Below are 144,179 nucleotides of genomic sequence, written 5' to 3' on the forward strand. Positions count from 1 at the left end.
GTTGATGTATTCTACAGACAACGGTATACCGGTTGACGTGTTCTACAGGCGAGAGAAAACATTTTGAGGGGTTTTAAAGGCGGCAGGAGACCTGTTGCGCTCTTCTAAAGATGACAAAAGACCTCTTGTAGTCTTCTGTAAGCCACATAATTCTTCTCGAGGTTTTCTATAGGCTTCAGAATAACTTTTAATACCTTCTATAGGCGACAAAAGATATCTTAATGTCCACTATAGGTGACAGAAGACCTCTTGAAGTCTTCTCAGGGCGACAGAAGATCTCTTGAAGTCTTCTCAAGGGGTTTTCTGTAGACGCAGAATAAATCTGGAGATCTTCTGAAGTCTTCTCAGGGCGACAGAAGATCTCTTGAAGTCTTCTCAAGGGGTTTTCTGTAGACGCAGAATAAATCTGGAGATCTTCTGAAGCGACAAAAAGCATCTTGCTGTCTTCTGTATACCACAGAAGAAATCTTGAGGTGGTCTAAAGGCAACAGAAGACCACTCGAGGTCTTCTATAGTTGGGAATGGCTTCTTGAGATCTTCTGAAGACGATATAAGACCTCTTTGAAGTAGTTGTATGAGGTTGCCAAGGAAAAACTTCTCATTGAACTTTTTTCTTTGCTTACCTTTATACTTCGAGCTGACGATTGATGTTTGGGTATAAAAAGTTTCTTGTTGAAGAAGTTATTGAAAAATAACTTCGGTGGAGAATATCCACAAACAAGAAACAAGGGAACTGATGAGATCCAGTGGCGTGGATCGAAACTATAGTATTCCCTGCCTTACCCCTTGGCGAACAATGCCAAATCTTTTCCACTAATAAAATAGTTGTTTTAAAATATTAAAACAACAACAATGGATTAAGCCAGACTATTTTGAAAAAACAAAATTGCAAACGCTATCCCAATTAAAAAAACGCCACAATGCTTCAAATTGAAGACACTGGCACGACGTGTGTTGTTTTTGCTGTAAAGCAGACCAACCAAATTTTTGTGTGTGCATTCGTCAAAATTCGACGACACATACAAGTGGAAGAGGTTTGAATTGTTTTCGCAGACACTTCGTCGGAGTTGTATGAGGTTGCCAAGGAAAAACTTCTCATTGAACTTTTTTCTTTTGCTTACCTTTATACTTCGAGCTGACGATTGATGTTTGGGAATAAAAAGTTTCTTGTTGAAGAAGTTATTGAAAAATAACTTCGGTGGAGAATATCCACAAACAAGAAACAAGGGAACTGATGAGATCCAGTGGCGTGGATCGAAACTATAGTATTCCCTGCCTTACCCCTTGGCGAACAATGCCAAATCTTTTCCACTAATAAAATAGTTGTTTTAAAATATTAAAACAACAACAATGGGATTAAGCCAGACTATTTTGAAAAAACAAAATTGCAAACGCTATCCCAATTAAAAAACGCCACAATGCTTCAAATTGAAGTATTATCTATAAAGAAGAAGACCTCTTGAGGTATTCTAAAGGCGACAGAAGACCTCTTGAGCTCTTCTAAAAGGGCAGAAAGCCTGTTAAAGTCTTCTAAAGCATACAGAAGATCAACTGAAGTCTGTATAGGCGACAGTAGACCTTTCGAGGAGTTTTAAAGGCGACGTCTTTTTATAGACCAATTTAGAAATCGTGAAGTTTTCTAAAACAACAGAAGACCTGTTTAAGATCTTTTGGAGACCACATATGTCCGCAAGAGGTCTTCTAAAAACTGAAGACCTGTTGCGGGAGTCTATATAGGTCTTCTATAAGCGATCTTCTTCTATAGGCAACAGAAGACCTATTGTGGTCGTCTATAAGCAATTAAAGACCTTTTGATATATACTATAGACAAAACAATACCTTCTGAGGCCTCCTATAGGCTTTAGAAGATCTTGTAAAGTCTTCTATAGGTGACCGAAGATCACTTGATGCCTTCTATAGACGGCAGCAGACCCCTCGAAGTCATCTCAAGGCGACAGAAGATATGTAATGGTTTTCTTTAGACCGCAGAAGAAATCTTAGGGTCTTCTTTATACCACAGTAACAATCTTGAGGTGTTCTAAAAGCAACAGAAGACCTCTCATGGTCTTTTCCATGTAAAATAAATCTTATTGTGGTCTTCTAAAAGCGAAAGAAGAAGAAGATTCTTGAAGTATTCTGTATATGGCAAAAGACCTCTTGAGGTATTCTAAAACGACAGGGTACCTCTTCAGGTCTTTAGAAGGTGATAGAAATTCTCTTGAAGTCTTCTGTAGACCGCAGAAGAAATTTTGAGGTAGTCTGAAGGCGATAGAAGACTTCTTGGAGCCTTCTTAATCGTGCAGAAGGCTACTTGAAGTCTTCTATAGGCGTCAGGCAACTTTCCGAGTTGTTTTAAAGGCGACAAAAAGTCTTCTGTACACCACAGACCATAGAAGAGGTCTTCGCAAGAGGTCTTCTTCTAATCTATATATGACAGAAGACCTCGTTAGGTCTTTTAAAGGCGACAGAAGAACTCTTGAAGTCTTCTGTAGACTGCAAAAAAAAAATCTTGAGTCTTCTGAAGGCGACAGAAGACCTCTCGAAGTATTTTAAAGTATACAGAAGTCCACTTGAAGTCTTCTATAGGTTAGAGAAGACCTTTCGAGGTCTTATGATAGCGACAGTGAGTGTTCTGAAAACCATAGAAGATCTCTTGAGGTCTTCTATACACCATAGAGTAAAGCTTGAGGTTTTCTAAAAGCAATTCATGACATTATGAGGTCTTCTGAACGCGACAGAAGATCTTCCGAGGTCTGTTAAAGGCCACAGAAGACCTGTTAAGATCTGTTAAAGGCCAGATAAGTCCGCAAGAGATCTTCTATAAACTTTTATATATGACAGAAGACCTTATTAGGCCTTCTATAGGCGACATAAGACCACTAGAGGGCTTCCTAAAGCGATAGAAGTCCTCTTGGTGCCTTCGTAAGGCGACAGAAGACCAGAAGACCGATTGAGGTCTTAACTTCCATAGACCCTCAAAGTCGTCTCAAGGCGACAGAAGATATGTAGGGGTTTTCTGTAGACCGCAGAAAAAATCTTAGGGTCTTCTTTATACCACAGAAACAATCATGAGGTGTTCTAAAGCAACAGAAGACCTCTCAAGTTTTTCTCTAGGTAAAGGAAATCTTTTTGTGGTCTTCTAAAAGCGAAAGAAAAAGACCTCTTAAAGTATTCTATATATGGCAGAAGACCTCATGAGGTATTCTAAAAGGGTACAGGGTCTTTTTTTGTCTTAAAAAGTCTTAGTTCCCAATCGCCGAGTTTTAGGAGGAATCCACCACCAGACCGTTTTACAACATTTAGTAAGGGTCCAGGACAATGGTCTTGGAATGAACCCGAGAATACAAGTCATATACTGGTTGTAAATAATTGTGATTCTGCCCATCTTAAGGCTTTTGGGGACTTGGCTGGTGGCAGACTCTTGGAAATAAAGCACTAATGTCTAAACTTAGAACTGTACAAGGGCTGAGTTAGTTCTGATGACCGGAGCAAAAACCACGCTTGGATATCCTGGTCCAGTTTCAAACTCCTTCTTCTTCATCATCAATTCAATAAGCAATAACCATAAAAACTTTCTTCTCATCATAATTTTCAAACCTACCATGACGAACGCAATGAACCAAAGGTCCCCGAGTGAATCAGTCATCCTTATCGCATCATTAAACTTAAAACCCACAATCAAATCGATAGCCAAATATTTAAGGAATAATTTTCAAGGTACGTCAGAGCTACCATACTGAATGTTCTCGGTTTTTCAGGGGTCCTCGTAGGTAGAATCCTTGATTTTTAGGGAATGTTTAAAGGATACCCCAGTCACCTTTGGGCTTTCTTATTTATACATATATATTTTTGTTAAAGGAACGTCGGGCATCTAGGAATTTTTAACTTCTTATATAAAACATACTCTGTGAGTACCTCTAAATTGAGGTTGATAATAACTTCCATATCTATTTTGCACATTATCCAATTAATTTTTCTGGCGTTCCTTCTCATTGCCAGCGACAATATGTCTCTTCATTTTCACATTTTATATTTCCACTTATCAATTTTCTTTCTTTACCAAAAACTCACCATCAGGTTTCAAACCAAATTGAAATAGATTACCCACAAATGGATAGGGTGTGGGACCGGGTATCATTTCCATAATGCCCGCAACATGATCGAGGTAATTAAATATCCGAATACCCTTAAAGAATAATACTGTGAATATCACAATGGCCAAAGCCAAGAGAAACATTTCCATTTTTATCCGAACAAAGTAACACTTTCCGGTTTCCTTAAATAACGATTTTTTCTGAAACGAACCGATCACGTAGCGTTTAAAAAATATACTGACCAACAGAATACTTGTCACCGGCCTATTGTTATGTATTAATTTGAACACCAGATATTTTCCCCTTACCTGCTTGCGACGTGGCCCAAAAACCCAAAACGAAAACTGTCTGATAATAACCTCTAATAAAGCTTATCTCGGGTCCCCCTTTCTTTTCTTCATCAGAATTTTTTTTGTTTGTTGTTCGATAATATCACCCAATTATTTGATTATGCTGAGTGGTCATAATTGACTCATTTACGGTTGCCTATTTTACCTCTGAAGTTGTGTTTATTTTGATAACCACCCGTCAGCCATCCAGCAAAATTCAATCAATAATTAACAACAATGTCGAAGTGTTTGGCTGGCTGGCCGGGCTAATCATCATCAACAGTTCAAAGTCTTTGTGAAAAATTTCACACATAGTTATCGATTGGATGTTTCAGTTGATGGGTCTATAATAATAATTATTAAGGGGTTTATTGATTACGTGCCGTAACTGAAAGGTAGCAGTTGTTCTAGCATATGTGGGAACAATTCGTCGTTCCCACTTGATGGTCAAATGTAATCTGAAGCTATTAATAGCAATACTTTAAAGAGGTTGTTGACAAAAGTCACCTATTAAGTATTAGTCATAAATTAAAAAAAGGTAAAGAAATTGAAGTCGCTGGAAATCTATTGAAAAATATAGGTGACAAACCTGACCTATGTCAATGTGTAGCAGACATCGTATTGTTTTCCTTGTGGTGGCTTTGCGAGTTGATAAAAACCATTGGGTTTCTTCGTCGCAAACTAAAGGGCCCATTTGGACAGATGCTTCCTCATTTTGTCCTAGGTGTCGACTTTACCTACATACAGCGTCTCATATCTCCGTATATTCAACTCTCGTGTAATCCTTTCCAGTAGAATTATAAAGAACTTGCACTTGAATAATGAATAGGTTGTAAAGGTTTATATTCTGTTTGATGTGGCGATCTGTCATTTGTTAAGGTCACTTTTGGTAGGAGTATCACAATGATACCCTACCCTACTCACTCACAATTCACGTACTTTGTATGAACTTCAAATAATTAGGCATGCGATATTTTACCCAACTTGTATTATTGAGCTGACTATTGCCCTTACATGCCCCTCGCCAGCACTTTTAATAGGTTCGGCTATTAGTCCACATGCTGTATATTCTTTAGCCGTATATTTCCTCCCCTGAATCGACTTTATCTTTATCGCAAGTTCGACTTATGTACACTCAGACCCTCGTGACGGAATAAATTCGTCATTTCCTTTTTTATAAAAAAATCCACATATCGAGATTAAATTTTTTGGATTTGTTGACCTGGGCATGTCCCGAATAACGAACGAATATTTAGTTCAACTCCATCTAGTTGTAAGTTTCCCTAAAGCGGCCTCTGTATAATAATCTATATATCTTCTATATATAAAAGCAAATGATGTTAGTTACTACGCTTATAACTCAAGAACCGCTTGAAATGGTCTCATGGCAGAAAAGGATAAAACCTAAAAAAATATATATTCTGAATCAATATGGAGTAATTAGTTTTCTTTCCGTTACGAAAGTACCATTGTCCACAATTTTAGGTGAATTTTCTTGACCACTGCGTAAACCAATTACCTATCCCTAACCTTATCTGGTCAGCTAAAATTTTGTACAATCCTTGAAATTGGGCGGTATCGTTGTTTAGGGGCTATACCAAAAAGTGGTAGTTTGTCCACAAATATTGGCGGAGAAGTCTTTTGATCACTACGAACCCTTAATGCTAAAATGCACCCAATTTGGAAAAAAAATTTAAATAAAAATTTGGAATAGGAGGTACCCGAAGGACGGGATTGATATGGAGTTTATCCGACTTGATACATGACTGGATGAAATAATACGATGTGCAAATTTTGGACCAAATCGATTGCTCCCTCCGAGAGTTATCGTTCACACCATTTTACAGAATATATTCCGAAACAAGCGAAATATACACCTAATGACATTGGACGCACATTCTCTTGTGGTTCGAGTATAGTAATTTCTTACCAGATACATATATCATACCTAGATAATGTTTATATATGTATGTCTCTGTTTACCTGTTTAACCCATTTCGTAGTTGGTGTTCGATTTTTGAACAGTAAACAAATTTTAAACACGTTTTAGTATGTATTCATCTTTCAGCAACTAAAAAAATCTTCCCCTGAAAACTCCCCCTCCTACTAGATTGTAGGTGTAAATTTTTGAAACCTATATTTTTGGATACTTTTTAAATTAGTTTAAAAAAATAAAAAAAATTAATTTAAAATGTAATCGTGGTAAATTATTGCCAATATATGGAACCGTTTCACAAAATATAAAGAAGATGATTTATATGCCCAAGCACGACTTTACATATGTGCAAAGTTGACTGATCGAAATTTCGAACACTGTTACTTTTCATAAATATCAGTGGCTATATAACAACGTGTAAAAGTACTGACAAATTAGGGGGAAAAGTTATTATAGCCCCATTGAAGACTAAATACTAAATTTCAGCCATTTCTGTAGGAGGGTACGGCTAAACTCCTGAAAACTCCTAAAATCGCTATAGGCTATATAAAACATGGACCAGTGCTGACAAATTTCTGAAGGGAAGTTTAGTAACCCCAAAGAAGACTAAATATGTATTAAATTACAACCATGTCTATAGGATAATGCAGCTAATTTCCTGAAAACCCCCGAAAATCGGGCGGTACCGTTCTATGGTGGGCAATAAAAAACGTGGACCATTGCTGACACATTTCGGGGAAAAGTTTTGTAGGCCCAAAGAAGACTTAATACCACTCTTTAATAATTTTTTCGTTCAAAATGATATGATGATATCTTTGTAGTTTTTATCGTTATTAAGATTTAGAAGTTCAAATTAGGACAAGGGATTGACTGTATCGCCTCCTTATAACACAATGTTATTCACAGTACACCTTAAGTAACTTTAAATTGCGGATTTTGAAACAGCTATGTTTATAGATGAGAAAAATTCAAAAACAAGAAAAACTAGATGTATGGATTTTTTAATAAATCGCGATCAAAGTTCACATTAAAGGTTTTCACGATTTTGCTTGGAAACCGCAATTCCTATCGAAATGGGACTAAAGAAAGTGTTGTATCAGTGAAAATTCTGTACGAGATTGTCTGATTGATATTTTCCTAGGTTTTACCATTTTGAGGTATAAATGTTCAGAACAAACGTTCAAATTTTTTTCGTAAGTCTTAAGGATTTAGCTTGAAACTGTAAATCCTTTCGAAATGTAAAAAAATCCCTACAAAATTGGCTTTCGTAATTTTTTCCTAGGTTGTACCGTTTTTGAGATATATAAGTTTAACTTGGGAAATTGCAGTTGTGAGATTGTTTTGTAAGGAGGCGATACAGTCAATCCATTGTATTAATTTGAACTTCTATATCTCAATAACGGTAAAAACTACGAAGATATCATCATCAATCTTGTAGAGAATATTCAAAGCTACAACATTTTCTTTAGTCCCATTTCAATAGGACTTGCGGTTTCCACACGCAAAAAAAAACGGCCTCTCTAACATATGTCCTAAACATATTTTGCAGCAAACATATATATGTTTGCAACAGTCCCAAACATAATATATGTTTGGGTCTGTAAACAAATATATGTTTTGGTGGAAACAAATATATGTTTGGGTGCAAACATATATATGTTTGGGTGGAAACATATATATGTTTGGGTGCAAAGATATTTATGTTTGGGTGCAAAGATATACAGTATCGGCCAAAACTAAAGCACCCCCTCAGTAAATTTTTTTGAAATGATAATTTTTTTATGAAAGCTAAATTATAAATTTATTTTTTATTTTTCTTTTTATTTATTTATATCTTTATAATTGAAAAATACAAAAATAAGGAGATCAGAATTTAATAAACAAAAGATAAAATTAAAAAAAACATTTTAGGTCGCAAATGTAAGCGGACAAAACTAAAGCAACCCCCCCCCCCCCCCCCCCCCCCCATTTGAGGTACAGCAAAAACTATTGAAATCAATATTTCGTTGCTTATCCTCTATTCTGGATGACACAATCACATCTTTTAGGCATAAAGGATACTAAATTATTAATTATTGCAGGCGAAATAATCGGTTTTTGGAAAATTTAGCTTAAATCCTCAAAATACTGAAAATCGGAAGTTACCGTTATATGGGGGCTATACCCAAACGTGGACCCAGGTCCACGATTTTTGGTGGATATGTTTTGTGACCACTAAGAACCCTAAGTACCAAATTACAGCTAATTTAGTAGGAAAATATGGCTTAAATATCCGAAATACCGAAGATCGGAAGGTACCGCTATAAGGGGCTACACCAAAACATTAGCCGATATTGTTCATATTCGTCCAAAAATGATGCTACAGCATCCACTAGTCAAATACAATACGCTAACGTTTAAAAATTAGCAAAAGAACGAATTGCAGAAGAACGATAGACGCCGGCTTATTCAGTCGACGACCAGAAAAAAAAACCTTTCATATCGACTAAAAATGAAGGAGCCAGACTGGCATTCGCCAATACCCATTTGAACTGTTTTCCGATGAATCTATGTTTAATTTAAAGTATTCAGATGGTAAAAGGCTTGGACCAAATGGGCAACCGTTAAATCCTAAATATTGCAAAGACGCTGTAAAACATGGAGGCGGAAGCTTTTTGCTGGTCGTCGACTGAATAAGCCGGCGTCTACCGTTCTTTTGCAATTCGTTATTTTGCTAATTTTTAAACCTAAGGGATTTAGTATTTGACCAGAGAATGCTGTAGCGACATTTGGATGAATATGAACAATATCGGCTAATGTTTTGGTATAGCCCCCTTATAGCGATACTTTCCGATCTTCGGTATTTCGGATATTTAAGCCACATTTTCCTACTAAATTAGCTGTTATTTGGTACTTAGGGTTCTTAGTGGTCACAAAACATATCCACCAAAAATCGTGGACCTGGGTCCACGTTTGGGTATAGCCTCCATATAACGGTACCTTCCGATTTTGAGGATTTAAGCTAAATTTTCCGAAAATCAATTATTTCGCCTGCAGTAATTAATAATTTATAATCTTCTTTACCTCCTTAGTTGTGAAATAAAACAAATTGTCCTCATAGTTGAAATCATCCTCATTATGTAATGTAATAAATAAATATGGATATGCCATATTTCAAATATACATAAGTATGTATGAAATTACCAATATTAAATGCGATTTCTTCCTTGTCCAATAAAATAATTCCATTCAACTTTCCGATTCAATTATAAAATGTATTGGGCATTTAATTTACTAAAAAGCGCAATTTCTTTAAGAAAACACAAAACACTGTATTATTCACTCACTTTACCGTCTTGACTCTACAAAGGCAACTAAAACACTGAAGAAAGAAAAAATATAATTCATATAATTTCTTTTTTTCTTCTTCGCCTTGGTTAACAACAACAAAACAAGAAAAACACGAGTTTGACGCATACATACCACCAAAGCCCCTTCTTCGCTTCTACGTCTTCTATTATACAACACACACAACTCTTTATTATAACACAGCATTCCACAGCCGCGAGAGCACTGTTATTACTCTCGTTGACAAACATCCTCTCTCCACCCATGAAAAAAATGTTCTAACATAAAAAATATGTTTTACCCAAACATATCAAATTGGGATATTTTACAAAATGTTGCAAACATATATTTGTTTGGACCCAAACATATATTTGTTTGCAACCGGTCCCAAACATATATTTGTTTGGATCCAAACATATTTCTAACATAAATTTTTCTGCGTGCAAGCAAAATCGTGAAAACCTAAAAAAACCCTTAAAAATGTCAACTTGAATCGCGATTTATTTAAAAAGCGCTCTATTTAAATTTGATTCAAGAGCACCGTGAAATGATAAAATAAATCATTAAAACAGCATATAAGTCAATTTTTTACTTCTACACATATAGCATGCCCAAAAAAATCAAAGAGACTGTAAAGTTTAACTGAAACCTTTTGAAACAAATTTTAAAAAATGTCATATTGTATTATTTTAGAAGGTAGTATTACCTAGTGTTAATCAATACAATATGGAATTGTTTTAATAGTTGTTTCAAAAGGTTCTGGTTAGATCTTTATAGTCTGTTTGATTTTTGTGGGCATGTGGGTTAGGCCGTTTTGGCGCTGAGCGCCTCAATTATGTTTGGAGGAAATCTGTTTTAGACAATTTGAAGTCGTTTTAGCTATCTGCTTCCGTCTGGCTCTCTGGACGCACAATAACTCTTGAACGGATCAACCGTTTCGGTCCAAAATTTGGCTTTCGTAATATTTAATCCAAACTTAGTTTAAGTTTGAAGATGAGCCATATGGGTCCACTTCTTCGGGTACCTCCCCCCATAAACATTCGAAACTTTTCGCTAAAATGGCACGCACGGCAACTCTGGTCCATACTTCGCACATCATAATATTTCTACGAGACATTGATCGTCCAAACATACTTTAAAGAATTTCTTCTATGCTTTCTTAAATAAAACCGTTTTCAATAATTAAACAAAGATATCTATTTAACACATTTTGACATCACAAATAATTAAAAGGTGGACCGATATGGACCTCTTCGAAGTTAAACTAAATTTGGACCGATATAATACAAACTTCTATACCAAATTCGATAGACTGACTGACATGACTATATCGACTCAGAATTTTATCCTGATCAAAAATATGTATACTTTATATGGTTGCAAATAAGTATTTTAATGCGTTACAAACGGAAAAACTATGTTGGAGGGTATAAAAATTGCTTATCTCATCTATTTTTCAAACGAATTAATTGGTTTTTCCAATTTTCGAAAACTTACTTACAAATAATAAATTAAATATTATAAAATAAGAAATAAATTATACTGCTCTTCTAAGCAGCATAGAGCAAGAGGAAAAGCATTTTCCCGTTTTAATGCGTTTTTATACCCTCAGTATTTATGCTAACGAGGGTATATACACTTTCATACGGGCAAAATGTGCCTCATCGAAATATTGGTTTTAGACCCCAAGTATGTTTGGACGAAATGTGTTTCAGACAATTTGGAGTCGATTTAGCAATGTCCGTCCGTCTGTCTGGCTGGCTGGTGCGCACGATAACTCTCGAACGGATGAACCGATTCGATCCAAAATTTGGCTTTCGTAATATTTTGTCCAAACATAGTTTAAGTTCGAAGATGGGTTATATCGGTCCACTCCTTCCGGTACCTCCCCCACAAAAGTTCGGAAACGTTCGGAAAATTTGTGCGCACTATAAGGCTTGAAGGGAGTAACCGATTAGGTCCATACTTTGCACATCGTGAAATTTCTAAAAGACTTAGATAAGGTTCCAATATGGACCAAATCGGTCCACTCCTTCGGGTACCTTTCACACAAATTTCGCAAAAGTTCAGTTCATGCTCTCGAATCGATTTGATTTTTATTGTAACAACTTGTATTCGCTTTCCCCCATACGACGGTACAAGTTTCATGAGGGGCAAATCCATACTTCCTGAGAAGATAGCCTGAAAGTTACAAAAAAAACCCTATGACAACGTGTGTAGTGGTTGGAGCGCAAGATAACTCTCGAACGGATCTGTCGATTCGGTCCAACATTTGGCTTTCGTAATATTTTGTGCAAACTTAGTTTAAGTTCGAAGATAAGCCATATTGGTCCACTCCTTCAGGTACCTCCCCCACAAAAGTTCAAAAATGTTCGGAAAAATTGTGCGCACGATAACTCTTGATGAGAGTGACCGATGTGGTCCATACTTTACACATCCTAATATATCTAGCAGATATAGATCAGGTTAGAATATGGACTATATTTGTCCACTACTTCGGGTACCTCCCACACAAAATTTCGGATAAGTTCACTTTAAGACCTGGGGCTGGATTCTTGTTCTATGAAAATTTGAAATGAAAAATATTTTCTTTATAATTTTTTTCATTTGACAGTTTTTTCCTTTATAAAAGTTTTCATTTCACATTTTCATAGAACAAGAATTGAGCCCCTGTTCTCAAATCAGTTTGATTTCTGTTGTAGCAACTTGCATTCGCTGCCGCAATCACGACGGTAAAAGCTTATTCAGGTGCAAGTCCATACTTCTTGAGAAAACGGCCCGAAAGGTGTAAAAACCCCTATGACACTATATGTAGTCGCTGGAGAGCACTATAACTCTCGAGCTGATCAACTGATTTGGTCCAAAATTTGGCCTTCGTCATATTTTTTTTCCAAAATTAGTTTCAGTTCGAAGAAGGGCAGCACCGGTCCACAACTTCCACTACTTCTCCTAATATTTAAAAAATGTCGCTAAAATGGTATGCACGATCTCTTGAAAGGATCAACCAATTTGGTTCAATCTTTGGGTCTGTATACCTTTGGAAATGTATACCGCTGATGTTCGTTGTGGTCCTGCATACAGCCATATTATGTTTTCCGTGAATAAGTCCATGCTTCCTAGAATACTGGTCCAAAAGTTATACGATGACCCACTGAAATGACTAGTAGGCGCGATATCTATCAAAAAGATATGACTCCCAAAATAAGATCCACTTTCATTCCTTCAAGCACCTTCCCCCCAACACTTTTGAACTTTAACCATAATCCACATTTTTGTTGGCAAGTCCAAATGTCAAAGGGCCACCAAATTCCCTAAATATATTCGATCTGTCCGAAGATGAAAGTTTCAATTCACATAGGCTGAGGGTATATCTCTGTCGGCAAAGCCGACTGATACTTCTTTACTTGTTGATGGTATCAAAGTGTATATTAGAGTTGCGTCGTTCATGAACGAACCGGCTCAAAGGAACGATTCCGTGAAAAGAACGAACGGATCCGTATCCAGCTCATTCTTTTATATCGTTCATTTAGATCCCCATTGGACGAGTCATTGCTGCTTACAAAATTAGCAGCATTGGTTTTGCAGTCAACACAAAACAAACAATGATTCAGATAGCTACTCTCGCTCAGTAACTCACCTCATTCATTAGCACATCTCGGTCATATCTTTCTTTTGCATCATTCGTTCATGTGGTTCTTTCATATCAAAACCACCAACACTACGTTCAGAAACAAAACCACCCCCATTAGCACACAATGTGTCATTCGTGAACGAACATTTTCAAAAGAACGATTCGGTGAAAAGAACGACGTAGTCATATGCAGCAGAGAACGAACGACTTCAAAAGAAAATAATGCAGCCAAATGTATTGTTGAACGAAAAAGAGCCAACGAACGATCTAAACGACCCGGATCTTTTTGGTGAACGGAATGAAAAAGATCGATCCGCTCAATGAACGAGATTGCCCAACACTAGTGTATATACCCGCTTTAGGATAAAGGCAGAGGGTATAAAGGCGTCAAGAGGTCTTCGCTTTCCTACAAAAAACTTCAAGAGGTCATCTTCTTTCTAAGTAAAACCTCCAGAGATCTTCTCCATATAGAAGACTTTAAGAGGTCTTGTGTCTATAGAAAACTTTAAGAGGTCTTCTGTTTTCTAAAGAAGACTTCAAGAGGTATTCTTTCTATAAAATATCCCAAGCGGCCTTATTTGTCTATGGAAGACCTTCAGATGTCATCTGCTCTCTATAGAAGACCTCGAAAGGTTTTCCGCCTAAAGAAGAAGAAGACTTAAGAGGTATTGTGTCTATAGAAGACTCAATAGGATGCCTGTTTCCCAAAAAACAAAAAAAAAAAAAATACCTCAAGAGGTATTCATCTTTCAATGAAAGACCTTAAAAGGTCTTCTTTTCTCTATGGAAAATCTCAAAAAGATTTCAGAGATCTTCTGTTGCCTATAAAAGTCCTCAAGTACACTTCTGTTGCCCATAGACGACCTCCTTAAGTCTTCTGTGGTCTTTTAAATACCTTAAGTGATATTATGTTGTCTACATAAGTGCTCAGGAGATCTTCTGTTGTCTGTTGAAGATTTCAGGAGGCCTTCCACTGCCTACAGAAGACCGCCTTAAATATTCTGTGACCTTTTAAATGCCTTAAGTAATCCGATGTTGTCTACAGAAAGGTTCAAGAGGTCTGCTGATGTCAATGAAAGTCCTCAAGTAGTCTTCTATTGGCCACTAAAGATCTCAATTATTCTTCTCTTGCCTATATAAGGCTTTAATAGGCGTTCTGTTTCTGTTACAAAAAAAAAAAAGACCTCAACAGGTCTCTTGTTCTCTATGGAAAACCTCAAAAGGTCATCTGTTGTCTATAGAAGTCAGCAAGAAGACTTCCGTCGCTTATTGAAAGGTTTTGAGGTGCGGCAATTTAGCTATGACACTTTGGATGTTTGTGCGGGAATCGTGTAATGTCATAGAAATTTTTGCGATATTTCACAATGCATAGAGATCGTAATGTTTGCGGATGATTGTACGATCTTGGCGTCAGATACCTTCCCTGATGTCATTTGTGAGAGGGTAAACTCTTAAGAAACATAGACCAGTCTGCTTCGCGAATATAAGTGCAAACCTGTCAGAATGTCGCCCTGAACACTGTAACAGGATGCCTTCATGTCAGTGGACGGACCATCTACATGAGGAGACAAAGATTGTTCCAGAACAACAACACAGTGGCATAATTTCGTTGCAGTACTTACTCGGGTGTTCCCGTGAGAGCCATCCTAATCACCATATGGCGGATAGGACCCGCCATCCAGGCATGTCAGGAGGAATCTTCATGATCTAGAGGTCCAACGTTACAAGAGAGAACCCCTAGATCAACAAGCCTATCATACTGGTTTGAATAGCATTCACGTCAGCTGCCACGACAAACTGGAGTAATTTTGACTCAATTTCGCTCGACATGGTGCAGCCGTCTAAATTCATATTGGGCTAGGATCGATGACACCGTGCTAAACTTCTGTCCAGCATGCAGCAATGGCTCGCACGATACACTGCACCTTTTCAACTGCACTGCCAAACTTAATCAACTAATTCCAGTAGCTATATGTCTACAATCTATCGAGGCAGCCACATTACCTGGAGATAGATCCACAGTCAGATTAAGTAGAGAAACAAACTTAGAAACATATCATACACTGTTACAACAACCACAAAAACAACTGATGGGCACGATAAAGTACAACTTTACACATTAGGTCTGTTCGATAACCTAACAAGTAAGAACGACGTTAAGTTCGGCCGGGCCGTACTTGTTATACCCTCCACCACAAGTTGTATTGAAGTAAAATGGAATAATTAGTTTCCTTTCGTGTATGAAGAAGACTTAATACTAAATTTCAGCAATTTCGGTAAAACAATGTGAGGCACCGTTCTATGGGGGCTATCTCAAAACGTCGATCTATACAGACAAATTACTGACGGAATGTTTTCAGACTCAAAGAAGACGAAATACCAAATTTCCTATATTTCGGTAAGAGAATGTGGCTAAAACTTAAAAAATACCGTAAATCAAGAAGTACGCTTCTATGGGGATATAGGAAGACGTGGACCTATACTGATAATACTCTTCAGTAGTTCGATTCTCTAACTCATTTTTTGAGTTACCGACAAAAATCGGTAACATTAAAACGCAAAATTATGAGTGAAATGTTCAATTAAAAGTTGACAACACTGTTGCTATCGGTAGAACTTTGCGACTACTTTCTATTGGTCGCTAACTTACCGAATAAAATCGTTAGTTACCGAAATTATAAGCATTTTAATTTTACCGATTTTTGTCGGTAACTACAAAAATGTGTTAGAGAATCGCACTACTGGAATATTTTATAACTCTTGGAAGACTAAATAACAAATTTCAGCCATTTCGGTGGGATATTGACATCACAATATTTAGTATTACGAAAGTCGGGAGGTACCGTTCTGAGGGGGCTATATCGAAATGTGGACCTAAACCGACGAATTTTAATAGGACATGGGGCAATATTAAAGCGTGGACCTGTACAGACAAATTTCTGGCGAACAGTTTTATATCACATTGAAGACTAAATACCAAATTTCAGTCATTTTGGTGGAATATTGAAGCCACAACTTTCAAAATACGAAAAATCGGGAGGTACCTTTCCATGGGGGCTATATGAAGGCGTGGACCTATACCGACAAATTTAAAGGGGAAGTTTGACTACCACCAACGAAGTCCAAATACCAAATTTCAGCCATTTCGGTGGAATATAGAGGCCACAACGTTCAAAATACCGAAAATCGGAAGGTACCGTTCTATGGGGGCTATATGAAGGCATGGACCGATACCGACAAAGTTCTGGGGAAAAGTTTTATAACACCAACGTAGACTAAGTACCAAATTTCAGCCATTTTGGTGTGATAATGAAGCTAAAACCTTCAAAATACCGAAAATCGGGAGGTACCGTTCTATGGGGGCTATATTAAGGCGTGGACCGATACCGACAAAATTCTGAGGAAAAGTTTTATACCCCTAAAGAAGACTACGTACCAAATTTCAGCCATTTTGGTAGGATAATGAAGCTAAAACCTTAAAAATACCGAAAATCGGGAGGTACCGTTCTATGGGGGCTATATCAAAACGTGGACCGATATATCTCATTTTCAATACCAATCATCCTGCAAGTGATAAAAACTTCACTACCAAATATTGACTCTCTATCTTTAAAATTGCGAGCTGTATCTTGATTTCAACAGACAGACGGACGGACGGACAGACGGACATGGTTAAATCGACATAGAATATATATACTTTATAGGGTCTCCGACGAATATTTCGATGCGTTACAAGCGGAATGACAAATTTAATTATACCATCCATATGGTGGAGGGTGTAAACATTTGTACAAACTTTTACAAAATTCTGTTCGATAACTAACTTGTTCAGTAAAAGACATGGCACAATAATACAGGTACAACGGCAAAAACAGCTGATTATCACACTAGTGTGAATAAATTTACATACAAAAGGTAAACAAGCAATTCACAGTAATGCGTTATTGTGAACAAATTTTGACATTTGGTGTGGTAAATGGCCCGATTATTGTTATCGATGTAACACCTTCTTATTCCGCCTTGGTAAAAGAGAAGTGAGAAGTACTTGCAAATAGTTGCAAGAACTTGCAAATACTTTTTACTTGCGAAGTTATCGAACAGGCCTTTTATAAATTTTTTTCCAAACGTACATCAAGTTCCAAGAACGTCTAAATCTGACAACTTCTTTGGGTAGCTCGCTCACAAAAGTATAAATGTGTCGCTTAAGTGCAGTTTAGTTCGAAGATAGTTTTGAAATTTTTACCGAAACTACTCTATAAATAGGTCTGTCTGGTTACCATAAAACTTGTAACAATTTGTACCAATTGTTGCTGGAAGTCTGTTAACACAAAAAGTCAGCAAAAGAGAGCGAATCGAGAGAGACATTTTGACAGTTCTTTTAGTCCCGGTCCACACTATAGGGATTTCATTGAAAAAATTGCATGAAATTATGCGTCTCTAGATCGACTTCCATAGTAGAGTAAAATCATAAAATTGCTGTAGTGGGGAATTCGATTTAAGAACGCATAATTTCATGAAATTTTTTAATGAAATTCACGCTAGTGTGGACCAGGACTTACTGAGAGTTTGCAAATTCTTGCTGGACAAATTTCTTCTAGCAAGCACTTGCAACTCACAGCTGCTTTTAATTATTTTAATTATTATGTTGGTGAAAATTAAGAACAGTTTTATTATGGAAATAGTAAGCCTAAAAATTAACCAACCAACCAACACTTTACAATTTTTTTGCAAAAGAGAATAAAAACTCCTTAGTCTCTAAGAAAGTTCTTGCTGGACAATTCTTGCTGGGAAAGTAACCAGACAGACCTAATCTTTTTAGTAGCCTCTCTACATTCAATAGTTCTGATGAGTGGCCTAATCAACGATGCAAATATAAGAATTGTCAGGTTACTTTTGTTTTTTCAAAATAGTCTGGCTTAATCCCATTGTTGTTGTTTTAATATTTTAAAACAACTATTTTATTAGTCCCGGTCCACACTACCGTGAATTTCATTAAAAAATTTCATGAAATTAGGTGTTCTTAAATCGAATTCCCCACTAGATCAATTTTATGATTTTACTTTACTATGGAGGTCGATCTAGAGACACATAATTTCATGCAATTTTTTCAATGAAATCACTGTAGTGTGGACCGGGACTTAGTGGAAAAGATTTGGCATTGTTCGCCAAGGGGTAAGGCAGGGAATACTATAGTTTCGATCCACGCTTACCTTTATACTTCGAGCTGACGATTGATGTTTGGGTATAAGAAGTTTCTTGTTGAAGAAGTTATTGAAAAATAACTTCGGTGGAGAATATCCACAAACAAGAAACAAGGGAACTGATGAGATCCAGTGGCGTGGATCGAAACTATAGTATTCCCTGCCTTACCCCTTGGCGAACAATGCCGAATCTTTTCCACTAATAAAATAGTTGTTTTAAAATATTAAAACAACAACAATGGGATTAAGCCAGACTATTTTGAAAAAACAAAATTGCAAACGCTATCCCAATAAAAAAACGCCGCAATGTTTCTAATTGTCAGGTTACCCTAAAACTTGTAACAATTTGTACCAATTGTTGCTGGAAGTCTGTTAACACAAAAAGTCAGCAAAAGAGAGCGAATCGAGAGAGACAATTTGACAGTTCTTTTACTGAGAGTTTGCAAATTCTTGCTGGACAAATTTCTTCTAGCAAGCACTTGCAACTCTTCTTCTTTCTGCAAACAATATAAATCAGCTGTTTTTAATTATTCGGTAATTTAAGTTTGTGCAAATTGGAAACAATTTTATTGTATTTAATACAATACAACATTTTTCTTGCTTTGGTTCCTTAAATGGCGGACAAATTGTTCTGTTTTGGGAAATCAGCTGATTGCTTGCTGGTTACTGCTGGCAAGGTGTCTGTTTACTTTTTAAAATTTTCTTGCAAAAGAAAATAAAAACTCCTTACTCTCTGAGAAAGCTCTTGCTGGACTATTCTTGCTGGGAAAGTAACCAGACAGACTTAATATACACATCTATAAGGGTTTTTCGTACATCACTCATGTTTACGAGATTCATTTTTGTGTCGGTAACACTGTTCTAAATATTGGCGTTTGAAAACTGATCGTATTTTTCTCAACAGGTTTAGACAATTGATATGATTATCAGCAAAGACACACACCTCTGTGAATGTATTTCATTGGTACTGTCATTCACAGTAATCACCTATCCACAAAATACGATATTATAAATTCCACTGATTGAAATAATGCAACAACATCGGTCAGCGATAAAAATATACGAGCAAATATAAAATGTCCACTGAACGTGTTAATTTTACGTTAAACCGATAATGCATTATTTTAGAAAAATACCGAAAAATGGTGCATACTTTGTGGGATATGTTACGCAAAATGTTATTATTTTGTAAGAAATAACTAATCACATTTAATACAAGATTCCTCTTTTATTTTATTGAAGATCCCAACGGTGATCTATATTAAAAAAAAAAAGATACCTTCGGAGCATTGTTGGAAGAATATATTCACCAATTGGATGCCTTTAAAATCCATAAATATGGATAAAATCGATCCACAATTATTTTTACATGCGATCTTTTTCAGATTATTTTCACAAGACCTTAAATTAACAAAGTTAGATTTCGTCCTCGTTTTGAGGATATTATCAGAATACCTCACCATAATTATTTACCTACAAATCTTTAAACAGAGCCTGAATTGTACTTTTACTACTTTCAATGGTATCCTTATTATGTACAGATTCTTTGGAATTTCATTTAAGGTATTTATACCATAATTATACATATTCTGAGCTTCTTCTCCAGAATGTATTAATATTGATTGGCCTTTTGTATTATTCGACTCCCTATACAATTTCCAATAAATTATTTCGATTTATTTAAAGCCTTATGGTGTTATCGGAATCGCAATTCTCAACCCAGTATATTATTATGCACATGAACAAATATTGTTGTTGAGATTTAACTTGAGATAATTATTATAATTTTTTATATAAATTGTTGTAAAATATAATTGCAGTAGTCAATCTGTTAATAGACTTGTTACAACTTGAATCGCATATTTTTCTTGTTTCGCGTAAAGTGACATATTAAATAAATAAATAAAAAAAAAAAAAAAATAAATAAATATGTTTGTGTTGTTGTCAGTGCTTGTCTTAATATTATTTGTAAGTTATAAAGAATTACAACGTTGGATAATATGGAGAAAATTATCACACACACCAGGACCCAAGATATTGCCGATCTTAGGAAATGGTCATCAAATGGGGAAAACGCCAACATGTAAATGGAAAACACACACACAGTGTAACACATTTGTCATGTCGGAGACATACTCATTCTAGTCTCTTATCGATAACTGACCTAATATAATAAATAAAGATCAAATGCAAATTCAAACATGTTAATGACTTAAAAGATCAGATATATTTTGCACTTACATATGTACATACATTACATTTACATGTTTTAATACATTTTTTAATCCGCTATTGTTCATTATATCAAGTGACAGTTTAAATATACTATCTGACGAAATTTAAATTTACGATTCCGGCAAAAGGTCAAAATACTTTTCTACAACAAATTCATTTAATCAATGTAAAAAGTGAAAAAGAAATTGTTCTTATCGCAGTCAATTATTTTGGCTCTTTAGTTATTTTTATTATTATTTCCTCAGTATTTTTTTGAAGATTGTGGAAGAATAGAATAGAAGACCACCGTAAAGGTCTTCTATAGAATAGAAGACGACCGTAGGGGTCTTCTATAGAACATACGACCACAGTAGGGGTCTTCTATAGAACAGAAGACCACAGTAGGGGTCTTCCATGGAACAGAAGACCACAGTAGGGGTGTTCTATAACACAAGACCACCGTAGAGGTCTTCTATAGAACAGAAGACCACCGTAGGGGTCTTCTATAGAACAGAAGACCACTGTACGGGTTTTCTATAGAACAGAAGACCATCGTAGGAGTCTTCTATAGAATAGAAGACCACCGTAGGGGTCTTCTACAGAATGGAAGGCCACCTTAGGGGTCTTCTACAGAATAGAAGACCACCGTAGGGGTCTTCTATAGAACAGAAAACCAGAGTAGGTGTCTTCTTTAGAACAGAAGACCACCGTAGGGGTCTTCTATAGAATAGAAGACCACCGTAGCGGTTTTCTATAGAACAGAAGACCACCGTAGAGGCCTTTTATAGAACAGAAGACAACCGTAGGGGTCTTCTATAGAACAAAAGACCACCGTAGGGGTCTTCTATAGAACAGAAGACGACAGTGGGGGTCTTCTATAGAACAGAAGAAAATCGTAGGGGTCTTCTATAGAACAGAAGACAACCGTAGGAGTATTCTATAGAACAGAAAACAACCGTAGGGGTCTTCTATAAAACGGAAGACCACCGTAGGGTCTTCTATAGAACAAAAGACAACGGTAGAGGCCTTCTATAGAACAGGAGACCACCGTAGGGGTCTTCTATAGAACAGAAGACAACCGTAGGGGTATTCTATAGAACAGAAAACAACCGTAAGGGTCTTCTATAGAACAGAAGACAACCGTAGGGGTATTCTATAGACCAGAAGACCACCGTAGGTGTGTTCTATAGAATAGAAAACCACCGTAGGGGTCTTCTATAGAACATAAGACAACTGTAGGGGTCTTCTATAGAACAGAAGACCACCGTAGGGGTCTTCTATAGAACAGAAGACAACGGTAGGGGTCTTCTATAGAACAGAAGACAACCGTAGGGGTCTTCTATAGAACAGAAGACAACCGTAGGGGTCTTCTATAGAACAGAAGACAACCATAGGGGTCTTCTATAGTACAGAAGACAACGGTAGGGGTCTTCTATAGAACAGAAAACCACCGTAGGGGTCTTCTATAGAACAGAAAACCACCGTAGGGGTCTTCTATAGAACAGAAGACCCCCGTTGGGGGCTTCTATAGAACAGAAGACAACGGTATGGGTCTTCTATAGAACAGAAGGCAATCGTAGGGGTCTTCTATAGAACAGAAGACAACCGTATGGGTCTTCTATAGAACAGAAGACAACCGTATGGGTCTTCTATAGAACAGAAGACAACCGTATGGGTCTTCTATAGAACAGAAGACAACCGTAGGGATCTTCTATAGAACAGAAGACAACCGTAGGGTCCTTCTATAGAACAGAAAACCACCGTTGGGGTCTTCTATAGACCAAAAGACCACCGTCAGACAGACTATAGACCAGAAGACCACCGTAGGGGTCTTCAATAGAACAGAAGACCACAACAGGCATCTTCTAGAGAACAGAAGACAACCGTAAGGGTCTTCTATAGAACAGAAGACAACCGTAAGGGTTTTCTATAGAACAGAAGACCACCGTAGGGGTCTTCTATAGAACAGAAGACCACAACAGGGATCTTCTAGAGAACAGAAGACAACCGTAAGGGTCTTCTATAGAATAGAAGACCACCCTATGAATATTCTATAGAAAAGAAGACCAACCTAGGGGTCTTCTATAGAAAAGACGACCACCGTAGGGGTCTTCTGTAGAATAAAGACAACCGTAGGGGTCTTCTATAGAACAGAAGACAACCGTAGGGGCCTTCTATAGAACAGTAGACCACCGTAGGGGTCTTCTATAGAACAGGAGACCACCGTAGGGGTCTTCTATAGACCAAAAGACCACCGTCAGACAGACTATAGACCAGAAGACCACCGTAGGGGTTTTCTATAGAACAGAAGACAACCGTAGCGGTCTTCTATACGACAGAAAACCACCGTAGGGGTCTTCTATATGACAGAAGACCACCGTAGGGGTCTTCTATAGAACAGAAGACAACCGTAGGGGTCTTCTGTAGATTAGAAGACCACCCTAGGGGTCTACTATAGAATAGAAGACCACCGTAGGGGTTTTCTGTAGAATAAAAGACAACTGTATTGTTCTTCTACAGAATAGAAGACCACCCTAGGGGCCTTCTATAGAATAGAAGAACACCGTAGGGGTCTTCTATAGAATACAAGACCACTGTGGATATCTTCTATAGAATAGTAGACCGCCGTAGGGGTCGTCTATAGAATAGTAGGTCACCGTAGAGTCTTCTATAGAATAGAAAACCACCGTAGGGGTCTTCTATAGTACAGAAGACCATCGTAGGGGTCTTCTATAGAACAGAAGATCACCGCAGGGGTCTTCTATAGAATAGAAGACCACCGCAGGGGTCTTCTGTAGAATAAAAGACAACCGTAGGGGTCTTCTACAGAATAGAAGACCACCCTAGGGGCCTTCTTTAGAATAGAAGAACACCGTAGGGGTCTTCTATAGAATAGTAGATCTTCTATAGAATAGAAGAACACCGTAGGGGTCTTCTATAGAATAGTAGATCTTCTATAGAATAGAAAACCACCGAAGGGGTCTTCTATAGAACAGAAGACCACCGAAGGGGTCTTCTATAGAACAGAAGACCACCGAAGGGGTCTTCTATAGAACAGAAGACCACCGTAAGGGTCTTCTATAGAACAGAAGACCACCGTAAGGGTATTCTATAGAAGAGAAGACCACCGTAGGGGTCTTCTAGAGAATGGAAGACCACCTGAGGGGTCTTCTAGAAAATAGAAGACCACCATAGGGGTCTTCTATAGAACAGAAGACCACCCCTTCGGTGGTCTTCTATAGAACAGAAGACCACCGAAGGGGTCTTCTATAGAACAGAAAACCACCGTAGGGGTCTTCTATACGACAGAAGACCACCGTATGGGGTCTTCTATAGAACAGGAGACCACCGAAGGGGTCTTCTATAGAACAGAAGACCACCGAAGGGGTCTTCTATAGAACAGAAAACCACCTTAGGGGTCTTCTAGAGAATGGAAGACCACCGTAGGGGTCTTCTAGAAAATAGAAGACCACCATAGGGGTCTTCTATAGAACAGAAGACCACCATAGGGGTCTTCTATAGAATAGAAGACCATGATAGGAGTCATATATAGAATAGAAAACCTTGGTAGGGGTCATCTATAGAATAGAGGACCACCTTAGGTGTCTTCTATAGAATAGACCACCACCGTAAGGGTCTTTTATAGAACAGAAGACCACCAAAGGACTCCAGAAAGTGTTCAACTTGGGGACAAGGATGTGATGATTGTTGCCGATACAACTAGCGTGAATACCAGCTAAATGACTGTCGTTTTATTTCGACTGTGGCAAATGTTCGAAGAGAATGGAAGATGAGCTTAATGGATCAACTCAGACCCCAAATATCGAGTACTTCTTTGTGCAGGATTTGATGAGCAATTATGCTCAATTGAAAGCAGTCTTCACCAAATAAAAAACTAAGGAAACAGGCGGCTGCAAAGACGACAAGGAAGTATCTCTTCCGTCACATCAGTGAGAGAGATCTCACCCTTTTGTAAAGTTTAAGCATATCCCAAACATCTGCTCTACTTGTGTTTATTCCTTTGCCTGAAATCCGGAATAAGGATATAAGGTTGTAAAAAGTCTTCATTGCATTCTTTGGTTCCTACTAGGCCTAATAAGATTGATATTAACAGATAATTAATAGTTACTTTCTCTCTCTCCCTCTCCTCCTCTTTAGATTTACTCAACTTTATGTTTGAATCATTTTATAAATATGGAAATTTTCTACTGTGGATTGGATACTATCCAAATGTGGTGATTACTCAGAACAAGGATATCGAGGTAAGTAAAAGCGATTGCGATGCGCGGTCTAAAAAAAACCTTAAACTCAATTTTACACTATTAATGCATTTCGAAAATATTTTAAAACTAAAAATGTCCTCATTCCGTTTAGTATATTCTTTGCAGCAACAGCCTAATTGATAAATCCGATATGTATGACATGCTACAGGTGTGGCTTGGAGAAGGTCTTGTCAATAGTAATGGTTCCAAATGGCATAAACGTCGCAAGATGATAACACCATCATTTCATTTTAAAATTTTACAAGATTTTCACATTACCATGAATTCGAGTGCTGGGAAATTTGTTGAAAAGTTACGCACAGCTTCGGACGGAGGACAAATATTTGATTTTCAAAAACTGGTACACAATCTAACGCTGGACGTTATGTGTGGTAAGTACGGATAGAAATCTAAATGTTCAGATATAATACAGAGTCTTCGTATCCTGATTTCCTTTAGAAACTGCTATGGGTGTACCAATAAATGCAATGGATGAACCGAATTCGGAATTCGTTAAGGCAGTGGATCTGTAAGTACTAAAATATGTTTAAAATAATATTCTAACGAAATTGGAGGTGACTGTGTTAAACCGAGATCTTTCATTAAAGACGCCGCAACGAATGCTTAATTTGCACTCATTTCTTTAATCAGAAGATATTATTATTATAATTTGACTTAACCTAACTTAGATTAGTGTGTAAAAGAGAGAGAGAGGGAGAGAGTACACCAATGTGTATGATTATATCTGCCATACCATTTTATGGAGAGGTCATAAACACACTTATCTATCTCACAGGTGACAAGCAAACATGCTACACATTCTTATCAGTCTGCCTAATCTAACTCAAACATCCCCATGTAGCAGTCGAAAAATCATATTTCATTTTATTCTAACTACCTCCTCCTGCTTGTCACATTCTAATTTTTCAAGTGGGATCAAATAGATCCCTCTTTAACAAAAATATCTCTTCTCTACACATGCAACCATCATCAATATATTCACTATCTTTATTATAAATATATAGATATTCAAAAATATCTCGACCATATTTTTTTGCACTATAGTGTTCTTCGCAATCCATACAAACCTATATAAATGTCGTTACCACCTACTTGGAGCCTTATATACATATGTAATTTCAGACCATATCTATAGAGTCCCATGATCAATGCTATGCACACTCGTCTTGCACGCTGAATATCCGCCGTGGAACAATTATTGCTATCTATAGAGTTCTAACCATCTATTCAGCCATCTGTGAAGCTCCACCATGACATTCTTCCTTAAGTCATATCTAGTAAAATAATAAAAAACTGCGAACAAAATTCGAACTATGTTTCCCTTTGTCTTTTAGCCTTTTAACCAAACAGGTGAAACGTTAAGTCCAGCTGATTTCACACAATCTGTAAAATTCATTGTTGTTATGAATTAATAGTATGAAAACGTAAACAAAAACAAGTAAAAAAGTATCAGTCGGCTTTGCCGACAGAGATATACCCTCAGCCTGTGCAAATTGAAACACTTTTTTCACAAAAAACTTATGTATTAAGGCGGTTTCAAAATTTTCGTCGTCAAACATTTTGCGGAAAAGGTACTTAAAGGAATGGACCGTCATAGACCATGGGGGTGCCATAGGGGGTTTTTACACCCTTCGGGCTGTTTTCTCAAGAAGTATGGACTTGTCCCTGAAACAACTTTTAACATCGTAATCGAGGCAGCGAATGTAAGTTGCTTCAACAAAAATCAAAGTGATTCAATAGCAGGTCTAAAAGTGAAATTATCCAAAATTTTGTGTCGGAGATACGGGATGGAGTGGACAAATATAGTTCATATTCGAACCTGATCTATATCTGGTAGATATTATGAGAATGTGTAAAGTATGGACCAAATCGGTCACTCCCATCAAGAGTTATCGTGCGCACAATTTGTCCGAATATTTTTGAACTTAGGTACCTGAAGGAGTGGACCGATATGGCTTATCTACGAACTTAAACTAAGTTTGGAAACAATATTACGAAGGCTAAATTTTGGCCGGAATCAGCATTTCCGTTCGAGAATTATCTTGCGCTTCCACCCATAAACATGGTGCCATAGGGTTTGTTTTCCAACTTTCAGGCTATTTTTTCAGGAAGTATGGACTTGCCCCTGAAGAAACTTGTACCTTCGTATAGGGGACAGTGAATACAAGAGGTTACAACAAAAACCGAGGCGATTCGAGAGCAGGTCCTAAACTGAACTTTTCCGAAATTTTGTGTGGGAGGTACTCAAAGGAGTTTACCGAATGAGTCTATATTAGAACCTCATCTAAGTCTGGTAGAAATTTCATAATGTGCAAAGTATGGACCTAATCGGTTACTTCCTTCAAGAGTTATCGTTTGCACAAATTTTCCGAACATTTTCGAAATTTTGTGGGGAGGTACCGGAAGGAGTGGACCGATATAATCCATCTTTGAACTTGAACTAAGTTTGGACAAAATATTACGAAAGCCAAATTTTGGACCGAATCGCCAGATCCGTTCGAGAGTTATCTTGCGCTCCAACCACTACACACGGTGTCATAGAGTTTTTTGTAACTTTCAGGCTATTTTCTCAGGAAGTATGGACTTGCCCCTAATGAAACTTACAGCGTCGTATAGAGGACAGCGAATACAACTTGCGTAAACAAAAATCAAAGCGATTCTAGACCAGGTCCTAAACCGAACTTTTCCGAAATTTTGTGTGGGAGGTACCCGAAGGAGTGGACCGATTGAGTCCATATTGGAACCTCATCTAAGTTTGGTAGAAATTACACGATGTGCAAAGTATGGACCAAATCGGTTATTCCCTATAGAGTTATCGTGCGCACAAGTTTTGCGACAAATTTTGAACATTTGTGGGGGAGGTACCTGAAGGAGTGGACCTATATGGCCCATCTTTGAACTTAAATCGAATCTAGACAAAATATTTCGATACCCAAAATTTGAACCGAATCGATTGATCCGTTCGAGAGTTATCGTGCGCACCAGCCAGCCAGACAGACGGACAGACAGACAGACGGACGGACATTGCTAGATCTACTCAAAATTGTCTGAAACGGATATCGTACAAACATACTTGGGGTCTAAAACCATTATTTCGATGAGGCACATTTTTGGTCGTATCAAAGTGTAAATACCCTCTTTAGCCTAAAGGCTGAGGGTATAATTATGACAGATTGAAGTATTTTCAATCAAAAAGGGCTTGTTGTTGTAGTTTCTGTTTCACCTTATTATGAACCATGATGCAATGGTTGATACTTTGTACCTACCTACCTAATCAGACCATCTAAAGATTCACACCATATATTCCCGTTTATTCAGGGCTCCTAAAATCTTGTTCTCACTTGTGTAATGATTCTTATCATTTATTCAGTTATTTGGATTTAGACCCCTAAAAATTTCTAGTAGTATAGTCATGGTAGAACAATAAAAGGTAACAGCAATACACAGCTAACTGAACTGGGTTGTAACGTTAGTGTCAAATTCCATACGACATTTTATATATTTATTTCTTTTTCGATGTACATTAGGGATATATATTTTTTGAGGAAAAAATATATCATTCCGAAAAAAAAAAACTATTTCCCAGAAAGACTTCTTCATATCAGTGACATGTAACCTCCTCCAAGTTCGAACGACGAGCCGCACAATAAAACACCGCTTATAGAGGCGGTACAACGTTTGTTAATATGTGAGATATTTTGTTAAATTTTAACAAATAAAGCCCTAATAAGCATGTGCTTCTTTGATTACAAAAACAAAAGATTGAACCAGCTTCTCCCTTTTCAATGAATTTCCAGCGATCCCAAACATTTTTGCAAGAATTCTACTTTCTGCGAGAAATTATGCATTTATTGGAATGATGTGGGAACATTCAAATTTAAAATGTAACGAATTTTCATTTATGTTTTCCAAAATATTCAATCAAATGTGGAAAATATTAGTTTTATAAATTCCAATAATTTATAGACATTTCCTTGTTTTGTTTACATGTACCGGTGACAGTAACGTCACAAACAATAACAAATTCCTTTGTGGTTGTTGTTGCGTTGTAGTTGTTGTATTTACTTTATTGTATTTACTTTATCTTATATTTGTTCTACCATGGGTAAATGGGGATTCGATGGTAGTTCTGGTCACAGCGAATATAAGCAAGCATTTCAGGATACTAGTGTTGAAGATAGTAATTTGTTTGTCACTTCATATGTTCCACTGCAACTAATTGTAAACTCAGAAGGAACAAATAATAATAAAATCATTTGGAAAAATCCTCGACCATCTTCAACTCGCTACTGCCGTCCTATAAGGTTTCAATATAAAAAGGAGTCCACTCAATTGTCAATAGATGAGCAGAAGTACTTTATGGAAAAAATAAACAAGTTAAGTCCAACAAAAATTATAATATCACAGAAAACGATTGATGTTGATCACAGTTTACAACTTACAATTGTGGATGGCATGGTTTGTAATGCACTAACTCAAACGTCTTCAGCAAAATGTTACATATGCAAAGCAAAACCCACAGAAATTAATAATATTGAAGAATATATGCAAAAAGAAGTTCAAACAAATAATTATGAATTTGGATAATCTCCCCTCCATGCATATATTAGATTTTTCGAATATTTTCTACCAGGGTTTAAAAGCCAGCATCTAAAAACATTAGACATTACACTTCAACTGCTACACAATATTCACACACACGGCTAAATAAGCAACCGAACGCATATTTATTTTTGTACATTTTTGCTTATTTCGTTTTTTACGCCTAATATTTTTTTCGTTAGTCATAATTGACAACCACGCTACATATTTAGCAGTCGGCTGACCATTCGTCGCAGCGAATTAGCAACCGAGGGTGTTTTTAGTGATTAGGGTTGCCAACGCAGTAATAAAAAAGGTGTCATTTAATATCAAAATGCCCCCCATCATATGGTAGAACCTAAAGAATACTAATTATTATTGTTTAAAAATAAAAAAATTTATTTTGAACGGCTTCACCAAAAATTCACATGTACTTTGAACGAAAAACTGGAATTAATTATATCGTTATTTTTAATGCATTACACTGGTAACCCTAATCTCGAAACCAATTGTTTGCTGAAAACATGGCTAACAGGCCATTTAGATATGACATCATTAGCCGGATTTAGCACATTATCAGGTTTTATTTGCTAAATCCGGCCAAAATCTACCAGATTTCCCATACAATAATAAATCCTCGTATTGAGTGGATTTGTTTTAAATCAGGCATAAATCCTCATATTCAACTCTGTTTTTTGCAACATGTTGCTAGAAAATACAAAAAGTTGCAAGCTGGAACAAGAAACAAGGTAGATGCATTGGGAAATTGCTACAACAAAAAAAAAAAAAAATAGGTATAATAAGCTCAACTCGAAAGAGAATTAAGTAAATATCACTATAAATAACCTTCGCCATAATAAGGAAAAAATAAAAAATAATTACAGCATGAGCCAGGCTGGGATTCGAACCTGGGTCTCCGACAACTGAGTGTCAAGGTTGCCGGTGTCTTAGCGTTCTGAGCCACCATCAACTTGTCAAAACTTTAGTAGACAATAATTGATGATCAAAAATCTTCTGATATAGAAGAGCAATTACTAATGATGTAGGAATAAAACTTACCGTAGTATTTGTGAACATTGAAAAATGGGATTACCAAGCAGGACTATAGGAAAAGTTTGGAGTTTCAATTAACTGACATAATTTCGCATATGCATTTATCTAATGAAGTGCGATATATATACTAGTTCGCAAGCTTTGCCTTCGTCTGCCACAAAAACAACATTCAATACGCCTGAAGATCGGCTTAACCACCCGTGAAACGTAGCGTAATGGTTGAATGCATGGGATTTCGGTAGACTCCTAATTTTTCAATGTATATAATAGGTCTAATAAGCTCAACTCGAAAGAGAATTAATTAAAAATAATTTTTAATGTCAAAATTGTAAACAAGACGAAAAAATTAAATTTGCTTTGATATACAAAGTTTATTTTAGTAAACTATTATTATAAGCCTTCTTTTGCTATAGTTTGGATTTTCCGAACAGATTTACAGCGTCGCGGTTAACTAAAAGTTAAAAGTGATTATTAAATTTCAAGGAGGACATTTGTGGCATTAACTTTTAATGTGAAAATTATATTTTCAATGTCTCCTTTTCAAATCTATTATTAATATTTACGATGTCTAAACGATAAAATAATTATTTATTTGCTCATTAGTTAGCATTAGTAGCATAATGTGCTAACGTTTTCAATATTAAACAATAAGTTTGTAATTCGTCCTATGTTTTTTTGAGACGAATTCAATTTACAACAATTTCTTTTGGCATTTCTAATTCGATCAGATGAGCTGATGCATCTACCTTGGTAATTGTGCTAAGAACAAAAATCAGCTGACTGCCATTTAAATCCTGCAAAGGTATATCTAAATGCAATGAGATTTGTACTGGATTTATTAAATCCAGTTGAGGATTTACGGCTAGTCTAAATGAGCTATAAGCCGTTGAAACTTTGTTGTTTATTCTATTTTCTGATATGTGTTAATCATGTGTACTGCAAAGTATGAGTATGCGTGTTCGATGCTTTTTTATTATAGCAACAATATCAAATAGCATCAGCATCGATAGCAATATTTTTGTGAAATTTGTTGCTACATGTTGCCGTTGTTCATTGTTGCTAAACATATTTCGAAGAAATTTTAGCAGGCAAAGCTGCAAATATTCGTCCTTTTGCTAATATGGCGTTAGCATTTAAACCTGTTTTCTACACTTGTCTTATAAACTTGAAGTAAAGAAATGGCAAATAAGATCAAACACGGAAGAACGAAATCAAGTCCGAAAAAGGAAAGAGAAAATCCAGTCAGAGTTTCGGAAGAAAATGGGTTTAAATGTAGATGAACTGAAGATTGGAGGAAGCGGTTCTTCCAATGATGGAAATACGGCACGGCAATTCTTCAAAAATGCGAGGATATCTGCTGAAATTACCGGCCTCGACAAATATTTAATTGAAAGATGTTGTTTTCTAGATATAATATAAATGTGGAAAAATTTAGGAACTATGATTTGGAAACTGCTAAAGAGTTGACACATAAATATCCATGGTACTATCTTCCGCCCACAGTTCATAAAATCTTAACCCATGCTCCGGAGATTATAAAACATGCACTGGTATCGATTGGCGAGCTATCGGAAGAAGCAGCAGAGTCTAGAAACAAAGACCTGAAAAAGTTTCGACTGTGTCATACCCGCAAAAATAGTCTTATCTCAACAAACACTGATCTAATTAACCGACTGCTTCTAAGTTCGGATCCCTTTATAACCGGGCAGCGAAAATTACCAAACAAACACAAATCAATATTACTAAAATCTGTTTTTGATTTACTTGAATAATATGACATTTTATAAGTACGATTTAATTTCAATTCCTAAAATGTTGCTGAACAAACTCCTAAAAATAAATGTAAGCTTTATCTAAAGATGGAATTGTAATGAAACCCAGCAAAAATACTTATTACTAAATCCTTTACTAACCAAAACTCCTAACTACGTATGTAATTTTTGTGGAAAAAACACTTATTTCGCACGATATGTCCTTGCTAAAATATCGGGTCAGTAAGACGTTTTGTAATGAGTATTTTTGTTCGGTAATTTATTAATTCTTATGTTTACACGAACATAAATTAAAATAACGTAATCACACTTTGGAAAATACCATGCAAATGCATTAAAAATGAAGAAAAATGCATTATATCAGTAAAATCAGTCGATACCGCTATATGGGGGCTATGCCTAAAACGGTACCTATATCGATTTTTTTGGTTCTTACATCGTTTTGTTGCTACACAAACGTATATTGAACATTTCACGTTGATATTTAAACTGGAAATAATTTTGGCCGCTCTTTCCATACAAGCCCGACCACAGTGCAGTGCCTTATCTGGGTTAATAGCGATTTTATTCATTTTTAAGAGGATTACGAATATGAACTTTGCACACTGTATATTAACCAAGTGAACTAAAAGAAAACCCTAACCCAGCAGTTCCACTAACGTACTAATTTAATACATTTTCTGCGAATTCTTTACGGCTCCTCTCTCTCAGTTGTTCTCAAAAGATCTCCTAAAATCAGTTAGACCCACAAAAAAGCCTATATTGGTGGATAGTTCATGTAACAACAAGTTTAATTGCATTATTTACTGAAATGAATCAACGAGCCACAATCGACATCAGAATTCCGTCAGTAAAAAGTAAAAATACTGATGGTTTAGCGGCTAATCTTTGTTTGAACCCCGAACGATTGAAGTAAAGGAGCCTAAAAGAGTCGAGAAGAGTATTTCTGAACTAAATTCTTTTAAAAGACCTAAACTAACCTATAAAATGACTTTCCCTTTTCTGCAGAATTACCGAAGTTTGTTTGATGCGCATGTTCAACCCAATCAAGCGTAATACGGCCTTCTATCAGTTCTTTCCACAATGCAGGAAATTTTACAAGGCTTTGGGGGTCTTCAAAGATTTCACTTATAATGTGAGTATATCTCAATCCCACTTAGTATAGATTGGACTAAAAAATAGTTTGTACATCTCCAGAAAATGTCAACTCCCTTACTTAGTCAATTCTTAGCTACAGTTCCCCTTACTTACCTATTTTTTTATAGATAATTGAAAAGCGAATGCAAATGCGCATAGACCAAAAATCACAGATTGGCATGAATACAACTCAGGATGAATTTACAAAACATCGCCATGCATTTTTGGATACTTTGCTCTCGGCAAACATTGATGGACGACCTTTAACGTCTGAGGAGATTTATGAAGAAGTGTCAACTTTTATGTTTGCGGTAACAAGGCTTTTATATTAAATGAATAAATAAATAAATAATAATAGAGAAAATTGCTTATAGGGTCAAGATACCACAAGTTCAGCCTTGAGCTTTGCGGTATTTTTACTATCACGACATGCAGAGGTACAAAGAAAGGTCTTTGAGGAGCAAAAAAGCATTCTTATTGATGATCTAAAACGTGATGCCACCTTTCACGAGATAAGCGAAATGAAATATTTGGATATGGTGCTGAAAGAAACATTGCGTATATATCCCAGTGTACCGCTTGTGGCCAGAGCGGTAAAAGAAGATATTAATATGAGTAAGTTTTAATGTGATATTTTTAAATTCTCCAAAAGAGGACGTTCTCTATGGAGAGAGACATTAACACAAACCGAAAACCTAGAAATTTCATTGGCAGCATGGCACAATTTTCCAGGTAGTGGCATCGTAAAATGTTGAATATATTATGTCAAAATTTTCTTTATGTTGTTGGGGAAATTACAACAAAATTAATTTTTTATAAAGGGATTTGACATTCCATATTCGAACAGCTGGTGTGATACCACTACCTTGGCAATTGTGCCATGATTGGCACTTAAAATTATTTCCTTAAAGTTAACTCTCTCACATTTCCTTTTCATGATTTCATTGAAATTTGCACATATTTCCATAAAATAATCTCTTTTTCTCTCATTTCCCTTTCAGATGGCAAATTTATACCCAAGGATACCACCTTAATGTTATTCTTAATGTCTTTGGGTTATAATGAACAAAACTATCCAGATCCCTATCATTTTAATCCCGAAAGATTTTCCAGCTCAAATGAACGTGGTGACAACTACAATCCCTTTGAGAGTGTGCCATTTAGTGCTGGGCCGCGTAACTGTGTTGGACAAAAATATGCAATATTGGAATTTAAGACGGTCCTATCGAAAATTATACGAAATTTTGAAATTCTTCCTGCCTTAGATGAATTGGCATCCGAAGATGGTTATGTGCCAACATATTTTGGTCCATATCGGAAAAATCAACCTCAGCCCCATAAATATGATCCAGTTTTGTCTACAGTTTTAACACTGAAATCAGCAAATGGCATTTTTATTCGATTGAAGGAGAGAAAATGAAATAAAATTTAGATAAAATGTTGGTAATTTGTTTTATATATGTATATGTATAGCATGACGTTGAAAATCGGGGTTATATTTGGGCACAGTTCGACAAAATGAAGCTTATATTGAAATCTAAACATCCTCATAATTTATATAGATTTCCTTGTTCAGATATCTGTTGATCGAGATATAATATCTTCCAACATCTTTAGGACCATTAAGACCTATTTGGACCTATTTGTCCGACTTCGGATATCAACTCTAACAAAATTTTAAACCATTATGTAACAGCCCTCCTACTATTTTTTAGACTTCTATAGAGAAGTGAGAAGAGTTGACTCACTTCGTTTAAATTTTAGGCATCTAAGCAACCGTTTATAGAACTCATATTAATCAGCCTTCTAAGGGCTCTTTACTTTGTAATTAGACCTCTTTTGGTCAATACCATGTATTAATTTTAAATCCTTCATCCTTACTTACTTAGCTGGCCCATTACAGAACATTTGTTCCATAGACCGAACTAAGAAAAGATCTCCAATTCTCTATGTTTAGTGCTTCGCTTTCTGGAATACCGCGCCTTGTCATCTCTTCATCCACTTGTTTGCGCCATCTATTCTTTGGCCTGCCAATTCTGCGTGCACCGCCACGTGGCTCGAATTTATACGCCTTTTTAGCGAGGATGAAGCTCATTCTTATTATATGGCCTAGCCAACGCAATCGCTGCATCTCGATACGTTTAACTATATTGATGTCGTTATATAGCAGATACAGCTCGTGGTTCATACGACGTCGATATTCACCGTCAACGCAGATTGGTCCGTAGATCTTTCGAAGAATGTATTCACAAACACGCCAAGCACTGCCTTATCTGCTTGCGCAATTACCCAGGCTTCGGAACCATATATCAGCACAGGTAGTATCAGTGTTTTGTAGAGTTTTTAAAGAGTTGTGGCTTTGTTTTTGAAGTGCTTACTTAAGCTAAAGTAGCATCTGTTGGCCAATACAATTCTTCTTTTTATTTCACAACTGATATCGTTTGTTGTGTTTACGGCGGTGCCGGGGTATACGAAGTCTTTTACTACCCAAGATGTCTATATCATCAGCATAAACAAGTAACATGTGGCTATTGGTGTATATTGTGTCACTTCTTTTGACGTTTGCCTCTCGTATAACCTTTTCTAGCAGGATGTTGAAAAGATCTCCTTACCTTAAACCTCCTTTGGTACAAAACTCTTCGGAGAGGCTCTTTCCTATTTTAACTGAAGATCTTGTGTCAGTTAGAGTCATTTTACAAAGACGAATGAGCTTTGCGGGGATACCAAATTCAGACATAGGTGTCGATCTGCATCTCTTGGGTCTTCTCCAGGATTTGTCGCAGGGTAAATATCTGGTCTATGGTGGACTTGGCAGGTCTAAAGCCGCATTGGTATGATCCAATTATTTCGTTGACCATGGGCTTATTTGTTCGCACAATATCCCTGATACTATCTTGTAGGCGATAGGGAGAAGACTTATGCCCCTATAGTTGGAGCATAAAGTCTTATCTCCTTTCTTATGAACGGGACACAGGATGCTCAGGTTCCAATCGTCGGGTACTCGTTCTTCCTGCCAGATGGTGCTAACTAGCTGATGAATACACCTTATCAGCGTGTCGCCTCCGGTTTTGAACAGCTCGGCTGGTAAGCCATCGGCTCCTGTTGCATTATTATTCTTCAACCGGGTTATTGCTGTTTTTACCTCATCTTGGCTGGGCGGTATACATTCAATACCATCTTCTGGGATTGGGTATGTGGTATCTTCGTCGTCTTCGCTGCTATTGGATACCAACAGTTTTGAAAAATGTTCTTTCCATATCCTGAGCACACTATCTGTATCAGTTACCAAATTACCTTGCTGGTCTCTACAGGAGGATGTGCCTGTACTAAAGCCATTTGTTTGATGCTTGACTCTTTGGTAGAATATTCGGACTTCATTCTGGTTCCTGTACATCTTGATTTTTTCACACTCCCGCTTTTTGCTGCGGAAAAGACGTTTTTCCTCTATCCTTTTCTCCCAATATCTCTCTCGTGCCCTATATGCCACATTAAGTATGGATTTTGCGGCTGATTGCATGGAGTGGGCAATACTTTGCCATTGCGCTGATATGTTATCGGGATGAGGAGTGCTTTGATGAAGCAGTTGGGCCAGTTGAGTGGAATATGCTGTGGCTGTCTGATGTGATTGCAGCTTATCGATGTCTAACTTTCGTGTTGTGTCTGTTCGTACTTTGTTTTCTACGTTTAACTGGGTGCGTACCTTTGCTGCAACACGGTAGTGGTCCGAGTCTATGTTTGCTCCTCGGAACGATCGCACATCCATCTATCATGAATGCCTTCCATCTATCACAACGTGATCAATTTGATTTCTTGTTTTCTGATCTGGGGACAGCCAGGTGCCCTTATGGATGTCGAGATGTTGAAATCTGGTGCTGCTAACCACCATTACTGTATGGCAGTAATGTCGGCCTTGTACTTTTCAAGTACATCTGCCAATGCGTAAACTGCACCTTCTCTATAAAGAGTGCGAACATTCCAGGTGCAGATTCGCAGATCATGGTCCTTAAAACGTTTGCGGGGTTCGTCAACTTTAGAGGGGTTTGTTTTTCATTCGTTTTTTCATAGTAGGCTGTTTTTCCTAGGGGAGTATAGTTTACAACTTCATTTTTCAATTGAACTATTCACTGAAAAGCGCCAGCGTAGTAGATCTGTAGTGGGAATCTCTAACGCATTTTTTTTTGGTTATCGACAAACATCGTTCATTTCGGTAATTAACTAGAGATGTGCCGTTCGTGAACGAACCGGCTCCAAGGAACGATTCCGTGAAAAGAACGAAAGGATCCGTATCCAGCACATTCGTTTATGTCGTTCATTTAGATCAAGCATGGCCACATTTGGCACGGCGGTGCCGATGATTTTCGGCAATTTACACGCACACGACCCGAATGCACAGAAAGAGCGTACAAAATAGAACAAATGTTTTGATTTGTTATTGTTTTATAGCTTGCGTGAATACAAACTTACTAACACACTGTTATAAGTTGCCATGAATACATTCACATTTTCTCTGTTCTCTTTTTGTTCATGCCTGATTTAGATCCCTGCTGGCCAAGACATTGCTGCTTACAAAATTAGCAGCAGAATCATTTTAGTTTTACACACAAAATCTACTTACACTTGCTGCGTTAGCGCAAGCATCACAAATTTGCACACACAAAACAATCAATGATTCACTTAGCTAATATCGTTCAATAAGCCACCATATCGTTCAGTAGATCATATCGTTTATCTCGTTATTTTAGCTTCTCTGGTTCTTTTTGCTTCTTTCGTTCATATTCAAAATCACCACCACCACCACGTTCAGAAAACCACCACAATTTTTTGCACACAAACAAAACAATCAATGTAGAGAAGAGGAACCATGAACGATATTCAAAAGTAAATGATGTTTTATTAAATGAAAAAGAGCCAACGAACGAAGTGAAAGACCCGGATCTTTTTGGTGAACGGAATGAAAAAGATCGATCCGCTCAATGAACGAGATTGCCCAACACTATAATTAACGAAATTATTCGGTAAGTTAGCGACCAATAAAAAGTAGTCTTCCGATACCAACAGTGGCGCCAACTTCTATATGAATTTTTCATTCATAACTTTGCGTTTTAATTTGAACGAATAAAACCTGATAATGCGCTAAATCCGGCCAATGATGTCATATCTAAATGGCCTATAAAGGTAGAAACAGAATCAATCGTTGCTTGCTTCCCAAATGTCAAATTATAAAGGAATACCGGCGTTCCCCCATATAATTTGACATTTGAAAGCAAGCAACGAGCTGATTCTGTCATGGCAAACAATTTATTTGGAGAAAAATTCAACGTTTTATTCAAAAGCGAATATCTCAGCTTCTATAAGGGGTATACCAAAAGCAGAAAACAATGACAATGAAATCAGAAAATATAACCTTTCTAACGATGTAAAGTAGGTTGTCGTAGGTGGTCAAGCAACGAATATATCGCAAGGGTCGCTAATGAAACCGAACTTTTCATTTTTGCGATTTTAGTTAAAATGACGAATATCACAGATGTGGCCGAATACCTTCCAAAAGCAAAAAGCCTGACTATGAAAGTAGAGAATCCCATCTTTACAATGATGCAAAATAGGTTGGCGCAGGTGGTCAAATAACGGAGATATCGCAATAGTCGGAAATACATGCCATTTTCCAGTTTTTGTAATCACGCTACAGGTCGCAGTTTTGATCGGATCGTCACAAAATTTGGTGGGTTAATGGAGGTCCCACATAGAAACAAACCTATTAATTTTGGTAATGGTCAGATAATATTCAGGGGTAGAAATGGGAAAAATTATTTCAAAACGAATATATCACAAGAAAAATCTGGCAAGGCAAGTAGAAAATATTACCTTTACAACGATGTAAAGAAGGTTGTCGTAAATGAACAATGAAGCAAAGTAGGTTGGCGTAGTTGATCAAACAACGGAGATATCGCAAAAGTCGGTAATGCATCCCATTTTTCCATTTTTTGTCCCAACTTTAAGGATGACCTTCATTTCAGCCGTCTAGGTGCACTATATTTAGCGGCAAATATTTTCATATTCCTCAGATTACATTAAAATACGTATTCATAACAAATCAATATGAATTAAGAATACGGAAGACTGCATACCTACATGCAATTAATTTGATACTCGCTCAATTATGCAAAATCATTCTACAATAAAAAAAAACTTAAGGGAGAAATACAGTGACCCCGATTCTGCAGCCGCCTTTTCATTCCATTAAATTAAAAAAAATGTGCGCTGTCTCCTACATTCTCATGTGATTTCACTTTTTTTTCTTAGGGAAGTCGCCCAGACACACTGCTTTATTGTGCTTCGGTAAATAGAGTAGTGATTCTGTAATGTTTGTTCTGCCCCCCAATAGAGGTTATATTGATAAGAAGAGTCAATTGTTTGAATTGGAAATCAAAACATTTTAGTATAGTTTGTTTAGTTTTAGTTTATCTTTTGACAGAGACATTACGGTTCTTCTTTCAGTGAATCTCACAACTAAAAATTAGTGAAGTGAATAAAAATGTTTTTATTATTAATCATTGTATTGCTGTTGATTTTATTTGTAATTTTGAAAGAAATACAACGTTTTAAAACACGTCAAAAAATGTCACACACTCCAGGATCCACAACGTTGCCGTTGATTGGAAATGCCCATCAAATGGGTAAAACACCTACAGGTATGCAAGAAAATCGGGCGACTTTTTCAAAGGCTGTGAAAAAAGAAAATTCAATAAAAAATTTGCGATGGAAAAATTGGCTATTGACGAAATTTAATTAGTCCAGAACTTGTTTTAAGTTGTGCTAGTTCAAAATTAACCCCCAGTTAAACGAAGGGAACCAATTGACACATTTTTATTTACAAGTAAGCGAGAAGAAGTTCCCTCTAGCAAGATGAACTAGTTCGGTATCGTAAACTTATCGATTCTAGGGTTACAGTAACTAGTTCACCTTGAGACCCCTTACCGTGCAATTACCTTTAAACTTTTACATTGGGATGTCCTAGGAAGTAACCAATTGACTCTCCATGCATTACCCGTAGATGATACTAGTTCCAAGTTTACAATCATATAGCAGTGGTGGTTTTTATTTGAGATTTAATATTTTCCACTGACTCCTCTACGTTTTCTTGGGGATATAAAGGTGTCAGTTGGTTCCCTTCGAAATACATAGGAGTCAATTTTGTACTAGTACAGCTTAGAACAAGTTCTGGACTAATTAAATTGTGACAATTGGAATTTTCATTGCTAGCGAGTCACTTGCGACTATTTGGTCTCAAATTAAACACCACCACTTTTTACTTTCTGTCTCTCTTCCTAGATATTCTCAACTTTATGTTCGACTCATTTTACAAATATGGAAATTTCTTAGTGTGGATTGGTTATGCACCAAGTATTTTGGTTACTGATATCAAGGATATTGAGGTAAGTACTCGTTTCTATTCAATAGAGCTGTGTAGTTCCGGAACAAACTAGTACCAAGGAACTATTCCAAACAAAAAACTATTGGAACTAAGTCCATATTTGCATTAGGCAATTTTGCACAATTGCCCACTGGGGGCCTATTCTGTAACTATTTAACAACTTTACTCATTGTTAATTTTACAACAATTTCATTTGTTTGTCTTGTAATTGTTACAAAAACAAAAGAAATTTTAACAACTTTTGAATCGATAAAAGTTACCGAATTCCTTTAAGTACAGTACATATTGTCAGTTTTGAATGACGATGTTTTGCAATTATCGATAACAGTCCAACCGTCCAGCAACCACAAAATATTTTGTGGTTGCATGATGAATGACAAAAATGAACGACCATATTAGCAAGCAACAACAAAGCTGTCATTCAAAACTGACAATGTGTACCCAGCTTTAGAAAAAAGTGACTCCGACCTGCGGTATCCGAACTTTTTTCTATAGAAAAAAGTAACTCCGATTTTATTCTAAAGAAAAAAGTGACTCCGACCTGTGCTCTCCGAATACGTTTCTCTCCCACAAACTGAGACTTGCCGCAAATAAACTTACCTAATGTAGTCTTTATCAGCCATATTTGACGGGAAATTTCATAAATTAATTATTAAAACTTCCTTCTCTTCTCAGTACATCCTTTCCAGCAACACCCTGACAGAAAAATCAAATATGTATGATATATTCAAAGTCTGGTTTGCCGAAGGTCTGGTCAACATTAACGGTTCGAAATGGCATAAACATCGCAAAATCATAACACCTTCGTTTCATTTTAAAATTTTACAAGATTTTCACATTACCATGAATGCCAATGCAGGGAAATTTGTCAAGAAACTGAGAGAAGTTTCTCAGGGAGAACGTATATTTGATTTTCAAAAAATGGTACACAATTTGACATTGGATATTATTTGTGGTGAGATAAATGAAATGTTATATGCATGCGAAAACTAAAATTGATTTTATTACAGAAACTGCTATGGGTGTCCAGATAAATGCCATGGATAATCCGCATTCGGAATTTGTGAAAGCCGTGGATTTGTAAGTATTGCAGTTGTAAATGAGTCCACGTAGTTACGCGATGATTTACTGACAGGTTTTTTCCTCAGGGAAGAAGTGAGAAGCATAGGTTTATAGGCGATGTCGCATTTCGGGATACTATAGAAGGGTATGAAAATTTCCAAAAATGTGTTTGATATAATAACAGCGACAAAAGTTGTCAAAGAGTGTAATTGTAAATAAAATGGAAGGGTATGATATGATATGTAGATGACCAAAATCTCATTTCATTCACCCAAGTGGTCATCCATAGAAACCCAGAAGGTCTTCTAATAGAAGGACCAGAATTCTCACAGAAGACCACATGACATTCTCATAAAAGGACCGGCATTTTCATAGAACACCAAACGCACTTCTCATAGAAAACCACAATACCTTCTCAAAGAAGACCACAAGTTCTCCACATAGAAGACCATAAAGCCTTCTCACAGAATACCACATTGTCTTCTCATAGAAGACGACACAGAAACAAGGTCTTCCCATAGAATACCACAAGGTTTTCTCATAGAAGACCATAAGGTCTTCTTAGTGAAAACCACATGGTGTTCTAAGTTCAAGGTATTCTAAGAGAAGGCCACAAGGTCTCCTTATAGGAGACCAAAAGATCATCTCATAGAAAACCACGAGATCTTATCTTAGAAGACCACACGGTCATATCATTGAAGATCATAAGATCTTCTCAAAGAAGACCACAAAGTCTTCTCATAAAAGGACTAGAATTTTTATAGAACATGACAAGGTCTTTCCACAGTAGACAACAAGTTCTTCTCATAGAAGAACACAAATCCTTCCACAGTAGACAACAAGTTCTTCTCATAGAAGAACACAAATCCTTCTCATAGAAGATCACAATATCTTCTCAAAAAAGACCACAAGGTCTTCTCATGGAAGACCAGATGGCTTTATCTTAGAAGACCACAAGGTTTTCTCATAGAAGACCACATTTTCTTCTCATAGAAGACAACACGGTCTTCTCGTAGAAGACTACAAAGTCTTCTCATAGAAGACCACAAGGTGTTCTCATAGAAGACCACAAAGACTTCTCATGGAAGACCAGAAGGTATTTTTATAAAAGACCACAAAATTTTCGCAAAAAATCCCGCAAGGTCTTCTAATGGAAGACCAGAAATTCTTCCCATAGAAGACCCCAAAGTTTTCTCATAGAAGACTACAAGTTCTTCTCATGGAAGACCAGATGGTCTTCTCATAAAATACCTCAAGGTCTTCTCACAGAAGACCACAAGGTCTTCTCATGGAAAACCAAAAGTTCTTCTCATGGAAGACCAGAAGGTTCTCTCATGGAAGACAAGAAGGTCTTCTCATGGAAGATCAGAAGGTATTCTCATAGAAGACTACAAAGTCTTCTCATAGAAGACAATAAGGTCTTCTCATAGAAGTCCCCAAAGTTTTCTCATAGAAGACCACAAGGTCTTCTTGTAGAAAACCACAAGGTCTTCTCGTAGAAGACCACAAGGCCTTCTCGCAGAAGACCACAAGGCCTTCTCGTGGGAGACCACAAGGTCTTCTCATAAAAGACCACAATATTTTCGCAAAAAAGACCACAAGGTCTTCTCATAGAAGACTACAAGTTCTTCTCATGGAAGACCAGAAGGTCTTCTAATAGAAGACCACAAGGTCTTCTCATAGAATACCCCAAGAATTTCTCATAGAAGACTACAAAGTCTTCTCATTGAAGACCAAAAGGTCTTCTCATGAAAGACCTCAAGGTCTTCTCATAGAAGACCAAAATGTCTTCTCATGAAAGACCTCAAGACCAGAAGGTATTCTCATAAAAGACTACAAAGTCTTCTCATAGAAGACCATAAGGTCTTCTCATAGAAGACCATAAGGTCTTCTCATAGAAGACCATAAGGTCTTCTCATAGAAGACCATAAGGTCTTCTCATAGAAGACCCCAAAGTTTTCTCATAGAAGACCACAAGGTCTTCTCATAGAAGACCACAAGGTCTTCTCATAGAAGACCACAAGGTCTTCTCTTAGAAGACCACAAGGTCTTCTCTTAGAAGACCACAAGGTCTTCTCTAAGAAGACCACAAGGTCATATCATTGAAGATCATAAGATCTTCTCAAAGAAGACCACAAAGTCTTCTCATAAAAGGACTAGAATTTTTATAGAACATGACAAGGTCTTTTCACAGTAGACAAGAAGTTCTCCTCATAGAAGAACACAAACATCACAATATCTTCTCAAAAAAGACCACAAGGTCTTCTCATGGAAGACCAGAAGGCTTTATCTTAGAAGATGACAAGGTTTTCTCATAGAAGACCACATTTTCTTCTCATAGAAGACAACAAGGTCTTCTCGTAGAAGACTACAAAGTCTTCTCATAAAAGACCACAAGGTGTTCTCATAGAAGACCACAAAGTCTTCTCATGGAAGACCAGAAGGTATTTTTATAAAAGACCACAAAATTTTCTCAAAAAATCCCGCAAGGTCTTCTCATGGAAGACCAGAAATTCTTCCCATAGAAGACCCCAAGGTTTTCTCATAGAAGACTACAAGTTTTTCTCATGGAAGACTACAAGTTCTTCTCATGGAAGACCAGAAGGTCTTCTCATAAAAGACCTCAAGGCCTTCTCATAAAAGACCTCAAGGTCTTCTCACAGAAGACCACAAGGTCTTCTCATGGAAAACCAAAAGTTCTTCTCATGGAAGACCAGCATGTTCTCTCATGGAAGACAAGAAGGTCTTCTCATGGAAGACCAGAAGGTATTCTCATAGAAGACTACAAAGTCTTCTCATAGAAGACCCCAAAGTTTTCTCATAGAAGACCACAAGGTCTTCTTGTAGAAAACCACAAGGTCTTCTCGTAGAAGACCACAAGGCCTTCTCGTGGAAGACCACAAGGTCTTCTCATAGAAGACCACAATATTATCGCAAAAAAGACCACAAGGTCTTCTCATAGAAGACTACAAGTTCTTCTCATGGAAGACCAGAAGGTCTTCTAATAGAAGACCCCAAGGTTTTCTAATAGAAGACCATAAGGTCTTCTCATAGAAGACCCCCTAGTTTTCTCATAGAAGACCACAAGGTCTTCTCGTAGAAGTACACAAGGTCTTCTCGTAGAAGACCACAAGGTCTTCTCATAGAAGACCCCAAGATTTTCCCGTAGAAGACCACAAGATCTTCTCATAGTAGACCACAAGGTCTTATCATAGTAGACCACAAGTTATTCTCCAGAAAACCACAAGGTCTTCTCATAGATGACCACAACGTTTTCTCAAGGAAGACCAAAAGGTCTTCTCACAGAAGACCCCAATGTTTTCTCGTAGAAGACCACAAGATTTTCGCTAAAAATACCACACAGTCTTCTTATAGAAGACCGTAAGATCTTCTCCTGGAAGGTTTGCTCCTCGAAGGCTACAAGTTTTTCCCAAATACTTAAGTGTCTTTTCCTAGAAGACCACAAGTTCTACCATAGAAACCGTGAAGGTCTTCTCATGAAGAACATTATGTGTTCGCACAAATGATCACAAAGTTTTCTCATAGAAGATCAGAAGATCTGTTATTGTAGAATACCTGAAGGTAATCTCATTGAAAACCAGATGGTCTTCTCATAGAAGATGAAAAGGTAATCTTTTGGAGGATCATAAAGCATCCGATCATAGAAGATAGGAAAGTATTATTATAGAAGACCAGGGAATCGTCTCATAAAGGGTCAGAATGTCTGCCCACAGAATACCAGAAGGATTTCTTAAAGAAAACTAAAATATCTTCCCATAGAAGGCAATGAAGTAATACTGAGACGTTAGTACCAGTTTCAATGAGAAACTCGTCTCTTACTTCAATATCACAAAGAAATGGATGGCTTATGTCTACGTCAGCATAGACAGAGTGCAATACAATTTTCCATTGGATATTTGTACTTCGCAGCGACGATGTTCTTTATTTACACCTTGTAATACTTGTGGTCCAAATATAGATAAAGTTCGAAGATGGGCCATATCAGTCCACTTCTTCGGGTACATGCCTCACAAAAGTTCAAAATTGTTCGCTAAAATGGTACGCAAAATAACTTTTGAGGGAGTATTCGATTTCGTTCAAATTTTGCACATCGCAATCTCTCTTTCAGGTATAGTTTAGTTTCAAATGTGAACGTTCCATTACTGAGGGTACCTCTCACACAAAATTTCAAAAATTTTCCCTAATGTGCAGTTTAAGGAATTTTATCGGATCGTTTTGAAATTGTTTGCAACAGGTTGTCCATTTTTTCGACTGTAAGTTCATACTTCACCAAAGGTAATGAATACGATAACTTATGAATTGATTATCCTATTCCATCGAAACTTTTCACATCGTAAAATTTCTACCAAAATGTACATTAAGTTCCAAGAAGGACTAACCTAAGTGATGTTTAAGCATTGGTGTCCAAAATAAATTAGAGAGAATTGATGGGAGAGTAACGTCCCTTGGTTAAACAACGGCTGACATAGCTCTCATTTGAATTCGTTATTCTCTGTTGTTACGACAACGTGCAGGCGTTGACATCAATGTGTTTAAGAATAGTTTTAACATTTTTTCGAATGTCCACCATGTTCTTCTGTTCCATGGACACGTCCGTGCTTCCTGACTATTACTGTAACCAACTAAAATCCCTGTTTAACACCACTATCGATAGAAGTGAATGACATCTCAAATTCTCTCGATATTGACCCGAATGCTCCAAAAACCCCGCTCATCTGGTATTTTCTTGTAATGTAAGTAGCGTTGGGACCGAGCCCTAACCTCAGCACAGAAAATGTTAACAAAAAAAAATAAATAAATAAATAAGGAAACGAAAAGAAAACCGCCTCCACATGTTGTGTAAATCTATCTGACTCCAGAAAATAGTTTAAATACAAAACTGAGCATTCTCCCGGTCTTAAAAGGTCCTAATCTTTTGACAATGTTCTTAAAATTGGCTTAGCAACAGGTTGGCGATATGATTAGCGGTTACCTTCGTGACTGGTTTCTTTCTGTCTTCTGTTGGGACCAAGCCCTAATCTCATCACAGGAAACGAAAAAATAAGGAAACGAAAAGAAAGCCGCCTCCACATGTTGTGTAAATCTGTCTGACTCTAGAAACTAGGTAAAATACAAAACTGAACATTCTCCCGGTCTTAAAAGATCATAATCTTTTGACAATGTTCTTAAAATTTTCTTAGCAACAGGTTGGCAATATGATTAGCGGTTACCTTCGTGGCTGGTTTCTTTCTGTCTTCTGGGCTAGAAGAAGCTGCTGCCTTCTTGATAATGTCAACTGGCTTAGTCTCTAAAGCGGGGGTTTTAGCAGCAGATTGCTCATCGTCATTGATGTTTTCATAATCCTTCAACTTCAACTCTATAGGTGCTACCCAAAAAATAATTCCACTTTCAGTTTAATAATTAGGCCCACTGTTAATGAAACCCACCCCATAAACTCCTGGAAACTTCCAAAACATCTTTTGTCACCTAAGAATGCTATTTATGCTATTTATTTTAAAAAATCTGCCCAAAGGACATTGAGGTTCTCCACTCCTGATATTTTTTTTGTATAGCCATAACTTGAGGGTATTTTCCTGTTCTATGCGAATGTTTGATCCGTTTAAACGAAAAGAAAAGAAAACCGCCTCCACAAGTTGTGTAAATCTATCTGCCTCCAGAAAATAGTTTAAATACAAAACTGAACATTCTCCCGGTCTTAAAAGGTCATAATATTTTGACAATGTTCTTAAAATTTTCTTACCAGCAGGTTGGCGATATGATTAGCGGTTACCTTCGTGGTTGGTTTCTTTCTGTCTTCTGGGCTAGAAGATGCTGCTGTCTTCTTGATAATGTCAACTGGCTTAGCCTTTCAACTGGCTTTCTTTCTGTCTTCTGTTGGGACCGAGTCCTAATCACATCACAGAAAATGTTAACAAAAAAAAAAAAAAATAAGAAAACGAAAAGAATAATGCCTCCACTGTTGTGTAATTCTATCTGACTCCAGAAAATAGTTGAAATACAAAACTGAAAATTTTCCCGGTCTTAAAAGATCCTAATTATTCGACAATGTTTTTAAAATTTTCTAAGCAACATGTTGGCTATATGAATAGCGGTTACCTTCGTGGCTGCTTTCTTTCTGTCTTCTGGGCTAGAAAAAACTGCTGCCATCTTAATAATGTCAACTGGCTTAGCCTCTAAAGCGAGTTTTTTAGCAGCAGATTGCTTATCGTCATAGATGTTTGCATAATCCTTCAACATCACCTCTATAGGTGCTACCCTAGCAATGATTCCACTTCGTACTATGTGGTAACAAATTATGCTTTTTTGGAGCAGACATGTGGTCTTTCAGTTTAATAATTAGGCCCACTGTTAATGACAACCACCCCATAAACTCCTGGAAACTTCCAAAACTTCTTTTGTCATCTAAGAATATGCTATTTATTTTAAAAAAATCTGCCCAAGGAACATTTAGGTACTCCACTCCTTATATTATTTTTGTACAGTCATAACTTGAGGCTATTTACCTGTCGGCAAATTAGTCTAATTCTTTTTTCTTGTTTTATAGCATTACAGAGTCTTGTTCTATGCGAATGTTTGACCCGTTTAAACGCAACATGAACGTGTACCAATTCTATCCGGAATGTAAGAGGTTGTTTAAAGCTTTGGAAGTTTTCAAAGATTTTACATATAATGTGAGTATATGCTAAAGGCATTGGTACCGAAAGATCTCTCAGTAGGATTTAAACACACCACAAATATTTACGACGATCTTACCTATTTTTATTAAAGATTATAGAAAAACGCATGCAAATGTGTTCGACACAAACCCTCCAAAAAGACAAGGACATGCCACTCTCGGAATTTACCAAACAACGACATGCATTTTTGGATACCCTACTTTCGGCTACCATTGATGGATGTCCACTTAGCCGGGAGGAGATTTACGATGAAGTATCCAATTTTATGTTTGCGGTAATGGAACAGTTTTAAAAACCGAAGAAAAACTTTACTAAAAAAATTTCCACTTATAGGGTCAGGATACAACAAGTTCAGCCCTGGCCTTTGCTGTATATCTACTATCACTCCATATGGAGGTGCAGCGAAAGGTCTATGAAGAGCAACAGCGAATAATAAGTGATGATCTGCAACGTGATGCAACATTTCAAGAATTAAATGAAATGAAGTACCTAGACATGGTACTGAAAGAAACGCTACGTATATATCCCAGTGTGCCGTTTATTTCCCGGGCGGTAACGGAAGATATTAATATGAGTAAGTTCCCAGCAACAATACGCACCCCTTTTTATGCCCTTGTTAAAATAATGGGTTAGTAAGGGGGTTTGTAATCAGTATTTTTGTTGCGTATCCGATTGAACTCCCCATAGGAAACAATTTTCCCACAAAAATGTAACCTTTGGTTTTTCAGGAATTGTTTATACATGTTTAATAGGATCTCTTTCTCTCTCTCTCTCTGTTTTTGTTTCAGATGGCAAATTCATACCCAAGGGCACCACCCTAATGCTATTTCTAATGTCTATGGGTTATAATGAACAACATTATCCAGATCCCTATCATTTTAATCCCGAAAGATTTAACAGCTCGAATGAACGTGGTGATAACCACAATCCCTTTGAGAGTGTTCCATTTAGTGCAGGGCCGCGAAATTGTGTTGGACAAAAGTATGCAATATTGGAAATGAAGACGGTGCTGTCGAAAATTGTACGATGTTTAGAAATATTACCAGCAGTAGATGAATTGGCATCCGAAGATGGCTATGTTCGCACATTCTTTGGACCATATCGGAAAAATCAGTGCCAACCACATCAATATGATCCAGTTTTGTCTACAGTCTTAACCTTAAAATCTGCCAATGGTATTTTTATTCGATTGAAGAAGAGACAGTGAAATAAAAATATATTAAATGTTAGTAACTTCTTTTATGTATAGTGTATGTTAAATGCATATAAAGACTTCCGTCTTCAGACCTCTGAACCAATAACACTTATTTGAAACTTTCTTCGATATGCTTCTATAGACCCTTTTTGAAAGAAAGGGTCGTCCTATAAGCCCTTTCCTAATGAAAGGATGCCTTTACAGAAATTTTTCGAATGAAAGCGTGCATCCATTGAAGCTTTCTGAAAGAACGGGTGTTCCGATAGACCCTTTCTTAGAGAAAGGGTGCTCCGATATGCCCGTTCTGAAAGAAAGGATGCTCCGATGTACCCATTCTGAAAGAAGATTTGCTCCGATATACCCTTTCTGAGAGAAAGGGTGATCCGATGTACCCTTTCTAAAAGAAATAATGGGTGCTTTACAGACACTTTCCGAATGAAAGGGTGTTTATATAGACTCTTTCTGAAAGAAAGAAAGGGTAAGGCCTTTCTTTAAGAAAGAGTGCTTCATAGACCCATTCTGAAAAAAGTGTACTTTACAGGTCCTTTCTGAAAGAAAGGGTGCTTCTTCAGACGGTTTCTATATACACTTTCTGGATGAAAGGGTGCTTCCATAGACCCTTTCTGAAAAAGGGTGCTTCCATGAACCCTTTCTGAAAAAGGGTGCTTCCATGAACCCTTTCTGAAAGGAAGACTGCTTTTATGAACCCTTTCTGAAAGGAAGACTGCTTTTATGAACCCTTTCTGAAAGGAAGACTGCTTTTATGAACCCTTTCTGAAAGAAAGGGTGCTTCTATAAACCCTTTCTTAAAGAAATGCTGCTTTTATGAAAGGGTGCTTCTATGAACCCTCTCTGAAAATAAGGGTGCTTCTTTCTATATACCCTTTCTAAAAGAAAGGGTGCTTCTATATACACTTTCTAAAAGAAAGGGTGCTTCTATATACCCTTTCTAAAAGAAAGGGTACTTCTATAGCACTTTTCTAAAAGAAAGGGTGCTTCTATATACCCTTTCTAAAAGAAAGGGTACTTCTATAGCACTTTTCTGAAAGAAAGGGTGCTTCTATAGCACTTTTCTGAAAGAAAGGGTGCTTCTATAGCACTTTTCTGAAAGAAAGGGTGCTTCTATAGCACTTTTCTGAAAGAAAGGGTATTTTTATAGACCTTTTCTGAAAGAAAGGGTGCTTCTATGAACCCTTTCTGAAAGAAAGGGTGCTTCTGTAAACACTTTCTGAAAGAAAGGGTGCTTCTGTAAACACTTTCTGAAAGAAAGGGTGCTTCTGTAAACACTTTCTGAAAGAAAGGGTGCTTCTGTAAACACTTTCTGAAAGAAAGAGTGCTTCTCTAGACCATTTCTGAAAGAAAGAATGCTTCTTTAGACCCTTTCTGAAAGGATGGGTGCTTCTTTAGACCCTTTCTGAAAGGATGGGTGCTTCTTTAGACCCTTTCTGAAAGGATGGGTGCTTCTTTAGACCCTTTCTGAAAGGATGGGTGCTTCTTTAGACCCTTTCTGAAAGGATGGGTGCTTCTTTAGACCCTTTCTGAAAGGATGGGTGCTTCTTTAGACCCTTTCTGAAAGGATGGGTGCTTCTTTAGACCCTTTCTGAAAGGATGGGTGCTTCTTTAGACCCTTTCTGAAAGGATGGGTGCTTCTTTAGACCCTTTCTGAAAGGATGGGTGCTTCTTTAGACCCTTTCTGAAAGGATGGGTGCTTCTTTAGACCCTTTCTGAAAGGATGGGTGCTTCTTTAGACCCTTTCTGAAAGGATGGGTGCTTCTTTAGACCCTTTCTGAAAGGATGGGTGCTTCTTCAGCCCCTTTCTGAAAGGATGGGTGCTTCTTTAGACCCTTTCTGAAAGGATGGGTGCTTCTTTAGACCCTTTCTGAAAGGATGGGTGCTTCTTTAGACCCTTTCTGAAAGGATGGGTGCTTCTTTAGACCCTTTCTGAAAGGATGGGTGCTTCTTTAGACCCTTTCTGAAAGGATGGGTGCTTCTTTAGACCCTTTCTGAAAGGATGGGTGCTTCTTTAGACCCTTTCTGAAAGGATGGGTGCTTCTTTAGACCCTTTCTGAAAGGATGGGTGCTTCTTTAGACCCTTTCTGAAAGGATGGGTGCTTCTTTAGACCCTTTCTGAAAGGATGGGTGCTTCTTTAGACCCTTTCTGAAAGGATGGGTGCTTCTTTAGACCCTTTCTGAAAGGATGGGTGCTTCTTTAGACCCTTTCTGAAAGGATGGGTGCTTCTTTAGACCCTTTCTGAAAGGATGGGTGCTTCTTTAGACCCTTTCTGAAAGGATGGGTGCTTCTTTAGACCCTTTCTGAAAGGATGGGTGCTTCTTTAGACCCTTTCTGAAAGGATGGGTGCTTCTTTAGACCCTTTCTGAAAGGATGGGTGCTTCTTTAGACCCTTTCTGAAAGGATGGGTGCTTCTTTAGACCCTTTCTGAAAGGATGGGTGCTTCTTTAGACCCTTGGAGAAAGGATGCTTCTATAAACCCTATCTGAAAGAATGTAAGAGTGCTTCTATAAACCCTATCTGAAAGAATGTAAGAGTGCTTCTATAAACCCTATCTGAAAGAATGTAAGGGTGCTTCTATAGCACCTACCTGAAAGAAAGGGTGCTTCTATAGCACTTTTCTGAAAGAAAGGGTGCTTCTGTAGCACTTTTCTGTAAGAAAGGGCGCTCCTATAGCACCTTTCTGGAAGAAAGGGTGCTTCTATATACACTTTCTAAAAGAAAGGGTGCTTCTATATACCCTTTCTAAAAGAAAGGGTACTTCTATAGCACTTTTCTAAAAGAAAGGGTGCTTCTATATACCCTTTCTAAAAGAAAGGGTACTTCTATAGCACTTTTCTGAAAGAAAGGGTGCTTCTATAGCACTTTTCTGAAAGAAAGGGTGCTTCTATAGCACTTTTCTGAAAGAAAGGGTATTTTTATAGACCTTTTCTGAAAGAAAGGGTGCTTCTATGAACCCTTTCTGAAAGAAAGGGTGCTTCTGTAAACACTTTCTGAAAGAAAGGGTGCTTCTGTAAACACTTTCTGAAAGAAAGGGTGCTTCTGTAAACACTTTCTGAAAGAAAGGGTGCTTCTGTAAACACTTTCTGAAAGAAAGAGTGCTTCTCTAGACCATTTCTGAAAGAAAGAATGCTTCTTTAGAACCTTTCTGAAAGAAAGAATGCTTCTTTAGACCCTTTCTGAAAGGATGGGTGCTTCTTTAGACCCTTTCTGAAAGGATGGGTGCTTCTTTAGACCCTTTCTGAAAGGATGGGTGCTTCTTTAGACCCTTTCTGAAAGGATGGGTGCTTCTTTAGACCCTTTCTGAAAGGATGGGTGCTTCTTTAGACCCTTTCTGAAAGGATGGGTGCTTCTTTAGACCCTTTCTGAAAGGATGGGTGCTTCTTTAGACCCTTTCTGAAAGGATGGGTGCTTCTTTAGACCCTTTCTGAAAGGATGGGTGCTTCTTTAGACCCTTTCTGAAAGGATGGGTGCTTCTTTAGACCCTTTCTGAAAGGATGGGTGCTTCTTTAGACCCTTTCTGAAAGGATGGGTGCTTCTTTAGACCCTTTCTGAAAGGATGGGTGCTTCTTTAGACCCTTTCTGAAAGGATGGGTGCTTCTTTAGACCCTTTCTGAAAGGATGGGTGCTTCTTTAGACCCTTTCTGAAAGGATGGGTGCTTCTTTAGACCCTTTCTGAAAGGATGGGTGCTTCTTTAGACCCTTTCTGAAAGGATGGGTGCTTCTTTAGACCCTTTCTGAAAGGATGGGTGCTTCTTTAGACCCTTTCTGAAAGGATGGGTGCTTCTTTAGACCCTTTCTGAAAGGATGGGTGCTTCTTTAGACCCTTTCTGAAAGGATGGGTGCTTCTTTAGACCCTTTCTGAAAGGATGGGTGCTTCTTTAGACCCTTTCTGAAAGGATGGGTGCTTCTTTAGACCCTTTCTGAAAGGATGGGTGCTTCTTTAGACCCTTTCTGAAAGGATGGGTGCTTCTTTAGACCCTTTCTGAAAGGATGGGTGCTTCTTTAGCCCCTTTCTGAAAGGATGGGTGCTTCTTTAGACCCTTTCTGAAAGGATGGGTGCTTCTTTAGACCCTTTCTGAAAGGATGGGTGCTTCTTTAGACCCTTTCTGAAAGGATGGGTGCTTCTTTAGACCCTTTCTGAAAGGATGGGTGCTTCTTTAGACCCTTTCTGAAAGGATGGGTGCTTCTTTAGACCCTTTCTGAAAGGATGGGTGCTTCTTTAGACCCTTTCTGAAAGGATGGGTGCTTCTTTAGACCCTTTCTGAAAGGATGGGTGCTTCTTTAGACCCTTTCTGAAAGGATGGGTGCTTCTTTAGACCCTTTCTGAAAGGATGGGTGCTTCTTTAGACCCTTTCTGAAAGGATGGGTGCTTCTTTAGACCCTTTCTGAAAGGATGGGTGCTTCTTTAGACCCTTTCTGAAAGGATGGGTGCTTCTTTAGACCCTTTCTGAAAGGATGGGTGCTTCTTTAGACCCTTTCTGAAAGGATGGGTGCTTCTTTAGACCCTTTCTGAAAGGATGGGTGCTTCTTTAGACCCTTTCTGAAAGGATGGGTGCTTCTTTAGACCCTTTCTGAAAGGATGGGTGCTTCTTTAGACCCTTGGAGAAAGGATGCTTCTATAAACCCTATCTGAAAGAATGTAAGAGTGCTTCTATAAACCCTATCTGAAAGAATGTAAGAGTGCTTCTATAAACCCTATCTGAAAGAATGTAAGGGTGCTTCTATAGCACCTACCTGAAAGAAAGGGTGCTTCTATAGCACTTTTCTGAAAGAAAGGGTGCTTCTGTAGCACTTTTCTGTAAGAAAGGGCGCTCCTATAGCACCTTTCTGGAAGAAAGGGTGCTTCTATAGCACCTTTCTGGAAGAAAGGGTGCTTCTATAGCACCTTTCTGGAAGAAAGGGTGCTTCTATAGCACCTTTCTGGAAAAAAAGTGTGCTCTATAGCACCTTTCTGAAAGAAAGGGTGCTTCTATAGCACCTTTCTGGAAGAAAGTGTGCTTCTATAGCACCTTTCTGAAAGAAAGGGTGCTTATATAGCACCTTTCTGGAAGAAAGGGTGCTTCTATAGCACCTTTCTGGAAGAAAGTGTGCTTCTATAGCACTTTTCTGAAAGAAAGGGTGCTTATATAGCACCTTTCTGGAAGAAAGGGTGCTTCTATAGCACCTTTCTGGAAGAAAGGGTGCTTCTATAGCACCTTTCTGGAAGAAAGGGTGCTTATATAGCCCCTTTCTGGAAGAAAGGGTGCTTCTATAGCATCTTTCTGGAAAAAAGGGTGCTTCTATAGCACCTTTCTGGAAGAAAGGGTGCTTCTATAGCACCTTTCTGAAAGAAAGGGTGCTTCTATAGCACATTTTTTAAGAAAGGGTGCTTCTATAGCACATTTTTTAAGAAAGGGTGCTTCTATAGCACCTTTCTGAAAGAAAGGGTGCTTCTATAGCACCTTTTTTGAAAGAAAGGGTGTTTCTATAGCACATTTCTGAAAGAAAGGTTGCTTCTATAGCACCTTTCTGAAAGAAAGGGTGCTTCTATAGCACCTTTCTGAAAGAAAGGGTGCTTCTATAGCACTTTTCTGAAAGAAAAGGTTGCTTCTATAGCACCTTTCTGAAGTAAAGGGTGCTTCTATAGCACCTTTCTGAAAGAAAGGGTGCTTCTATAGCACCTTTCTGAAAGAAAGGGTGCTTCTATAGCACCTTTCTGAAAGAAAGGGTGCTTCTATAGCACCTTTCTGAAAGAAAGGGTGCTTCTATAGCACCTTTCTGAAAGAAAGGTTGCTTCTATAGCACCTTTCTGAAAGAAAGGGTGCTTCTATAGCACCTTTCTAAAAGAAAGGGTGCTTCTATAGCACCTTTCTGAAAGAAAGGGTGCTTCTATAGCACCTTTCTGAAAGAAAGGGTGCTTCTATAGCACCTTTCTGAAAGAAAGGGTGCTTCTATAGCACCTTTCTGAAAGAAAGGGTGCTTCTATAGCACCTTTCTGAAAGAAAAGGTTGCTTCTATAGCACCTTTCTGAAAGAAAAAGTGCTTCTATAGCACCTTTCTGAAAGTAAAGGGTGCTTCTATAGCACCTTTTTGAAAGTAAAGGGTGCTTCTATAGCACCTTTCTGAAAGAAAGGGTGCTTCTATAGCACCTTTCTGAAAAAAAGGGTGCTTCTATAGCATCTTTCTGAAAGAAAGGGTGCTTCTATAGCACCATTCTGAAAGAAAGGGTGCTTCTATAGCACCTTTCTGAAAGTAAAGGGTGCTTCTATAGCACCTTTCAGAAAGTAAAGGGTGTTTCTATAGCACCTTTCAGAAAGTAAAGGGTGCTTCTATAGCACCTTTCAGAAAGTAAAGGGTGCTTCTATAGCACCTTTCTGATAGAAAGGGTGCTTCTATAGCACCTTTCTGAAAGAAAAGGTTGCTTCTATAGCACCTTTCAGAAAGTAAAGGGTGCTTCTATAGCACCTTTCTGAAAGTAAAGGGTGCTTCTATAGCACCTTTCAGAAAGTAAAGGGTGCTTCTATAGCACCTTTCTGAAAGAAAGGGTGCTTCTATAGCACCTTTCTGAAAGTAAAGGGTGCTTCTATAGCACCTTTCTGAAAGAAAGGGTGCTTCTATAGCACCTTTCTGAAAGAAAGGGTGCTTCTATAGCACCTTTCTGAAAGAAAGGGTGCTTCTATAGCACCTTTCTAAAAGAAAGGGTGCTTCTATAGCACCTTTCTAAAAGAAAGGGTGCTTCTATAGCACCTTTCTGAAAGAAAGGGTGCTTCTATAGCACCTTTCTGAAAGAAAGGGTGCTTCTATAGCACCTTTCCGAAAGAAAGGGTGCTTCTATAGCACCTTTCCGAAAGAAAGGGTGCTTCTTTAGCACCTTTCCGAAAGAAAGGGTGCTTCTATAGCACCTTTCTGAAAGAAAGGGTGCTTCTATAGCACCTTTCTGAAAGAAAGGGTGCTTCTATAGCACCTTTCTGAAAGAAAGGGTGCTTCTATAGCACCTTTCTGAAAGAAAGGGTGCTTCTATAGCACCTTTCTGAAAGAAAGGGTGCTTCTATAGCACCTTTCTGAAAGAAAAGGTTGCTTCTATAGCACCTTTCTGAAAGTAAAGGGTGCTTCTATAGCACCTTTCTGAAAGTAAAGGGTGCATCTATAGCACCTTTCTGAAAGTAAAGGGTGCTTCTATAGCACCTTTCTGAAAGTAAAGGGTGCTTCTATAGCACCTTTCTGAAAGTAAAGGGTGCTTCTATAGCACCTTTCTGAAAGTAAAGGGTGCTTCTATAGCACCTTTCTGAAAGAAAGGGTGCTTCTATAGCACCTTTCTGAAAAAAGGGTGCTTCTATAGCATCTTTCTGAAAGAAAGGGTGCTTCTATAGCACCATTCTGAAAAAAAGGGTGCTTCTATAGCATCTTTCTGAAAGAAAGGGTGCTTCTATAGCACCATTCTGAAAGAAAGTGTGCTTCTATAGCACCTTTCTGAAAGAAAGGGTGCTTCTATAGCACCTTTCTGAAAGAAAGGGTGCTTCTATAGCACCTTTCTGAAAGAAAGGGTGCTTCTATAGCACCTTTCTGAAAGAAAGGGTGCTTCTATAGCACCTTTCTGAAAGAAAGTGTGCTTCTATAGCACCTTTCTGAAAGAAAGGGTGCTTCTATAGCACCTTTCTGAAAGAAAGGGTGCTTCTATAGCACCTTTCTGAAAGAAAGTGTGCTACTATAGCACCTTTCTGAAAGAAAGGGTGCTTCTATAGCACCTTTCTGAAAGAAAGGGTGCTTCTATAGCACCTTTCTGAAAGAAAGGGTGCTTCTATAGCACCTTTCTAAAAGAAAGGGTGCTTCTATAGCACCTTTCTGAAAGTAAAGGGTGCTTCTATAGCACCTTTCTGAAAGAAAGGGTGCTTCTATAGCACCTTTCTGAAAAAAAGGGTGCTTCTATAGCATCTTTCTGAAAGAAAGGGTGCTTCTATAGCACCATTCTGAAAGAAAGTGTGCTTCTATAGCACCTTTCTGAAAGAAAGGGTGCTTCTATAGCACCTTTCTGAAAGAAAGGGTGCTTCTATAGCACCTTTCTGAAAGAAAGGGTGCTTCTATAGCACCTTTCTAAAAGAAAGGGTGCTTCTATAGCACCTTTCTGAAAGAAAGTGTGCTTCTATACCACCTTTCTGAAAGAAAGGGTGCTTCTATAGCACCTTTCTGAAAGAAAGGGTGCTTCTATAGGGTGCTTCTAAAAGAAAGGGTGCTTCTATAGCACCTTTCTGAAGGAAAGGGGCTTCTATAGCACCTTTCTGAAAGGAAGGGTGCTTCTATAGCACCTTTCTGAAAGAAAGGGTGCTTCTATAGCACCTTTCTGGAAGAAAGGGTGCTTCTATAGCACTTTTCTGGAAGAAAGGGTGCTTCTATAGCACCTTTCTGAAAGAAAGGGTGCTTCTATAGCACCTTTCTAAAAGAAAGGGTGCTTCTATAGCACCATTCTGAAAGAAAGGGTGCTTCTATAGCAACTTTCTGAAAGAAAGGGTGCTTCTATAGCAACTTTCTGAAAGAAAGGGTGCTTCTATAGCACCTTTCTAAAAGAAAGGGTGCTTCTATAGCACCTTTCTAAAAGAAAGGGTGCTTCTATAGCACCTTTCTAAAAGAAAGGGTGCTTCTATAGCACCTTTCTAAAAGTAAGGGTGCTTCTATAGCACCTTTCTAAAAGAAAGGGTGCTTCTATAGCACCTTTCTAAAAGAAAGGGTGCTTCTATAGCACCTTTCTAAAAGAAAGGGTGCTTCTATAGCACCTTTCTGAAAGAAAGGGTGCTTCTATAGCACCTTTCTGAAAGAAAGGGTGCTTCTATAGCAACTTTCTAAAAGAAAGGGTGCTTCTATAGCACCATTCTGAAAGAAAGGGTGCTTCTATAGCAACTTTCTGAAAGAAAGGGTGCTTCTTTAGCAACTTTCTGAAAGAAAGGGTGCTTCTATAGCACCTTTCTAAAAGAAAGGGTGCTTCTATAGCACCTTTCTAAAAGAAAGGGTGCTTCTATAGCACCTTTCTGAAAGAAAGGGTGCTTCTATAGCACCTTTCTGAAAGAAAGGGTGCTTCTATAGCAACTTTCTAAAAGAAAGGGTGCTTCTATAGCAACTTTCTGAAAGAAAGGGTGCTTCTATAGCAACTTTCTGAAAGAAAGGGTGCTTCTATAGCACCTTTCTAAAAGAAAGGGTGCTTCTATAGCACCTTTCTAAAAGAAAGGGTGCTTCTATAGCACCTTTCTAAAAGAAAGGGGCTTCTATAGCACCTTTCTAAAAGAAAGGGTGCTTCTATAACACCTTTCTAAAAGAAAGGGTGCTTCTATAGCACCTTTCTAAAAGAAAGGGTGCTTCTATAGCACCTTTCTAAAAGAAAGGGTGTTTCTATAGCACCTTTCTAAAAGAAAGGGTGCTTCTATAGCACCTTTCTAAAAGAAAGGGTGCTTCTATAGCACCTTTCTAAAAGAAAGGGTGCTTCTATAGCACCTTTCTAAAAGAAAGGGTGCTTCTATAGCACCTTTCTAAAAGAAAGGGTGCTTCTATAGCACCTTTCTAAAAGAAAGGGTGCTTCTATAGCACCTTTCTAAAAGAAAGGGTGCTTCTATAGCACCTTTCTAAAAGAAAGGGTGCTTCTATAGCACCTTTCTAAAAGAAAGGGTGCTTCTATAGCACCTTTCTAAAAGAAAGGGTGCTTCTATAGCACCTTTCTAAAAGAAAGGGTGCTTCTATAGCACCTTTCTAAAAGAAAGGGTGCTTCTATAGCACCTTTCTAAAAGAAAGGGTGCTTCTATAGCACCTTTCTAAAAGAAAGGGTGCTTCTATAGCACCTTTCTAAAAGAAAGGGTGCTTCTATAGCACCTTTCTAAAAGAAAGGGTGCTTCTATAGCACCTTTCTAAAAGAAAGGGTGCTTCTATAGCACCTTTCTAAAAGAAAGGGTGCTTCTATAGCACCTTTCTAAAAGAAAGGGTGCTTCTATAGCACCTTTCTAAAAGAAAGGGTGCTTCTATAGCACCTTTTTGAAAGAAACGGAGTTTTATAGCACATTTCTGAAAGAAACGGAGTTTTATAGCACATTTCTGAAAGAAAGGGAGCTTCTATAGCACCTTCCTGAATCATAGGGTGCTTCTATAGCACCTTTCTAAAAGAAAGGGTGCTTCTATAGCATCTTTCTAAAAGAAAGGGTGTTTCTATAGCACCGTTCTAAAAGAAAGGGTGCTGCTATAGCACCTTTCTAAAATGAAGGGTGCTTCTATAGCACCTTTCTAAAAGAAAGGGTGCTTCTATAGCACCTTTCTAAAAGAAAGGGTGTTTCTATAGCACCTTTCTAAAATGAAGGGTGCTTCTATAACACCTTTCTAAAAGAAAGGGTGCTTCTATAGCACCTTTCTAAAAGAAAGGGTGTTTCTATAGCACCTTTCTAAAAGAAAGGGTGCTTCTATAGCACCTTTCTAAAATGAAGGGTGCTTCTATAGCACCTTTCTAAAAGAAAGGGTGCTTCTATAGCACCTTTCTAAAAGAAAGGGTGTTTCTATAGCACCTTTCTAAAAGAAAGGGTGCTTCTATAGCACCTTTCTAAAAGAAAGGGTGCTGCTATAGCACCTTTCTAAAATGAAGGGTGCTTCTATAACACCTTTCTAAAAGAAAGGGTGCTTCTATAGCACCTTTCTAAAAGAAAGGGTGCTTCTATAGCACCTTTCTAAAATGAAGGGTGCTTCTATAGCACCTTTCTAAAAGAAAGGGTGTTTCTATAGCACCTTTCTAAAAGAAAGGGTGTTTCTATAGCACCTTTCTAAAAGAAAGGGTGCTTCTATAGCACCTTTCTAAAAGAAAGGGTGCTTCTATAGCACCTTTCTAAAAGAAAGGGTGTTTCTATAGCACCTTTCTAAAATGAAGGGTGCTTCTATAGCACCTTTCTAAAAGAAAGGGTGCTTCTATAGCACCTTTCTAAAAGAAAGGGTGTTTCTATAGCACCTTTCTAAAAGAAAGGGTGCTTCTATAGCACCTTTCTAAAAGAAAGGGTGCTGCTATAGCACCTTTCTAAAAGAAAGGGTGCTGCTATAGCACCTTTCTAAAATGAAGGGTGCTTCTATAACACCTTTCTAAAAGAAAGGGTGCTTCTATAGCACCTTTCTAAAAGAAAGGATGTTCCTATAGCACCTTTCTAAAAGAAAGGGTGCTTCTATAGCACCTTTCTAAAATGAAGGGTGCTTCTATAGCACCTATCTAAAAGAAAGGGTGCTTCTATAGCACCTTTCTAAAAGAAAGGATGCTTCTATAGCACCTTTCTAAAAGAAAGGGTGTTTCTATAGCACCGTTCTAAAAGAAAGGGTGCTTCTATAGCACCTTTCTAAAATGAAGGGTGCTTCTATAACACCTTTCTAAAAGAAAGGGTGCTTCTATAGCACCTTTCTAAAAGAAAGAGTGCTTCTATAGCACCTTTCTAAAAGAAAGGGTGTTTCTATAGCACCGTTCTAAAAGAAAGGGTGCTTCTATAGCACCTTTCTAAAAGAAAGGGTGCTTCTATAGCACCTTTCTAAAAGAAAGGGTGCTTCTATAGCACCTTTCTAAAAGAAAGGGTGCTTCTATAGCACCTTTCTAAAAGAAAGGGTGTTTCTTTAGCACCTTTCTAAAAGAAAGGGTGCTTCTATAGCACCTTTCTAAAATGAAGGGTGCTTCTATAGCACCTTTCTAAAAGAAAGGGTGCTTCTATAGCACCTTTCTAAAAGAAAGGGTGCTTCTATAGCACCTTTCTAAAAGAAAGGGTGTTTCTATAGCACCGTTCTAAAAGAAAGGGTGCTTCTATAGCACCTTTCTAAAATGAAGGGTGCTTCTATAACACCTTTCTAAAAGAAAGGGTGCTTCTATAGCACCTTTCTAAAAGAAAGGGTGCTTCTATAGCACCTTTCTAAAAGAAAGGGTGCTTCTATAGCACCTTTCTGAAAGAAAGGGAGCTTCTATAGCACCTTTCTGATAGAAAGGGTGTTTCTGTAGCACCTTTCTGGAAGAAAGGGTGTTTCTATAGCACGTTTCTGAAATAAAGGGTGTTTCTATAGCACCTTTCTGAAAAAAAGGAGTTTTTCCTCAGGCACTTTCTGAAAGAAAGGGTGCTTCCTCAGACCCTTCCTTAAATACAGGGTGCTTCCTCAGACCCTTCCTTAAATATAGGGTGCTTTTTCCTTTCTGGAACAAATGTGCTTCTACATACCCTTTTTGGAAGAAAGGGTGTTTCTATATACCCTTTCTCAAAGAATGGGTGCTTTTGTAGACCCTTCCTAAAGGAAAGGGTGCTTCTGTAGACCCTTTCTAAAGGAAAAGTTGCTTCTGTAGACCCTATAGCACCTTTCTGGAAGAAAGGGTGCTTCTATAGCACCTTTCTGGAAGAAAGGGTGCTTCTATAGCACCTTTCTGGAAGAAAGGGTGCTTCTATAGCACCTTTCTGGAAGAAAGGGTGCTTCTATAGCACCTTTCTGGAAGAAAGGGTGCTTCTATAGCACCTTTCTGGAAGAAAGGGTGCTTCTGTAGAAATATTCTAAAAGAAAGGGTGCTCCTATAGCACCTTTCTAAAAGAAAGCGTGTTCTTATATCACCTTTCTGGAAGAAAGGGTGCTTCTATAGAAATATTCTGAAAGAAAGGGTGCTCCTATTGCACCTTTCTAAAAGAAAGCGTGCTCTTATATCACCTTTCTAAAAGAAAGGGTGCTTCTATAGCGTGCTTTACAGACCTTTCTGAAACAAAGGGTGCTTCTATATACCCTCTCTGAAAGAAAGGGTGCTCCTATAGACCCTCTCTGAAAGAAAGGGTGCTCCTATAGACCCTCTCTGAAAGAAAGGGTGCTCCTATAGACCCTCTCTGAAAGAAAGGGTGCTCCTATACACCCTTTCTGTGACTACTGATGAAATGGACTCCTCGTCCCATCACAAAGTGCAACTAAGAAATAATGGAATTGAAATGAAAACGCCGAGAATATGTTAGACGTTTCATGGTTGATTGGGAACTCAAATTATTTACTAATATATCTGACAACTGGAACTCACACTAACTAACAATATATATGTATAAGCGAAAGATAGCGGCAGATTTACTAGGTTACGCTCTATTTAATATGCATTATTTACAAACACTCAGCGTGTTGCCGGTGTTTAAAAATACATACATATTTTTTTATTTCATTTTCATAGTTCACACTCAATTTAAATTGTTATAGCCAACTGTGATGACATATTATTACAAAATATGTACGTAATTTTTCTATTTTAGATTTTTAAAAAAATGCAAATTCCACTGTCTAGTTGTGGAAAAATTTTGGATCATCATCAGAAAACCGAATAAAGCGTACTATAAAATTAAAAACCCCAACACTGGCATGCCATACTACTGCAACTGATAAAATATATTTAAAAAAAATCAAAACAAAAACATGACTTGCAACAACCGGCTTCAAAGATGTTCTTACTCCAACTCTCTCTCCATTTCTCTGTACTCGTACGGGAGCACTGCTGCTCTCTTTCTCTCCCTTGAAATTCAATAAGATTATCATTTTGAAACGAGTCCATATTAGCGAATGTTTTTTGTTTTGATGAATAAAATCCACTAAACAAAGCTAAACGGCAGTTAATGTAACGTCAAGAACTCGGCAGTGGTCATCTACCGGGAATTTGCTATCACTTTTTTTTTGAAAATAAATTTCAAATTTAAAAATGTTTTTGTTGTTAATATTGATAGCATTCTTGGCACTGATTGTGTATAAGGAGATTAAATATTCGGCAGTTCGCAAACAAATTGCCCATACAAAGGGTCCACCTAGTTTGCCATTTATTGGAAATGCACATCAATTGGGAAAAACTCCAACGGGTAATTAATATTTTTTTTAAATAAAGAAAAGATTAAAAAAGTGTATTGAATATAAGTGTTAAATAGTGTCCGCCGTATGTACATATGCATGTATTTCTTCTCATCGGCAGAAAATAATTAGTTGAAAATGTGACTAGAATCGTAGTCATGTTATAATTGTGTTATTGTTCGATTTGAATTTTAATGAAGTACATACCTGTATTATTGGAATTAATTGTGGATAATTAACATACAAATGTTTGAATTAAAATTAAAAGCTACTAGATTTTGTTATTATATTCATTATGGATTTATATATAAAACAAGAGGGAATCTCTCTCAACTGTCTAAAACAAACAAGAATGACGTTAAGTTCAAAAAACGTATAAAGACGTGCACCTATACCGACAAATTTCATGTGGAATTTTGTTATACCCCCAACGAAGTCTAAATACCAAATATCATCCATTTCGGTTGGATATTGAGGCCACAACTTTCAAAATATCGAAAATAAGGAGGTACCTTCTATGGGGACTTTGGCGGTTGTATACTAGGGTTATGAATTTTTGGCATTTTTTCTCAAAAAAGATTTCCTGTAGTGAGAATGAATGAACTTTTGCCTATTAATGCCTAAAATAACATTCATTCCATTTTACTATAAAAAAGTTTCCGCACAAACCACTTTGTTTTTTTTTTTTTTTTTGAAAAAATACTGAGAAATTATTGTTTAAAAAAAAAATTAAAAGAAAACGAATGAATGACCTTTTGCCTATTAATGACTAAAATAACTTTTATTTCATTTATATATTGAAAAAGATCCCACACGAACCACTTTTAATATCTGTGATATATGAAATAAACTTATATATAAGATAAAATTATGATATACGTTACGAAGATAAAATTAGTGAGCAACAAACGGTTATGTCATTTTGGTTATGCCGTGTGCCCCCAAACCTTGTTTTCCGTTAAATAACTTTAAAAAATTTCTGAAAAATATAAACTTTTAAAGCTTTTTGTGCGGAAGCTTTTTTATCCAATCACTTTATAATTAAGATTTTATGTAATCTTAGGTAAATACTCATCGAAATATCATACAGGGATATGGGGTTGTAAAAAAGTCATAAACCTAATGTATACCCCCATAGACAACTAAACTCAAAATTTCAGTCATTTTTGTTTGATGATGACTTTGAAACCTTCTTAATACCGAAACACTTAATGTACCCTTCTATGGGGTCTATTTCCATTTGGGGTGGATATGGAGGCCAAAACTTACAAATTACCGAAAATCGGAAGGTCCCCTTATATTGGGGCTATATGAAAACGTGGACTTATACCGACGAATTGCGGTTTCTAGTTATCTTCAAAATACCTAAAATCGGGAGGTACCGTTTAATGGAGCCATACCAAAATATGCACCTTAGAGTGGTTTTAAAAAAATCGATGTCGTATTTTTTAGGATTTTTAGTTGATTGTTTCATTGGTTTCTTAGCCACAACAAAGAAATGGAAAAATCTTTTCATCGATTGGCGTGGTCTGTAGAACGATTTCGTGAAAATTTGACATTGGTCGTGGACATGTTAACTTCTCCCGATTGTGCTCAAACTTTTGGCAATCTTAAAATCTAACAAGTAAGAAAAATATCAGTCGACTTTGCCGACAAATATACCATCAGCCTGTGTGAATTGAAACACTTTTTTCCCAACAAACTTATGTATTAAGGGGATTTGAAAATGTTTGGCATATGAACCGACCAAAATATGGATTTGGATTAAAGCTCAAAAGTATTGCGGTGTAGGTACCTAAAAGAATGGACCGGCATAGTCAATTTTGGAAGTGCGCCCACCTGTCATTTCAGTTAATCACCGTATAATTTAGAGCTTTTGGACCATTATATCAGAAAACATGTACTTGCCCACGAAAAACATAATATCGCTGTAAACAGGTCCACTAGGAGTACCTTCGGTAAAAATGTCCAAAGGATCCTCGAACAGAACCTTAACCGCACAAAAATGTTGAACATTTGTGTGGGTGGTAGCCCAAGGAGTGAACCGATAGGGCTTACTTTTGAACATAAACTAAGTTTCGAGATCCAAATCGGACCCAATCGGTTGCTCCGTTTTAACGAATATTTTCGAATTTTTGTTGGGCAGGTACCGGAAGGAGTGGATCTACAAGCACCATCTTCGAATTTCATCTAATATTCGAAGAAATATTACAATATGCAAAGTGTGGACCAACTTAGTATTAGCCAGCCACTACACCTGCTGGCCGTAGGGGTTATTTACAGCATTCGTGTCATTTTCTTATGAAGTATGGACTTACCGTGGAAAAAAACTTGTACCTACGTAACAGGGGCCTTTAGTGCAACCTGTTGCAAGAACAAGTAAAAAAGTATCAGTCGGCTTTGCCGACAGAGATATACCCTCAGCCTATGTGAATTTAAACTTCCATCTACGGACAGATCGAATGTATTTAGGGTCTTTTCAGTTCAAAAGTGTTGCGGAGGAGGTACTTAAAGAAATATACCGACATAGTCCATTATAGAAGTGGATCTTATTTTTGGAGTCATACCTTTTCGATAGATATCGCGCCCACTAGTCATTTCAGTAGGTCATAATATCGCTGTAAACAGGACCACAACGAATAGCATCGATATACATTTCCAAAGGATCTTCGAACAGACCCTAAACTGAACTTCAACAAAAATGTTGAACTTTTGCAGGGAAGGTACCTTAAGGAGAGGACCAATATGGGTCATTTTTGGAAGTTCAACTAAATTTGGACAAAATATTAGGAGATCCAAAGTTGCCGAAGGTCAAATTTCCGACCAAATCGCTTGACCAGTTCTAGATTTTTTTTACAGCTTTTGGGCAGTTTTCTCAGGAAGTATTTACTTGCCCCTGAAAAAACTTGTACCATCGTAAATGGGGTCAGTGAATGCAATTTGCTTCAACAAAAATCAAAGTGATCAGAGAGCAGGTCTTAAAGTTAACTTCCGAAATTTTGTGTGGGAGGTAACCGGAGGAGTGGATAAATATAGTCCATATTCAAACCTGATCTATACCTGGTAGATATATTAGGATGTGTAAAGTATGGACCAAATCGATCACTCCCTTCAAGAGTTATCATGCGCACAATTTTTCCGAACATTTTTGAACTATTGTGGGTGAGGTAGGTACCTGAAGGAGTGGACCGATATGGCTTATATTCGAACTTAAACTATGTTTGGACAAACTTTTAGGACGGCCAAATGTTGGACCAAATCGGCAGATCCGTTCGAGAGTTATCTTGTGCTCCAACAACTACATACGGTGTCATAGGGATTTTTTACAACTTTCAGGCTATTTTTTCAGGTATTATGGGCTTGGCCCTGATGAAACTTGTACCGTCGTATGGGAGGCAGTGAATACAAGTTTTTACAACAAAAATCAAAGCGATTCGAGAGCTCGTCCTAAACTGAACTTTTCCAAAATTTTGTGTGGGAGATACCCGAAGGAGTGGACCGATTGAGTCCATATTGGAACCTCATCTAAGTCGGGTGGAAATTTCAGGATGTGCAAAGTATGTACTAAATCGGTTACTCCCTTCAAGAGTTATCTTGGGCACAAATTTTCCGAACTTTTGTGGGTGAGGTACCCGAAGGAGTGGACCGATATTTCCCATCTTCGAATTTAAACTAAGTTTAGTCAAAATATTACGATACCCAAAATTTGGTTCGTGCGCACCAGCCAGCCAGAAAGACAGGCGGACAGACGGACGGACATTGCTAAATTGACTCCAAATTGTCTGAAACGGATTTCGTCCAAACATACTTGGGGTCTAAAACCATTATTTCGATGAGGCACATTCTGACCGTATGAAAGTGTATATATCCTCGTTAGAATAAATGCTGAGGGTATAAAAATCAAAACGATTCGAGAGGAGGTCACACCCTGCACTGAAATTTGGTGTTGGATGTATCCGAAGGTGTTGACATATATAGTCCATATTCTAACCTGAACTATGTCTCGTAGAAATACTACGATGTCCAAAGTATGGACCAAATCTCTTGCTACCTTCGAGAATTATTGTGCGCACAATTTTTCCGAACATTTTTGAACTTTTGTGGGGGAAGTACCGAAGGGAGTGGACCGATATGGCTTATCTGCGAGCTTATACTAAGTTTGGACAAAATATTACGAAGGCCATTACATACGGCGTCATAGGGATTTTTACAACTTTCAGGCTATTTTCTCAGGAAGTTTGGACTTGCATCTGATGAAACTTGTACCGTCGTATAGGGGACAAGGAACACAAGTTGTTACATCAAAAATCAAAGCGATTCGAGAGCAGTTCCTAAACGGAACTTTTCCGAAATTTTGTGTGGGAGGTACCCGAAGGAGTGGACCGATTGAGTCCATGTTGGAACCTAATATAAGTCTGATAGAAATTTCACGAAAGTATGGACCAAATCGGTTACCCCCTTCAATAGTTATTGCTACCTTATAAAACAAGTTCATACATGGTGCGCCTTAACTAACTTTAAGTGAAAACCGCTTACACCTGGGAAGTTTGTGCAGATTTTGAAAAAGCAATGTTCATAGGTGAGAAAAATCCAAAAACAAGAAAAAATCGCTGAAGGGATTTTTAAATAAATCGCGTTATGATTTGTTCATAGGTTTTACCATTTTTGAGATATATAGATCTTCATGTCACATTTTTAGCTTTTTTCTTAGGTTTCCACGATTTGCTTGAAAGTGGTAAGTCTTATCGAAATGGGACTAGAGAGAATCTTTTAGCTGTGAAAATTCTCTACAAGATTGGCTTTCGTAATTTTTTCCTTGGTTGTACCATTTTCGAGATATATAAGTTTAAGTTGGGAAATTGTAGTCATGACATTGTGTTACAAGGAGGCGATACAGTCAATGCATTGTCCCAATTTGCACTTCTATATCTCAATAACGGTAAAACCTACGAAATTATCATGAAGGTCAACCATATAGAGAATTTTCATAGCTACAACATTTTCTTAAGTCCAATTTCGATTGGGCTTGCGGTTTCCAAGCAAAATCGCGAAAACCTAAAAACCCTCTAAATATCAATTTGAATCGCGATTTATTTAAAAAGCGCTCCAGCGATTTTTTTGTTTTTTTGATTTTTCTCATCTATGAACATCGTAGTTTCAGAATCCGCAACAACGACCAATATAAAAGGCTAGTGGCCACGATAACACTGTGCGACAAAAAAAAAAAAAAAATGACAAGGAAAACTGAGTAGATTATGGAAATAGAGCTAAAAATATGAGACACGTGTATCGGCGTTTTTAAAGTTTACATTAAAATGTAACGAAAGTAGGCGGGGCAAGTTCCGCCCATTTATAGTTTTTTTTTTCGAAATATTCGAGTTAAGATATCTTGGAATCTTTGCATTTTAGGTATGTAGTGTCTTTGGCAACTTTACTGAGGAGGATGTAGGGAATATTTTTTGTTAAAAATTTTAGTCTTCATGCAGTTCATCAAAGGGGTCTTTTGTCCTTATTTCAAAAATCTTTCAAAAACTTCTTTAAAATGTGATCAAATCGAATCCAGCAAAAATACCCGTCAGCGTCAGATAGGCGATTATTTCAGTCATGTAACACTTCTGTTGGGAAAATAGATACCTATTATTATTATTATTATTATTATTATTATTATTATTATTATTATTATTATTATTATTATTATTATTATTATTATTATTATTATTATTATTATTATTATTATTATTATTATTATTATTATTATTATTATTATTATTATTATTATTATTATTATTATTATTTGAGAAGAAGCTTGGCCAACATGAATTCAGATCTGCCAACGATGGCAATATCACACTCATGCATAATTTATATGTTTTCGAAGGCTGATCTGTAAGTTTTGGATCAAATTGTGTTTCTTGGAAAATTGTTGGCATTTAAAATTTTAATAAGATGTAATTGTTTATATGTTCGGTTATGAGGGGTCCAGAGGTCATTGTCGTGTTTATTTAAATATTCATTGATCCCAGTGACCTGCTAAGTGAATTATAAAACACCTAATTTTTTTTAGCATTATAATACTTATACTATATAATTAACGCTATCATCCATGTGTGCAAAAGTCACCATAATTAGATTGAAGTTAAAATTTAAACAACCTTAAACCTAAATAACTTAACACTTCTTAATCTGTACATATTACGGAAACGTACATACATACATATGTAGTTAAATACTAAATTGCAATGTTAACAGTTTTTTTACAACCAACACTAGACCTGCAAAGTCACACCATGAAATTGTTTGGTTCGATAGTTTAAATTCTGAATAATTATATTCAGAGGTTGACAGTAAACAACAGAGGTATTAACAGTATAATTATTATCATGCATGTAGGGGTCATTTGCAATATAAATGTACTTTTTATCAAGTGTTCGGAAATGTCATAAACATTTTGAATCATTTGAAATATTTTATTTTAATTTATTATTATAGTTGTATTTATTTATTTAATAGTTTATGCCGCTTAATATGACCACAATAATTCATATGTAAAATCTGAAAAAGAAAAACAACAGAGGATGTAAAATATGAAAACTAACTATTGGCAAATCAATAAAAAAAACAAGTAAACAAAATAATTAAAAAAAATGAAGTAACAGTGTTTTATTTAGTTTTATTTATAAAACTAGAAAATAATTGTTCATGATGAAATCTCTCAAATAAAACGCATGCCGTTTAATTTTGTCACAATTTTTAATTCAAATGCAAGCGTTTTATATGCGAGATTCCATCATGAACAATTATTTTCTAGTTTTAAGTGCATTTATAAATAAAACACTGTAACTTAATTTTTTTAATTATTTTTAAGTTTTCAGTAATTAAATTTTTTGGCCACTGAGAACCTCATAACAAAGTTATAGCCAATTTAGGCCGAAAATGTAGATAAAAACTTTAAAATGCCTGAAATCGTGCGGTACCGTTATATAGGGGCTATACCAAAATCTGGTCTTATGACTTGTTTCCGTACCACTGCGAACTCCAAATGCCAAGTTTCAGCCAATTCGGGTGGAAAATGAAGATAAAATCCTTAAAATAAATAAAATTTTGTGGTACCGCTATATGGAGGCTATACCAAAACCTTGACCTATGTCCAACATTTTTGGTGAGGAAGTTTCTGTACCATTGGGAACCTCAAATGCCAAATTACAGCCAATTCGGCCTAAAAATGAAGATAGAATCTTTAAAATACTTTAAGTTGGGTGGTACCGCTATATGGGGGCTATAGGGAAAAATGGACCCATATTGGTTTTGGTTTCATATTCAAGTATTGTCATCCAAATCTGAAAAGTGTGCAAAGTTTCTGTTCGATTGGTCAACTGCAACTGTGTTAGAAATGAGTTACAAGCTTTGAATTGAACGGACACCAAAGCAAGTTAAATAACACGCTGTAAAAAGTATCAGTCGGCATTGCCGACAGAGATATACCCTCAGCCTATGTGAATTGAAACTTTCATCTACGGTCAGATCGAATGTATTTGGGGTCTTTTCAGTATTTTGTGGCCTTTTTTGGACATTTGAACTTGCCGACGAAAATGTGGATTAGGATTAAAGTTCAAAAGTGTTGCAGAGGTGGTACTTCATGGAATTGACCGCCATAGTCCATTATGGAAGTGGATCTTATTTTGGGAGTCATATCTTTTCGATAGATATCGCGCCCACTAGTCATTTCAGTGGGCCATCGTAGAGCTTTTGGATCAAATTTTCTTTGCATAAAAACCTAAGTCGGATTATGGCGAACATTTCTATTAAAATTTCTACACGACCCGAGATATGGTCTCAAAATGTCGTAAAGCACATTTTGGACCAGTGTGCCAGGAAGCATGAACTTGTCCACGGGAAACATAATATCGCTGTAAAAAGAACCACAAAGATCATCGGTATACATTTCCAAAGGATCTTCGAACAGACATTATTAAACTGCACTTAGACACTTAGACACAAATGTTGGTACCTAAGGTACCTCCATTTTAGAAGTTAAACTAAATTTGGGCAAAATATTAGGACACCCAAAGTTTGGACCAAATTTGTTCAAGAGATATCGTGCATAGCACTTAAGGGACATTTTTTAAATATTCGGGGGATGTACCGAAAGTTGTGGACCGGTATTGCCTATCTTAGAACTGAAACTATGACAAAATATGACGAAGGCCAAATTTTGGACCAAATCGGTTGAACAGTTCGAGAGTTAGTGCTCTCCAGTCACTACATATTGTGCCGTAGGGGTTTTTACAACTTACGGGCTGTTTTCTCAAAAAATATGCCCCTGAAAAAAGTCTAACCGTTGTAATATAGGTAGCGATTGCAAGTTTCTTCAATAAAAATAAAAATGATTCGATCTGCTCTCGAATTTTGTGTGGCAGGTAGCCGACAGAGTGGACAAATATAGTTCATGTCGAACCTGATCTATATCTGGTAGATACATTCCTTTCAAGAGTGGGCACAATTTTTCCGAACATTTTTGAATTTTTGTGTGGGAGGTACCTGTAGGAGTGGACCGATATGGTTTATCTTCGAACTTATACTATGTTTGGACAAAATATTACGAAGGCCGAATTTTGGACCGAATCAGCAGATCCGTTTGGAGTTATATTGCGATCTAACGACTACACACGGTTTGTGCACCTTTTAAGCTATTTTCTCAGGAAGTATGGATTTGCCCCTGATGAAACTTGTACCATCGTATGGGGGGAAGTGAATACAAGTAGTTACAACAAAAATCCAAGCGATTCGAGAGCAGGTCCTAAACTGAATTTTTTTTCGAAATTTAGTGTGGGAGGTACTCGAAGGAGTGGACCGATTGACTCCATATTGGAACCTCATCTAAGCCTGGTAGAAATTTCATGCTGTGCAAAGATAACTCCCTTCCAGAGATAACGTGCGCACAAAATTTCCGAACATTTTCGAACTTTTGGGTGGGAGGTACCGGAAGGAGTGTACCGATATAACCCGTCTTCGGACTTAAACTAAGTTTGGACAAAATATTACGAAAGATAAATTTTGGACCGAATCGATTGATCCGTTCGACCTAGCTAGACACACAGACAGACGGACAGACATGGCTAAATCAACTCCAAATTGTCTGAAACGGATTTCGTCCAAACATACTTGGGGTCTAAAACCATTATTTCGATAAGTTAGCATAAATGCTGAGGGTATAACCGGTAAGGAAATGATTAAAGTCGGTCGGGGCCGGCTTTATGATACCCTGCACCACTTTGAATAATTCGGCATATTTATTTCTAGACCAAATTCCGTCACACTTTTCATAAAAAATTGGACAAATTTAAGGAGTTTGGGGCATCAAACAGAGCTTAGTAATAAGTGAGTGCTGACAGATCTTCGTCCAGCAGAAACCACTGAAGCTAGAAACTTGTCATTTTTTAGCGAGGGTTGTTGCTGTTGGTGTATAGGGGTGAGATAAGTTTGAGTTTTAGAAACTAGAACTAGAAACGAAAAATACTAAAAGGCACTAAATGTGGTGTCCTTTATATTATGCAAACGGAAAGAGCTAAAATTCCTAAATTTGGAATGAGGGAGAATTTGAAATTTGAACTAAAGGAATTTTTAGAAATTCCAACTAGAAGAGTACGAAAAATATTAAAATTCACTAAATTTGGTACCAATTGTATATTTTGAACGGGTATAGCTAGAATTTGAAAAATGGCGCAGGTGTAGATATAAGGACATGGTTTTAGAAATTTGTACTTATGTGTACGAAAAGTACTAAATTTAGTACAAGTTGCATTTGGGTGAACGGATAGAGCTGGAAACGTGAAATTTGGAATTAAGATTACTGTTGGAGTGTATGATTGAGATATTGAAATAGGTTTGGAAATCCCTACTTATGTATGTGTACGAAGAGTACTAAATTTAGTACAACCTGAATGTGTATGAACGGATAGAGCTGGGAACCTGAAATTTGAAATGATTATTACTGTTGGAGTATAAAATTTATGTAGTTTTGGAAATTTTTACTTATGTGTACGAAAAGTACTAAGTTTGGTACAACTTGGATTTGGGCGAACGGAGAGAGAACGAACTATGTGTAGGGTTGAGATATGGAGTTAGTTTTGGAAATTGGAAATTAATGCTTTGTTATTGGATGTAGGAATAAAGCTGGAGTGTAGCGTTTGCATATGGAGGTGGTTTAGAAAATATGTACATACTTACCATAAATATAAGGAAATCACTAAATTGTTCTAAATTTGGTATTTGGTGAACGGATAGCGCTGGAATTTTAAAATTTGGTATTACAATCATTGTTGGTGTGTGGGGTTTAAGGTTAAGATATGGAGGTTTTTGAAATATGATAAGTACTAAAGGAGTTGAGCTGGAAGTTTGAAATTCGGTATTGGGATGTGGAAAAATTTTTGGAAATTCGTGCTTAAGTGTTCTAAATGGTACCAAATTTGCTACAGTTTGGATTTGGAAGATATAATTGGATATAATTAGGCACATTTATTTCTTAACCGAATTCAGTCACACATTCCAAATTTCATTGAAATCGGACACAAATAGCGTGTTTGGTGCAGCAAATACTTGAAATCGGCTGAACATATATATGGGAGCTTTATCCAAATATGAACCGATTTCGATATAATTTTGCACATTTATTTCTTAACCGAATTCAGTGCCACATTCCAAATTTCATCGAAATCGGTCATATATAACGTGTTTGGTGCAGCAAATACTTGAAATCGGCTGAACATATATATGGGAGCCATATCTGAATCTGTACCGATTTCGATATAATTTGGCACATATGTTTCTAGACCGAATTCCAAATTTCATTCCAAATTTCATTGAAATCGGACACATTTAGCGTGTTTGGTGCAGCAAATACGTCAAATCGGCCGAATATATAGCATTTCCAAATTAAATGAAACCTTTTCCAAATTAAATGAAACTTTTTCCAAATTGAATGAAACCTTTTCCAAATTAAATGAAACCTTTTCCAAATTAAATGAAACATTTTCCAAATCAAATGAAACCTTTTCCAAATCAAATGAAACCTTTTCCAAATCAAATGAAACCTTTTCCAAATTGAATGAAACCTTTATTTTTATTGAAAGAAAAAATCCAGAATATTTTGAAAAGAGGAAGAAATAAAACAATTATGCGGGTTTTCAACGATTTTTTACTTAAATTGTAATCTTAAGTAATGATATAAAAGTGTAACTCGCTGCATGTTTTGCTTCCTTGAACATAAATGGTCTGTTCCTTTACTTTAGAAAATGGTAAAACTGGCAAAAGTAGCAAAAGTTGTAATCAACTTCCATATGAATTGTATGGTGTCTGAAGTAAAGGAACGCTTTTCGAGTAAAAAGTTGTAAAACTTGAAAATTCTTGCACGTAAAGGAACAGGGTTAAACATTTCATAATTTTTGGGCATCAATTAAGGTTATAGCGAAATAATCCTAAAGAGAGAATTTAGGTTTAAAAAAATTCTAATAACACTGTGACACAAAATGGAGGTGAAAATCTGGGGCAGAGATAATTCTTTTTGGGGATGAAAGCCCTTTGTGAGTATATTAAGAATCCCCAAGGACAGATCCGCCGTGAGTCGAAGTTCCGAGTTATGGCGTGATTAAGATTCTGCTGAAGACCATATAAGGAATCTGAAATTAACATTATATCTTTGTTAACAGTTGTTTTAGCTTATTTATGAAATGACTTGTCTTCAGTCAAATCGAATTAGTATTATTTTCGTAGAGCATTTCGACCTTCTTACTTGCTTCCTTCAATGTCCTTTTCGTCCCTTATTTTAAGAACCGCTATAAAAGTACCACATGATGACGTTTTCAGCTTCGAAATGTTCTTCAAAAATGTAGCTAATCGATTTTGTCGAGTTTTCATAGTCTGTTGTTTGAGACGTTCGATACAATGCTCAATCACGTGAACGGTATTACGATCTATTGTCCGATCGCTTAGTACGACTCTGGCACAAAATTGTATTTTTGAAAGTTTTTTTCAGGATAATTTTTATGTAACAACTTAATAAGTAAACGAATACACATAATGATAGAATTAAACCGGTGTAATTTTAAATTTTTAATGCCATATTCAGCAATGTTGAACCCAATAGTAAAGGCATTTTCAAAAATAAAATTGTGTACTAGAGTGGTACTACGCGATCAGACAATAGATCGTAATATCGTTAACGTGATTGAGCATAGCAACCAACAGCCCAATAAAGAGGACTGTTCCAATTATATAATGAGTATTTCCATTGAAAATTCCACAAGCAGCAAATCGTGAACCACTTCATTAGGTTAGGTAATACAATTAGCCCCTGTTATTTTTAGCAATTTTTAACCTCAATTCTCTCCTTAGCATTATTTCGCTAAAACCTTAATTGTTGCCCAAAAATTATAAAATGTTTAAGTTGAAGGAAGCAAAACATGCAGCGCGTTGCACTTTTATGTCATTACTTATGATTAGAATTTAAGTAAAAAATTGTTGAAACCCCATATACATTTTTATTTCTTTCTCTTTTCAAAATATTCTAGATTTTTTCTTTCAATAAAAATAAAGGTTTCATTCAATTTGGAAAAGGTTTCATTTGGTTTGGAAAAGGTTTCATTTGATTTGGAAAAGGTTTCAATTGATTTGGAAAAGGTTTCATTTAATTTGGAAAAGGTTTCATTTAATTTGGAAAAGGTTTCATTCAATTTGGAAAAGGTTTCATTCAATTTGGAAAAGGTTTCATTTAATTTGGAAATGCTATATATATGGGACCTATATCCAAATATGAAACGATTTCTATAAAATTTGGTACATTTATTTCTAGACTAAATTCAGTCACACACTCCAAATTTCATCGAAATCGGACGTATATAGCGTGTTTGGTGCAGCAAATACGTGAAATCGGCCTCAAATACATATATGTGGAAGCTATATCCAAATCTGAACAGAATGTGGCACTGAATTCGGTTAAGAAATAAATGTGCAAAATTATATCGAAATCGGTTCATATTTGGATAAAGCTCCCATATATATGTTCAGCCGATTTCAAGTATTTGCTGCACCAAACACGCTATTTGTGTCCGATTTCAATGAAATTTGGAATGTGTGACTGAATTCGGTTAAGAAATAAATGTGCCTAATTATATCCAATTATATCTTCCAAATCCAAACTGTAGCAAATTTGGTACCATTTAGAACACTTAAGCACGAATTTCCAAAATTTTTTCCACATCCCAATACCGAATTTCAAACTTCCAGCTCAACTCCTTTAGTACTTATCATATTTCAAAAACCTCCATATCTTAACCTTTGGAAAAGGTTTCATTTAATTTGGAAAAGGTTTCATTTAATTTGGAAAAGGTTTCATTCAATTTGGAAAAGGTTTCATTCAATTTAGAAAAGGTTTCATTTAATTTGGAAATGCTATATATATGGGACCTATATCCAAATATGAAACGATTTCTATAAAATTTGGTACATTTATTTCTAGACTAAATTCAGTCACACACTCCAAATTTCATCGAAATCGGACGTATATAGCGTGTTTGGTGCAGCAAATACGTGAAATCGGCCTCAAATACATATATGTGGAAGCTATATCCAAATCTGAACAGATTTCAATATAATTTAGCGCATTTGTTTCTAGACCAAATTCAGTCACACATTCCATGTTTCATCGAAATCGGAAGTATATAGATTGTTTGGTGCAGCAAATACGTGAAATCGGCTGAAAATATAGATGGGAGCCACATCTAAATCTGTACCGATTTCGATATAATCTGGTACATTTGTTTCTAGACCGTATTCAGTCACACATTCCAAGTTTCATCGAAATCGGAGGTATATAACGTGTAAGGTGCAGCACATAGCTGAAATCGGCCGAATATATATATATGGGTGCTATATCCAAATATGAACCGATTTCTATTAAATTTGTTACATTTATTTATGGACCAAATTCAGTCATACATTCTAAATTTCATCAAAATCGGACATATATAACGTGTTTTGTGCAGCAAATACATGGTGGCGCAAAAGAAATCTTCTGAAGTTTTTTGGCTGTAATTAAAAAAATGAAAAACTTTGATTTTTCTTGTGGATTATTTTTATTTGGTCTTTTAATTTTTTTTACATCAAGTCGAGAATATGATATCAGATAAATGGCCCCCGCCACAGTTTATTGTCATTTGAGCCCTTTTTATGGCATTTTACATCACTTTGGCCAAATTTTCCGGCGATAGGTTCTAACATTCTTGGCGGATATTGTCTTTAAGAGCTGAAAGAGTCTGAGGCTTGTTGACATAAACCCGCGACTTCAAAAAGCCCCACAAAAAGAAGTCTGGAACGCCTCATCACTCATGATTACTTGTGATGAAAAATTATCTTTCTCTTGGTGGTGATTAAGGATGGATTGATCGTATGTTAGACGCGATTGGCGGTCAGCGTTTAACAGCTGATGCACCGTCTGGACTTTGTACGGAAACATCTTCAAATATCGTACCAAAATTCGCTGTAAAGACCGTCAACAGATACCCATTTGCGTGGCACGTCGTCTGGTCTATGTCGAAGGCGCTTCCGCGACTTCCTCGGCTACAGCAACAATATTCTCTGCAGAACGGATACTCCGGGGTCTGCCATGCCTGGCAGCATCTCGTGTTGTGCCAGTCTCTTCGAAGCGAGCAGATAACGTCTGCGACGAAATTCACGTTGTGCCAAAGTCACCGACCGATTTTTGGTCAAATAAATAGTCACCAATATTCCGCGTTCTGGAGCAGTGTAGCGTAACATTGTTTATCAACGTGTATTTCGCATTTGTTTACTACACAAATGTCAACACAGAACTGACATTAGGGGCCAATAGCAAAAATTATAGCATTTTCTGATAGGAGGATTACTTTTGCGCCACCTTGTACGTGAAATCGGCGGAAAATATATATGGGAGCTATATCCACATCTGTACCGATTTCGATATAATTTGGCGCATTTATTTCTAGACCAAATTCAGTCACACATTTCAAATTTCATCGAAATCGGGCGTATAGCGTGTTTCTTGCAGCAAATACCTGAAATCGGCTGAACATATATATGGGAGCTATATCCAAATCTGAACCGATTTTCACCCAAAGCACTAGCGTTCTTCCTATTGCTAAAAAATGATTTTCTTCAATTTTCAGCTGAATCGGACAATAAATGTGACCTGTACGTTGCGAACGGACGGACATGCATAAATCGACTCAGATGGTGATTCTGTGTATATCCCCAAAAGAAACTATGGGTCTATCTCGTTTGCTTATGCATGTTATACACAAATGCACAAAGACATAATACCCCTTACCACAGTGTGGTGTAGGGTATAAATAGCAACGACCGACCGCTACTTGGTAGCTATCATCTTCTACATTACTCACATGTCATTAAACTAATTAATTTGTTTAAGTACTTTCAGCTTTATTTATTAACAAAACATTTATGAGGTATTCCAGATTTACAATCCAGTATATAAATCTAGAAAAAAAAACAACAACAACAAAGCTTAATAGCAAAATTAGATACTAATATTGGATGATCATACAACTGACAGGTTTAAAACCTGATTATTTCCTTTGTTTAATGAAATCAAATGCAAACAAAATTCATGTATATTATATTACCATAATTTAAAAAAAAGAAATATATTTAATAATGAATTTGATTTTATTGAATACCAACAACACAAGAAATGCACGAACATAGATAGCAATCAGTTATTTATTGGTGTCTATCGTATTATTGGTCTTTAAAAAAATTATCAAAGTATATGTAAAATAGAGATTTGGGACCGATGCAAGAAGGCTTTGGAGGTATGGGTTATCAAACTTAGGGTACCTTTGATATTAAGCCAATAAGATTTATTTTGTTATTATTTTATTTTTTTATGAAATTTAAATGAGAAGCTTTAATGAAAGCCATTTGACCTAAACTTGGCGATTATTAATCCCACTGGACGTATGGGGCGAGCTATTCGTTTTAGAATGGTTGCCGAGAAAATGATGTATATTCTATTATTTGTTTCTTAAGACGTACACAATCATATCAGATAAGACTACTTTTTCTATAGCTAATAATAATTAATTATAATACTATTCAGACACACAGATAGATACTATTATCGTCTCAGTGACACTAAAATACGCGATTATTGATATATGGTTAGTAGTCGCTTTCAAGTTAGCTTATTATACAAACTATACTATCTAATCAACCAAAAAAGGGAAGACCACCTCAATGAATTGTATTCAAGCTGTTGATTTGATGTGGCCGGCGGTATATTGATTTTTGTAATAGATGTATTTTCAATATGAGGGGAAAAAATTCAAACTTGCTATGCAAAAACCCAATTGTATAGCCAGCAAGGAAAGGATCGAACCCAGACTAGATGACACCCTACACCACTGTGAATACGTATAAAAATGGAATAAATAGTTTCCATTCAGTAATGAAATTACTGAGCTCCAGCGTAACGTCAATGGAGATTCTTTGGAGGAGTAAAACAGTGAAAGGGTATAATTCTACTGAACTAAAAGAAAGAGTGCTTCTAGAGACCTCTTCTGAAAGAAAAAGCGCTTCTATAGACCCATCCTGAAATAGAGGGTGGTTCTGTAGACCCTTCCTAAAAGAAAGGGTTCCTCTGTAGACCCTTTCTGAAAGAAAGGGTGCTTCTATAGACAATTCCTGAAAGAAAGGGTGCTTCTATAGACCCTTTCTGAAAGAAAGGTCCCTTCTATAGATCCCTTCTGAAAAAAAGATTGCTTATATAGATCTTTTCTAAAAGAAAAGGTACTTCTATAGACATTTTCTGAAAGATAGGGGACTTCTAAAAACTCCTTCTGAAAGACATTGTGCTTCTATAGACCCTTTCTGAAAGATAGGGTGCTTCTATAGACCCTTTCTGAAAAAAGGGTGCTTCTATAGACCCTTTCTGAAAAAAGGGTGCTTCTATAGACCCTTTCTGAAAAAAGGGTGCTTCTATAGACCCTTTAAGTAAGACAGGGTGCTTCTTTAGAGCCTTTCTGAAAGAAAGATCCCTTCTGAAAGAAAGGTTGCTCTATAGATCTTTTCTGAAAGAAAGGTTGCTCTATAAATCTTTTCTGAAAGAAAGGGTGCTTCTATAAACCCCTTCTGAAAGAAAGGGTGCTTCTATAGACCCTTTCTGAACGAAAGGGTGCTTCTAAAAACCCCTTCTGAAAGACACTGTGCTTCTATAGACCCTTTCTGAAAGAAAGGGCGTTTCTTTAGACCCTTTCCGAAAGAAAGGGTGTTTCTTTAGACCCTTTCCGAAATAAAGGGTGCTTCTAAAAACCCTTTCTGAAAGAAGGGGTTCTTCCTTAGATCCCTTCTGAAGGAAAGGGTGCTTCTATAAAACCTTTCTGAAAGAAGTGGTGCTTCTATAGACCCTTTCTGAAAGAAGTGGTGCTTCTATAGACCCTTTCCGAAATAAAGGGTGCTTCTATAAACCCTTTCTGAAAGAAGGGGTGCTTCCTTAGATCCCTTCTGAAGGAAAGGGTGCTTCTATAAACCGAAAGGGTGCTTCTATAGATCATTTCTGAAGGAAAGGGTGCTTCCATAGACCCTTTCTGAAAGAAAGAGTGCTTTTATAGACACTTTCTGAAAGAAAGAGTGCTTTTATAGACCCTTTCTGAAAGAAAGGGTGCTTCTATAGACCCTGTCTGAAAGAAAGGGTGCTTCTATAGACCCGGGTGCTTCTTTAGACCCCTTGTGAAAGATAGGGTGCTTCTATAGACCCTTTCTGAAAGAAAGTGTGCTTCTATAAACCCCTTCTGAAAGAAAGGGTGCTTCTACAGATCCTTTCTGAAAGAAAGGGTGCTTCTATAGATCCTTTCTGAAAGAAAGGGTGCTTCTATAGACCCTTTCAGAAAGATAAAGGGCTTCTATATATCCTTTGTGAAAGGTAGAGGGCTTCTATAGATCCTTTGTGAAAGAAAGAGTGCTTTTATAGACCCTTTCTGAAAGAAACAGTGCTTTTATAGAACCTTTCTGAAAGACAGGGTGCTTTTATAGAACCTTTCTGAAAGACAGGGTGCTTTTCTATAACCTTTCTCTCATAGACCCTTTTTGAAAGAAAGGGTGCTTTTTTAGACCCTGTCTGAAAGAAAGGGCGCCTCTATAGACCCTTTCTGAAAGAAAGGGTGCTTCTATAGACCCTTTCAGAAAGATAGAGGGCTTCTATAGATCCCTTGTGAAAGATGGGGTGCTTCTATAGAACTTTTCTGAAAGATAGGGTTCTTCTATGGACCCCTTCTAAAAGAAAGGGTGCTTCTATAGACCCTTTCCGAAAGAAAGGGTGCTTCTATAGACCCTTTCCGAAACAAAGGGTGCTTCTATAGACCCTTTCCGAAAGAAAGGGTGCTTCTATAGACCCTTTCTGAAAGAAAGGGTGCTTCTATAGACCCCTTCTAAAAGAAAGGGTGCTTCTATAGACCGTCTCTGAAAGCAAGGGTGCTTCTATAAACCCTTTCTTAAAGATAGAGTGCCTCTATAAACCCTTTCTTAAAGATAGAGTGCCTCTATAAACCCTTTCTTAAAGATAGAGTGCCTCTGTAGACCCTCTGTGAAAGATAGGGCGCTTCTATAAACCCTTTCTTAAAGATAGGGCGCTTCTATAAACCCTTTCTTAAAGATAGAGTGCCTCTATAGACCCTCTGTGAAAGATAGGGCGCTTCTATATACCGTTTATGAAAGATAGGGTGCTTCTATAGACCCTTTCTGAAAGATAGGGTGCTTCTATATAACTGTTCTGAAGGAAACGGTTCTTCTATAAACCCTTTATGAAAGAAACGGTTCTTCTATAGACCCTTTCTGAAAGAAGGGGTGCTTCTGTAGAACCTATTCGAAAGAAAGGGTGCTTCGATTAACTCTTTCAGAAAGAAAGGTTGATTCCATAAACTCTTTCAGAAAGATAGTATGCTTCTGTACACCTTTTCTGAAAGATAAGTTGCTTCTATAGATCCTTTCTGACAGATAGGGTGCTTCTATAGACCAATATGACCCATCTTCGGTTGATCCGTTCGAAATTTATCTTGCTTACCAACCAAACCAACGGGCGGGGGATTTAAAATGAATCAATATAGTCTGAAACGGATTTCATCCAAACAGAGGTGGGATCTAAACCCATTATTTCGGTGAGGCACATTTTGTTGTGTGCAAGTGTATATAACCTGGGTTGAGGGTGTAGAATTGTGACTAAAATCTTCGAAATATGTCGTAATTTTTGTTGAAAACTTACTGGGTGCACAAAAGCATTATTTCAATGAGTAACCTTGGAGGATATAATTAACTTTGTCATTCAGTTTGCAACACATCGAAATATTCGTCGGAGACTCTATAAGATACATATTTTCCTAATTAGCATAATATTCGAAGTCGATAGAACTATAACCTTCAAGTATTTAAGTTAGGGTTTTATAATTTGTTATAGAAGTTACAACTACTTCTAGGAAGATTGATATTGAAAATGGGTTATATCGGTCCAGGTGTTCTATAAAGAAGGGTACCCCCCGAGTTTCGGTATTTAGAAGGTTGTGGCCTCAATATCCAACCGAAATTACTTAAATTTGGCGTTTAGTCTTCGCTGGGGTTATAAAACTTTCCACCAACAATTTGTCTGTATAGTTCCAAGTCGTCATAAAGTTACTATAAAGCAGTCCCTTCCGATTTTCGGTATTCTTAAGGCTTCATAGTCATTATCAAACCAAAATGGTGGAAATTTGGTAATTAGTTTTCGTTTGGCATTTCGTCTTCCCGTAGTGGGATTCTCTAAGGCATTTTTTGGTTATCGACAAAAATCGTTAAAATTAAAATGCTTACAATTTCGGTAATTAACCATATTATTGGGTAAGTTAGCGACCAGTAAAAAGTACTCGCAAAGTTCTACCGATAGCAACAGTGATGTCAACTTTTATTTGATTTTTTCATTCATAATTTTGCGTTTTAATTTAACCGATTGTTGTCGGTAACCAAAAATTGCCATAGAGGATCCCACTACGGAAGAGAATTGTCAGTATTGGTCCAAGATTTCATATTGCCCCATAGAACGGTACCTTCCGATTTGCGGCGTTTTGAAGGTTGTGACCTCAATATGGCCACGAAATGGCTGAAATTTGGTTGTTGTTGTTGTTGTAGCAGCATATAATGCTGGGTTGGCAGTCGCTGACCGAAACACTTTTGGTTTCGGGTCAATCCGGTACGTTAGAACGTCTTCGTTGAGGCTATAAAACTTTCCACTTGGTACAGGTCCACGCCTTAATATAGACCGCATATGAGGCCCCGATTTTCGGTAGTGTGAAGGTTTTAGGCTCATTAACACTGATAAGACGAGTCCTAGTCTCATCACACAGTGCCATACAAGTACTTTTACCAATGCACGCTGTGTCTATAAATACATTATGCACCCATGCACACACCCGTTGCAATGATAAGGAAACATAAATATTCAATGGTCGACCCTTTCTTACATATTTGTTACATTCTTTATGACCGCCAGTTTGTTATGTTTAAACATAGATTCTTGGAACACATGCATTAAAAAGAAATCTACCTGACTCCATTTACACAGAAAAAGTGTTTCCAACAAAATTCTCCATACTCCCCGCCTTAAAAGATCCCAATCTTTTAACAGCTAGGGTAGGTCCGTCATTGAACATTTTCTTACTTTCTATTAAGAAAACTACTTTATATCTAATAATAAAACGCATATTTTATCTACACAATTTTCTAAACACACCGAAATCGCTGAAATTTGGTCTTCCGAGGAGGTTTTTTTGTCAGATTTTCGAACCGAGATTGCTGTAATTTGATATTGTGTGTTATCAGAGTAGAAAAGGCTCTAGTCGGAAAATTGTAAATATTGGTTAATTTTTCTTTTACCAATATTTCGATGGTTGGTTCCTTCGTTATTTGCTTTGTAGGTATGCAATTTTTTAAATTCCATTTTTTTAAATTAAAACCTTTTACTAATTTTTGCAGCCACTGTCCACTTTATGTTCGATAATTTCTATAAATATGGCAATTTTCGGGCCTGGATTGGTTACTATTTATATCTGATAATATCGGATCCAAAAGATGTGGAGGTAAGTACATATTTTCAAAAATTAAAAATTTGAAAAAAATTAAATAATTTATGCCGATTGTTTTCTCTTAGTACGTTTTGGCCAGCAATGAGTTAATAGCCAAATCCGATATTTATGACATGATGCACCCCTGGCTGGGTGATGGTTTGCTAACGAGCAAAGGCAGTAAATGGCATAAACATCGTAAAATGATTACACCATCGTTTCATTTTAAAATTTTACAAGATTTTCATGAAGTTATGAACACCAATTCAAGTAAATTTATCGACAAGTTAAGAGAAACCTCGCGAGGGGATAGCATATTTGATTTTCAGGGAATGGTCAACTATTTGACATTGGATGTTATTTGTGGTAAGTATTGGTGGAAAATTTGATTGGAATTTATGGACATTTTTAATAGTGTGTTCTGTTTTTGCGTTACAGATACCGCCATGGGTGTTAGCATAAATGCCATGGATAATCCCCACACCGATTTTGCCAAGGCTGTAGAATTGTAAGTTTTTTTTTTGTTATGAGAATTGAATTGATTTATTTTTTTTTAATTTTTATGTTTTGTTTTGTAGCATTTGTTGCAACATCAACATGCGTGCCTTTAACCCTTTGAAGAGGAAAAACGTCACCTATCAATTCTTTCCCGAATTCAGGGAATACTGTAAAACTTTGCAGGTTTTGAAAGAATTTACTTATGATGTAAGTATGCACAAAAAAACAAATTATCGATTTTCCCGCGATAAAAAAATTGTCATATTGACGAAATTCGATAAAATTATTTGATCACAAAGTAAAAATACAACTGATAAAATATTTCAAATAGTGACAAAAATATTTATCGAAATATTCCACATTGTGTGTGATTGATAAAAACAAGATATTTTCAACAATTTTTTTTTCATCAAGAAAATATTTTGTTTTTACCAATCACAATGTGAAATATTTTTGTCAATATGTGAAATATTTTATCAGTTGTATTTTTACTTTGTGATCAAATAATTGTATCGAATTTTGTCAATATGAAAATCGAAAAATTTTTGATTGAATCTTTGAATTTTTTTATCAAATGGCTAAATTGTTTTTCTGTGTGTAAGATGAGGCTTTGTAACGAAGGGAACGCAAATGTTTAAACTTGAAAATTTTTATACATAATAAAGTAAAAAAGAACTTTTTATATGCCCTCCATCATAAACCCAAAACCTGGCCTAAAAAAGTATAATTATTTTCTTTCCTGCCCAGAATGTTAGGCGGAGATATTTTATGATCACTAATACCTAAATAAGATCAAAAATGCATATAAAAATGTCTTCAATCAATCGGCATCTTGTTGACAAATGTCGAATTGCAGATAATTCGGTCAAAAATTTTAGCTAATAGGGAGGTACCGTTATATGGGGGCTATACCAAAACATGGGCCTGTGTTGATAGTTTTTGGTGGAAATATTTGATGATCACCGGGAACCTCAAACCTCAGCAAATTACAGGCAGTTTGGTTATAAAATTAAGGGAAAATCCTCAACATACCGAAAATCGGGAGGTACCATTATATGGGGGCTATACCGAAACATGGTCCTATGTTCACAGTTTTTGGTGGAGAAGTTTTGTGATCACTGGGAACCTCAACTGTTAAATTACAGATAGTTCGGTCAAAATTTGTAGCTAATATCCTCAAAATAACGAAAATCGGGAGGTACCATTATATGGGGGCTATACCGAAACATGGATCTATGTTCACAGTTTTTGGTGGAGATGTTTTGTGATTACTGGGAACCTCAACTGTCAAATTACAGGTAGTTCAGTTTAAAAGTGTAGCTAAAATCCTCAAAATACCGAAAATCGGGAGGTACCTTTATATGGGGGCTATACCAAAACATGGATCTATATTCACAGTTTTTGGTGGAGATGTTTTGTGATCACTGGGAACCTCAAATGTCGAATTACAGATAATTCGGTTAAAAAATTAAGCTAAAATCCTAAAATACCGAAAATCGTGAGATACCATTATATGGGGGCTATACCAAAACATGGATCAATGTTCACAGTTTTTAGTGGAGATGTTTTGTGATCACTGGGAACCTCAAGTGTCAAATTATGTTTACAGTTCTTGGTGGAGAAGTTTTGTGGTCACTGGGAACTTCAACTGTTAAATGACAGATAGTTCGGCCGAAAATTGTAGCTAAAATTCTCAAAATTCCGAAAATCGGGAGGTGCCGTTATATGGGGGCTATACCAAAACATGGGGTATGTTCATAGTTTTTGGTGGAGATATTTTGTGATCACTGGGAACCTCAACTGTCAAATTACAGGTTGTTCGGTTCAAAATTGTAGCTAAAATCCTCAAAATACCGAAAATCGGGAGGTACCGTTATATGGGGGCTATACCAAAACATAGATCTATGTTGACAGTTTTTGGTGGAGATGTTTTGTGATCACTGGGAACCTCAACTGTCAACTTACAGGTAGCTAAAATCCTCAAAATACCGAAAATCGGGAGGTACCGTTATATGGGGGCTATACCAAAATATAGGCCTATGTTGAAAATTTTTGGTGGTAATATTTTATGGTACCTGGGAAGCTCAAAGCTCAAATTTCGGATAGTTCTGCCAAAAATTGTAGCTAAAATCCTTAAAATACGGAAAATCGGGAGGTACCGATATAAGGGGGCTATACCAAAACATGGAACTATATTGACAATTTTTGGTGGAGATATTTTTTAATCTCTAGGAACCGCAACGGTAAAATTACAGGTAGTTCGGTTTAAAAATGTAGCTAAAATCCTCAAAATACCGAAAATCAGTAGGTACCGTTATATGGGGGCTATACCAAAACATGGATCTATGTTCACAGTTTTTGGTTGAGATTTTTTGTGAACACTGGGAACCTCATCTGTCAAATTACAGGTAGTTCGGTTAAAAGTTGTAGCTAAAATCCTCAAAATACCGAACATCGGGAGGTACCGTTATATGGGGGCTATACCAAAACATGGATCTATGTTCACAGATTTTGGTGGAAATATTTCATGGTCACTGGGAACCTCAGAGCTCAAATTTCGGATAGTTCTGTCAAAAAATGTGTCTAAAATCCCTAAAATGCGGAAATTCTTAAGTACCGACGGGGCTATACCAAAACGTGGGCCGATATAGCCATCTTCGAACTTGACCAACCTATGGAAAAAAGGCAATCGGCTGCAAAAATATAGCGTTCTGGTGGTCATCAGCCACCAAAGGAATCATCCAATTGACTTATATCCTTCTTAAAATTTTATTTTGTTGATCTTGACTTAACACAAAATTATTATAGGTCATAAAAAGGCGTATGGAATTACGTAAACGTCAAGAAGAAGAAGAAGATCAACAACAGGCAAGCAGCAATCACGAACAAACTGAGGGTGATTTTAAAAAACCAAAAATGGCTTTCTTGGACACGTTGCTTTCCTCCACCATAGATGGTAGGCCCTTGACCATACAAGAAGTCTATGAAGAGGTATCAACATTTATGTTCGAGGGTCATGATACTACCACCTCGGCTTTGTCATTTATCACATATTTGTTATCACGTCACTTGGGGGTACAGCAGAAGGTCTATGAAGAACAGAAAGCAGTAATGGCTGGAGATATGAAGCGAAGTGCCACGTTTCAAGAACTTAGCGACATGAAATATTTGGATATGGTAATTAAGGAGTCTCTGAGATTATATCCAAGTGTGCCCATGGTGGGAAGGCATACCGATAAGGAGTATAACATGAGTAAGCAAATTTTGTTTAGCTTTTATAAATACAATATTTAATTAAAATTATTTTCCCTTTCTCTACAGATGGCAAACACTTACCCGTGGACACTTCAGCCATCATTTTTATTATGGCCTTGGGTTATAATGAAAAAACCTTTCCCGATCCTTATCGTTTTGATCCTGAACGCTTTGCGTCCTCTAAACGTAATGATAGTAATCAAAATCCCTTTGATTATGTACCCTTTAGTGCTGGACCACGTAATTGTATCGGGCAAAAGTTTGCCCAACTTGAAATAAAAACGGTGATATCGAAAATTGTACGACATTTTGAAATTTTACCCGCCCTCGATGAATTGGAATCGAAAGATGGTTATGTATGCAACTATTTTGGTCCCTATAGAGAAAAACGACCACAGTTGCATAAATATGATCCCAAATTGGCAATGGTGTTAACACTGAAATCAGATAATGGCATTATGTTGCGTATGAGAGAGAGAAAGTGAACATTATTATATATGTATGTATGTATATTTAGTATATACGTTGTGTATATATTGTATATTACAATTTGTTATGTATGTATGTATATTAGAAATAAAATAAAGTTTGTGGGTTGTTAAGTTATTGAAGTGTGGGTCTAAGACTGTATAAGAAATACAAATTATATATAAGATCATCTTTACACAGACAAAAAAATAGTTACTGCATTTCAGGAATAGTGTTCATAAAGTCTTACTAAGGTTCAAATTTCATGAACGCCTTTCATAAAGCAAAAAAAAAAAAAATACTGTTTTTTTCTGAGAGATTAAAAAAACAATTTTGGCGAGTTGTTGTTTTTGTTATTATTGACTAACAACCACCACACACCACCAACCAAACCAGAGACAAATTTTGCTGCTTTTTATTAATTAATGCTTTTATTTTGTATTATTGTAATTTACCGTCCCTTCTAATGGATTTTCACTGTAGTTGTCATCGTCTTGTGAACATAGCGGAACAATACGCACCATATGTGCATACATGTTGGGTCTATCAGCACTAAGTTGAGATATTAGATGTTGCCTTTATATTAAAGAAATTGAACATTTGTAGTTGCGAACTATACAGCCAAACACTTTGTTTTTTCGACACCAAACGCACTGTAGTTGTTTGGTTTGTCAGTTAACTAACAACAACAATGTTGCAACCGACAGTGGTAGGTATGTTGTTGTGTGGTGTGGTTTTTTGATATAGTCTCAATGTGGTGGTGAGACGATGATGGGGGTTGTGTTGTGGTTTGTTGATACAATGTTAATGCGATGGTGAGACGACGAGACCATTCAAAAGAAAACGAGAACAATGTTGAGAGCATTTACCAAACAACAGAGGAAATATGAGAGAAAATAGTGGAATATAGGGAAAAATAGGAAAGTGATTTTGCATCTTATGAAAATCTTACATATTTTTGAAAAAAATAGTGGCTTTCGGATGGAAATAAGAAACTGCACATGTATCTTATGTGAGGTACCTGTACAGTATGAACAAACTACATCGCGAACGAAAATATGTTAAAATTCTTGAAATATTTTTTTCTGCGTAGACACACATAAACTCCTGGCGTTGTCTTCTAAAAACAGTCAGAAACCCTCTAGATCTCTTCTGTATACTGATAATCTCTTGGGTTATTTTATAGAGAGATGACCTCTTGAGGTCTTCTGTAGACTTTTAGGTATTCTATAGCCTTGATGTCTTTATAGACAGAAGTCCTACATAGGTCTTCTGTAGGCAAAAGGAAGACCTCTTAATTATTACCTAACCAAGGATAGAGCTGTTGAGGACTTTTAAATGGATAAATGGACCTCTTGAGGTTTTTTTTTATACAGAAGGTCTGTGAGAATTTCTTAGACAGAAGACCTTTTGAGTTCTTCTATCGACAGAAGGTCATCTATAGACAGGTCATGTATAGACAGAAGGCCTCTTAAGGTCATCTATAGACACAAGGCCTCTAGAGATCTTCAGTGGATATAAGACCTCTTGAAATCGTTAATCGACGGAAGATTTCCTGAGGTCTTTTATAGATGGTAGAACTTTTGAGGTCTGCCATAGACATAAGACCTCTTAAGGTATTTAAAAGGCAACTGAATACCTCAGGAGGTTTTCTATTGGCAACTTAAGGTCATCTATATACAGAAGGCCTCTAGAGATCTTCAGTGGACATAAGACCTCTTGAAATCGTTAATCGACAGAAGATTTCTTGAGGCCTTTTATAGACGGTAGAACTTTTGAGGTCTGCCATGGACATAAGACCTCTTAAGGTATTTAAAAGGCAACCGAACCCTTCAGGAGGTCTTCTATTGGCAACAGAAGACTACTTGAGGTCTTTTAAATACAACAGAATGCCTTCTGGGACCTCCTATAGGCTACAGAAAATTCTTCAAATCTTCTATAAAGACCGCTTGAGGTCTATATGCAACAGAATACCTCTGCAGGCAACGGAAGACTTCTTGAAGTCTTCCATAGAGAACAGGAAATCTCTTGTTGTTATATAGGCAACAGAATACCTCTTTAGGTTTCTATAAAAAACAGAAGGTCCCTTCTATAGACAATATAAGTCCTCTTGAAGCCTCCTATAGGCAACGGAAGACTTCTTCATGTCTTCCATAGACAACAGCAGACCTCATGAGCCGGTCTGTAGACAACAGAAGATCTTTTAATGTATATAAAACAGATATAGGAAACAAAAGATCTTTTGGGGTCTATAGGCAACAGCAGACTTTAAGACGTCTGCCTACAGCAGACTTTAAGACGTCTTGTTTTTATAAAAGACTTCAAGATGTCTATAGAAGATGGCTATAGAAGATTTCAAGAAGTATTCTGTATACTATATCAGACCTTAAGTAGTCTTCTATGCCTATAGACCTCAATAGGCCTTCTGTTGCCTACACAGAAAAAAATATTTCAAGAATTTTTACATATTTTCGTTCGTGATGTACTTTTTTCATACTATACAGGTACCTCACATGAGATACATGTGCAGTTTCTTAATTCCATCCGAAAGCCACTATTTTTTCAAAAATATGTAAGATTTTCATGAGATGCAAAATCACTTTCCTATTTTTGCCTATATTCCACTATTTGCTCTCATATTTCCTCTCTGGTTTGGTAAATGTTCTCAACTTTATTCTCGTTTTCTTTTGAATGGTCTCGTCGTCTTACCATCGACACAACACAACCCCCACCATTGTCTAACCATCACATTGAGACTATATCAACAAACCACACCACAACAACATACCTAAACTACCACTGTAGGTCGCAACAATTTTGTTGTTAGTTAACTGACAAACCAAATAACTACAGTGCGTCTGGTGTCGAAAAAAACAAAGTGTTTGGCTGTATAGTTCGCAACTACAAATTTTTAATTTCTTTAATATAAAGGGAACATCTAATATCTCAACCTAGTGCTGATAGACTCAACATGTATGTACATATGGTTCGTATTGTTCTGCAAAGACGCAAAGATGCAAAGATGACAACTACAGTGAAAATCCATTAGAAGAAACGGTAAATTAAATAATACAAAATAAAAGCATTAATTAATAAAAAGGAGCAAAATTTGTCTCTGGTTTGGTTGGTGGTGTGTGGTGGTTGTTAGTCAATAATAACAAAAACAACAAATAGCCAAAATTGTTTTTTTTTTCAATCTCTCAGAAAAAACCAGTATTTTTTTGCTTTATGATAGCCGTTCATGAAATGCAGAAATTTGAACCTTTGCAAGACTTTATGAACACTATTCCTGAAAGGCAGTAATTATTTTTTTTCTATGTATATAAGACCTCCGAGGTCGTTTGTTGTCACAGATGGGTTCATGAGGTCTGCTGCTGTCTATGGAAGATATCAAGATGTCTTTCGTTGCCTATAGATAACATGAAGAAGGCACCATAACCCCTTTTGAGGTCTTTTAGGTACATAAAACCGTTTCCGATAGGTAACAAAACTCCCACTGAAGCCTTCAATAGAAAACAGAAGACTACTTGAGGCAACAGAAGACTACTTGCGAACTTCCATAGACAAAAGCAGACCTTTTGAGACCATCTATAGACAACAGAAGATCTCATAAGGTGTTAAAAAGGTCACAGAAGACCTCAGGAGGTCTTCTATAGGCAACAGAAGACTACTTGAGGTATTTGATAGGCAATAGCAGACCTCTTGGAATCTTCTATAGGCAACATAAGACCCCTTGAGATTTTCTATAAGATATAGAAAACCTCTTGAAATGAATCAAAGCCCTTTTCAGTTTTTCTATATGCAACAGAAGAGCTTTAGAGGTATATAGAACAGGAGGAACCTTGAGGCCTTCTATGGGCAACATAAAACCTCTTGTGAACTTCTATAGGCAACCGAAGATTTCTTGATGCCTTTTATAGATGACAGGTGGCCTCTTCAGGTCTTCAGTAAAGAACAGGAGACCCCTTGAGGTCTTCTATAGGCAACAGTAAAGACAGAAGGGAGCTTTAGATGTATTCTTCAGGCAATAGAAAACGTCTTGCGGTCTTCTGTAGGCAACAGAACACCCATTAAAGCCTTCTATAGGCAAGAAAAGTTTACTTGCGATCTTTAGTAGGCAATAGAAGTCTACTTGAAGACTTTCATAGACATCAGTAGACCTCTTGAAGATTTCTGTAGACAACAGAAGATTTCGTAAGGTATTTGAAAGACCACAGAAGATTCAAGGTGGTCTTCTGTAGGCATACAACTTAATACCTCTTGAGCACTTATGTAGACAACACAAGATCACTTAAGGTATTTAAAAGGCCACGGAAGACTCCGGGAGGTCGTCCATGGGCAACAGGAGTGTACTTGAGGACAGAAATCTTTTTGAGATTTTCCATAGAGAAAAGAATACTTTTTAAGGTCCTTCATAGAAAGATGAATACCTTTTGAGATATTTTTTGGGAAACAGGTATATAAAAGGCCACAGAAGACTTCGGGAGGTCGTCTATGGGCAACAGGAGTGCACTTGAGGACTTCAATAGGCAACAGAAGACCTCTGATATCTTTTTGAAATTTTCAATGGAGAAAAGAAAACCTTATAAAGAACCTTAGAACGATGAATACCTCGTGAGGTATTTTTTGGGAAACAGGAGTCCTATTGAGTCTTCTATAGACATAATACCTCTTAATAATAACATTGAGAAGACCATCTGAAATCATCTTTAGGCGGAAAACCTTTTGAGGTTTTCTATAGAGAACAGATGACATCTGAACGTCTTCTATAGACAAATAAGGCCGCTTGGGAAATTTCATCGAAATAAGACCTCTTGAAGTCTTCTTTAGAAAACAGAAGAACTCTTAAAGTCTTCTATAGACACAAGACCTCTTAAGGTCTTCTATATGGAAAAAATCTCTGGAGGTTTTTCTTAGAAAGAAGATGACCTCTTGAAGTCTTTCGTAGGAAAGCGAAAACCTCTTGACGCCTTTATACCCCCAGCCTTTAGCTTAAAGCGGGTATATACACTTTGATACCATCAACAAGTAAAGAAGTATCGGTCGGCATTGCCGACAGAGATATACCCTCAGCCTATGTGAATTGAAACTTTCATCTACGGACAGATAGAATAGATTTAGGAATTTTGGTGGCCCGTTGACATTTGAACTTGCCGACAAAAATGTGGATTATGGTTAAAGTTCAAAAGTGTTGCGGGGTAGGTGCTTGAAGGAATGGACGTGGATCTTATTTTGGGAGTCATATCTTTTCGATAGATATCGCGCCCACTAGTCATTTCAGTGGGTCATCGTATAACATTTTGATCAGTATGCCAGAAAGCATGGACTGGTCCACGGAAAACATAATATCGCTTCGAGATCGTCGAACAGATCCTAAACTGCACTTAGACACAAATGTGGAACTTTTATGGGTGAGGTACCCTAAGGAGAGGGCCGATATGGGCCATTTTAGAAGTTAAACCATATTTGGACATATTAGGGGATCCTAAGTTTGGACCAATTTAGTTGCCCCGTTTAAGAGATATCGTGCATACCATTTTAGTGTTATTTGTTCAATATTGGGGGAAGAACCGGAAGTTGTGGACCTTTATTGCCCATCTTCGAACTGAAACTAAGTTTGGACAAAATATGACGAAGGCCAAATTTTGGACCAAATAGGTTGATTAGTTCTAGAGTTATCGTGCTTTCCAGCCACTATATATGATGCCATATGGGGTTTTAGGATTTTACACCTTTCGGGCTGTTTTTTCAACAAGTATGAACTTGCCCCTGAAAAAAAAACTTTTAACGTCGTAATTGAGGTAGCGAATGCTAGTTGCTTCAACAAAAATCAAAGTGATTCGAGAGCAGGCATTAAGTGAAATTATCCGAAATTTTGTAAGGGAGGTACCCGAAAGAATGGACAAATATAGTCAGTATTTGAACCTGATCTATATCTGGTAGATATATAAGGATGTGTAAAGTATGGACCAAATCGTTTACTCCCATCAAGAGTTATCTTTCGCACAATTTTTCCGAACATTTTTGAACTTTAGTGGGGAGTGGCTTATCTTCGAACGTAAACTAAGCTTGGACAAAATATTACGATGGCCACACTTTGGACCGAATCGACAGACCCGTTTGAGGGTTACATTGCCCTCCAACCACTACACACGGTGTCATAGGGGTTTTTTTGCACCATTAAGGCTATTTTCTCCTACGGACTTGCCCCTGATGAAACTTATGGAGAAAGCGAAATTTACGCTCTCGATGTCGTATGCGTGTGACCTCACATACTTCATTTGTATTGGTGCCGATACCTGGTTTAGATGATCTCAGATTGCAATTAAAACAACATTTTTACATTGTTTAACTATTTATTGTTTGCTGTTTTTATGACAAGACGTGCTGCGTATTATTAAACAGATTTATGTGAGTGTCTGTAGCCGTATAACTCATTCATAAATGAACAAGTCCATCAAAAAGATACAACAGTTGCACGTGACAAAACAGGCAATAACGATCATTACTTTTGTCAGGGCAGTCATCTTTCTTCAGATGTTTAAGACGGGTTTCTTTCATATTAAAAGAGTGACTGACTGATCGTGAATATCAAAGTTACTGTCAAATAACAATTTATGAAAAAATTCATGTCCCTAAAAATATATATTTTCGAATGGTATTAGATGTAGAACTACCTAGAAAACAATATGCAGACTTCTATTTGAAATATAAAATCAGTTACATTTGGCACAGCTAATGAAGTGCTAACATTTTTGCATGAAATGAATAAATTAACCGCACAGTAATAGACAGTGGACTCCTTCGTTGTATTACTATGAGCTCTCGTACTACTACCAAAACTTACAGATTTTTGAATGCAAAGCAATTGCTTTACTGTATTTGTCATTGGTTGCACTGTAAATATGAACATGTAATTTATTGCAAACATTTCATGACAACATGCATTGTTTGCATTAATGCAATAATCACTGTTATTTAACGCCCATTTTCGTAACAACCAACATAACGTATTCTGTCTACCTTAACATTAGCAGTGAAATTGCCAAGAAAACAGTCTCTTACAAATATGGCGCTTACATTTTGAACGAACAAAAACTCTTTTGTCTACCCTTATCAACACTATAGCCACCTAAGATAAGAAGTTGCTTGGTAATTTCGAAAACGACTAAAACAAAAAATTTACAAAACACCTCCCTCTAATCGCAAGATTTCTATAGAAATTTTTTGAGCCCTCACTGGGCTCACAAGATTTCTATAGAAATTTTTTGAGCCCTCCCTGGGCTCACAAGATTTCTAAAGAAATTTTTTGAGCCCTCTCTGGGCTCACAAGATTTTTTATAGAAATTTTTTGAGCCCTCTCTGGGCTCACAAGATTTCTATAGAAATTTTTTGAGCCCTCCCTGGGCTCACAAGATTTCTATAGAAATTTTTTGAGCCCTCGCTGGGCTCACAAGATTTCTATAGAAATTTTTTGAGCCCTCCCTGGGCTCACAAGATTTCTATAGAAATTTTTTGAGCCCTCCCTGGGCTTACAAGATTTCTATAGAAATTTTTTGAGCCCTCCCTGGGCTCACAAGATTTCTATAGACATTTTTTGAGCCCTCACTGGGCTCACAAGATTTCTATAGAAATTTTTTGAGCCCTCCCTGGGCTCACAAGATTTCTATAGAAATTTTTTGAGCCCTCTCTGGGCTCACAAGATTTCTATAGAATTGTTTTGAGCCATCCCAGGGCTTACAAGATTTCTATAGAATTGTTTTGAGCCATCCCAGGGCTCACAAGATTTCTATAGAAATTTTTTGAGCTCTCCCTGGACTCACAAGATTTCTATAAAATTTTTTTGAGCCCTCCCTGGGCTCACAAGATTTCTATAGAAATTTTTTGAGCCCTCCCTGGGCTCACAAGATTTCTATAGAAATTTTTTGAGCCCTCCCTGGGCTCACAAGATTTCTGTAGAAATTTTTTGAGCCCTCCCTGGGCTCGCAAGATTTCTATAGAAATTTGTTGAGCCCTCCCTGGGCTCACAAGATTTCTATAGAAATTTTTTGAGCCCTCCCTGGGCTCACAAGATTTCTATAGAAATTTTTTGAGCCCTCCCTGGGCTCACAAGATTTCTATAGAAATTTTTTGAGCCCTCCCTGGGCTCACAAGATTTCTATAGAAATTTTTTGAGCCCTCCCTGGGCTCACAAGATTTCTATAGAAATTTTTTGAGCCCTCCCTGGGCTCACAAGATTTCTATAGAAATTTTTTGAGCCCTCCCTGGGCTCACAAGATTTCTATAGAAATTTTTTGAGCCCTCCATGGGCTCACAAGATTTCTATAGAAATTTTTTGAGCCCTCCCTGGGCTCACAAGATTTCTATAGACATTTTTTGAGCCCTCCCTGGGCTCACAAGATTTCTATAGAAATTTTTTGAGCCCTCCCTGGGCTCACAAGATTTCTATAGAATTTTTTTGAGCCCTCCCTGGGCTCACAAGATTTCTATAGAAATTTTTTGAGCCCTCCCTGGGCTCACAAGATTTCTATAGAAATTTTTTGAGCCCTCCCTGGGCTCACAAGATTTCTATAGAAATTTTTTGAGCCCTCCCTGGGCTCAAAAGATTTCTATAGCAATTTTTGAGCCCTCCCTGGGCTCACAGGGTTTCTATAGAAATTTTTTGAGCCCTACCTGGGCTCACAAGATTTCTATAGAAATTTTTTTGAGCCCTCCCTAGGCTCACAAGATTTCTATAGAAATTTTTTGAGCCCTCCCTGGGCTCACAAGATTTCTATAGAAATTTTTTGAGCCCTCCCTGGGCTCACAAGATTTCTATAGAAATTTTTTGAGCCCTCCCTGGGCTCACAAGATTTCTATAGAAATTTTTTGAGCCCTCCCTGGGCTCACAAGATTTCTATAGAAATTTTTTGAGCCCTCCCTGGGCTCACAAGATTTCTATAGAAATTTTTTGAGCCCTCCCTGGGCTCACAAGATTTCTATAGAAATTTTTTGAGCCCTCCCTGGGCTCACAAGATTTCTATAGAAATTTTTTGAGCCCTCCCTGGGCTCACAAGATTTCTATAGAAATTTTTTGAGCCCTCCCTGGGCTCACAAGATTTCTATAAAAATTTTTTGAGCCCTCTTTGGGCTCACAAGATTTCTATAGAAATTTTTTGAGCCCTCCATGGGCTCACTAGATGTCTATAGAAATTGTTTGAGCCCTCCCTGGGCTCACATGATTTCTATAGAAATTTTTTGAACCCTCCCTGGGCTCGCAAGATTTCTATTAGAAATTTTTTGAGCCCTCCTGAAGAAAGGGTGCTTCTTAAGACCCTTTCTTTAAGAAATGGTGCTTCTTAAGACCCTTTCTTAAAGAAAGGGTGCTTCTTAAGACCCTTTCTTTAAGAAAGGGTGCTTCTTAAGACCCTTTCTTTAAGAAAGGGTGCTTCTTAAGACCCTTTCTTTAAGAAAGGGTGCTTCTTAAGACCCTTTCTTTAAGAAATGGTGCTTCTTAAGACCCTTTCTTTAAGAAAGGGTGCTTCTTAAGACCCTTTCTTTAAGAAAGGGTGCTTCTTAAGACCCTTTCTTTAAGAAAGGGTGATTCTTAAGACCCTTTCTTTAAGAAAGGGTGCTTCTTAAGACCCTTTCTTTAAGAAAGGGTGCTTCTTAAGACCCTTTCTTTAAGAAAGGGTGCTTCTTAAGACCCTTTCTTTAAGAAAGGGTGCTTCTTAAGACCCTTTCTTTAAGAAAGGGTGCTTCTTTAGACCCTTTCTTTAAGAAATGGTGCTTCTTAAGACCCTTTCTTTAAGAAATGGTGCTTTTTAGGACACTTTCTTTAAGAAATGGTGCTTTTTAGGACACTTTCTTGGAGAAATGTTTCTTTTTTATGACACTGTCCTGAAGAAAGGGTTCTTTTTAGGACACTTTCTTAATACATTTTTTGAGAAAGAAAGGGTGCTTCTTAAGACCCTTTCTTTAAGAAAGAGTGCTTCTTAAGACCATTTCTTTAAGAAAGGGTGCTTCTTAAGACCATTTCTTTAAGAAAGGGTGCTTTTTAAGATCGTGTTTTTAAGAAAGCGTGCTTCTTAAGACACTTGTTTAAGAAAGGGTGCTTCTAAAGACGCTTTCTTTAAGAAAGGGTGCTGCTTAAGATACTTTATTGAAGAAAGGGTGCTGCTTAAGACACTTTGTTGAAGAAAGGGTGCTTCTTAAGACCCTTTCTTTAAGAAAGGGTGCTTCTTAAGACCCTTTCTTTAAGAAAGGGTGCTTCTTAAGACCCTTTCTTTAAGAAAGGGTGCTTCTTAAGACCCTTTCTTTAAGAAAGGGTGCTTCTTAAGACCCTTTCTTTAAGAAAGGGTGCTTCTTAAGACCCTTTCTTTAAGAAAGGGTGCTTCTTAAGACACTTTCTTTAAGAAAGGGTGCTTCTTAAGACACTTTCTTTAAGAAAGTGTGCTTCTTACGACCCTTTCTTTAAGAAAGAGTCCTTCCCAAGGCCCTTTCTTTGAGAAAGGGTGCTTCTTACGACCATTTCTTTGAGAAAGGGTGCTTCTTACGACCATTTCTTTAAGAAAGGGTGCTTCTTAAGACTATTTCTTTGAGAAAGGGTGCTTCTTAAGACCATTTCTTTAAGAAAGGGTGCTTCTAAAGACCTTTTCTTTAAGAAAGGGTGTTTCTAAAGACCTTTTCTTTAAGAAAGGGTGCTTCTAAAGACCTTTTCTTTAAGAAAGGGTGCTTCTAAAGACCTTTTCTTTAAGAAAGGGTGCTTCTAAAGACCTTTTCTTTAAGAAAGGGTGCTTCTAAAGACCTTTTCTTTAAGAAAGGGTGCTTCTAAAGACCTTTTCTTTAAGAAAGGGTGCTTCTAAAGACCTTTTCTTTAAGAAAGGGTGCTTCTAAAGACCTTTTCTTTAAGAAAGGGTGCTTCTAAAGACCTTTTCTTTAAGAAAGGGTGCTTCTAAAGACCTTTTCTTTAAGAAAGGGTGCTTCTAAAGACCTTTTCTTTAAGAGAGGGTGCTTCTAAAGACCTTTTCTTTAAGAAAGGGTGCTTCTAAAGACCTTTTCTTTAAGAAAGGGTGCTTCTAAAGACCTTTTCTTTAAGAAAGGGTGCTTCTAAAGACCTTTTCTTTAAGAAAGGGTGCTTCTAAAGACCTTTTCTTTAAGAAAGGGTGCTTCTAAAGACCTTTTCTTTAAGAAAGGGTGCTTCTAAAGACCTTTTCTTTAAGAAAGGGTGCTTCTAAAGACCTTTTCTTTAAGAAAGGGTGCTTCTAAAGACCTTTTCTTTAAGAAAGGGTGCTCTTTAAGATCGTGTTTTTAAGAAAGCGTGCTTTTTAAGACCGTGTTTTTAAGAAAGCGTGCTTTGTAATACCGTGTTTTTAAGAAAGCGTGCTTCTTAAGACACTTGTTTAAGAAAGGGTGCTTCTTAAGACACTTGTTTAAGAAAGGGTGCTTCTTAAGACACTTGTTTAAGAAAGGGTGCTTCTTAAGACACTTTCTTTAAGAAAGCGTGCTTCTTAAGACACTTGTTTAAGAAAGGGTGCTTCTTAAGACACTTTCTTTAAGAAAGTGTGCTTCTTAAGACACTTTCTTTAAGAAAGCGTGGTTCTTAAGACACTTTCTTTAAGAAATGGTGCTCCTTAATACCATCTCTTTATAAAATGGCGCTTCTTAAGACGATTTCTTTAAGAAGCTGTGTTTCTTAAGACCCTTTCTTTAAGAGAGGGTGCTTCTTAAATCATTTTTACCGAAAAAAAATGTATCCAATGATGTGTATAGAAATCTTGTAAGCCTAGAAAGAAATTCTGCGAACTTGAGGTGGGCTCAAAAATTTTCTACAGAAAGCTTGTGAGCCCCGTGAGGACTTAAAAATCGCATGGAATTGACAATTTAGGTTCCATGCTTCTATAAATCCCAATTTACAAAAAATCCGACCATTTTTTTGCGAAAAAAGTCCCAAAAACTGGCATCACTGTTTACCACACTCCTCTCATTGAGCAGCCTAAATTTTAATACTAAAATTCTCTTAACTGAAATCGAATATCAACATACATATTTTCTGTTGTTTTGTATAAATGTTTGGATTGAAGTTCATTAGTCTCGCGATTGTTACAGCGTACTGATCGCCGGTTAAACAATAGGGTCGCGTCAAAAAACTCATAAAATAGAATATCACAACTTTTACCGGGAATAAATTAAACATAAAAACAAAATAATAAAACAGTAGCGCCAAAACAAAATGTTATTTTTATTATTACTTTTATTGCCACTTTTGTGGATTCTTTATAAAGAACAATTTTATGCCAGAAAACGTAAACAAATTGCCCATACCGAGGGTCCAAAGATGTTGCCGCTAATAGGAAATGCACATCAGTTGGGGAAGACACCGCACGGTAATTACTACAAATGCAACAATAACAACAACATAAATTGCAATAGCATGAGAGTATTCCGTATTGTGGAATGAATTCGAAGTCAGACAGTGTTAAAGTTGTAATTTAATATTGATTTTGAGAGATCGACCCGGGCCAAGCCAAATGACCAAGGGGTTGGCTATATTCTGTGTGTTTTTGTAGTGTTAACAAATTATAAAAAATAATCTTTTGAACACTGTAATTGTGTGGAAATGAACCATATTCACACCGACAACATAAATAAGTGTGTTATTGAGGATGTTCTGATGCATTTCATTACAACCAGACTGGTGTAAATTCCGCTTTGGGATTTCAATTGATTTTAAACCGGTTATTTTGTAGTCTAAACAAACAAACAAAAAACGTTGTGTTACATTACCATCAAAGCGAAATTATAAAATTGTTAAGTTTATGTGACATAATATTAAATTACGAGAATGTTACATGCTTTGCTTTTAAGTGCTGATGGAGCTGATAATTCTCTGATTAAAGTACAACGATAATATATATTTATACCCTACTCCACAATATGGGAAGGGTATTATAAGTTTGTTTTGCTAAAAATGAATGTAACACCGTTAAATATTCGTCGCAGACCCCCAATGTGGTATACCATTTTTCATATCTCGACGAGATAAAGCCATACAGCGATGTGTGTCCGTCCGTCGGTGTGTCCGTCTGTCCATTATAAATTGTATTCAAACTCCAGGCCGCAATTATGGACCGATCGTCACGAAATTTGGTATGGAGGCTGGTTTCACATCAGAATAGATCGCTATTTTAATTGGTGATGATCGTGAACTATTTAGCGGTTGAAATGGACCAAAAACAAATTTTTTACCCGATTTTGTAGCTGCTCTGTAGGTCACAAAAATAGTCTAATCAACGGGAAATTTTAAATTAGGTTTAACGTCATGACAAAGAAGAAGTTTGCAATCCTAGAAGATGATCAGATAATATTTAGCAGGTTAAATAGACCAAAACTTTTGTGTGCTAATTGTAAAAATTTATAATGTACAGACTGTAGCTTTATTCTTGGAAGACCCATTTCGATCCAGTAAGTGATATTTGGATGAGGAACTCTTGACCTTTTCATTGATGTGAATTATGTTGACGTAGGTGGTCAGCGAAAGGGTCTTAAGAAGCACCCTTTCTTAACGAAAGGGTCTTAAGAAGAACCCTTTCTTCACAAAATGGTCTTAAGAAGAACCCTTTCTTCACAAAAGGGTCTTAAGAAGCACGCTTTCTTCACGAAAGTGTCTTACGAAACACCCTTTCTTCACGAAAGGGTCTTAAGAAGCACCCTTTCTTCACGAAAGGGTCTTAAGAAGCACCCTTTCTTCACGAAAGGGTCTTAAGAAGCACCCTTTCTTCACGAAAGGGTCTTAAGAAGCACCCTTTCTTCACAAAAGGGTCTTAAGAAGCACCCTTTTCTTCACAAAAGGGTATTAAGAAGCACCCTTTCTTCACAAAAGGGTCTTAAGAAGCACCCTTTCTTCACAAAAGGGTCTTAAGAAGCACCCTTTCTTCACAAAAGGGTCTTAACAAGCACCCTTTCTTCACAAAAGGGTCTTAAGAAGCACCCTTTCTTCACAAAAGGGTCTTAAGAGGCACCCTTTCTTCACAAAAGGGTCTTAAGAAGCACCCTTTCTTCACAAAAGGGTCTTAACAAGCACCCTTTCTTCACAAAAGGGTCTTAAGAAGCACCCTTTCTTCACAAAAGGGTCTTAAGAAGCACACTTTCTTCACAAAAGGGTCTCAGGAAGCACCCTTTCTTCACAAAAGGGTCTTAAGAAGTACCCTTTCTTCACAAAAGGGTCTTAAGAAGCACCCTTTCTTCACAAAAGGGTCTTAAGAAGCACCCTTTCTTCACAAAAGGGTCTTAAGAAGCACCCTTTCTTCACGAAAGGGTCTTAAGAAGCACCCTTTCTTCACAAAAGGGTCTTAAGAAGCACCCTTTCTTCACGAAAGGGTCTTAAGAAGCACCCTTTCTTCACGAAAGGGTCTTAAGAAGCACCCTTTCTTTAGGAAAGGGTCTTAAGAAGCACCCTTTCTTTAGGAAAGGGTCTTAAGAAGCACCCTTTCTTCACGAAAGGGTCTTAAAAAGCACCCTTTCTTCACAAAAGGGTCTTAAGAAGCACCCTTTCTTCACAAAAGGGTCTTAAGAAGCACCCTTTCTTCACAAAAGGGTCTTAAGAAGCACCCTTTCTTCACAAAAGGGTCTTAAGAAGCACCCTTTCTTCACAAAAGGGTCTTAAGAAGCACCCTTTCTTCACAAAAGGGTCTTAAGAAGCACCCTTTCTTCACAAAAGGGTCTTAAGAAGCACCCTTTCTTCACAAAAGGGTCTTAAGAAGCACCCTTTCTTCACAAAACGGTCTTAAGAAGCACCCTTTCTTCACCCTTTCTTCACAAAGGGGTCTTAAGAAGCACCCTTTCTTCACCCTTTCTTCACAAAGGGGTCTTAAGAAGCACCCTTTCTTCACAAAAGGGTCTTAAGAAGCACCCTTTCTTCACAAAAGGGTCTTAAGAAGCACCCTTTCTTCACAAAAGGGTCTTAAGAAGCACCCTTTCTTCACAAAAGGGTCTTAAGAAGCACCCTTTCTTCACAAAAGGGTCTTAAGAAGCACCCTTTCTTCACAAAAGGGTCTTAAGAAGCACCCTTTCTTCACAAAAGGGTCTTAAGAAGCACCCTTTCTTCACAAAAGGGTCTTAAGAAGCACCCTTTCTTCACAAAAGGGTCTTAAGAAGCACCCTTTCTTCACAAAAGGGTCTTAAGAAGCACCCTTTCTTCACAAAAGGGTCTTAAGAAGCACCCTTTCTTCACAAAAGGGTCTTAAGAAGCACCCTTTCTTCACAAAAGGGTCTTAAGAAGCACCCTTTCTTCACAAAAGGGTCTTAAGAAGCACCCTTTCTTCACAAAAGGGTCTTAAGAAGCACCCTTTCTTCACAAAAGGGTCTTAAGAAGCACCCTTTCTTCACAAAAGGGTCTTAAGAAGCACCCTTTCTTCACAAAAGGGTCTTAAGAAGCACCCTTTCTTCACAAAAGGGTCTTAAGAAGCACCCTTTCTTCACAAAAGGGTCTTAAGAAGCACCCTTTCTTCACAAAAGGGTCTTAAGAAGCACCCTTTCTTCACAAAAGGGTCTTAAGAAGCACCCTTTCTTCACAAAAGGGTCTTAAGAAGCACCCTTTCTTCACAAAAGGGTCTTAAGAAGCACCCTTTCTTCACAAAAGGGTCTTAAGAAGCACCCTTTCTTCACAAAAGGGTCTTAAGAAGCACCCTTTCTTCACAAAAGGGTCTTAAGAAGCACCCTTTTTTCACAAAAGGGTCTTAAGAAGCACCCTTTCTTCACAAAAGGGTCTTAAGAAGCACCCTTTCTTCACAAAAGGGTCTTAAGAAGCACCCTTTCTTCACAAAAGGGTCTTAAGAAGCACCCTTTCTTCACAAAAGGGTCTTAAGAAGCACCCTTTCTTCACAAAAGGGTCTTAAGAAGCACCCTTTCTTCACAAAAGGGTCTTAAGAAGCACCCTTTCTTCACAAAAGGGTCTTAAGAAGCACCCTTTCTTCACAAAAGGGTCTTAAGAAGCACCCTTTCTTCACAAAAGGGTCTTAAGAAGCACCCTTTCTTCACTAAAGGGTCTTAAGAAGCACCCTTTCTTCACAAAAGGGTCTTAAGAAGCATCCTTTCTTCACAAAAGGGTCTTAAGAAGCACCCTTTCTTCACAAAAGGGTCTTAAGAAGCACCATTTCTTCACAAAAGGGTCTTAAGAAGCACCCTTTCTTCACAAAAGGGTCTTAAGAAGCACCCTTTCTTCACAAAAGGGTCTTAAGAAGCCCCCTTTTCTTCAGGAAAAGGTCTTAAGAAGCACACTTTCCCCAGGAAAGGGCTTTAAGAAGCACCCTTTCTTCAGGAAAGTGTCTTAAAAAGCACACTTTTTCAGGAAAGGGTCTTAAAAAGCACCCTTTCTTTAAGAAAGGGTCTGATGAGACACCCATTTTTCAGGAAAAGGTCTTAAGAGGCGTCCTTTTTTCATAAAAGGGTCTTAAGAAGCACCCTTTCTGCAGGAAAGGGTCTTAAGAAGAAGCCTTTCTGCACGAAAGGGTATTAAGAAGCAGCCTTTCTGCACGAAAGGGTATTAAGAAGCACCCTTTCTTCACGAAGTACCCTTTTTCAAGAAACGGTTATTAGGAAGCACCCTTTCTTCACGAAGTACCCTTTTTCAAGAAACGGTTATTAGGAAGCACCCTTTCTTTAGGAAAGGGTCTTAAGAAGTACGATTTTTGCACGAAAGTATCTTAAGAAGCACCCTCTCTTCACAAAAGGGTCTTAAGAAGCACCCTCTCTTCACAAAAGGGTCTTAAGAAGCACCCTTTCTTCACAAAAGGGTCTTAAGAAGCACCCTTTCTTCACAAAAGGGTCTTAAGAAGCACCCTTTCTTCACAAAAGAGTCTTAAGAAGCACCCTTTCTTCACAAAAAGGTCTTAAGAAGCACCCTTTCTTCACAAAAGGGTCTTAAGAAGCACCCTTTCTTCACAAAAGGGTCTTAAAAAGCACCGTTTCTTCACAAAAGGGTCTTAAGAAGCACCCTTTCTTCACGAAAGGGTCTTAAGAAGCACCCTTTTTTCAGGTAAGGTTCTTAAGAATCACCCTTTCTTCAGGAAAGGGTCTTAAGAAGCACCCTTTCTTCAGGAAAGGGTCTTAAGAAGCACCTTTTCTTCAGGAAAGGGTCTTAAGAAGCACCCTTTCTTCAGGTAAGGGTCTTAAGAATCACCCTTTCTTCAAGAAAGTGTGTTAAGTAGCACCCTTTCTTCAGGAAAAGGGTCTTAAGAGCACCCTTTATTCACAAAAGGGTCTTAAGAAGCCCCCTTTTCTTCAGGAAAAGGTCTTAAGAAGCACACTTTCCCCAGGAAAGGGCTTTAAGAAGCACCCTTTCTTCAGGAAAGTGTCTTAAAAAGCACACTTTTTCAGGAAAGGGTCTTAAAAAGCACCCTTTCTTTAGGAAAGGGTCTGATGAGACACCCATTTTTCAGGAAAAGGTCTTAAGAGGCGTCCTTTTTTCATAAAAGGATCTTAAGAAGCACCCTTTCTGCAGGAAAGGGTCTTAAGAAGCACCCTCTCTTCACAAAAGGGTCTTAAGAAGCACCCTTTCTTCAGGAAAGGGTCTTAAGAAGCACTCTTTCTTCAGGAAAGGGTCTTAAGAAGCACCCTTTCTTAACGAAACTGTCTTAAGAAGCACACTTTCTTAACGAAACTGTCTTAAGAAGCACCCTTTCTTAACGAAACTGTCTTAAGAAGCACCCTTTCTTCACGAAAGTGTCTTAAGAAGCACCCTTTCTTCACGAAAGTGTCTTAAGAAGCACCCTTTCTTCACGAAAGTGTCTTAAGGAGCACCCTTTCTTCACGATAGTGTCTTAAGAAGCACCCCTTCTTCACGAAAGTGTTTAAGAAGCACCCATTCTTCAGGAAATGATCTTAAGAAGCACCCTTTCTTCACGAAAGTGTCTTAAGAAGCACCCTTTCTTCACGAAAGTGTCTTAAGAAGCACCCTGTTTTTAGGAAAAGGTCTTAAGAAGCACCCTTTCTTCAGGAAAGGGTCTTAAGAAGCACCCTTTCTTCAGGAAAGGGTCTTAAGAAGCACCTTTTTTCACGAAAGTATCTTAAGAAGCACCATTTAAGAAGCACCCTTTCTTCACAAAAGGGTCTTAAGGAGCACCCTTTCTTCACAAAAGGGTCTTAAGGAGCACCCTTTCTTCACAAAAGGGTCTTAAGGAGCACCCTTTCTTCACAAAAGGGTCTTAAGGAGCACCCTTTCTTCACAAAAGGGTCTTAAGAAGCACCCTTTCTTCACAAAAGGGTCTTAAGGAGCACCCTTTCTTCACAAAAGGGTCTTAAGGAGCACCCTTTCTTCACAAAAGGGTCTTAAGAAGCACCCTTTCTTCACAAAAGGGTCTTAAGAAGCACCCTTTCTTCAGGAACGGGTCTTAAGAAGTACCCTTTCTTAAGGAAAGGATCTTAAGAAGCACCCTTTCTTAAGGAAAGGGTCTTAAGAAGCACCCTTTCTTAAGGAAAGGGTCTTAAGAAGCACCCTTTCTTAAGGAAAGGGTCTTAAGAAGCACCCTTTCTTCACGAAAGGGTCTTAAGAAGCACCCTTTCTTCACGAAAGGGTCTTACGAAGCACCCTTTCTTCACGAAAGGGTCTTAAGAAGCACCCTTTGTTCACGAAAGGGTCTTAAGAAGCACCCTTTCTTCACGAAAGGGTCTTAAGAAGCACCCTTTCTTCACGAAAGGGTCTTAGGAAGCACCCTTTCTTCACAAAAGGGTCTTAAGAAGCACCCTTTCTTCAGGAAAGGGTCTTAAGAAGCACCCTTTCTTCACGAAAGTGTCTTAAGAAGCACCCTTTCTTCACGAAAGGGTCTTAAGAAGCACCCTTTCTTCACGAAAGGGTCTTAAGAAGCACCCTTTCTTCACGAAAGGGTCTTAAGAAGCACCCTTTCTTCACGAAAGGGTCTTAAGAAGCACACTTTCTTCACGAAAGTGTCTTAAGAAGCACCCTTTCTTCACGAAAGTGTCTTAAGAAGCACCCTTTCTTCACGAAAGTGTCTTAAGAAGCACCCTTTCTTCACGAAAGGGTCTTAGGAAGCACCCTTTCTTCACGAAAGGGTCTTAGGAAGCACCCTTTCTTCACGAAAGTGTCTTAGGAAGCACCCTTTCTTCACGAAAGGGTCTTAGGAAGCACCCTTTCTTCACGAAAGGGTCTTAGGAAGCACCCTTTCTTCACAAAAGGGTCTTAAGAAGCACCCTTTCTTCACAAAGGGTCTTAAGAAGCACCCTTTCTTCACGAAAGGGTCTTAAGAAGCACACTTTCTTCACGAAAGTGTCTTAAGAAGCACCCTTTCTTCACGAAAGTGTCTTAAGGAGCACCCTTTCTTCACGAAAGTGTCTTAAGAAGCACCCTTTCTTCACGAAAGTGTCTTAAGAAGCACCCTTTCTTCACGAAAGTGTCTTAAGAATCACCCTTTCTTCAGGAAAGGATCTTAAGAAGCACCCTTTCTTCACGAAAGTGTCTTAAGAAGCACCCTTTCTTCACGAAAGTGTCTTAAGAAGCACCCTTTCTTGACGAAAGTGTCTTAAGAAGCACCCTGTTTTTAGGAAAAGGTCTTAAGAAGCACCCTTTCTTCAGGAAAGGGTCTTAAGAAGCACCCTTTCTTCATGAAAGTGTCTTAATAAGCACCCTTTCTTCACGAAAGTGCCTTAAGGAGCACCCTTTCTTCACGGAAGTGTCTTAAGCACCCTTTCTTCACGAAAGTGTCTTAAGAAGCACCATTTCTTCAGGAAAGGGTCTTAAAAAGCACCCTTTCTTCACGAAAGTGTCTTAAGAAGCACCATTTTGTGACGGATGTATCTTAAGAAGCAACATTTCTTGACGAAAGGGTCTTAATAGGCACCCTTTGTTGACGAAAGGGTCTTAATAGGCACCCTTTCTTGACGAAAGGGTCTTAAGAAGCATTCTTTCTGCAGGAATAGGCACTGAAAGCACACTTTCTGCAGGAAAGGGTATTTAAAGGACACATTCTTTAGGAAAAAGGGTATTAAGAAGCCCACTTTCTTCAGGAAAGTGCTTTAAGAAGCATCCCTTCTTCAAGAAAGGATCTTAAGAAGCACCCTTTCTTGAATAAAGTGTCTTTCTTGAGAAGAGTGTCTAAAGAAGCACTTTTTCTTCAAGAAAGTGCTTTAAGAAGAAATTGCTTTAAAAAACACCATTTGTTCAAGATAGTGTCTTAAGAAACGCCCTTTCAAAAAGATAGTGTCTTAATAAACCCACTTTTTTAATGAAAGTTTCTTAACAAGCACCCTTTCTTAAAGAGAGTTTCTTAAGAAGCTCGCTTTCTTCAAGAAAGTGTCTTAAGTGTTGAGAGCCTTCCATTTGAATTGTTTATACCATTCCATTTGCTGTTACGATGTAAATTTGTTGATTACCTTGGATGCTGTTAATGTATCGTTACTTCTCATTTCATTGACTAATTATTTAGCTGTGGAATCAATCGATATTTTTCCTTTGTTAATATTATTTTTTTTTTCAAATATGTATCTCATTTCTAAAACCGGTTTAGTCTTTTTCTCAAGCGTACAAAGAAATCTGGATTTCTGCAGTGTCTATTGCAGTTGTTGTATTTGATGCTATAATTGTTGTTATATTTGTTGCTATTTCGGCAATCAAAAATTCTCTAGACATTAACTAATTAATATGTATAAACAAGTTGATTGAACTTAAAATTATTTGACAGACTAAACCCCAAACATTCATTACTTGATTTCATCGGTTATCTCAAAATGACTACCAAAAAAATTATTGGCCTAATATTTTGTTGATAAGATAACATGTATAACAAACACTCTAATTGTTACTTCTAAGCATGACATTGCCAAAAAAATAGGGCTGGCGATACAAGGTATTATGAATCGACTGATTATGGGTCCAAAAAAATGTGTTTGTTTTATTAATGTAAATTATATAAAAAAATATATTTTAAATGAAAATCTTAAGTGATAAATGAAATTCTTCTTTGAGCTTGAGGTCATACGTTTTTTATTATTTTTATCTTTTCATAATTCCAATATTTCGCAATTTTTAAAATTGCATCTTCAGGGAAGATCTACAAAAAATAAAAACAATAACCATATTTGTTTCTTAGTGGCTAGTATCACATCAAATTGTAAAGATAAACACAAAGAACACACATTATGAGCTCGCTTACAATTTACGTAAAAATATTTAAGTCAAATTTTACTTAGAACTAATGTAGTTTCAGTGTAGTAAATATTGCACTAAATGTTTCTACGATTGCACGATCTCTTTTGTGTCAAATGGCGATAGCAATAGGCTGCATTGTCAGTATCACTTTTGTAGTTTATCTTCTTATTCACTGGTAAGTCGTTGATATGTAACATTTCCAATGTTAATCTCCTGTTATAATTACTCTCTGTTTGAAGTATGCGGACGCTCTCAAAGTTTGGCAGGTGGTTATTAGACTTGCAGTGGTCCGCAAGTGCTGTTTTTTGGATTGAGTTCTGATGTCTATGTTTTATGTCAGATCTATGGGCAGATAATCTAGTTTTAAGTTTGTTTTTCGTGGTACCCACATACATTTTACCACATTTGTCATTTTCATTGCCTTCACATTCAATACGGTATATAATATTATGTTTATCGAGTTTGGCTACTTTATTCTTTGTTTGGCTAAAAAGACGTTTTAGAGTGTTGGTGGGCTTAGAAGCTACGTTGTATTTGTTCTTATCGAAAAAACCAGAGTGTTGGAATCTTTCGGATATATCTGGAATGTATATCATGCTTTTGTATGTCTTCTCAACCTTCTGTTCTGGTTTTTTAACTTTATAGTTTTTAATGAGGTCTTCAATTAAATTTTTGGGAAAACAGTTTTTGGCTAATATTTCCTTGATTTTTACGATGTTGTCGTTATGAAATTTTTTGTCACTAATACTCAAAACTCGATTAATGAGATTACGCCCAGTGTTAATGATCATCTGCTTCGGATGTTTTGAGTAAAAGTTGATGATGCGTCCCGAGGCCGTGGGTTATTGTTTTTATTTTTTGTAGATCTTCCCTGAAGATGCAATTTTAAAAATTGCGAAATATTGGAATTATGAAAAGATAAAAATAATAAAAAACGTATGACCTCAAGCTCAAAGAAGAATTTCATTTATCAATTCGTTATAAAGGTCGAATAACTTCAAACAAAATCATTTGAAAATCTTAAGGCAAACAGAACTCGCCTAAAATATTATATTTTATAAAATTAAAACAACAACAAGAAAGTCCACTCAATCTAAATATTTATATTAAAAATATTTCTTTAATTAAAAAGTGATTTTCAATTATTTGTCATTTCGTTTATTTATTTATATTTTTAAATATTTAAAAATCTTAAATTCTTCCCTCTCTTATTTCACAGATATTCTAAATTTTTTGTTTGATAATTTCTATAAAAATAATTATCGCAACTTTCGTGTTTGGATTGGCTACTATTTGAATATTTTCATAACCGAACCAAAAGATGTTGAGGTAGGTCTAAGAATACAATATTCAAAAATTAACATATTTGTTTATATTGCCGTTAAGTTTATTCTATCCAGCACGACACTATTGAAGAAATCCGACATTTATGAAATGACCTACGACTGGTTGGGTGATGGTATTTTAACCGGTACCGGTCAAAAATGGCATAAAAATCGTAAAATTATAACACCAGCATTTCATTTTAAAATCTTGCAAGATTTTCATGATGTTATGAATAAGAATTCGAATAAATTCATAGACAAGCTGCGGGAGGCTGCCAAGGGGGATAACATTTTTGATTTTCAAAAAATGGTCAACTATTTTACATTGGATGTTATTTGCGGTAAGGGTGGTGTAATTTTTTTTATAAAATAAAAAAAAACTGAATATTTTATTTTTATGGACAGATACTGCCATGGGTGTTAGCATAAATGCCATGGATAATCCTCATACCGAATTTGCCAAGGCGGTGGAATTGTGAGTAGCATAAAATAATTTTTAAACCAAAAACATAAAAAAATAATTATTTTTAAATAAAATTTTTAATTTTTTTAACAATAATTTTAATGTCCTTTCTTACAGCATGTGTGAAAATATAAATATGCGCGCCTTTCATCCTCTGAAACGCAAAAAGTTGACATATCAATTCTTTCCGGAATTCAAAGACTACTGCAAGGCTATCAAAACTTTAAAAGATTTTACATTTGGGGTAAGTAATTTCAGTTCTTCCATTCTTAAAAAAAGTCTTTAAAAAATCCATGCTTCTTCGTATCTTTGGTAGCTCCTAAAATTCTTTAAAAAATTCAAGTTTTTAATTCATTTTGGTAGCTACTAAAATTCTTTAAAAAATCCACGCTTCTATATTTCTTTGGTGGCTGCCAAAAGTCTTTAAAAAATTCACACTTCTTTATCCCTTTTTGTAGCTGCCAAAAGTCTTCAAAAAATCCACGCTTCTTTATCTCTTTGGTAGCTGGCAAAAGTCTTTAAAAAATCCACGCTTCTTTATCTCTTTGGTAGCTGGCAAAAGTCTTTAAAAAATCCACGCTTCTTTATTTCTTTGGTGGCTGCCAAAAGTCTTTAAAAAATCCACGCTTCTTTATTTCTTTGGTGGCTGCCAAAAGTCTTTAAAAAATCCACGCTTCTTTATTTCTTTGGTGGCCGCCAAAAGTCTTTAAAAAATTCACAATTCTTTATCCCTTTTTGTAGCTGGCAAAAGTCTTCAAAAAATCCACGCTTCTTTATATCTTTGGTAGCTGGCAAAAGTCTTTAAAAAATCCACGCTTCTTTATCTCTTTGGTAGCTGGCAAAAGTCTTTAAAAAATCCACGCTTCTTTATTTCTTTGGTGGCTGCCAAAAGTCTTTAAAAAATCCACGCTTCTTTATTTCTTTGGTGGCTGCCAAAAGCCTTTAAAAAATCCACGCTTCTTTATTCCTTTGGTGGCTGCCAAGTCTTTAAAAAATCCACGCTTCTTTATTTCTTTGGTGGCTGCCAAAAGTCTTTAAAAAATCCACGCTTCTTTATTCCTTTGGTGGCTGCCAAAAGTCTTTAAAAAATCCACGCTTCTTTATTTCTTTGGTGGCTGCCAAAAGTCTTTAAAAAATCCACGCTTCTTTATTTCTTTGGTGGCTGCCAAAAGTCTTTAAAAAATTCACGCTTCTTTATTCCTTTGGTGGCTGCCAAAAGTCTTTAAAAAATCCACGCTTCTTTATTTCTTTGGTGGCTGCCAAAAGTCTTTAAAAAATCCACACTTCTTTATCTCTTTGGTGGCTGCCAAAAGTCTTTAAAAAATCCACACTTCTTTATTTCTTTTGTGGCTGCCAAAAGTCTTTAAAAAATCCACACTTCTTTATTTCTTTGGTGGCTGCCAAAAGTCTTTAAAAAATCCACGCTTCTTTATTTCTTTGGTGGCTGCCAAAAGTCTTTAAAAAATCCACACTTCTTTATTTCTTTGGTAGCTGCCTAAAGTCTTTAAAAAATCCACGCTTCTTTATCTCTTTGGTAGCTGCCAAAAGTTTTTAAAATCCACGGTTCTTTATCTCTTTGGTAGCTGCCAAACGTCTTTAAAAAATCCACGCTTCTGCTTTTCTTTGGTAGCTCCTGAAAGTCTTTAAAATCCACGCTTCTTTATCTCTTTGGTAGCTCCTGAAAGTCTTTAAAATCCACGCTTCTTTATCTCTTTGGTAGCTCCTGAAAGTCTTTAAAATCCACGCTTCTTTATCTCTTTGGTAGCTGCCAAACGTCTTTAAAAAATCCACGCTTCTTTATCTCTTTGGTAGCTCCTGAAAGTCTTTAAAATCCACGCTTCTTTATCTCTTTGGTAGCTGCCAAACGTCTTTAAAAAATCCACGCTTCTTTATCTCTTTGGTAGCTCCTGAAAGTCTTTAAAATCCACGCTTCTTTATCTCTTTGGTAGCTCCTGAAAGTCTTTAAAATCCACGCTTCTTTATCTCTTTGGTAGCTGCCAAACGTCTTTAAAAAATCCACGCTTCTTTATCTCTTTGGTAGCTCCTGAAAGTCTTTAAAATCCACGCTTCTTTATCTCTTTGGTAGCTCCTGAAAGTCTTTAAAATCCACGCTTCTTTATCTCTTTGGTAGCTGCCAAACGTCTTTAAAAAATCCACGCTTCTTTATCTCTTTGGTAGCTCCTGAAAGTCTTTAAAATCCACGCTTCTTTATCTCTTTGGTAGCTGCCAAACGTCTTTAAAAAAATCCACGCTTCTTTATCTCTTTGGTAGCTGGCAAAAGTCTTTAAAAAATCCACGCTTCTTTATCTCTTTGGTAGCTGGCAAAAGTCTTTAAAAAATCCACGCTTCTTTATCTCTATGGTAGCTGGCAAAAGTCTTTAAAAAATCCACGCTTCTTTATCTCTTTGGTAGCTGGCAAAAGTCTTTAAAAAATCCACGCTTCTTTATCTCTTTGGTAGCTGCCAAAAGTCTTTAAAAAATCCACGCTTCTTCATCTATTTGGTAGCTGACAAAAGTCTTTAAAAAATCCACGCTTCTTTATTTCTTTGGTGGCTGCCAAAAGTCTTTAAAAAATCCACGCTTCTTTATCTCTTTGGTAGCTGGCAAAAGTCTTTAAAAAATCCACGCTTCTTTATTTCTTTGGTGGCTGCCAAAACTCTTTAAAAAATCCACGCTTCTATATCACTTTGGTAGCTGCCAAAAGTCTTTAAAAATCCACGCTTCTTCATCTATTTGATAGCTGCCAAAACTCTTTAAAAATCCACGCTTCTGCATCTATTTGGTAGCTGCCAAAAGTCTTTAAAAAATCCACGCTTCTTTATTTCTTTGGTGGCTGCCAAAAGTCTTTAAAAAATCCACGCTTCTTTATTCCTTTGGTGGCTGCCAAGTCTTTAAAAAATCCACGCTTCTTTATTTCTTTGGTGGCTGCCAAAAGTCTTTAAAAAATCCACGCTTCTTTATTCCTTTGGTGGCTGCCAAAAGTCTTTAAAAAATCCACGCTTCTTTATTTCTTTGGTGGCTGCCAAAAGTCTTTAAAAAATCCACGCTTCTTTATTTCTTTGGTGGCTGCCAAAAGTCTTTAAAAAATTCACGCTTCTTTATTCCTTTGGTGGCTGCCAAAAGTCTTTAAAAAATCCACGCTTCTTTATTTCTTTGGTGGCTGCCAAAAGTCTTTAAAAAATCCACACTTCTTTATCTCTTTGGTGGCTGCCAAAAGTCTTTAAAAAATCCACACTTCTTTATTTCTTTTGTGGCTGCCAAAAGTCTTTAAAAAATCCACACTTCTTTATTTCTTTGGTGGCTGCCAAAAGTCTTTAAAAAATCCACGCTTCTTTATTTCTTTGGTGGCTGCCAAAAGTCTTTAAAAAATCCACACTTCTTTATTTCTTTGGTAGCTGCCTAAAGTCTTTAAAAAATCCACGCTTCTTTATCTCTTTGGTAGCTGCCAAAAGTTTTTAAAATCCACGGTTCTTTATCTCTTTGGTAGCTGCCAAACGTCTTTAAAAAATCCACGCTTCTGCTTTTCTTTGGTAGCTCCTGAAAGTCTTTAAAATCCACGCTTCTTTATCTCTTTGGTAGCTCCTGAAAGTCTTTAAAATCCACGCTTCTTTATCTCTTTGGTAGCTCCTGAAAGTCTTTAAAATCCACGCTTCTTTATCTCTTTGGTAGCTGCCAAACGTCTTTAAAAAATCCACGCTTCTTTATCTCTTTGGTAGCTGCCAAACGTCTTTAAAAAATCCACGCTTCTTTATCTCTTTGGTAGCTGCCAAACGTCTTTAAAAAATCCACGCTTCTTTATCTCTTTGGTAGCTCCTGAAAGTCTTTAAAATCCACGCTTCTTTATCTCTTTGGTAGCTCCTGAAAGTCTTTAAAATCCACGCTTCTTTATCTCTTTGGTAGCTCCTGAAAGTCTTTAAAATCCACGCTTCTTTATCTCTTTGGTAGCTGCCAAACGTCTTTAAAAAATCCACGCTTCTTTATCTCTTTGGTAGCTCCTGAAAGTCTTTAAAATCCACGCTTCTTTATCTCTTTGGTAGCTCCTGAAAGTCTTTAAAATCCACGCTTCTTTATCTCTTTGGTAGCTGCCAAACGTCTTTAAAAAATCCACGCTTCTTTATCTCTTTGGTAGCTCCTGAAAGTCTTTAAAATCCACGCTTCTTTATCTCTTTGGTAGCTGCCAAACGTCTTTAAAAAAATCCACGCTTCTTTATCTCTTTGGTAGCTGGCAAAAGTCTTTAAAAAATCCACGCTTCTTTATCTCTTTTGTAGCTGGCAAAAGTCTTTAAAAAATCCACGCTTCTTTATCTCTTTGGTAGCTGGCAAAAGTCTTTAAAAAATCCACGCTTCTTTATCTCTTTGGTAGCTGGCAAAAGTCTTTAAAAATCCACGCTTCTTTATCTCTATGGTAGCTGGCAAAAGTCTTTAAAAAATCCACGCTTCTTTATCTCTTTGGTAGCTGGCAAAAGTCTTTAAAAAATCCACGCTTCTTTATCTCTTTGGTAGCTGCCAAAAGTCTTTAAAAAATCCACGCTTCTTCATCTATTTGGTAGCTGACAAAAGTCTTTAAAAAATCCACGCTTCTTTATTTCTTTGGTGGCTGCCAAAAGTCTTTAAAAAATCCACGCTTCTTTATCTCTTTGGTAGCTGGCAAAAGTCTTTAAAAAATCCACGCTTCTTTATTTCTTTGGTGGCTGCCAAAACTCTTTAAAAAATCCACGCTTCTATATCACTTTGGTAGCTGCCAAAAGTCTTTAAAAATCCACGCTTCTTCATCTATTTGATAGCTGCCAAAACTCTTTAAAAATCCACGCTTCTGCATCTATTTGGTAGCTGCCAAAACTCTTTAATAAATCCACTCTTCTTTATCTCTTTGGTAGCTGCCAAAAATCTTTAAAAAATCCACGCTTCTTTATCTCTTTGGTAGCTGGCAAAAGTCTTTAAAAAATCCACGCTTCTTTATCTCTTTGGTAGCTGGCAAAAGTCTTTAAAAAATCCACGCTTCTTTATCTCTTTGGTAGCTGGCAAAAGTCTTTAAAAAATCCACGCTTCTTTATTTCTTTGGTGGCTGCCAAAAGTCTTTAAAAAATCCACGCTTCTTTATTTCTTTGGTGGCTGCCAAAAGTCTTTAAAAAATCCACTCTTCTTTATTCCTTTGGTGGCTGCCAAAAGTCTTTAAAAAATCCACGCTTCTTTATTTCTTTGGTGGCTGCCAAAAGTCGTTAAAAAATCCACACTTCTTTATCTCTTTGGTGGCTGCCAAAAGTCTTTAAAAAATCCACACTTCTTTATTTCATTTGTGGCTGCCAAAAGTCTTTAAAAAACCACACTTCTTTATTTCTTTGGTGGCTGCCAAAAGTCTTTAAAAAATCCACGCTCCTTTATTTCTTTGGTGGCTGCCAAAAGTCTTTAAAAAATCCACACTTCTTTATTTCTTTGGTAGCTGCCTAAAGTCTTTAAAAAATCCACGCTTCTTTATCTCTTTGGTAGCTGCCAAAAGTTTTTAAAATCCACGGTTCTTTATCTCTTTGGTAGCTGCCAAACGTCTTTAAAAAATCCACGCTTCTGCTTTTCTTTGGTAGCTCCTGAAAGTCTTTAAAATCCACGCTTCTTTATCTCTTTGGTAGCTCCTGAAAGTCTTTAAAATCCACGCTTCTTTATCTCTTTGGTAGCTGCCAAACGTCTTTAAAAAATCCACGCTTCTTTATCTCTTTGGTAGCTCCTGAAAGTCTTTAAAATCCACGCTTCTTTATCTCTTTGGTAGCTGCCAAACGTCTTTAAAAAATCCACGCTTCTTTATCTCTTTGGTAGCTGCCAAACGTCTTTAAAAAATCCACGCTTCTTTATCTCATTGGTAGCTCCTGAAAGTCTTTAAAATCCACGCTTCTTTATCTCTTTGGTAGCTGCCAAACGTCTTTAAAAAATCCACGCTTCTTTATCCCTTTGGTAGCTGCCAAACGTCTTTAAAAAAATCCACGCTTCTTTATCTCTTTGGTAGCTGGCAAAAGTCTTTAAAAAATCCACGCTTCTTTATCTCTTTGGTAGCTGGCAAAAGTCTTTAAAAAAATCCACGCTTCTTTATCTCTTTGGTAGCTGGCAAAAGTCTTTAAAAAATCCACGCTTCTTTATCTCTTTGGTAGCTGGCAAAAGTCTTTAAAAAATCCACGCTTCTTTATCTCTTTGGTAGCTGGCAAAAGTCTTTAAAAAATCCACGCTTCTTTATCTCTTTGGTAGCTGGCAAAAGTCTTTAAAAAATCCACGCTTCTTTATCTCTTTGGTAGCTGGCAAAAGTCTTTAAAAAATCCACGCTTCTTTATTTCTTTGGTGGCTGCCAAAAGTCTTTAAAAAATCCACGCTTCTTTATTTCTTTGGTGGCTGCCAAAAGTCTTTAAAAAATCCACGCTTCTTTATTCCTTTGGTGGCTGCCAAAAGTCTTTAAAAATCCACGCTTCTTTATTTCTTTGGTGGCTGCCAAAAGTCTTTAAAAAATCCACGCTTCTTTATTTCTTTGGTGGCTGCCAAAAGTCTTTAAAAAATCCACGCTTCTTTATTCCTTTGGTGGCTGCCAAAAGTCTTTAAAAAATCCACGCTTCTTTATTCCTTTGGTGGCTGCCAAAAGTCTTTAAAAAATCCACGCTTCTTTATTTCTTTGGTGGCTGCCAAAAGTCTTTAAAAAATCCACGCTTCTTTATTAATTTGGTGGCTGCCAAAAGTCTTTAAAAAATCCACGCTTCTTTATTTCTTTGGTGGCTGCCAAAAGTCTTTAAAAATCCACACTTCTTTATCTCTTTGGTGGCTGCCAAAAGTCTTTAAAAAATCCACACTTCTTTATTTCTTTTGTGGCTGCCAAAAGTCTTTAAAAAATCCACACTTCTTTATTTCTTTGGTGGCTGCCAAAAGTCTTTAAAAAATCCACGCTTCTTTATTTCTTTGGTGGCTGCCAAAAGTCTTTAAAAAATCCACACTTCTTTATTTCTTTGGTAGCTGCCTAAAGTCTTTAAAAAATCCACGCTTCTTTATCTCTTTGGTAGCTGCCAAAAGTTTTTAAAATCCACGGTTCTTTATCTCTTTGGTAGCTGCCAAACGTCTTTAAAAAATCCACGCTTCTGCTTTTCTTTGGTAGCTCCTGAAAGTCTTTAAAATCCACGCTTCTTTATCTCTTTGGTAGCTCCTGAAAGTCTTTAAAATCCATGCTTCTTTATCTCTTTGGTAGCTGCCAAACGTCTTTAAAAAATCCACGCTTCTTTATCTCTTTGGTAGCTCCTGAAAGTCTTTAAAATCCACGCTTCTTTATCTCTTTGGTAGCTGCCAAACGTCTTTAAAAAATCCACGCTTCTTTATCTCTTTGGTAGCTGCCAAACGTCTTTAAAAAAATCCACGCTTCTTTATCTCTTTGGTAGCTGGCAAAAGTCTTTAAAAAATCCACGCTTCTTTATCTCTTTGGTAGCTGGCAAAAGTCTTTAAAAAAATCCACGCTTCTTTATCTCTTTGGTAGCTGGCAAAAGTCTTTAAAAAATCCACGCTTCTTTATCTCTATGGTAGCTGGCAAAAGTCTTTAAAAAATCCACGCTTCTTTATCTCTTTGGTAGCTGGCAAAAGTCTTTAAAAAATCCACGCTTCTTTATCTCTTTGGTAGCTGCCAAAAGTCTTTAAAAAATCCACGCTTCTTCATCTATTTGGTAGCTGACAAAAGTCTTTAAAAATCCACGCTTCTTTATTTCTTTGGTGGCTGCCAAAAGTCTTTAAAAAATCCACGCTTCTTTATCTCTTTGGTAGCTGGCAAAAGTCTTTAAAAAATCCACGCTTCTTTATTTCTTTGGTGGCTGCCAAAAGTCTTTAAAAAATCCACGCTTCTTTATTCCTTTGGTGGCTGCCAAAAGTCTTTAAAAAATCCACGCTTCTTTATTTCTTTGGTGGCTGCCAAAAGTCTTTAAAAAATCCACGCTTCTTTATTTCTTTGGTGGCTGCCAAAAGTCTTTAAAAAATCCACGCTTCTTTATTCCTTTGGTGGCTGCCAAAAGTCTTTAAAAAATCCACGCTTCTTTATTTCTTTGGTGGCTGCCAAAAGTCTTTAAAAAATCCACACTTCTTTATCTCTTTGGTGGCTGCCAAAAGTCTTTAAAAAATCCACACTTCTTTATTTCTTTTGTGGCTGCCAAAAGTCTTTAAAAAATCCACACTTCTTTATTTTTTTGGTGGCTGCCAAAAGTCTTTAAAAAATCCACGCTTCTTTATTTCTTTGGTGGCTGCCAAAAGTCTTTAAAAAATCCACACTTCTTTATTTCTTTGGTAGCTGCCTAAAGTCTTTAAAAAATCCACGCTTCTTTATCTCTTTGGTAGCTGCCAAAAGTTTTTAAAATCCACGGTTCTTTATCTCTTTGGTAGCTGCCAAACGTCTTTAAAAAATCCACGCTTCTGCTTTTCTTTGGTAGCTCCTGAAAGTCTTTAAAATCCACGCTTCTTTATCTCTTTGGTAGCTCCTGAAAGTCTTTAAAATCCACGCTTCTTTATCTCTTTGGTAGCTCCTGAAAGTCTTTAAAATCCACGCTTCTTTATCTCTTTGGTAGCTGCCAAACGTCTTTAAAAAATCCACGCTTCTTTATCTCTTTGGTAGCTCCTGAAAGTCTTTAAAATCCACGCTTCTTTATCTCTTTGGTAGCTCCTGAAAGTCTTTAAAATCCACGCTTCTTTATCTCTTTGGTAGCTGCCAAACGTCTTTAAAAATCCACGCTTCTTTATCTCTTTGGTAGCTCCTGAAAGTCTTTAAAATCCACGCTTCTTTATCTCTTTGGTAGCTCCTGAAAGTCTTTAAAATCCACGCTTCTTTATCTCTTTGGTAGCTGCCAAACGTCTTTAAAAAATCCACGCTTCTTTATCTCTTTGGTAGCTCCTGAAAGTCTTTAAAATCCACGCTTCTTTATCTCTTTGGTAGCTCCTGAAAGTCTTTAAAATCCACGCTTCTTTATCTCTTTGGTAGCTGCCAAACGTCTTTAAAAAATCCACGCTTCTTTATCTCTTTGGTAGCTCCTGAAAGTCTTTAAAATCCACGCTTCTTTATCTCTTTGGTAGCTGCCAAACGTCTTTAAAAAAATCCACGCTTCTTTATCTCTTTGGTAGCTGGCAAAAGTCTTTAAAAAATCCACGCTTCTTTATCTCTTTGGTAGCTGGCAAAAGTCTTTAAAAAATCCACGCTTCTTTATCTCTTTGGTAGCTGGCAAAAGTCTTTAAAAAATCCACGCTTCTTTATCTCTTTGGTAGCTGGCAAAAGTCTTTAAAAAATCCACGCTTCTTTATCTCTATGGTAGCTGGCAAAAGTCTTTAAAAAATCCACGCTTCTTTATCTCTTTGGTAGCTGGCAAAAGTCTTTAAAAAATCCACGCTTCTTTATCTCTTTGGTAGCTGCCAAAAGTCTTTAAAAAATCCACGCTTCTTCATCTATTTGGTAGCTGACAAAAGTCTTTAAAAAATCCACGCTTCTTTATTTCTTTGGTGGCTGCCAAAAGTCTTTAAAAAATCCACGCTTCTTTATCTCTTTGGTAGCTGGCAAAAGTCTTTAAAAAATCCACGCTTCTTTATTTCTTTGGTGGCTGCCAAAACTCTTTAAAAAATCCACGCTTCTATATCACTTTGGTAGCTGCCAAAAGTCTTTAAAAATCCACGCTTCTTCATCTATTTGATAGCTGCCAAAACTCTTTAAAAATCCACGCTTCTGCATCTATTTGGTAGCTGCCAAAACTCTTTAATAAATCCACTCTTCTTTATCTCTTTGGTAGCTGCCAAAAATCTTTAAAAAATCCACGCTTCTTTATCTCTTTGGTAGCTGGCAAAAGTCTTTAAAAAATCCACGCTTCTTTATCTCTTTGGTAGCTGGCAAAAGTCTTTAAAAAATCCACGCTTCTTTATCTCTTTGGTAGCTGGCAAAAGTCTTTAAAAAATCCACGCTTCTTTATTTCTTTGGTGGCTGCCAAAAGTCTTTAAAAAATCCACGCTTCTTTATTTCTTTGGTGGCTGCCAAAAGTCTTTAAAAAATCCACTCTTCTTTATTCCTTTGGTGGCTGCCAAAAGTCTTTAAAAAATCCACGCTTCTTTATTTCTTTGGTGGCTGCCAAAAGTCTTTAAAAAATCCACACTTCTTTATCTCTTTGGTGGCTGCCAAAAGTCTTTAAAAAAACCACACTTCTTTATTTCTTTGGTGGCTGCCAAAAGTCTTTAAAAAATCCACGCTTCTTTATTTCTTTGGTGGCTGCCAAAAGTCTTTAAAAAATCCACACTTCTTTATTTCTTTGGTAGCTGCCTAAAGTCTTTAAAAAATCCACGCTTCTTTATCTCTTTGGTAGCTGCCAAAAGTTTTTAAAATCCACGGTTCTTTATCTCTTTGGTAGCTGCCAAACGTCTTTAAAAAATCCTCCTGAAAGTCTTTAAAATCCACGCTTCTTTATCTCTTTGGTAGCTGCCAAACGTCTTTAAAAAATCCACGCTTCTTTATCTCTTTGGTAGCTGCCAAACGTCTTTAAAAAATCCACGCTTCTTTATCTCTTTGGTAGCTGCCAAACGTCTTTAAAAAATCCACGCTTCTTTATCTCTTTGGTAGCTGGCAAAAGTCTTTAAAAAAATCCACGCTTCTTTATCTCTTTGGTAGCTGGCAAAAGTCTTTAAAAAATCCACGCTTCTTTATCTCTATGGTAGCTGGCAAAAGTCTTTAAAAAATCCACGCTTCTTTATCTCTTTGGTAGCTGGCAAAAGTCTTTAAAAAATCCACGCTTCTTTATCTCTTTGGTAGCTGCCAAAAGTCTTTAAAAAATCCACGCTTCTTCATCTATTTGGTAGCTGACAAAAGTCTTTAAAAATCCACGCTTCTTTATTTCTTTGGTGGCTGCCAAAAGTCTTTAAAAAATCCACGCTTCTTTATCTCTTTGGTAGCTGGCAAAAGTCTTTAAAAAAATCCACGCTTCTTTATTTCTTTGGTGGCTGCCAAAACTCTTTAAAAAATCCACTCTTCTATATCACTTTGGTAGCTGCCAAAGTCTTTAAAATCCACGCTGAAATCCACCTGAAAGTCTTTAAAATCCACGCTTCTTTATCTCTTTGGTAGCTGCCAAACGTCTTTAAAAAAATCCACGCTTCTTTATCTCTTTGGTAGCTGGCAAAAGTCTTTAAAAAATCCACGCTTCTTTATCTCTTTGGTAGCTGGCAAAAGTCTTTAAAAAATCCACGCTTCTTTATCTCTTTGGTAGCTGGCAAAAGTCTTTAAAAAAATCCACGCTTCTTTATCTCTTTGGTAGCTGGCAAAAGTCTTTAAAAAATCCACGCTTCTTTATCTCTATGGTAGCTGGCAAAAGTCTTTAAAAAATCCACGCTTCTTTATCTCTTTGGTAGCTGGCAAAAGTCTTTAAAAAATCCACGCTTCTTTATCTCTTTGGTAGCTGCCAAAAGTCTTTAAAAAATCCACGCTTCTTCATCTATTTGGTAGCTGACAAAAGTCTTTAAAAAATCCACGCTTCTTTATTTCTTTGGTGGCTGCCAAAAGTCTTTAAAAAATCAACGCTTCTTTATCTCTTTGGTAGCTGGCAAAAGTCTTTAAAAAATCCACGCTTCTTTATTTCTTTGGTGGCTGCCAAAACTCTTTAAAAAATCCACGCTTCTATATCACTTTGGTAGCTGCCAAAAGTCTTTAAAAATCCACGCTTCTTCATCTATTTGATAGCTGCCAAAACTCTTTAAAAATCCACGCTTCTGCATCTATTTGGTAGCTGCCAAAACTCTTTAATAAATCCACTCTTCTTTATCTCTTTGGTAGCTGCCAAAAATCTTTAAAAAATCCACGCTTCTTTATCTCTTTGGTAGCTGGCAAAAGTCTTTAAAAAATCCACGCTTCTTTATCTCTTTGGTAGCTGGCAAAAGTCTTTAAAAAATCCACGCTTCTTTATCTCTTTGGTAGCTGGCAAAAGTCTTTAAAAAATCCACGCTTCTTTATTTCTTTGGTGGCTGCCAAAAGTCTTTAAAAAATCCACGCTTCTTTATTTCTTTGGTGGCTGCCAAAAGTCTTTAAAAAATCCACTCTTCTTTATTCCTTTGGTGGCTGCCAAAAGTCTTTAAAAAATCCACGCTTCTTTATTTCTTTGGTGGCTGCCAAAAGTCTTTAAAAAATCCACACTTCTTTATCTCTTTGGTGGCTGCCAAAAGTCTTTAAAAAATCCACACTTCTTTATTTCATTTGTGGCTGCCAAAAGTCTTTAAAAAAACCACACTTCTTTATTTCTTTGGTGGCTGCCAAAAGTCTTTAAAAAATCCACGCTTCTTTATTTCTTTGGTGGCTGCCAAAAGTCTTTAAAAATCCACACTTCTTTATTTCTTTGGTAGCTGCCTAAAGTCTTTAAAAAATCCACGCTTCTTTATCTCTTTGGTAGCTGCCAAAAGTTTTTAAAATCCACGGTTCTTTATCTCTTTGGTAGCTGCCAAACGTCTTTAAAAAATCCTCCTGAAAGTCTTTAAAATCCACGCTTCTTTATCTCTTTGGTAGCTGCCAAACGTCTTTAAAAAATCCACGCTTCTTTATCTCTTTGGTAGCTGCCAAACGTCTTTAAAAAATCCACGCTTCTTTATCTCTTTGGTAGCTGCCAAACGTCTTTAAAAAATCCACGCTTCTTTATCTCTTTGGTAGCTGGCAAAAGTCTTTAAAAAATCCACGCTTCTTTATCTCTTTGGTAGCTGGCAAAAGTCTTTAAAAAAATCCACGCTTCTTTATCTCTTTGGTAGCTGGCAAAAGTCTTTAAAAAATCCACGCTTCTTTATCTCTATGGTAGCTGGCAAAAGTCTTTAAAAAATCCACGCTTCTTTATCTCTTTGGTAGCTGGCAAAAGTCTTTAAAAAATCCACGCTTCTTTATCTCTTTGGTAGCTGCCAAAAGTCTTTAAAAAATCCACGCTTCTTCATCTATTTGGTAGCTGACAAAAGTCTTTAAAAAATCCACGCTTCTTTATTTCTTTGGTGGCTGCCAAAAGTCTTTAAAAAATCCACGCTTCTTTATCTCTTTGGTAGCTGGCAAAAGTCTTTAAAAAATCCACGCTTCTTTATTTCTTTGGTGGCTGCCAAAACTCTTTAAAAAATCCACGCTTCTATATCACTTTGGTAGCTGCCAAAAGTCTTTAAAAATCCACGCTTCTTCATCTATTTGATAGCTGCAAAAACTCTTTAAAAAATCCACGCTTCTGCATCTATTTGGTAGCTGCCAAAACTCTTTAAAAATCCACTCTTCTTTATCTCTTTGGTAGCTGCCAAAAATCTTTAAAAAATCCACGCTTCTTTATCTCTTTGGTAGCTGGCAAAAGTCTTTAAAAAATCCACGCTTCTTTATCTCTTTGGTAGCTGGCAAAAGTCTTTAAAAAATCCACGCTTCTTTATCTCTTTGGTAGCTGGCAAAAGTCTTTAAAAAATCCACGCTTCTTATCTCTTTGGTAGCTGGCAAAAGTCTTTAAAAAATCCACGCTTCTTTATCTCTTTGGTAGCTGGCAAAGTCTTTAAAAAATCCACGCTTCTTTATCTCTTTGGTAGCTGGCAAAAGTCTTTAAAAAATCCACGCTTCTTTATCTCTTTGGTAGCTGGCAAAAGTCTTTAAAAAATCCACGCTTCTTTATCTCTTTGGTAGCTGGCAAAAGTCTTTTAAAAAATCCACGCTTCTTTATCTCTTTGGTAGCTGGCAAAAGTCTTTAAAAAATCCACGCTTCTTTATCTCTTTGGTAGCTGGCAAAAGTCTTTAAAAAATCCACGCTTCTTTATCTCTTTGGTAGCTGGCAAAAGTCTTTAAAAAATCCACGCTTCTTTATCTCTTTGGTAGCTGGCAAAAGTCTTTAAAAAATCCACGCTTCTTTATCTCTTTGGTAGCTGGCAAAAGTCTTTAAAAAATCCACGCTTCTTTATCTCTTTGGTAGCTGGCAAAAGTCTTTAAAAAATCCACGCTTCTTTATCTCTTTGGTAGCTGGCAAAAGTCTTTAAAAAATCCACGCTTCTTTATCTCTTTGGTAGCTGGCAAAAGTCTTTAAAAAATCCACGCTTCTTTATCTCTTGGTAGCTGGCAAAAGTCTTTAAAAAATCCACGCTTCTTTATTCTCTTTGGTAGCTGGCAAAAGTCTTTAAAAAATCCACGCTTCTTTATCTCTTTGGTAGCTGGCAAAAGTCTTTAAAAAATCCACGCTTCTTTATCTCTTTGGTATCTGGCAAAAGTCTTTAAAAATCCACGCTTCTTTATCCCTTGGTAGCTGGCAAAAGTCTTTAAAAAATCCACGCTTCTTTAATCTCTTTGGTAGCTGGCAAAAGTCTTTAAAAAATCCACGCTTCTTTATCTCTTTGGTAGCTGGCAAAAGTCTTTAAAAAATCCACGCTTCTTTATCTCTTTGATAGCTGGCAAAAGTCTTTAAAAAATCCACGCTTCTTTATCTCTATGGTAGCTGGCAAAAGTCTTTAAAAAATCCACGCTTCTTTATCTCTTTGGTAGCTGGCAAAAGTCTTTAAAAAATCCACGCTTCTTTATCTCTTTGGTAGCTGGCAAAAGTCTTTAAAAAATCCACGCTTCTTTATCTCTATGGTGGCTGCCAGAAGTCTTTAAAAAATCCACGCTTCTTTATTTCTTTGGTGGCTGCCAAAAGTCTTTAAAAAATCCACGCTTCTTTATTTCTTTGGTGGCTGCCAAAACTCTTTAAAAAATCCACGCTTCTATATCACTTTGGTAGCTGCCAAAAGTCTTTAAAAATCCACGCTTCTTCATCTATTTGATAGCTGCCAAAACTCTTTAAAAATCCACGCTTCTGCATCTATTTGGTAGCTGCCAAAACTCTTTAAAAAATCCACGCTTCTTTATCTCTTTGGTAGCTGCAAAAAGTCTTTAAAAAATCCACGCTTCTTTATCTCTTTGGTAGCTGCCAAACCTCTTTAAAAAATCCACGCTTCTTTATCTCTTTGGTAGCTGCCAAACCTCTTTAAAAAATCCACGCTTCTTTATCTATATGGTAGCTGCCAAAAGTCTTTAAAAAAATACGCTTCTTCACATCTTTGGTAGCTGCCAAAAGTCTTTAAAAAAATACGCTTCTTCACATCTTTGGTAGCTGCCAAAAGTCTTTAAAAATCCACGCTTCTTTATCTCTTTGGTAGCTGCCAAAACTCTTTAAAAATCCACGCTTCTTCATCTATTTGGTAGCTGCCAAAACTCTTTAAAAAATCCACGCTTCTTTACCTCTATGGTATCTGCCAAAAGTCTTTAAAAAATCCACGGTTCTTTATTTCTTGGTAGCTGCCAAAACTCTTTAAAAAATCCACGCTTCTTTATCTCTTTTGTAGCTGCTAAAACTCTTTAAAAAATCCACGCTTCTTTACCTCTATGGTATCTGCCAAAAGTCTTTAAAAAATCCACGGTTCTTTATTTCTTTGGTAGCTGCCAAAACTCTTTAAAAAATCCACGCTTCTTTATCTCTTTTGTAGCTGCTAAAACTCTTTAAAAATCCAGGATTCTTTATCTCCTTGGTAGCTGCCAAAACTCTCTAAAAATCCACGCTTCTTTATCTCTTTGGTAGCTGCCAAAACTCTCTAAAAATCCACGCTTCTTTATCTCTTTGGTAACTGGCAAAAGTCTTTAAAAAATCCACGCTTCTTTATCTCTTTGGTAGCTGGCAAAAGTCTTTAAAAAATCCACGCTTCTTTATCTCTTTGGTAGCTGGCAAAAGTCTTTAAAAAATCCACGCTTCTTTATCTCTTTGGTAGCTGGCAAAAGTCTTTAAAAAATCCACGCTTCTTTATCTCTTTGGTAGCTGGCAAAAGTCTTTAAAAAATCCACGCTTCTTTATCTCTTTGGTAGCTGGCAAAAGTCTTTAAAAAATCCACGCTTCTTTATCTCTTTTGGTAGCTGGCAAAAGTCTTTAAAAAATCCACGCTTCTTTATCTCTTTGGTAGCTGGCAAAAGTCTTTAAAAAATCCACGCTTCTTTATCTCTTTGGTAGCTGGCAAAAGTCTTTAAAAAATCCACGCTTCTTTATCTCTTTGGTAGCTGGCAAAAGTCTTTAAAAAATCCACGCTTCTTTATCTCTTTGGTAGCTGGCAAAAGTCTTTAAAAAATCCCACGCTTCTTTATCTCTTTGGTAGCTGGCAAAAGTCTTTAAAAAATCCACGCTTCTTTATCTCTTTGGTAGCTGGCAAAAGTCTTTAAAAAATCCACGCTTCTTTATCTCTTTGGTAGCTGGCAAAAGTCTTTAAAAAATCCACGCTTCTTTATCTCTTTGGTAGCTGGCAAAAGTCTTTAAAAAATCCACGCTTCTTTATCTCTTTGGTAGCTGGCAAAAGTCTTTTAAAAAATCCACGCTTCTTTATCTCTTTGGTAGCTGGCAAAAGTCTTTAAAAAATCACGCTTCTTTATCTCTTTGTTAGCTGGCAAAAGTCTTTAAAAATCCACGCTTCTTTATCTCTTTGGTAGCTGGCAAAAGTCTTTAAAAAATCCACGCTTCTTTATCTCTTTGTTAGCTGGCAAAAGTCTTTAAAAAATCCACGCTTCTTTATCTCTTTGGTAGCTGGCAAAAGTCTTTAAAAAATCCACGCTTCTTTATCTCTTTGGTAGCTGGCAAAAGTCTTTAAAAAATCCACGCTTCTTTATCTCTTTGGTAGCTGGCAAAAGTCTTTAAAAAATCCACGCTTCTTTATCTCTTTGGTAGCTGGCAAAAGTCTTTAAAAAAATCCACGCTTCTTTATCTCTTTGGTAGCTGGCAAAAGTCTTTAAAAAATCCACGCTTCTTTATCTCTTTGGTAGCTGGCAAAAGTCTTTAAAAAATCCACGCTTCTTTATCTCTTTGGTAGCTGGCAAAAGTCTTTAAAAATCCACGCTTCTTTATCTCTTTGGTAGCTGGCAAAAGTCTTTAAAAAATCCACGCTTCTTTATCTCTTTGGTAGCTGGCAAAAGTCTTTTAAAAAATCCACGCTTCTTTATCTCTATGGTAGCTGGCAAAAGTCTTTAAAAATCCACGCTTCTTTATATCTTTGGTAGCTGGCAAAAGTCTTTAAAAATCCCACGCTTCTTTATATCTTTGGTAGCTGGCAAAAGTCTTTAAAAAATCCACGCTTCTTTATCTCTTTGGTAGCTGGCAAAAGTCTTTAAAAAATCCACGCTTCTTTATCTCTTTGGTGGCTGCCAAAAGTCTTTAAAAAATCCACGCTTCTTTATCTCTTTGGTAGCTGCCAAAAGTCTTTAAAAAATCCACGCTTCTTTATTTCTTTGGTGGCTGCCAAAAGTCATTAAAAAATCCACGCTTCTTTATTTCTTTCGTGGCTGCCAAAAGTCTTTAAAAAATCCACGCTTCTTTATCTCTTTGGTAGCTGCCAAAAGTCTTTAAAAAATCCACGCTTCTTTATCTTTTTGGTAGCTGCCAAAAGTCTTTAAAAAATCCACGCTTCTTTATCTTTTTGGTAGCTGCCAAAAGTCTTTAAAAAATCCACGCTTCTTTATCTTTTTGGTAGCTGCCAAAAGTCTTTAAAAAATCCACGCTTCTTTATCTTTTTGGTAGCTGCCAAAAGTCTTTAAAAAATCCACGCTTCTTTATCTTTTTGGTAGCTGCCAAAAGTCTTTAAAAAATCCACGCTTCTTTATCTCTTTGGTAGCTGGCAAAAGTCTTTAAAAAATCCACGCTTCTTTATGTCTTTGGTAGCTGGCAAAAGTCTTTAAAAAATCCACGCTTCTTTATCTCTTTGGTAGCTGGCAAAAGTCTTTAAAAAATCCACGCTTCTTTATCTCTTTGGTAGCTGGCAAAAGTCTTTAAAAAATCCACGCTTCTTTATCTCTTTGGTAGCTGCCAAAAGTCTTTAAAAAATCCACGCTTCTTTATTTCTTTGGTGGCTGCCAAAAGTCATTAAAAAATCCACGCTTCTTTATTTCTTTGGTGGCTGCCAAAAGTCTTTAAAAAATCCACGCTTCTTTATCTCTTTGGTAGCTGCCAAAAGTCTTTGAAAAAATCCACGCTTCTTTTATATTTTGGTAGCTGCCAAAAGTCTTTAAAAAATCCACGCTTCTTTATATTTTTGGTAGCTGCCAAAAGTCTTTAAAAAATCCACGCTTCTTTATCTTTTTGGTAGCTGCCAAAAGTCTTTAAAAAAATCCACGCTTCTTTATCTTTTTGGTAGCTGCCAAAAGTCTTTAAAAAATCCACGCTTCTTTTATCTTTTTGGTAGCTGCCAAAAGTCTTTAAAAAAATCCACGCTTCTTTATCTCTTTGGTAGCTGGCAAAAGTCTTTAAAAAATCCACGCTTCTTTATGTCTTTGGTAGCTGGCAAAAGTCTTTAAAAAATCCACGATTCTTTATCTCTTTGGTAGCTGGCAAAAGTCTTTAAAAAATCCACGCTTCTTTATCTCTTTGGTAGCTGGCAAAAGTCTTTAAAAAATCCACGCTTCATTATCTCTTTGGTAGCTGGCAAAAGTCTTTAAAAAATCCACGCTTCTTTATCTCTTTGGTAGCTGGCAAAAGTCTTTAAAAATCCACGCATCTTTATCTCTTTGGTAGCTGCCAAAAGTCTTTAAAAAATCCACGCTTCTTTATCTCTTTGGCAGCTGCCAAAAGTCTTTAAAAAATCCAAGCTTCTTTATCTCTTTGGTAGCTGCCAAAAGTCTTTAAAGAATCCACGCTTCTTTATCTCTTTGGTGGCTGCCAAAAGTCTATAAAAAATCCACGCTTCTTTATCTCTTTGGTAGCTGCCAAAAGTCTTTAAAAAATCCACGCTTCTTTATCTCTTTGGTAGCTGCCAAAAGTCTTTAAAAAATCCACGCTTCTTTATCTCTTTGGTAGCTGCCAAAAGTCTTTAAAAAATCCACGCTTCTTTATCTCTTTGGTAGCTGCCAAAAGTCTTTAAAAAATCCACGCTTCTTTATCTCTTTGATAGCTGCCAAAAGTCTTTAAAAAATCCACGCTTCTTTATCTCTTTGGTAGCTGCCAAAAGTCTTTAAAAAATCCACGCTTCTTTATCTCTTTTGGTAGCTGCCAAAAGTCTTTAAAAAAATCCACGCTTCTTTATCTCTTTGGTAGCTGCCAAAAGTCTTTAAAAAATCCACGCTTCTTTATCTCTTCGGTAGCTGCCAAAAGTCTTTAAAAAATCCACGCTTCTTTATCTCTTTGGTAGCTGCCAAAAGTCTTTAAAAAATCCACGCTTCTTTATCTCTTTGGTAGCTGCCAAAAGTCTTTAAAAAATCCACGCTTCTTTATCTCTTTGGTAGCTGCCAAAAGTCTTTAAAAAATCCACGCTTCTTTATCGCTTTGGTAGCTGCCAAAAGTCTTTAAAAAATCCACGCTTCTTTATCTCTTTGGCAGCTGCCAAAAGTCCATAAAAAATCCACGCTTCTTTATCTCTTTGGCAGCTGCCAAAAGCCTTTAAAAAATCCACGCTTCTTTATCTCTTTGATAGCTAGCCAAAGTTTTTAAAAATCCACGCTTCTTTATCTCTTTGGTAGCTGCCAAAAGTCTTTAAAAAATCCACGCTTCTTTATCTCTTTGGCAGCTGTCAAAAGTCTTTAAAAAATCCCACGCTTCTTTATCTCTTTGGTAGCTGCCAAAAGTCTTTAAAAAATCCTCGCTTATTTACCTCTTTTGTAGCTGCCAAAACTTTTTAAAAAATCCATGCTTCTTTATCTCTTTGGTACCTGCCAAAAGTCTTTAAGAATCCACTCTTCTTTATCTCTTTGGTAGCTGCCAAAGTCTTTAAAAAATCCACGCTTCTTTATCTCTTTGGTAGCTGCCAAAAATCTTTAAAAAAATCCACGCTACTTTATCCCTTTGGTAGTCTTTAAAAATCCACGCTTCTTTATCTCTTTGATAGCTAGCCAAAGTTTTTAAAAAATCCACGCTTCTTGATCACTCTGGTTGTTGCCAAAAGTCCACGCTTCTCCAACTCTTTGGTGGCCTCAAAAGTCTTTAAAAAACCACGTTTCAGCACGTTTTTGGTAGCTCTTAAACACCTTTAAAAAATTTCCCTTGTAGCCCTCCTTGTAGATCCTAACCTTCTTTAAAAATGTCTCTTTTCTAGGTCATTGGTGCTCAACTTCACAGGGAGTTGCAACAAAATCAGGCCAATAATATCGCTCAAGATGAATACAACAAACCCAAAAAAGCCTTCCTGGATACATTACTCTCAGCCACCGTGGACAATAGGCCCTTTACCAACCAGGAACTTTATGAAGAGGTATCCACTTTTATTTTTGCGGTAAGTAAGAAAACCTTCCACAAAATTACATATGAAATATTAAAATTATGTTCTCTTCAGGGTCATGATACCACATCCTCTGCCATATCCTTTGCCATCTATCTGCTCTCACGACACCTTGAGGTCCAAAAGAAAGTCTACGAAGAACAGCAACGCATTATGGGTGGTAATATGAAAAGCAGTGCAACATTCCAAGAAATTGCCGATATGAAATATTTAGATACGGTACTAAAGGAAACCTTGAGGCTTTATCCCAGTGTACCCGTGGTGGGTAGACACACCGACAAGGAATATAATATGAGTAAGGCCACGCTTTTCAAAACCCCTAAAAAGAAAAACAAATTATATACATTATTTTTTTCTAGATGGCAAACTAATACCCGAGGATACATCTCTGAATATTTTCATCATGTCTTTGGGTTATAATGACAAAATCTTCCCCGATCCATATCGCTTCGATCCGGACAGATTTGCTAACGGCATAGAGGCCCATAAACCATTTGATATGGTACCATTTAGTGCTGGTCAACGTAATTGTATTGGTCAAAAATTTGCTTTGTTGGAGATAAAAACAGCAGTTTCAAAAATTGTAAGGAATTTTGAGATATTACCACCTTTGGATGAATTGGCCTCCCAAGATGGTTATGTTAGTAATTTCTTTGGTCCTCTGAGGCATACAAAACCACCGCTGCATAAATATGAACCCATATTGCAAACGAAAATTACTTTGAAATCAGAAAATGGTATTCCGATACGAATGAGAGAAAGAAAGTAACAAAAGCGGAAGTCAAAATTTATTTGTATTTAAATAAAACACAAAATGTAAATAAATCGCGAAATTTTATTTCTAAATGAAATATTGGAAATATTTTAAAGAAAAAAATCTTCAAACCAAATAAATGTTCGATAACGATGATCTATCTGTCTGTTAATAAATTATCCATGTACATTAACATTTTTAAAATTAAATGTTAATATTACAATTTCAATCATCCTAAAAGTATGCTACATTTATGTCATTAAATTAAAGTAAATAGTAGACACAGGACGATTCAAAAAAAATCGTAATAAATAAAATTTATATCTGCAAAATATGACCAAAAAAACAAAATACCAAACAGATGAAGATGCGTGGATATTTTTTAAGGTCTGTTGGCAGCTACCAAAGAGATGAAGAAGCGTGGATGTTTTTAAAGACTTTTGGCAGCTTCCAAAGAGTTAAGGAAGCGTGGATTTTTAAAAGACTTTTGGCAGCTACCAAAGAGTTAAGGAAGCGTGTATTTTTTAAGACTTTTGGCAGCTACCAAAGAGTTAAGGAAGAGTTTATTTTTTAAAGACTACCAAAGAGATAAAAAAGGTTGGTTTTTAAAGACTTTTGGCAGCTACCAAAGAGATAAAGAAGCGTGGATTTTTTAAAGACTTTTGGCAGCTACCAAAGAGAAAAATAAGCGTGGATTTTTTAAAGACTTTTGGCAGCTACCAAAGAGTTGTGGAAGCGTGGATTTTTTAAGGAATTTTGGCAGCTACCAAAGAGTTGAGGAAGCGTGGATTTTTTAAAGACTTTTGGCAGCTACCAAAGAGATAAAGAAGCGTGGATTTTTTAAAGACTTTTGGCAGCTACCAAAGAGATAAAGAAGCGTGGATTTTTTAAAGACTTTTGGCAGCTACCAAAGAGATAAAGAAGCGTGGATTTTTTAAAGACTTTTGGCAGCTACCAAAGAGTTGTGGAAGCGTGGATTTTTTAAGGAATTTTGGCAGCTACCAAAGAGTTGAGGAAGCGTGGATTTTTTAAAGACTTTTGGCAGCTACCAAAGGGTTGAGGAAGCGTGGATTTTTAAAGACTTTTAGGGGCCACCAAAGGGATAAAGAAGCGTGGATTTTTTAAAGACTTTTGGCAGCTACCAAAGGGTTGAGGAAGCGTGGATTTTTAAAGACTTTTAGGGGCCACCAAAGGGATAAAGAAGCGTGGATTTTTTAAAGACTTTTGGCAGCTACCAAAGGGTTGAGGAAGCGTGGATTTTTAAAGACTTTTAGGGCCACCAAAGGGATAAAGAAGCGTGGATTTTTAAAGACTTTTGGCAGCTACCAAAGGGTTGAGGAAGCGTGGATTTTTAAAGACTTTTAGGGGCCACCAAAGGGATAAAGAAGCGTGGATTTTTTAAAGACTTTTGGCAGCTACCAAAGGTTTGAGGAAGCGTGGATTTTTTAAAGACTTTTGGCAGCTACCAAAGGGTTGAGGAAGCGTGGATTTTTTAAAGACTTTTGGCAGCTACCACAATGTTGAGGAAGCGTGGATTTTTTAAAGACTTTTGGCAGCTACCAAAAATATAAAGAAGCGTGGATTTTTAAAGACTTTTGGCAGCTACCAAAAATATAAAGAAGCGTGGATTTTTTAAAGACTTTTGGCAGCTACCAAAAATATAAAGAAGCGTGGATTTTTTAAAGACTTTTGGCAGCTACCAAAAATATAAAGAAGCGTGGATTTTTAAAGACTTTTGGCAGCTACCAAAAATATAAAGAAGCGTGGATTTTTTAAAGACTTTTGGCAGCTACCAAAAATATAAAGAAGCGTGGATTTTTTAAAGACTTTTGGCAGCTACCAAAAATATAAAGAAGCGTGGATTTTTTAAAGACTTTTGGCAGCTACCAAAAATATAAAGAAGCGTGGATTTTTTAAAGACTTTTGGCAGCTACCAAAAATATAAAGAAGCGTGGATTTTTTAAAGACTTTTGGCAGCTACCAAAAATATAAAGAAGCGTGGATTTTTTAAAGACTTTTGGCAGCTACCAAAAATATAAAGAAGCGTGGATTTTTTAAAGACTTTTGGCAGCTACCAAAAATATAAAGAAGCGTGGATTTTTTAAAGACTTTTGGCAGCTACCAAAAATATAAAGAAGCGTGGATTTTTTAAAGACTTTTGGCAGCTACCAAAAATATAAAGAAGCGTGGATTTTTTAAAGACTTTTGGCAGCTACCAAAAATATAAAGAAGCGTGGATTTTTTAAAGACTTTTGGCAGCTACCAAAGAGTTGTGGAAGCGTGGATTTTTTAAAGACTTTTGGCAGCTACCAAAAATATAAAGAAGCGTGGATTTTGTAAAGACTTTTGGCAGCTACCAAAAATTTAAAGAAGCGTGGATTTTTTAAAGACTTTTGGCAGCTACCAAAAATATAAAGAAGCGTGGATTTTTTAAAGACTTTTGGCAGCTACCAAAAATATAAAGAAGCGTGGATTTTTTAAAGACTTTTGGCAGCTACCAAAAATATAAAGAAGCGTGGATTTTTTAAAGACTTTTGGCAGCTACCAAAAATATAAAGAAGCGTGGATTTTTTAAAGACTTTTGGCAGCTACCAAAAATATAAAGAAGCGTGGATTTTTTAAAGACTTTTGGCAGCTACCAAAAATATAAAGAAGCGTGGATTTTTTAAAGACTTTTGGCAGCTACCAAAAATATAAAGAAGCGTGGATTTTTTAAAGACTTTTGGCAGCTACCAAAAATATAAAGAAGCGTGGATTTTTTAAAGACTTTTGGCAGCTACCAAAAATATAAAGAAGCGTGGATTTTTTAAAGACTTTTGGCAGCTACCAAAAATATAAAGAAGCGTGGATTTTTTAAAGACTTTTGGCAGCTACCAAAAATATAAAGAAGCGTGGATTTTTTAAAGACTTTTGGCAGCTACCAAAAATATAAAGAAGCGTGGATTTTTTAAAGACTTTTGGCAGCTACCAAAAATATAAAGAAGCGTGGATTTTTTAAAGACTTTTGGCAGCTACCAAAAATATAAAGAAGCGTGGATTTTTAAAGACTTTTGGCAACTACCAAAAATATAAAGAAGCGTGGATTTTTTAAAGACTTTTGGCAGCTACCAAAAATATAAAGAAGCGTGGATTTTTTAAAGACTTTTGGCAGCTACCAAAAATATAAAGAAGCGTGGATTTTTTAAAGACTTTTGGCAGCTACCAAAAATATAAAGAAGCGTGGATTTTTTAAAGACTTTTGGCAGCTACCAAAAATATAAAGAAGCGTGGATTTTTTAAAGACTTTTGGCAGCTACCAAAAATATAAAGAAGCGTGGATTTTTTAAAGACTTTTGGCAGCTACCAAAAATATAAAGAAGCGTGGATTTTTTAAAGACTTTTGGCAGCTACCAAAAATATAAAGAAGCGTGGATTTTTTAAAGACTTTTGGCAGCTACCAAAAATATAAAGAAGCGTGGATTTTTTAAAGACTTTTGGCAGCTACCAAAAATATAAAGAAGCGTGGATTTTTTAAAGACTTTTGGCAGCTACCAAAAATATAAAGAAGCGTGGATTTTTTAAAGACTTTTGGCAGCTACCAAAAATATAAAGAAGCGTGGATTTTTTAAAGACTTTTGGCAGCTACCAAAAATATAAAGAAGCGTGGATTTTTTAAAGACTTTTGGCAGCTACCAAAAATATAAAGAAGCGTGGATTTTTTAAAGACTTTTGGCAGCTACCAAAAATATAAAGAAGCGTGGATTTTTTAAAGACTTTTGGCAGCTACCAAAAATATAAAGAAGCGTGGATTTTTTAAAGACTTTTGGCAGCTACCAAAAATATAAAGAAGCGTGGATGTTTTAAAGACTTTTGGCAGCTACCAAAAATATAAAGAAGCGTGGATTTTTTAAAGACTTTTGGCAGCTACCAAAAATATAAAGAAGCGTGGACTTTTTAAAGACTTTTGGCAGCTACCAAAAATATAAAGAAGCGTGGATTTTTTAAAGACTTTTGGCAGCTACCAAAAATATAAAGAAGCGTGGATTTTTTAAAGACTTTTGGCAGCTACCAAAAATATAAAGAAGCGTGGATTTTTTAAAGACTTTTGGCAGCTACCAAAAATATAAAGAAGCGTGGATTTTTTAAAGACTTTTGGCAGCTACCAAAAATATAAAGAAGCGTGGATTTTTTAAAGACTTTTGGCAGCTACCAAAAATATAAAGAAGCGTGGATTTTTTAAAGACTTTTGGCAGCTACCAAAAATATAAAGAAGCGTGGATTTTTTAAAGACTTTTGGCAGCTACCAAAAATATAAAGAAGCGTGGATTTTTTAAAGACTTTTGGCAGCTACCAAAAATATAAAGAAGCGTGGATTTTTTAAAGACTTTTGGCAGCTACCAAAAATATAAAGAAGCGTGGATTTTTTAAAGACTTTTGGCAGCTACCAAAAATATAAAGAAGCGTGGATTTTTTAAAGACTTTTGGCAGCTACCAAAAATATAAAGAAGCGTGGATTTTTTAAAGACTTTTGGCAGCTACCAAAAATATAAAGAAGCGTGGATTTTTTAAAGACTTTTGGCAGCTACCAAAAATATAAAGAAGCGTGGATTTTTTAAAGACTTTTGGCAGCTACCAAAAATATAAAGAAGCGTGGATTTTTTAAAGACTTTTGGCAGCTACCAAAAATATAAAGAAGCGTGGATTTTTTAAAGACTTTTGGCAGCTACCAAAAATATAAAGAAGCGTGGATTTTTTAAAGACTTTTGGCAGCTACCAAAAATATAAAGAAGCGTGGATTTTTTAAAGACTTTTGGCAGCTACCAAAAATATAAAGAAGCGTGGATTTTTTAAAGACTTTTGGCAGCTACCAAAAATATAAAGAAGCGTGGATTTTTTAAAGACTTTTGGCAGCTACCAAAAATATAAAGAAGCGTGGATTTTTTAAAGACTTTTGGCAGCTACCAAAAATATAAAGAAGAGTGGATTTTTTAAAGACTTTTGGCAGCTACCAAAAATATAAAGAAGCGTGGATTTTTAAAGACATTTGACAGCTACCAAAGAGATGAAGAAGCGTGGATTTTTAAAGACTTTTGACAGCTACCAAAGAGATGAAGAAGCGTGGATTTTTAAAGACTTTTGACAGCTACCAAAGAGATGAAGAAGCGTGGATTTTTAAAGACTTTTGACAGCTACCAAAGAGATGAAGAAGCGTGGATTTTTAAAGACTTTTGACAGCTACCAAAGAGATGAAGAAGCGTGGATTTTTAAAGACTTTTGACAGCTACCAAAGAGATGAAGAAGCGTGGATTTTAAAGACTTTTGACAGCTACCAAAGAGATGAAGAAGCGTGGATTTTTAAAGACTTTTGACAGCTACCAAAGAGATGAAGAAGCGTGGATTTTTTAAAGACTTTTGACAGCTACCAAAGAGATGAAGAAGCGTGGATTTTTAAAGACTTTTGACAGCTACCAAAGAGATGAAGAAGCGTGGATTTTTAAAGACTTTTAACAGCTACCAAAGAGATGAAGAAGCGTGGATTTTTAAAGACTTTTGACAGCTACCAAAGAGATGAAGAAGCGTGGATTTTTAAAGACTTTTGACAGCTACCAAAGAGATGAAGAAGCGTGGATTTTTAAAGACTTTTGACAGCTACCAAAGAGATGAAGAAGCGTGGATTTTTAAAGACTTTTGACAGCTACCAAAGAGATGAAGAAGCGTGGATTTTTAAAGACTTTTGACAGCTACCAAAGAGATGAAGAAGCGTGGATTTTTAAAGACTTTTGACAGCTACCAAAGAGATGAAGAAGCGTGGATTTTTAAAGACTTTTGACAGCTACCAAAGAGATGAAGAAGCGTGGATTTTTAAAGACTTTTGACAGCTACCAAAGAGATGAAGAAGCGTGGATTTTTAAAGACTTTTGACAGCTACCAAAGAGATGAAGAAGCGTGGATTTTTAAAGACTTTTGACAGCTACCAAAGAGATGAAGAAGCGTGGATTTTTAAAGACTTTTGACAGCTACCAAAGAGATGAAGAAGCGTGGATTTTTAAAGACTTTTGACAGCTACCAAAGAGATGAAGAAGCGTGGATTTTTAAAGACTTTTGACAGCTACCAAAGAGATGAAGAAGCGTGGATTTTTAAAGACTTTTGACAGCTACCAAAGAGATGAAGAAGCGTGGATTTTTAAAGACTTTTGACAGCTACCAAAGAGATGAAGAAGCGTGGATTTTTAAAGACTTTTGACAGCTACCAAAGAGATGAAGAAGCGTGGATTTTTAAAGACTTTTGACAGCTACCAAAGAGATGAAGAAGCGTGGATTTTTAAAGACTTTTGACAGCTACCAAAGAGATGAAGAAGCGTGGATTTTTAAAGACTTTTGACAGCTACCAAAGAGATGAAGAAGCGTGGATTTTTAAAGACTTTTGACAGCTACCAAAGAGATGAAGAAGCGTGGATTTTTAAAGACTTTTGACAGCTACCAAAGAGATGAAGAAGCGTGGATTTTTAAAGACTTTTGACAGCTACCAAAGAGATGAAGAAGCGTGGATTTTTAAAGACTTTTGACAGCTACCAAAGAGATGAAGAAGCGTGGATTTTTAAAGACTTTTGACAGCTACCAAAGAGATGAAGAAGCGTGGATTTTTAAAGACTTTTGACAGCTACCAAAGAGATGAAGAAGCGTGGATTTTTAAAGACTTTTGACAGCTACCAAAGAGATGAAGAAGCGTGGATTTTTAAAGACTTTTGACAGCTACCAAAGAGATGAAGAAGCGTGGATTTTTAAAGACTTTTGACAGCTACCAAAGAGATGAAGAAGCGTGGATTTTTAAAGACTTTTGACAGCTACCAAAGAGATGAAGAAGCGTGGATTTTTAAAGACTTTTGACAGCTACCAAAGAGATGAAGAAGCGTGGATTTTTAAAGACTTTTGACAGCTACCAAAGAGATGAAGAAGCGTGGATTTTTAAAGACTTTTGACAGCTACCAAAGAGATGAAGAAGCGTGGATTTTTAAAGACTTTTGACAGCTACCAAAGAGATGAAGAAGCGTGGATTTTTAAAGACTTTTGACAGCTACCAAAGAGATGAAGAAGCGTGGATTTTTAAAGACTTTTGACAGCTACCAAAGAGATGAAGAAGCGTGGATTTTTAAAGACTTTTGACAGCTACCAAAGAGATGAAGAAGCGTGGATTTTTAAAGACTTTTGACAGCTACCAAAGAGATGAAGAAGCGTGGATTTTTAAAGACTTTTGACAGCTACCAAAGAGATGAAGAAGCGTGGATTTTTAAAGACTTTTGACAGCTACCAAAGAGATGAAGAAGCGTGGATTTTTAAAGACTTTTGACAGCTACCAAAGAGATGAAGAAGCGTGGATTTTTAAAGACTTTTGACAGCTACCAAAGAGATGAAGAAGCGTGGATTTTTAAAGACTTTTGACAGCTACCAAAGAGATGAAGAAGCGTGGATTTTTAAAGACTTTTGACAGCTACCAAAGAGATGAAGAAGCGTGGATTTTTAAAGACTTTTGGCAGCTACCAAAGAGATGAAGAAGCGTGGATTTTTAAAGACTTTTGACAGCTACCAAAGAGATGAAGAAGCGTGGATTTTTAAAGACTTTTGACAGCTACCAAAGAGATGAAGAAGCCTGGATTTTTAAAGACTTTTGACAGCTACCAAAGAGATGAAGAAGCCTGGATTTTTAAAGACTTTTGACAGCTACCAAAGAGATGAAGAAGCGTGGATTTTTAAAGACTTTTGACAGCTACCAAAGAGATGAAGAAGCGTGGATTTTTAAAGACTTTTGACAGCTACCAAAGAGATGAAGAAGCGTGGATTTTTAAAGACTTTTGACAGCTACCAAAGAGATGAAGAAGCGTGGATTTTTAAAGACTTTTGACAGCTACCAAAGAGATGAAGAAGCGTGGATTTTTAAAGACTTTTGACAGCTACCAAAGAGATGAAGAACCGTGGATTTTTAAAGACTTTTGACAGCTACCAAAGAGATGAAGAACCGTGGATTTTTAAAGACTTTTGACAGCTACCAAAGAGATGAAGAAGCGTGGATTTTTAAAGACTTTTGACAGCTACCAAAGAGATGAAGAAGCGTGGATTTTTAAAGACTTTTGACAGCTACCAAAGAGATGAAGAAGCGTGGATTTTTAAAGACTTTTGACAGCTACCAAAGAGATGAAGAAGCGTGGATTTTTAAAGACTTTTGACAGCTACCAAAGAGATGAAGAAGCGTGGATTTTTAAAGACTTTTGACAGCTACCAAAGAGATGAAGAAGCGTGGATTTTTAAAGACTTTTGACAGCTACCAAAGAGATGAAGAAGCGTGGATTTTTAAAGACTTTTGACAGCTACCAAAGAGATGAAGAAGCGTGGATTTTTAAAGACTTTTGACAGCTACCAAAGAGATGAAGAAGCGTGGATTTTTAAAGACTTTTGACAGCTACCAAAGAGATGAAGAAGCGTGGATTTTTAAAGACTTTTGACAGCTACCAAAGAGATGAAGAAGCGTGGATTTTTAAAGACTTTTGACAGCTACCAAAGAGATGAAGAAGCGTGGATTTTTAAAGACTTTTGACAGCTACCAAAGAGATGAAGAAGCGTGGATTTTTAAAGACTTTTGACAGCTACCAAAGGGATGAAGAAGCGTGGATTTTTAAAGACTTTTGACAGCTACCAAAGAGATGAAGAAGCGTGGATTTTTAAAGATTTTGACAGCTACCAAAGATATGAAAAGCGTGGATTTTTAAAGACTTTTGACAGCTACCAAAGAGATGAAGAAGCGTGGATTTTTAAAGACTTTTGACAGCTACCAAAGAGATGAAGAAGCGTGGATTTTTAAAGACTTTTGACAGCTACTAAAGAGATGAAGAAGCGTGGATTTTTAAAGACTTTTGAGGAGCTACCAAAGAGTTGAAGAAGCGTGGATTTTTTAAAGACTTTTGACAGCTACCAAAGAGTTGAAGAAGCGTGGATTTTTAAAGACTTTTGACAGCTACCAAAGAGATGAAGAAGCGTGGATTTTTTAAAGACTTTTGAGGAGCTACCAAAGAGTTGTGGAAGCGTGGATTTTTAAAGACTTTTGACAGCTACAAAAGAGTTGTGGAAGCGTGGATTTTTTAAAGACTTTTGACAGCTACAAAAAAGTTGTGGAAGCGTGGATTTTTTAAAGACTTTTGACAGCTACAAAAGAGTTGTGGAAGCGTGGATTTTTTAAAGACTTTTGACAGCTACAAAAGAGTTGTGGAAGCGTGGATTTTTTAAAGACTTTTGACAGCTACAAAAGAGTTGTGGAAGCGTGGATTTTTTAAAGACTTTTGACAGCTACAAAAGAGTTGTGGAAGCGTGGATTTTTTAAAGACTTTTGACAGCTACAAAAGAGTTGTGGAAGCGTGGATTTTTTAAAGACTTTTGACAGCTACAAAAGAGTTGTGGAAGCGTGGATTTTTTAAAGACTTTTGACAGCTACAAAAGAGTTGTGGAAGCGTGGATTTTTTAAAGACTTTTGACAGCTACAAAAGAGTTGTGGAAGCGTGGATTTTTTAAAGACTTTTGACAGCTACAAAAGAGTTGTGGAAGCGTGGATTTTTTAAAGACTTTTGACAGCTACAAAAGAGTTGTGGAAGCGTGGATTTTTTAAAGACTTTTGACAGCTACAAAAGAGTTGTGGAAGCGTGGATTTTTTAAAGACTTTTGACAGCTACAAAAGAGTTGTGGAAGCGTGGATTTTTTAAAGACTTTTGACAGCTACAAAAGAGTTGTGGAAGCGTGGATTTTTTAAAGACTTTTGACAGCTACAAAAGAGTTGTGGAAGCGTGGATTTTTTAAAGACTTTTGACAGCTACAAAAGAGTTGTGGAAGCGTGGATTTTTTAAAGACTTTTGACAGCTACAAAAGAGTTGTGGAAGCGTGGATTTTTTAAAGACTTTTGACAGCTACAAAAGAGTTGTGGAAGCGTGGATTTTTTAAAGACTTTTGACAGCTACAAAAGAGTTGTGGAAGCGTGGATTTTTTAAAGACTTTTGACAGCTACAAAAGAGTTGTGGAAGCGTGGATTTTTTAAAGACTTTTGACAGCTACAAAAGAGTTGTGGAAGCGTGGATTTTTTAAAGACTTTTGACAGCTACAAAAGAGTTGTGGAAGCGTGGATTTTTTAAAGACTTTTGACAGCTACAAAAGAGTTGTGGAAGCGTGGATTTTTTAAAGACTTTTGACAGCTACAAAAGAGTTGTGGAAGCGTGGATTTTTTAAAGACTTTTGACAGCTACAAAAGAGTTGTGGAAGCGTGGATTTTTTAAAGACTTTTGACAGCTACAAAAGAGTTGTGGAAGCGTGGATTTTTTAAAGACTTTTGACAGCTACAAAAGAGTTGTGGAAGCGTGGATTATTTAAAGACTTTTGACAGCTACAAAAGAGTTGTGGAAGCGTGGATTTTTTAAAGACTTTTGACAGCTACAAAAGAGTTGTGGAAGCGTGGATTTTTTAAAGACTTTTGACAGCTACAAAAGAGTTGTGGAAGCGTGGATTTTTTAAAGACTTTTGACAGCTACAAAAGAGTTGTGGAAGCGTGGATTTTTTAAAGACTTTTGACAGCTACAAAAGAGTTGTGGAAGCGTGGATTTTTTAAAGACTTTTGACAGCTACAAAAGAGTTGTGGAAGCGTGGATTTTTTAAAGACTTTTGACAGCTACAAAAGAGTTGTGGAAGCGTGGATTTTTTAAAGACTTTTGACAGCTACAAAAGAGTTGTGGAAGCGTGGATTTTTTAAAGACTTTTGACAGCTACAAAAGAGTTGTGGAAGCGTGGATTTTTTAAAGACTTTTGACAGCTACAAAAGAGTTGTGGAAGCGTGGATTTTTTAAAGACTTTTGACAGCTACAAAAGAGTTGTGGAAGCGTGGATTTTTTAAAGACTTTTGACAGCTACAAAAGAGTTGTGGAAGCGTGGATTTTTTAAAGACTTTTGACAGCTACAAAAGAGTTGTGGAAGCGTGGATTTTTTAAAGACTTTTGACAGCTACAAAAGAGTTGTGGAAGCGTGGATTTTTTAAAGACTTTTGACAGCTACAAAAGAGTTGTGGAAGCGTGGATTTTTAAAGACTTTTGACAGCTACAAAAGAGTTGTGGAAGCGTGGATTTTTTAAAGACTTTTGACAGCTA

At 36.8% G+C, this 144,179-nt stretch overlaps 5 protein-coding genes across 5 annotated transcripts in view; 4 read left to right on the forward strand and 1 right to left on the reverse strand.

Moving 5' to 3' along the window:
- Cyp4ad1 (Cytochrome P450 4ad1) overlaps window positions 1-4,243 on the reverse strand; it is a 13,140-nt gene extending 8,897 nt beyond the window's left edge. Inside the window, 1 exon segment of the mRNA XM_073955804.1 lies at window positions 4,072-4,243. Coding sequence (XP_073811905.1) covers window positions 4,072-4,243 — 172 coding nt within the window.
- A 16,091-nt stretch (window positions 4,244-20,334) lies between these two features.
- Window positions 20,335-49,979, forward strand: LOC141405656 (cytochrome P450 4e2-like). Its single transcript, XM_073990253.1, has 9 exons — window positions 20,335-20,601; window positions 24,891-24,994; window positions 25,107-25,386; window positions 25,454-25,523; window positions 33,430-33,556; window positions 33,687-33,869; window positions 33,933-34,173; window positions 34,560-34,997; window positions 49,754-49,979. Exons 1-8 carry the CDS (start codon window positions 20,448-20,450, stop codon window positions 34,976-34,978), a joined length of 1,578 nt encoding a protein of 525 aa, XP_073846354.1. The 5' UTR covers window positions 20,335-20,447; the 3' UTR covers window positions 34,979-34,997; window positions 49,754-49,979.
- Window positions 39,562-49,979, forward strand: LOC141405658 (cytochrome P450 4e2-like). Its single transcript, XM_073990255.1, has 8 exons — window positions 39,562-40,247; window positions 40,888-40,991; window positions 41,666-41,945; window positions 42,001-42,070; window positions 48,618-48,744; window positions 48,842-49,024; window positions 49,084-49,324; window positions 49,539-49,979. The coding sequence occupies exons 1-8, from the start codon at window positions 40,091-40,093 to the stop codon at window positions 49,955-49,957; spliced, it is 1,581 nt and encodes a 526-aa protein (XP_073846356.1). The 5' UTR covers window positions 39,562-40,090; the 3' UTR covers window positions 49,958-49,979.
- A 13,482-nt stretch (window positions 49,980-63,461) lies between these two features.
- Window positions 63,462-89,271, forward strand: LOC141386615 (cytochrome P450 4e3-like). The gene is made up of 7 exons (XM_073955526.1): window positions 63,462-63,784; window positions 84,819-84,922; window positions 84,994-85,273; window positions 85,346-85,415; window positions 85,486-85,612; window positions 88,214-88,658; window positions 88,727-89,271. The coding sequence occupies exons 1-7, from the start codon at window positions 63,631-63,633 to the stop codon at window positions 89,143-89,145; spliced, it is 1,599 nt and encodes a 532-aa protein (XP_073811627.1). The 5' UTR covers window positions 63,462-63,630; the 3' UTR covers window positions 89,146-89,271.
- An 11,898-nt stretch (window positions 89,272-101,169) lies between these two features.
- On the forward strand, window positions 101,170-133,185 carry LOC141387465 (cytochrome P450 4e2-like). The gene is made up of 8 exons (XM_073957201.1): window positions 101,170-101,493; window positions 111,487-111,596; window positions 111,654-111,933; window positions 111,998-112,067; window positions 112,173-112,299; window positions 132,093-132,269; window positions 132,330-132,570; window positions 132,635-133,185. Exons 1-8 carry the CDS (start codon window positions 101,340-101,342, stop codon window positions 133,042-133,044), a joined length of 1,569 nt encoding a protein of 522 aa, XP_073813302.1. The 5' UTR covers window positions 101,170-101,339; the 3' UTR covers window positions 133,045-133,185.
- Window positions 133,186-144,179: the final 10,994 nt, after the last annotated feature.

This window comes from Musca autumnalis, unplaced genomic scaffold (assembly GCF_047663935.1).
Source record: "Musca autumnalis isolate F117 unplaced genomic scaffold, ASM4766393v1 scaffold_5, whole genome shotgun sequence".
Classification (NCBI taxonomy): Eukaryota; Metazoa; Arthropoda; class Insecta; order Diptera; family Muscidae; genus Musca; species Musca autumnalis.

Excerpts from the sequence above, each read along its gene's own strand:
- LOC141405656 (XM_073990253.1), top strand. The coding sequence starts at position 20,448 with ATGTTTGTGTTGTTGTCAGTGCTTGTCTTAATATTATTTGTAAGTTAT. Across the intron at positions 20,602-24,890 it reads AATGGGGAAAACGCCAACAT|ATTTACTCAACTTTATGTTT; the intron begins GTAAATGGAAAA and ends CCTCCTCTTTAG. Across the intron at positions 25,524-33,429 it reads TTCGTTAAGGCAGTGGATCT|AATTACCGAAGTTTGTTTGA; the intron begins GTAAGTACTAAA and ends CCTTTTCTGCAG.
- LOC141405658 (XM_073990255.1), top strand. The coding sequence starts at position 40,091 with ATGTTTTTATTATTAATCATTGTATTGCTGTTGATTTTATTTGTAATT. Across the intron at positions 40,992-41,665 it reads CTGATATCAAGGATATTGAG|TACATCCTTTCCAGCAACAC; the intron begins GTAAGTACTCGT and ends TTCTCTTCTCAG. Across the intron at positions 42,071-48,617 it reads TTTGTGAAAGCCGTGGATTT|CATTACAGAGTCTTGTTCTA; the intron begins GTAAGTATTGCA and ends CTTGTTTTATAG.
- LOC141386615 (XM_073955526.1), top strand. The coding sequence starts at position 63,631 with ATGTTTTTGTTGTTAATATTGATAGCATTCTTGGCACTGATTGTGTAT. Across the intron at positions 63,785-84,818 it reads ATTGGGAAAAACTCCAACGG|CCACTGTCCACTTTATGTTC; the intron begins GTAATTAATATT and ends TAATTTTTGCAG. Across the intron at positions 88,659-88,726 it reads CGATAAGGAGTATAACATGA|ATGGCAAACACTTACCCGTG; the intron begins GTAAGCAAATTT and ends CTTTCTCTACAG.
- LOC141387465 (XM_073957201.1), top strand. The coding sequence starts at position 101,340 with ATGTTATTTTTATTATTACTTTTATTGCCACTTTTGTGGATTCTTTAT. Across the intron at positions 111,597-111,653 it reads CCGAACCAAAAGATGTTGAG|TTTATTCTATCCAGCACGAC; the intron begins GTAGGTCTAAGA and ends ATTGCCGTTAAG. Across the intron at positions 112,300-132,092 it reads TAAAAGATTTTACATTTGGG|GTCATTGGTGCTCAACTTCA; the intron begins GTAAGTAATTTC and ends TCTCTTTTCTAG.